The sequence below is a fragment of the Manihot esculenta genome, chromosome 11 (assembly GCF_001659605.2).
Source record: "Manihot esculenta cultivar AM560-2 chromosome 11, M.esculenta_v8, whole genome shotgun sequence".
NCBI lineage: Eukaryota > Viridiplantae > Streptophyta > Magnoliopsida > Malpighiales > Euphorbiaceae > Manihot > Manihot esculenta.
The window spans coordinates 26597192-26720844 of NC_035171.2; the positions used below are offsets into that span (position 1 = coordinate 26597192).

A 123653-nucleotide genomic window follows, 5' to 3' on the forward strand; every position below is an offset into this window, starting at 1 on the left:
CAAAACTAAGTGTTTGAGAGGGTGAAGAGAGTTGGTTCGTTTTTCTTTTGTTCAGGGTGTTTAGCTTCTTCTTACAGGAGGTAAGTGATGCTTTTGACCCTGTTTCCATGTTTTCTGAAGGTTTTAAGGGAGTTATGGAGAGAGATGCCTGTTTAGGTGATAAATGGTGGTTTGATGATTTATGCATGTATATATGTTTGTGTTAGGTTTGATTTGTTGTTTGGGGTTATTAGATAGTTTTGGACCCCTGTGAACATATACTTGCGTATATGTGTGTGGAATAGTTGAAGTATGCATGTTTGGAGCTGTTGAAGGGAAGGAGGAGCTTGGTTTGCCGTTGAAGCTGAGTTCTGGATGAACTCAGGTTCGGCAGCCGAAGGTTCATTCGGCCGCCGAACCTCCTGCATGGTGGCTTAGGCTGCCACAGCTTGCCCCCGCGAGTTTTGCATGTTCGGCTCTGTTTGGGGAATTCGGCCGCCGAAGGTGCCGCCGAAGGTTAGAGACTTTCGTCTCTGGAATGCCTTTTGGCCCCCGAAACTTGCCCCCGAAAGGGTTCGGCCGCCGAAGCATTAGATTCGGCCGCCGAAGGTGCTTGAGTTTCGTCTCTGGAGAGGACTTTCGGCCGCCGAACCTGCCGCCGAAAGTATTCTGTCCAGCTTTCTTTTGCATGCTTTGCATGACTAGTTGAGTGAGTTGAGTGAGTTGAAAGGGTTTCTGGGGGAGTGTAATAGAGGTATTCAGAAGCTAGTTTGGTCCCTCATTTGCATTTATCTGTATCTGTACAGACCAGAGGAACCAGAGAGAGCAGCAGTGAGTACTGCTCCAGAGTATACAGAACCTGCCGAGTCAGTCCAGAGCCAGAGGTGAGTGGAACTAAACTGATTACTTGATTGAATTCAGACAATAACTGCTTTTAGCATATTTCATGCATCATATTGATACCATAGGGTGATTGCATTTAGAATGCACAAAGCTGTGGCATTGCATAGTTTCATTGTTGGTGTGGGTAAATGCTGAATGATCCAGTAGTTCCAGACAGGAAGACCAGGACCCCATTCTACGGCCTGGCAGGTAAAGGAAGACCAGGACCTCATTCTACGGCCTGGCGGGTATAGGCAATTGGTCTATACTGGCAAAGGGTAAGTACAGGTGTTATATACACATATACATATATGGTACAGGAAGTCCAGGACCCCAGTCTACGGCCTGGCACGGTTTACTGGGATTATGTGGTGACAGGTTTACTCTTGATGTGGCTTGTTTGTGTTATGACGCATTTCATGAGATCATGTTTTACTGAGATATTTTACTGTTCTACTCACTGGGCTATAGAGCTCATCCCACTCCCTTAATTCCAGTTTTGCAGATTCAGAGTACAGTGTGCAGGGACAGTCCAGCAGAGTACAGAAAGAGTAAAAGAGCTTGTAATAGTATAGAGTGGACATGTAAATTGTAATGAGATGTTATAGTTGTGTATAACGTTAGAGTTGTGCTTGACTTAGTGGTTTGTGTTGTAAGGCTTTGTTACATACATGATCTGTATATGTTTTTATAACCAGGCTTAACAGGTATGAATTAACCCATCTAGAGCAAGCTCTAGTCAGGGGTACAGAGTACAGAGTACAGAGTACAGAGTACAGAGTACAGAGTACAGAGTACAGAGTACAGAGTACAGAGATAGTGCATGCACAGGTTAAGCCTTGGTTCAGCAAAGAGTTTTTATTTTCACAGAAAATGTATCATGTATGAGTTTTACAGGTACACAGAGAGTATAGCAGGCTTGCTACGGGTTCTGGCGGCCTTAAGCCGACCTGAATCCTAGCGCCGGTGACGGTCCATTTTGGGGTCGTTACAGATTGGTATCAGAGCCCTAGGTTAACATGGTCGGACCTATAGAGAGAGTGTCGGGCTCATAGAAAATACAGTTGGTCAAGCACAAGAGGGAATCATGTCCACCAGGATAGGATGTGGAGTCCTGTCTATTATTTCATATGCATGTGTAATATGATTGAGTTATATGTTGATGTGCTGATATGCTCTAGTATGTGTTGTTTTTCAGAGTTAAGATGCGAGGAACTCGTCGATCAGCTCGATTGACTGGAGTCCCATCAGATAGTGAGGGAGTAGCTGCTCGTCCTCCTGCATTGCCGAGGGCAAGGTCTCAGAGATCTAGCAGGGAAGGCATGTCAATAGACCCTAGAAGGTCTGTAGACGAGAGCAGAAGAGGGATAGTTAGAGGAGGTAGATCTGAGGAAGAGAGGGAGGCCATGGAGACTGATCTGTCTATGGATGAAGGTATGGGAGAATCTCTGGGAGGTGTTCAGGTCTCAGGTTTTGATTATCCAGCTGTTTCCCAGGTTCCAGAGTATCCAATGGAAGGTATGTCGGAGTACTCTCGATTTGACCCATATCCGACATCTATGCCATATATGCCATATCCTTACTATTACCCATCATATCCACCATATCCTATGTATCCACCCTCCCCTATCCATCCAAGTGCAGCACACCCAGAAATAAATGAACCAGTACCACCACCACCAGAACTAGTAGCCCCTGTTGTTGACAGACATCAACCTAGTTCATCTGGGAGTAAGGTGCAAATGACTGAGTACCTTAAATTGGATGCTCCTAAGTTTCATACAGGAGATGATCCATTTGAGTATCTGAGATGTGTAAAAATGATTACTGATGAGTTGGGTGCGGATGGTAGTAGAGCCATTGAGATGGCAGGGTTTACACTAAAGTGTAGGAAGGCTCGGGAATGGTTTAGGAACTATATAGAGCCTAGACTGAACAGTATGTCGTGGGGAGAATTTGCTAATGAGTTTGCAGGATGGGCTTTTCCTGATAGCTCCAGGGAGATGAAGCTAATAGAGTTTGAACAGTTAAGACAAACAGATGAGATGACGGTTGATGAATTTACAGATAAGTTTCTAGATTTGCTTCAGTACGTGGGTCAGGCCTATGATACTGATCAGAAGAAAGCTAGAAGATATACCCTAAGACTTCATCCCAGGTATTCTTCTTTGATCCTTCCAGCAGAAAAGGAGAGTTTCCACTCTATTGTGGATGCAGCTAGGAAGATGGAAGCTAGTGCCAAGATTCAAAAACAGTCTCAGGCACAGGCTTCGGGTTCTAAGGCCCCCAGTTCAGGCACCTCAGGTAGCAAACGATGGGATAAGGCAAAAGGAACAAAGAGTAGGTTCTGGAGTAAAGTCAAGTCTGGTCTGGGAATGGGTAGTGGCTCAAGCTCTGGCACAACTATTCCAGCATGTAGGAGATGTGGAAGACCACACAGAGGAGCTTGTCAGTTGGGATCTTCAGCCTGTTTTAGATGTGGACAGGTGGGGCATTTTGCTCGAGAGTGTCCTCAGGTGACGTTTGTGGCACCTTCCCAGCAGATGAGTTCAGGCAGTGTAGCACAGCCAGTAGGGCAGCCAGTGGCTTCAGCCATGCCTCAGAGTAGTGGCAGAGGTAGAGGGAGAGGGGCAGCCTCTACTTCAGCAGCAGGTTCCCGAGGTGGAAATCCTGTAGCCCCAGCACGGATTTTCACTATGACTCAGGAGGAGGCTAATACATCGAACACAGTGGTGTCAGGTAATCTCATCATTGGGTGTTCAGATGTGTATGCTTTGATGGACCCCGGTGCTTCTCATTCCTTTATTGCTTCGAGAGCCATAGAGAGATTGGGTTTGATCAGGTCTGAGTTAGAGTATCCTCTCTGGGTCAGTGGACCCAAATGTGACCCATCAGTGGCAGTGTCAGTCTGTCGTTTCAGTCCAGTATTTATAGAGGGTAGATACCTTCCAGCTGACCTTGTGGTTCTAGATTTGACGGATTTTGATGTCATTCTAGGGATGGATTGGTTATCTACATATAGTGCGACTTTGGACTGTAGAGAGAAGATAGTGAGCCTCAGAGACCAGGATGGGTCAGAGTGTGTCTTCAGAGGAGATAGGAGAGGTACACCCAGAGGTATGATTTCAGCCCTTCAGGCTCGTCGTTTGCTTAGGAGGGGTTGTCAGGGGTTTCTAGCTCATGTGAGAGAGCTAGACAGTCAGGTGAGGGAACCAGCCACAGTCCCAGTAGTCCGAGAGTTTCTCGATGTGTTCCCAGACGATTTACCAGGACTTCCACCTGATAGGGAGATAGGGTTTGAAATTGAATTGCTGCCAGGTACCAGACCTATCTCTATTCCTCCCTACAGGATGGCACCAGCAGAGTTAAAAGAGTTGAAAGAACAGTTGCAGGACTTGGTAGATAAGGGTTTCATCCGCCCTAGTACCTCACCTTGGGGTGCTCCAGTGCTTTTTGTCAGAAAGAAGGATGGATCCCTCAGACTTTGTATCGACTACAGACAGTTGAACAAGGTCACTATCAAGAATAGGTATCCGCTACCTCGGATTGATGATCTCTTTGACCAGCTAGTTGGAGCAGGTTGTTTTTCGAAAATAGATCTGAGATCCGGGTATCATCAGTTGAGAGTCAGAGAGGCAGATGTGCCTACGACAGCTTTCAGGACTAGATATGGGCATTATGAGTTCTTAGTGATGCCGTTCGGGTTGACTAACGCCCCTGCAGCATTCATGGATCTCATGAACAGAGTTTTCAGGGAGTTTCTGGATCACTTTGTCATTGTGTTCATCGATGATATTTTAGTGTATTCCAGAGATGTAGAGGAGCATGCCCAGCATCTGAGGATAGTTCTGCAGACACTGAGAGAGCATGGTTTGTATGCCAAGTTCTCGAAGTGTGAGTTTTGGTTGAGGAGCATTGCCTTCTTAGGACACGTGGTATCAGCAGAAGGGATTGAGGTAGATCCCAAGAAGATAGAGGCTGTAGCTAACTGGCCCAGACCCACGACAGTGACTGAGATTAAAAGCTTTCTGGGACTGGCAGGTTACTACAGGAGGTTCGTTCAGAACTTCTCAAAGATAGCAGCTCCTATGACCAAACTACCTCAAAAGAACCAGAAGTTTGTCTGGTCAGACCAGTGTGAAGAGAGCTTTGAGGAGCTCAAAAAGAGATTGACAACAGCACCAGTGCTAGCTCTGCCTGTGAGTAATGAGGATTTCACAGTATTCTGTGATGCGTCTCGAGTGGGATTGGGTTGTGTTCTGATGCAGCAGGATAGGGTGATTGCTTATGCTTCTAGACAGTTAAAGAAGCACGAGTTGAATTACCCCACCCATGACCTTGAGATGGCAGCAGTTATCTTTGCACTCAAGATGTGGAGGCATTACCTCTATGGGGTTCAATGCGAGATCTTCACTGATCACAAAAGTTTACAGTACATCTTGAGTCAGAGAGAGCTGAATTTGAGGCAGAGGAGATGGGTAGAATTGCTCAGTGATTATGATTGTACGATCCAGTATCATCCGGGTAAGGCGAATGTCGTGGCAGACGCCCTCAGCCGGAAGTCACTAGGCAGTTTATCCCATATAGCAGTAGAGTGGAGACCAATAGTGATGGAGCTTTATAAGCTCTTCGAAGAGGGGTTACAGTTAGAGTTATCCGGTACAGGTGCATTGATAGCACAGATGAGAGTGACACCTATGTTTCTGGAGCAGATAGCTCAGAGACAGCATGAGGACCCTGCGTTGATGAAAATTGCCAGGACTGTTCAGTCAGGCAACAGTGCAGAGTTTCGTTTTGATACCAAAGGGATCCTTCGTTATGGGAGTCGACTTTGTGTACCAGATAGGGGCAGTGTGAAGGAAGACATTATGAGGGAAGCTCATAATGCGAGGTATAGTGTTCACCCAGGAGCCACTAAGATGTATCAGGCTTTGAAAAGGATCTATTGGTGGCCAGCCATGAAGAAAGAAGTGGCGCAGTTTGTGACAGCTTGTGAAGTTTGCCAGAGGGTGAAACTAGAACATCAGAAACCAGCAGGAATGCTTAACCCATTGCCAATTCCAGAGTGGAAATGGGAGAACATAGCCATGGATTTTGTAGTAGGTTTACCAGCAGTGTCCAACAGGATAGACTCTATATGGGTGATTGTGGACAGACTCACAAAATCTGCTCATTTTCTTCCAGTTCGGAGTAACTATTCTGTGGATAAGTTGGCACAGGTCTATCTGGATGAGATCGTGAGATTACATGGAGTTCCAGTGTCTATAGTTTCAGACAGAGGACCTCAGTTTACCTCCCGCTTTTGGCGGAGTCTGCAGCGTGCGATGGGCACGAGATTAGAGTTTAGCACTGCTTTCCACCCACAGACTGATGGACAGTCAGAGAGGACCATCCAGACCATTGAGGATATGCTCAGAATGTGTGTGTTAGACTTTGGCGGTTCTTGGAGGCAGCATCTACCTTTGGTGGAGTTTGCCTACAATAACAGTCATCATGCTAGCATTGGGATGGCTCCGTATGAGGCGTTATATGGGAGGAAATGCAGATCACCTGTTTGCTGGGAAGAGGTAGGAGAGAAAGCACTTGCAGGACCAGAATTGATCGAGATTACCAGTAGAACAGTGCCCGTGATCAGAGAGAGGATCAGAACAGCACAAAGTAGGCAGAAAAGTTATGCAGACATTCGCAGGAAACAGTTAGAGTTTCAGGAGGGGAATATGGTATTGCTGAAAGTGTCTCCAATGAAAGGAGTGGTTCGTTTTGGAAAGAAGGGTAAGTTAGCTCCACGGTACATTGGACCCTTTGAGATTTTGCAGAGGATCGGAAATGTGTCGTATAAGCTATATTTGCCTGCTTCTATGGAGAGGATTCACCCGGTATTTCATGTTTCTATGCTACGGCAGTTTGTGTCAGATCCGAATCAGGTTCTGAGTGAGCCTGAGGTGGAGATTCATACAGATCTCACCTATATAGAGCAGCCAGTGCGGATTCTGGACACACAGATCAGACAGCTAAGGAACAAGGAGATCCCGATGGTGAAGGTTCTATGGAACCACCATAACCTAGAAGAGTGCACCTGGGAGACACGGGAATCTATGCTCCAGCAGTATCCATATTTGTTTTGAGGTTCGTTTCCTCCAGTTTATGTGTTATTTGTTTTTCGAATCATTCGAGGACGAATGTTTTTAAGGGGGGGAGAATGTAATACCCGGCTAGAATCCGGCATCGGAATTCCTGTCGTCCGGTGGAATCCGGGGTGTCGGACTTCTAGAGGAGGGTAGGATTTATGTTTTACTATGTGTGATATGTGTTTTACTGATTTAACTAAGTTTTGAGTTGAAATGACCCAAGGCTGATGAGCCAAGTTCGGCCGCCGAAGGTAAGTTCGGCCGCCGAAAGTGCTCAACGTTCGGCTTCCAAAGTGCAAGTTCGGCCCCCGAAGGTTGCATGAGTTTGCATGCGATTGGGCAGCCGACGCTGAGGTGGCCAGCCAGCTGAGTCATGTAGTTTGACAGATGTTGGCCTCAGATTCTTGCCCTAGAGCAGGCCACGTTTCTCATGACTCATCTGCAAGTGATATTAGCTGCTCATGCAGATGAGTAGTGTGTGTTTGCTAAGGTATTGAAAGTTTTGACAAAAAACAAAACTAAGTGTTTGAGAGGGTGAAGAGAGTTGGTTCGTTTTTCTTTTGTTCAGGGTGTTTAGCTTCTTCTTACAGGAGGTAAGTGATGCTTTTGACCCTGTTTCCATGTTTTCTGAAGGTTTTAAGGGAGTTATGGAGAGAGATGCCTGTTTAGGTGATAAATGGTGGTTTGATGATTTATGCATGTATATATGTTTGTGTTAGGTTTGATTTGTTGTTTGGGGTTATTAGATAGTTTTGGACCCCTGTGAACATATACTTGCGTATATGTGTGTGGAATAGTTGAAGTATGCATGTTTGGAGCTGTTGAAGGGAAGGAGGAGCTTGGTTTGCCGTTGAAGCTGAGTTCTGGATGAACTCAGGTTCGGCAGCCGAAGGTTCATTCGGCCGCCGAACCTCCTGCATGGTGGCTTAGGCTGCCACAGCTTGCCCCCGCGAGTTTTGCATGTTCGGCTCTGTTTGGGGAATTCGGCCGCCGAAGGTTAGAGACTTTCGTCTCTGGAATGCCTTTTGGCCCCCGAAACTTGCCCCCGAAAGGGTTCGGCCGCCGAAGCATTAGATTCGGCCGCCGAAGGTGCTTGAGTTTCGTCTCTGGAGAGGACTTTCGGCCGCCGAACCTGCCGCCGAAAGTATTCTGTCCAGCTTTCTTTTGCATGCTTTGCATGACTAGTTGAGTGAGTTGAGTGAGTTGAAAGGGTTTCTGGGGGAGTGTAATAGAGGTATTCAGAAGCTAGTTTGGTCCCTCATTTGCATTTATCTGTATCTGTACAGACCAGAGGAACCAGAGAGAGCAGCAGTGAGTACTGCTCCAGAGTATACAGAACCTGCCGAGTCAGTCCAGAGCCAGAGGTGAGTGGAACTAAACTGATTACTTGATTGAATTCAGACAATAACTGCTTTTAGCATATTTCATGCATCATATTGATACCATAGGGTGATTGCATTTAGAATGCACAAAGCTGTGGCATTGCATAGTTTCATTGTTGGTGTGGGTAAATGCTGAATGATCCAGTAGTTCCAGACAGGAAGACCAGGACCCCATTCTACGGCCTGGCAGGTAAAGGAAGACCAGGACCCCATTCTACGGCCTGGCGGGTATAGGCAATTGGTCTATACTGGCAAAGGGTAAGTACAGGTGTTATATACACATATACATATATGGTACAGGAAGTCCAGGACCCCAGTCTACGGCCTGGCACGGTTTACTGGGATTATGTGGTGACAGGTTTACTCTTGATGTGGCTTGTTTGTGTTATGACGCATTTCATGAGATCATGTTTTACTGAGATATTTTACTGTTCTACTCACTGGGCTATAGAGCTCATCCCACTCCCTTAATCCCAGTTTTGCAGATTCAGAGTACAGTGTGCAGGGACAGTCCAGCAGAGTACAGAAAGAGTAAAAGAGCTTGTAATAGTATAGAGTGGACATGTAAATTGTAATGAGATGTTATAGTTGTGTATAACGTTAGAGTTGTGCTTGACTTAGTGGTTTGTGTTGTAAGGCTTTGTTACATACATGATCTGTATATGTTTTTATAACCAGGCTTAACAGGTATGAATTAACCCATCTAGAGCAAGCTCTAGTCAGGGGTACAGAGTACAGAGTACAGAGTACAGAGTACAGAGTACAGAGTACAGAGTACAGAGTACAGAGTACAGAGATAGTGCATGCACAGGTTAAGCCTTGGTTCAGCAAAGAGTTTTTATTTTCACAGAAAATGTATCATGTATGAGTTTTACAGGTACACAGAGAGTATAGCAGGCTTGCTATGGGTTCTGGCGGCCTTAAGCCGACCTGAATCCTAGCGCCGGTGACGGTCCATTTTGGGGTCGTTACAAGCTGGTCGAATAGATCGTCGATCCTTGGCAATGGGTACTTATTCTTGGTAGTGACTTTGTTCAACTGCCTGTAGTCGATACAAAGTCTAAGGGATCCATCCTTCTTTCTCACGAACAAAATTGGTGCACCCCAAGGTGAAGTGCTCGGTCGGATGAAGCCGTTTTCTACCAACTCTTGCAACTGTTCTTTCAATTCCTTCAACTCAGCTGGAGCCATCCTGTAGGGAGGGATAGAGATCGGTCGGGTTCCGGGCATCAGTTCTATCTCGAACTCTATCTCCCTAGCAAGTGGTAAACCTGGCAGCTCATCTGGGAAGACGTCTAAAAACTCTCTAACCACTGGCACCGAGGCGGGCTCTCTAACCTGACTGCTAAGCTCTCTCACATGAGCCAAATACCCCTGACATCCCTTCCTAAGCAACCTACGAGCCTGAAGAGCTGATATCAGACCTCTAGGTGTACCCTTCCTGTCTCCCCTGAAGACAACCTCTGACCCATCCTGACCTCTGAACCTGACTACCTTGTCCCTGCAGTCCAAGGTAGCACCATGGGTAGATAACCAGTCCATCCCTAGAATGACGTCAAAATCTGTCAAATCTAGAACCACCAGGTTGGCGGACAAGCATCTTCCCTCAACAAACACAAGACTACACTGGCAGACTGACTCTGCCACTGATGGATCACACTTGGGTCCACTGACCCAGAGAGGACACTCTAACTCAGAGATCATCAACCCCAACCTCTGGACGGCTCTCGGAGCAATAAAAGAATGAGATGCACCAGGGTCCATCAAGGCATACACATCTGAACAACCAATGACTAAATTACCTGCCACCACGGTGTTAGATGCATCTGCCTCCTGCTGAGTCATCGTGAAGATCCGTGCTGGAGCTTATGGACCTTCACCTCTGAAACCCGCTGAAGAAGAGGCTGCCCCTCTCCCTCTGCCTCTGCCACTGGCCTGAGTCATGGCTGGAGCTGCTGGCTGAGCCACACTACCAGAAGCTGTCTACTGAGACTGTGCTCCAAAAGCTGCCCTAGGACACTCTCGAGCCATGTGTCCCTCTTGCCCGCATCTGAAGCAGGCTGCTGTCCCAGCCCGACAAACTCCCCTGTGTAGCCTACCACACTTTGCACAAACTGCATTATCCGCGACAGAGCTTGAGCCACTCCCTAGTCCCAGACTAGACTTGACCTTGTTCCAAAACTTGTTCTTCTTGGGCTTCCTAGTGGTGTTACTCCACTTTTTGCTACCTGAAGCTGCTGCACTGAAAGAAGAAGAGCCTAGGGTCTTGGAACCAGAAGGTTGTGCCACTGACTGCTTAACTGTTCCCTGAACGATGGCACTGGCCTCCATTTTCCGGGCCATATCCACTATGGCGTGGAAGCTCTCCCTATCTGCTGACTGGATCAAGGAGGAATATCTAGAGTGGAGTTTCATGATATATCTCCTTGACCTTTTCTGATCCGTGTCAAGGTTTTGCCCTGCAAATGGCAACAACTCCAAAATCTGTCTGTGAACTCCTCTACACCCATATCCTCGGTCTGCCTCAACTGCTCAAACTCTATCATCTTCAGCTCCCTTGAACTATCTGGGAAAGCCCATCCTGCAAACTCGTTTGCAAACTCCTCCCAAGACATGCTGTCTACTCTGGGGTTCACATAATTCTTGAACCACTCTCGTGCCTTCTTGCACTTAAGAGTGAACCCAGCCATCTGAATGGCTCTACTGTCATCAGCCCCAATCTCATCCGTGATCACCTTAACCCTTTCAAGATACACAAATGGGTCATCCCCTTTTTCATACTGGGGAGCACCCAACTTCATGTAGTCGGTCATCTTGACCTTGCTCCCACTGGCTGAGCTAGGTCTAGGAGGTTGGGTAGCTGGGGCTGCTGGTTCTGTAGGTGGTGCAACATTTTCTGAGGTAGGGTTTGGATAGTAAGGTGGGGGTGGATACATTGGGTATTGTGAATATGGTGGGTAGTAGGGTGGGTATGGCATCTGTGTGGGATAAGGGGTGAAGCTAGGGTAATCCGATGTACCTCCCATCGAATACCCAGGATTTTGTGAGAAGTGTGGGTAATAGGGTGGCTGAACAAATTCCGAGGCCTGAGTGCCTCCTTGGGACTCTCCCATTCCCTCTTCTGACATGCTAACTCCCAAACTGCCATCCCTCCTCTGCTCTACATCCATATCATCCCTCATGTCTTCTGACGCTCCTCCCTGAACTGTTCCTCTGACTGATCTGCTTCTACCCAGATCCAAAGACCTTCTAGGGTCTCTTACTGCTCTTTCTCTGTTAGACCTACTAGACATTGCCCTAGGCAATGCTGGAGGACGGGCGCTCGTGCCCTCATCCTCAGGTGGTACTCCAGTCAATCTTGCTGATCGACGAGTTCCTCTCATCCTATTTTCTGAAAAACAGTACACATCACATAAACATTAGCATCATATGGTTCATGTGGGCACACATGAACCCTCATCACATACATAACATTCATATCATAGCATTAATGCACATATATAAAATCATGGCATTTCACATCATCAAACAAGACAGGACTCCACATCCTATCCTAGTGGACATGATTTTCCTATTGTGCTTGACCTTCTATAACATCTATGAGCCCGACACTCTAGGTCCGACCATATGAACCTAGGGCTCTGATACCATTCTATAACGACCCGAAAATCAGACCGCCACCGGCGCTAGGACCCAGGTCGGCTTAAGGCCGCCGGGACCCGTAGCAAGCCTGACATGAAACCTGTAAACCTGTTTAATCCCATACATGATCAACAATCATAAATAAAAATTTAAAACTTTTCTTTCATTGATTCCTCATACACCAAACTCAACCTGTGCATGCACTAAACATAATCATAAACATGACCCCTCTGTGGGATCTCATCAATGCCCCAATGGGCGATACATCATAAGTTGAGTTGGTTAAACATAAACATCAATAGACATTAAGATCATGTATCAACAAGGGATTACAATAAACTATGGTCAAGCACACTTCTAAACCTCAATATCATTATACATAACATAACTATTCAATTTTTTCATCATTATACAATTTATCACGTCCACTATCTATCTATTACAAACATAAGACTTTACTCTTCTTGACTTCTCTGTCTAGCCCGTACCTGCAATCCTAGGGGATTAGGGAAAAGGGGTGAGCTACTAGAGCCCAGTGAGCAGAATAATAGAAAAACAACATTTAAAATTTCATGCCATCATGTAATGCAACACATCACAACAAATCACATCTCGGATGGTATTGTCACCTATAGTCCTCTACATTCCAAAGTGTCGGGACGTAGAATGGGTACAACCGGTCTTTCTCTTAACATAACATATTATACATACCAATGTGCCAGGGACGTAGAATGGGTACAACCTGGACTTTCTCTTACATAGTGCCAGGGACGTAGAATGGGTACAACCTGGACTTCCATACTATCTCATGACGTAGCATCATCATATCATATGAGGACTAAAGGGTCATCCAATAACCAATCCACATCAACATCATAAATGCAATGCAACATATTCGTGGATTCTAATGCAAACAACCTATTTCATCACATGGCATTCATGATGCATGAACATGCTCAATTGTATAATTCATATGAGGACTAAAGGGTCATCCAATAACCAATCCACATCAACATCATAAATGCAATGCAACATATTCGTGGATTCTAATGCAAACAACCTATTTCATCACATGGCATTCATGATGCATGAACATGCTCAATTGTATAATTCATTTGCTTTAAAACATAAAGTTTATTCTACTCACCTCTGGCTAGCTCTGACAAAGACTGATGCAGCTAACTCACTGCTGGGGTCCTCGGGTCCTCAGGTCCGAACCTACATAGGTGGACTCAAATGAGGGACCAAACAACTAGAACATAACTCTAAAAACATCCCCCAAAAACCCCCTAAAACACCTCAAAACAATCATGCAAAAACATGCAAAGGAAGGCAGAACAGGGCAGGTTCGGCGGCACCTTCGGCGGCCGAAAGTCCCTCAAGAGCCAAAACCCAGGCAGGTTCGGCGGCACCTTCGGCGGCCGAAAGTCCCAGACAGAGACGAAAGTCTCTTTTCGGGGGCAACTTCGGCAGCCGAAAGGCCTGCCTCCCCAGCCATGTTCGACGGCCGAAAGTTCCTTCGGCTGCCGAACCTGGTTTCTGCCAAAGGGCAGAAACTTGGCTCCTTTAAGCGCATTTGCCTCCAAAACTTCCAATCATGCATTTAGCTCAACCAAAACATGCAAATATACATACATTGGCTCCTAGGGGCTTCAAACTAACTTAAACCCCAACTACAACACACAACAACAACACAAATCCAACATACATTGCTCAAAACATACATTAACTCAAAAACCTAACTATGAGCTAAACATGCATTCTACCCCATAGATCTTGCATAAAACTTACTTTAAACATAAAATGAGCTTAAGATCGGCTCTTACCTCTTGAAGATCGAGAGAGAGACGTCCTAAACTCGGAGGTGGGAGATTTTGAGTTCTTGAACCTCAAAGCTCCAAAACTTGCTTTAAACTCAAAAATCTTCAAAACAAAGCAAAAACTTGTGAAAATCTTGAAAGATTTGAAGGAAAAACTCAAGGATTGGTGAGGAACGGCGGAGAGCTCACCTTGGCCGACAATGGGGAGAAAAACTCGCCCGTTTTCGGCTAAGGGACCCTTTTATAGTGGCTGGCCAGGCCACGTTCGAGGGCCGAACGTGCCTCCGCATGCATGCCATGTTCGGCGGCCGAACTTGAGGTTCGGCGGCCGAACCTGGACTTTCCTCAACCTATGCCTTCGGGGGCCTAAGGCACACCCGAAATGCATGCATGTTCGGCGGCCGAACTTGAGGTTCGGCGGCCGAACCTGGGTTTTCCTCCAAGGTTATTTTCATTCAAAAACTCATTTCCTCTTTACTTAAAATCATCAAAAACATTAAAACATTTCATGAAAACATGGTTTTACCCTTCTAGAGGTCTCCGACATCCGAGATTCCACCGGACGGTAGGAATTCCGATACCGGAGTCTAGCCGGGTATTACAGGCCTCCTCAACTTGAACGTGTAGTTCTCGGACTTAGTGATGTAGTAGTGCCATTTGATCCTCGGCAACCTTTGCTCAATTCTCAAGGACCAGCTTGGAAGCATTAGCCTCACCCAACTCAGACTAGAGCTTATCCACTAACTCCAAGATCTCCTTCATGGTGTCTTCCACCTCATCAACCCGAGTCTTCAGCGTCAAGCATTCCTCTACCAAGAGCCTTCTATCTGTTTCTTGAGTGCCAAACTCTTGTCGCAGTACTTTATTACACTCTTTGACCATGTAGACACAAAGAACACTCCTGGGCGGAATGCATGGCATTGTCAAAAAGTTTATCTGTCTCGAGCTCATTCAGGTGGTGAAGGTCCCCAGGCCTTAAGGCATTCTTGCTTAATAGAATGGCCAGGCTAGGACCATCAAGGAGAAAAGCGTCTGGGTTAGTGCCAAAGCCAAACGTTGGATGCTGGGCGGCCATAAGGAGTCAACCCCTAGGTTCACATTAATGGGCTCAGCAGGAGTGGAGACGACAATAGCAGGCTCATAAACTGGGGTAGAGGCAGAGGCGCCCATGGCAAAAGACTCAGACTATGAGGGAGCTGATCCTTATACTATAAGTTAGGGAGGAGAAGGAGGAAGCATGATTACTTCTTCTACTTGGCGAGTATGCTTGGGAAGGGGACCGGTTACCCCAACGACAAATTTGCCTTTATGGACCGCACGTGCCGCCTCAGTAAATCTTCTTCTTGACACGACTATATCTGTATAAATTTAAAAGTAAGTAAGTAAGACAGTTTGAAATCTAAAAGAAGACAAAAAATAAAGTACCCTAATCTCCATTCAGGGAAGTGCTCTCCCCAATACTAGGAAGGTTGGGCGGGTGAGGACCCCGAGTCTGGCTCGCCTGCAAGTGACTCTACCAAGGCAAAATAGCATTCCTCACCACCTTGGTGATATCCATCTTCTTAAGGGACTTAGCTTTCGTCAAAAGAAAGGCTAAAGCCCCATCCTCATCCCTCCTCAATTGGACCTCATCCTTCCTCAGTTCCACCTATAGGTTCCAGGTCATTTGGAGGCACCCAAAACCCCCAGACGTCCGATTTCGAGGGATAAAAAATTATTTTTCTACTGCTTTAATGAAGAAGGTATTCGGTCGAATATCGTCTGGTGTTTACATTTGCTAAAAAATCGGAACTCTTCATTTTTGTGTGTACCCAGCTAGTAAAGCTGAGAGAAAAGCGCTACATTCGGCTCGATGTGGTTGTTAAGACAAACAAACCGGAAGGCCACTAAGATTCTCCAGCCGTTGGGATGCAACTGGGCAACCGAAAGCTTATGAAACTAAAGGACATCAACAAAGAAGGGGTCTGTAGGGAACCGAAGACCCGCCTTCAGCTGCTCTTCGAAGACTATAATAGTATCCTCTACAGGAATCAAGTCATTCACACGAACGTATGAGGAAGGGGCGAAGACACGAAAAGTCTCTCGAGGAATTTGGTACTTATCATAAAGGCGTTCTACATCTTGCTTCGATAGGATAGACGGGATGTCACTAATCGAGCTACCTTCGCTTTTTAGAGCCTCCCTTAATGGAACAATAGGGGTTGGGGCACGGATGGAGCCATCAGACGAAGAGCTTGAGGCGGAACCTCCACTAAGAGTAAGAAAAGAGAAAGTATTCCTATTCATTCTAAGAGGAAAAAAAACAGAAATTACGGTGGAAGCAAAGGGGTATAATCGAAAAAGAATGAGCGATCGAGTCTTTCTGAAAGCAAAGATTACAGTTGAGAGAAAAAGTGATATTCGGGGGAAGAATAATGGTTCTTATAAGATGATTTTGACAGCAAGCTTTAAGTGTGGCTCGAGAAATGAGGCAGCTATCATGAAAAAGCTAGGTAAGCAAAGCGGAGTGAGCCACGAAAAAACCAATATCCATAAGCCACGTGCCCTAGATCATGAAAACAATTGTCACCTTCGAATCTGAAGAATTGAAGATCAGCAGGGAGACCTCTGATGTTACATAACAATCACCTAAAAAAAACCATGATCTCTCACCATGAAATAGGACCACGTGGCAAGAATCTGACAGGTGGACAGTAAGGTCCCACCCGAGGAAAGAAAGATCCGGACACCTTAACACCTGGTTCACCGACAAGACTCATCCCCCTTGGATAGGACGAGTCTCCATATAAAGTTACCGTTATCAGGCACAGTCCAATATATCCCCATTACGCTTGTAATCACGGTATCACCAACCTATTAGTTGGTGAAATCTCTTATCAAGTAGCCGACTATATCATCACCAAATTATTAGAAAATGCTATATTTATCTCCATTTTCTTACAGTATAAAAGGGGAATAATCACAGAGACAAATGTACGCTATTCTGTTATACAAATACTCACAAGTTCTATATTCTTCTTATTCTCTAAAATTACTGACTTGAGTATCAGAGTGCCTGTTGTTTGTACCCGCCACCTCACGTTCTCTTTCTTGTAAGTTTAGCCAATCATAATACAATTTTATTTTCTGGCTGCATTAATTTCTTTCATATTCAGATTAGCATGCGGGTCCTTTTCATATTTAGATTGATCTCAAGGTAATCTATTATTTATTTCTTATTTATTTTTCTTTTTCCAATTATCTGTTTGTAGGCTTTCATTAATATTATTATTTGATTTTTAGTATTGCATGAAATTTTAATTGGCATCAAGAAAGTTTTCATCTTGTATGTTTATTGGTCTATTCAAATATAGGTTAGTTTTTCAATTTTATGCTTCTTCATATGTGGGTTATTCTCTATTATTGATAGAAAATGAGATGATTGGAACTCTTATAGTGATTACATTTAATGATTGTAATTTTATCCATGGGAATTGTTAATCCAATTAGTAATTGTTTACAACATTATGATTTTCTCTTGCACGCTAACTATTTGATAATTTTTTGAGGAGGGTATACAATGTTGGTTTTTTTAATACTCCATTGTTTGTAGGATCTTAAATAGTAGATTTAGGTTACTAAATAGGAGACTTTTAGAGTTGTGTTTTAGGCTCTTTATAGGATTAAAATATTTTCAGTTCATCAATAATAATTTGTCATTATGTTGGTTGTTTAAATACTTGGTTGTTTAATTTGTCAAACACAAAATAGTTGTAAAGAGATACTTTTAGTTTCTGCATTTGAGAATTGATTGTCTTTTACCTTTCAAGTCCTACAGTTGTTGTTTTGTTTGGTTCCCTATTTCCATTTGCTTCTTTTAGTTTGTTTATGGACATGATGTCCCTAATTGGCTTTGGACTTGCAGCTTCCATATACTTGCAGTGTCATTTTGGCAGCATGCTGAGCATGCTTATGCTGTAGCTTCATCACATCATTTTTTAATATTACCTTACACTTTTCTTTTAAGAATTCTTAGTCGAGAATTATCCTATGCTAGAAAATTAGTTTGCTATGCATACTTCTTCTAGTTTCAAGATACTCTCTGTTTCTTTGCATTCTGCTCTGTAATGCAGATTTGCATTCTGCATCAGGTTAGCTGCAGGTTCTGCCCCGCTGAAAAATGCAAATCTACAGTAGGTTCTAACCTGCTGCAGTAGATTCTAACCTGCTACAGAAGAATGCAAACTAGAACCTGCTGCGTAATGCAGATATGATGGTCAGATAATTTCCCAATTTCATGGATACAAAAGGCTGAAGGATCACATTCTGATGCATATCTGTCTTTGCTTCTTTCTTTGTTTAATTTCTAAATAACTTAAGAGGTTAGCCATCCTTCTTCAAGATGGAACCAAATGGTTGTCATTTTTTCAACCCACATGCTCTGAAGCATATGCTTGTAATATCCTGTTGCATGTTACATCCCAAATGACTAGGAGACTTTATCTTGACCCTCAAAATCTGCAGCAAAACAAGCACAAATGAACCTCAAAAATTGGTATTCCTGTGATGCATGTTAATGACAAAGTAAAAAAAAAAATCCCCTGGCAACAAGACAAATAAAAAAAACATAAAGACTAAGAATCAATACAAAATCTACAGCAAAACAAAGACCTAAATGCAATCAGTGGCTGATCCACTAATCCAAAACCCAACCTTAGCAATAAACACGACATCATAACAATGACCAGCTAAACTACAGGGAAAAAAAATTATAAATCCCAAATCCAAGATACAAACTATAAACCAAATTACTGCAAGCCATCCAAAGAAACACTTAATACATTTAACAAGAGCTTCAACGGCCAACTCTTTCTAGCAACAAGAAAAGATTACCACTCCATAAAAGACGACTAAGGGATACCATGAAAAAAAATTCAAACAATAAGATTCCCGCAATCATATTAAAGCCTTAGATAGAATATCACCAAGAGAATCAAAACAAACTGCATTATCCATTGTTCTACCTCAAATATGGCAAGAGGATATGTTTTAAGTTCATTTAAGAGATAATGGAATGCCTGTTGCATAATGTAGATTTGCATTCTGCTGCAGTAGGTTTTGCCCTACTGCAGCAGAATGCAAATTAGAACCTGCTGCAGAATACAAATCGCAGATTTGCATTCTACAGCAGGGCAGAACCAACTTTCTATTTGTTAAGCCTCTAAAAGTAAACTCCTTTCCAACCTTTCTATTTTAAACATCAAAATTTTATGCATGTGTTTATAGTAACTATATTATCCTATATTTAACTAATGAAAGCATATTAACATAAGCACCATTGAGTTTATGAGCAATGTTTATGAGAGAATTTAGTCGTATTTGATCCAAATTGTGTGTTTATTTTTAATTTATGCTTGTTCTCCAAATTGTATGCCATTGACCTTATATTTTTTTATACATTTATTATTATTATTATTATTATTATTATTATTATTTACTTACTTTTAGAGATAAAATTAAGAATTATACTTTGTACTGTTAATTTATTTTTATATATTTGTGGTTTTCTCAGATAGTAACCATACGCATTTCAAATAGATAGAAGTTGGATAAACAAGTCTAGAAATAGTAATGAATACAAAAATGGAGTAAAGGAGTTTCTTATTTTGCCTTTCACAAATGCATCTCAATGTGGTAAAATATTGTGTCTTTGTATTCATTGTGTTTATTGCTATTGGAAAACTTATGATGATGCAAGAGTACACAACACGATCAACAACATTGCATAGAGATACCGGGCGCAAGTCAAAAACTTCTTCAGGGCTAGTGACATTCCCTCCCGGTAAAGGGCCATCAGCATTCAAAAAATCCAAACAAGCAGTTACTGAATCATCATGTATCACATCCCAATGTACCTGAAAGAATCCCGGATTAAATCCGTCAGACTTGTCTGGATGCATTGAAAACAAAGCTGCTTTAATCTCATCAGAAGTAAAAGGTGCAAGGAGGAGATCATTATGTTCTGTCGTAACCACCCTATCAACACAGCTTATAATAGGCGAAACATCACCTGAAGCAGAAGTAAATAAAGCTGTAAAATAATTAATAATCACCTCCGGCAAGCCATTCTGCCAATCTATCCACTGTCCATTAGAATTCTTTAGCCGATTCACAAGATTCTTCTTCCGTCTATGAGAGGCCATCAAATGAAAATATTTGGAGTTCGAATCACCATGAGCTAGCCATAGTTGTTTAACTCGTCCACTCCAATACTGTTCCTGTTGTAGCAGTGTGGCATACACTGTTCAACCTTCTTTAACTCACTATTATTTGAATTTCAGCAATGACGACGTAAGAATCGTAATCGCATACGACAGTCATTGAGTTGCCGTTTAAAAGCCTGATGAAAATTAGCTTCCCAACTTTGTATATATTGGCCACAAATCAGCAAAAGCAAAACAGTGACCCTCCTTCCATCCTTGGCAAACCACATCCTTACAATCAGGCTCTGAATTCCATGCATTTTCATATCTAAGTGAGGGGAATTCAACCGTTTCTTTCCTTTTTATTATATCTTTTAATTAATTTTTATTTTAATAATTAAAAAAAAAATTATTTATTTAATATTACATCATCAAAATTTTATAGTATTAATAGAAAGGTGTCACTTGACTAACATGGTGAAGGCATAGGTGTCTATCTATTACAAAGTTTAGATCCTTAATTGAAAATTTGTAAAATACATCAGCAATATTTAATGGTGCTAGACGAAAAAGTCTTTATTTTATTTGCTAACAACATACAATCATAAGATACTACTTTATTACAAACTTACCCTCAAAACCTGATTTGAAAATACATATAACCACAAGGTAGGTTCTTATAATTTTCTCTTTATTTTTTTCTTGATTAAATCAAAAATTATTAAGAAGGAAAAATTAGACATGCACGAATTTTCTGAATTTGAATCTAAATGCATATTGTATAAAGATTCTTAATTTAATTTTTATTTTATATATAATTCCTAAATATAAGATAATAAAATTCAATAAATATGAAAGATTAGTTTGTAAATAAATATAAATATTTATTTTTTATTAATTATATCATTTAATAATCAATTTGTGAAAATATTAGAATGAATTAGAGCAGAACTATTTTATTAATAAAATAAAATTTTAACTAAAATTAAATTATATATTTTACTAAATTTTAAAAATTATAATTTAATTTACTCTAATTAAAATTTTAAATATCACATTAAAATTTATTAACGGTATTTTAAAAAAAACTACATTTTATTAAAGGTATAAGAACATATAATTTAAACATAAAATAATTTTTTTTTTGTAATTATTCCTAAATAAATGGAATAAATGCAATGAAATTGTTAACAAACTCTCGAGAGAAATCCACTATTGATTTATTGCTTTAATACAAAACATTTAAGATCACTAGATGTTGGTTTGTATATTTATTAATTTATTGATATTGAAATATTTTGCATCTAAAGATTTCGAATTTAGATCTATCGTGTCAAAATAAATAGTTAAAAATAACATTTATAAGAGATAATTATAAAAAAATTATTTTATAGTTTAAAGTATTTATAAATAGATTCTATATTTTAATTTATAATAAAAAAAATCACCTACTTTCACATAGATTTTTCATTTAATACCGTTAAATATTATTGATTTAATTGTCTCTTAATATTTAATGAAAGCTATATTTTAATTATTTATTTTTAAATTTAATCTTTTAAGTTTTGTTTGACTAATAAAATAATTTTTTAATTTAAACTTTATATTTATAATTAAAATTAATCACTATATTTTTATAAATTAATCCCTAAATGTTATAATTACTAATAAATTCTTATATTTACACCTTAATCTTTTTATTTATTAAATTTTAGTATTTGAAAAATAATAAAATAAAAATAAGATAAAAAATTTAACATTTTCTTTTTGTCCTAATTAATAAAAATGTCATTAAGATGTAAAAAGTTAAATGAGAAAAAAACTAGTAAATTTAGATGATTTTTAATTTCTTTTATTTTTTTATTAGTTTATTTTTAAATATAACATATAATTTTAATAAACATATAAGATTGATTTGAAAAAAAAAAATTATATGTATTTATTTGCAAATAATTATAATATTTAGAGGTCAATTTGTAAGAATACATGAATATATAACTAAAGAACTATTTTATTATAAAAAAAACTTTATATTTAAATTTATAAATATTTAACTAAATTATATTTTTTATAAAATTTTAATATTAAAATGTAATTTATTTTAATTAAAAATTATTTTTAATTAATTTTTAAGTATCATATTAGTATTTATTAATCATATTAGATAAAAAAAAATATCATCTTGCTGACAGAACGAGATCGCAATACTTTTTTTGTTATAAATTAAAGGAAAAATTACTCTTTAGTTCCTCAGGTTTAACGTAATTAATACTTATGTCCCTCTATTTTGGCGATTCACCACTTAAGTCTCTCACTTTCTCTTCCGTCCAAATTTGTAGTCCTTCCGTTCAAAATAGCCGTTTAGTCAAAGAGTCAAAGGTGAGAGGTAAAATTTTTTACCAAAAATGCCCTTAATAAATTTATTATTGGTCCTTCTCTTACTCTTGCAACTGATGTTTCTAGGTTTCTATTCTTCACCTCACAAACCCAACTCTCCCCCATATCTCTACTTCTCATTATTTATTATTATTATTATCAGTCTTGTGGCTGTGGGTCTTTTTGTGAGTTGTTTCTATTTCTGCAAAATATGATTGGTTCTCTAAATTCTTCTTCTTCTCCTGTGACCAAGAAGAAGAAGAAGCCTTGAATCTGCACTATCAGCTGAATCTGATTCCATAGCCATCACCTGGAGGAACTACTTCTGGGTTCACTTTTTCAGCAATCCACATGCACCAATTGCTCACCACTTGTGAAGAGCTCATCTCTCAGTCTGACTTCTCTGCCGCTCACCACCTTATCTCTGTTTTGTCTTCTCATTCTTCACCTTATAGTGATTCTAGAGAGAGGTTGGTTCACCATTTTGTTAAAGCTCTCTCTCTCAAACTTAATCCCCATGCCACTGCCATATGATTCTAGAGAGAGGTTGGTTCACCATTTTGTTAAAGCTCTCTCTCTCAAACTTAATCCCTATGCCACTGCCATTAGCTGTGCCTTGATGAATATTGGAAATACTACCCTTTCTGTTGGCGCCGCTGGCGGTGGTAGTAGTGCTGCTATCGGTGACGCTAATGTGGGTTATTCTATCTTTCGCTAAACCAAATAATCCCATTTATAAAGTTCAGCCATTTGACTGCAAATCAAGCCATTTGACTGCAAATCAAGCTATTTGAGGAGATGCGAGGGAGAAGAAGAACGAAGAGATTTTGAGTGGGGTTTTAACATTATTAAGGGTATTTTTGGTAGAAAATTTTATCTCTCACTTTAGACTCTTTGACCAAACGGGCATTTTGAATGCAAAGACTACGAATTTGGACGGAAGAGAATGAGGACTTAAGTGTTGGGTCACCAAAATAGAGGGACAGAAGTATTAATTACGTTAAATTTGAGGAACTAAAAAATAATTTTCCCTAAATTAAATTAGAAAATTCTGTCTTAAAAAAATATCAAATCACTAGGCAGTTTTTGATAATTAACCTATTTATAATTAACAACTATACATATAAAAAATTATAGAGTTATTGATAATATTTAAATATTAAATTAATAAATAATAAAATAATAAATAAATACAATTAAATTAGAGTTATAGATATTTACTATATTTTCATCTTAATTCAAAAGATTAAATAAATAAAAAGTTAATTTTTAATGATGCTAACTTTATAAAAAAGATAATTTAGTAATGCATGAATATAAATAAATTGAAATTTAATCATATTTATAGATATTAAGATTTTATTAATTTTGGGTACTTAATAAAGTCGATTGTTGATTTGTCCTTAAAAGGCAAAATTTTATTTGGTAAGTTAAATAAACGTGTTTTAAAGAAAAATAAAATGACAACTCAATAACGAATCACTAATCAACAATCCATTAGTCAAAAAATTAAAATCATTATTAAAAATACGTTGATGCATTAATGGATATGTGGTTGGTTAATAACTATAATAAATTTTTTCATTATTGTTCCGTTATAATTTTTAATGAATATTAAAAAATGTGCGATAATTTTACTGTAACAGTTGGGTATTAAAATGAAAGAAAATAATTTAAAAAAATATAAATGTAATTTTGTTCAATATTAATAAACTAATATAAATTAATTATAGTATGAAATAAATATATCTAAAGTAATTATTTAAATATTGATAATGAAAGATTAAATAATTATTTAATAGAAGTAAAATTTAGTAGTGACTTTATAAAAAAAATTAAATTATGCATTTTAATTATCTTTATTTTATTTTTATTTTCTATTAATTTTTGAATTCGAGAAACATCATCTCCATTATTGTTTTCTTGAGATTTCAAGGGTCAATTGAATTTCTTGAGAGACAATATATTGCTAATTAATCTAATTAAATCCGTAATTATTTAATTGAATTAATATCAAATAGTAATTAATATATTAATTTATATTAAGAAATTAGTAAATTTGATTTAAATAAAACGCGTATTTTTATTGATCAAGTTTGGATTTTTCTATCTGAATACAGTTAACTAATTAAATCTACACATATGTTGGGGTTGTTAGTTAATTAAAAATTAATTTAAGCGCAAAACGGATTAATTTATTTATAAGAAAGAATTGGTGAGATTCGCGTTTTGAACACTATACGCAAACAATAGATAATAATATGAAATATTTTTTTTCTATCTAATAATCAACTACAAAATATTTCAATTTAAAAGTTTTAATTAATTAATTATTTTTTAAATTTCAATTGCATTATTTATTATTTTTCTTTTAAGTTTATTTTTTTTTACTTGCTCAATGTAAAATTACTCTTATAAAAAAATTCTCTTATCCTCACTTTTTATATTAAACTATTCTTCCATTTCAAATTGATTATCTAAATTAAACAGGATTAAGGTTTTTTAGAATCGATACTCACTCTATCTACGAGTTCTTATTAATTAAGAAAAGGGAAGTCAGATTCGACATCCGTCAAATTTTATTCAATTAAAACTGTGGTATATTTTATAAAATTAAAATTTTAATTATTTTTAAAATAGCTCTAATTAAATTGATTGAAATAATTTTTAAATTTACTTTCCAGTTAACTTTAACTTAAGTTATTTAATAGTTTCATGTTGGTTATTATATACGATTTCGATTTTCTATAAATTGCCAATATAGACTCTTTTGGTTTCATCTCGTCTCACACAAATAGTCTTTTTCTCACAGATTTATCGACTCTACACAATTTTTCTGATTCAAGATAACTCTAATATCAATTGAAACAGTTCGACTCAAACTGATCTAAATAGCTTTTAAAATTAATTTCCATTTTATTCAAAATTATTAATTTAAATTATTTAATAATATTATATTATCTATTATATAAGATTTCGATCGATTTGCCATTAACCGCGGACGTCAACTCTTTCCCAAACAGGCAGGAGCTCAACGTTACAATTTTAATAAATACTCAATAGTTAATTTATTTTAATATTAATTTAAAAAATTAAATAATATGAATAAAATTATAAAAAGTAAATAATATATATAATTAAAATATAAATATTAAAAATATAAATAATTTAAAGTAACTAATAATTGTTTAATTAAAAAAACTAAAAAATTAAATTTTATAAAATATATAAATTTTTTAATCGTAATTTTAAAATTAAAATAAACTTTTTAATTTTATAAAAATTTGAAAAGTTAATAATAATTTACCAATCAATTAATAATTTGTATGTGTAAGTATTTAAATTTTCACACATCAGTTAATGATTTGATCCATTGTTTATCAATAAAACAAAAAATTGATAAAAAAAATCTATAAAAAATTGACATTAATGCATTAGGTTTGGAACTCACCGAATTGGGGCAAATCCAATTAACCATTGTATAATAGGACAAATTTGATAAAGATGGAGCCTTTCCATCAATTGCTGGATGAAAATGATAGATTAAAATTGAGAATGACCCATAACCAGAATGTGACATCTTTTTTTATTATTTTACCTTTCCTACAACTCACTCATATATGTAGTTTATTCAAATTTTTTGTTTAACAAATTTTTAATATTTTAATTTTTAAATTATTTTTAAAATAAAAATAAAATGTATATTAAAGTTATGCAAAATCTAATTTATTAATAGGTTTTAAAAATAATATATTTTTATTTGAATTTATACTTTTTGTAGATTCATATAATTCTAACAGTTATTGGTTTGTTCAAAGAACTCTACTTTCTACCTATAATGGTGGTAACTCGTAAAGGGAAGTATAACAAAATTACAATGAGAAGAAAATGGTTTGTTCAATTAAGCCTATTGGTTTGATATATTATAGAAGGTTCACTGCAGATCTGGATATGTCCTATGTTCCTATGCACAAGAAATCAGTGACGGAAATTTTTTAAATTTTTTAAGGGTGTATAAGTAGTTTTTCTTAAAATATTAAAAATTATCATTAAATTTGTATATGTTTAAAAAATTTATTAACTCATTTTTATTTTAAAATTATTTAATTAAATCATTGATATATTTTATAAGATGAACTTTTTAATTTATTTGTCAAAGAAATTTTTACTATTTAGTTTCTATTTTTTATTATTTTTTAATTTAAAAAATTTGCTTCTATTTTCAAGATTTGTAATTCAAGTTTTCATTAAATTTTTTTAAATTATTCACTTATTATTTAATTTAATTTTATATATTATTTTTATTATTAAGTGATAATTATTTTTATTTATTTCACTCATATACTAATCTATTTATATAATTAAAATTATACGAAAATAAATTTTAATGAGTGAGAATATGTTTTTTAGAAAAATCAAATTTTAATAGTAAATTATATATTAAAATATTTTATTATTTTAATAATATGTAAATATTTTATTATTTTAATAATATCATTTTTTATGTTTTTGCATGTTACAATGGTAAGGGAAAGAGATTTTTTTATAGTAAATATCATTAAAGGAATTGTAACGTAAAGAGATTTTTTTTTAGTAAATATTATTAAAAGTCAACGTTATAATGATAAATCATAAATAATTGATCGATAATTTATATTGAAAAATAGTGATGATTATAAATAATAGATTGGCAACTTATATTAAAAGATATATTTGCAAATGCTAATAATAATATTATTAAGAATATATTTCAATGAATAAACAATAGATGTGAATAATTATGATTTAATTATAATAGTTTATTCGCCTTTTATAAAAACTTATGTTTTAAATGTGTATTTATTTTATATTCTTTATTTTATAATTTTTATTTATTTTATTTTTTAATACATATTTATCTTCGGAATCAATCTTGCACAAACCAACTCCTACCCTAGGAGTCGTAGCACCGAAAAGACGCTATAGTCGGACTGGTTGCAGTCCTCATGGCTAGGCAATATGCTTACACCTTCATGAAGACCCGACTTCAGTTTCTCTTCGAAGACCATAATAATATCTTCTACATAGATTTGATTACCCTCAGGAATAGAAAAAGAAGAACCCCTATTCCTCTCTTCCATGAAAAATTGTTGTAAGCTAAAAGGAAGAAAGAAGGGTTCTTATACAGTGAAACAACCAATAAAGTTTTGAACAAGGCATAGAAGATAAGGCAACCATAGGTAAGCGAAACGACGATCACATAAAAAACCAGCTAAGGTCACGCCACGTGTCCTAAACTGGAAAAGCAAACGATCACCTTCGAATCTAAAGAATCGAAAACTAATGGAAACCTCTGATGTTACATAACATCCGCCCAAAATAAGGCGTAAGCTGTCACTACCAAGTAAGGACACATGGAAGGATTAGACATACAGGAAACACAGTCTAGCACAAGGAAGAGAAGATTCGAACATTTCAACACCCGAGTCACTGCTAAGAGACTCGCCCTTTCCTTGGAGAAGCGAGCCTTTATATAAAGTTACCGTTATTAGGCACGGCCTAACATGTCTCCATTATGCCTGTGATCGCGGAATTTCCACTTAATGGCTGGTGATGCCCCCATATCAAGGAAGCGACTACATTACTGCCGAATAATAAAAAAGATACTCACTTCTATCCCTTACAATATAAAGGCAGAAGAACCACATATATTAAGATATGATATCTCTAATACTATTCAAACTCTAAGTAATCTATTGTATCCTTTCTATTCTTCAAAATACTAATTTGAGCATCAGAGTGACTGCTGTGAGCATTCACCACCGCCTCACATTTCCTCTCTTATAGATTTTAGCCGGCCACAACATAGTTTTTCTCCGACAACGTCATCAGCCTAAACTCAACAACATAAATATCTATTAAAATATAAATATTCAAAACTTTTCTTTGCTAATATTTCAAAATAATATAACGTTGGAATTTTTTTTAAAAAAAATAGGCAATAAGTTCATATTGGTTACTAAATAATTTAGTTTTTTTTATCAAATAAGCTTAAAATTTTATATTATACGCGAATTAGCTACCATCATATTAAATTTTAATTTTTAATATAAAATATAATTTTTAAATATAATTTTTAATTAAAATGATATTATTTTAGCTTAAATTTTTTATTGTTATTTAATATTATTTTATTTAAAAATAATAAAAATGATATTTTATTATTAAAAATATAACATGATCCATTTGATATTTAATATAAAGTTGTTGGTTTATTTAACTTTTAGTAAAAAATATAATAGTGAATTTAAGTTATTTTTAAAAATATTATAATTTTAAATAATAAAATAATATTAAAATTAAATATCTAATTTTCCATCCAATAAGCTTATTTTTCAAATAAGAAGGTAAAAAAAATTAGAGCTAAATAGTAAAATACAAAGCAAGTTGAGGAATAAAAATAATTAAAAAAGAAATGAATAAAAAGGGGGCGCACATGTTCAAAAAGTTAGTTGTCATTTAGCGAGAGAAAAGTTACCAAAACAAGATCACCTGCGGGTGATGTAAGAGCCTCCCTTGGACATTTCCTCTTCTAGCTTCCTTCCTTCTCTTTCTTCAAACCGCCCCCCCCCCCCCCCTTCTCTCTCTCTATTCGTAATGGCGCAGCCTCATTGGCCCAAACCCGACAAATCCACCACCATGTACCCACCATCTTCCTCACCTCAGAACCCAACGGTCTCAACTGGTATAACCCGGTATGGTTCCGCCCCAGGTTCGCTTTTAACCAGGGCTGTCGATTCTGTCATTGGGTCTGACCGTGAATTCTCTGCCTTGGGTTCTTCCTCGCCTTCTTTAGTGAGTCACCAGTACTTCTCTGCTGATTCGTCCTCTCTCACATCCGAGTCACCTTGCAAAGTCAACTCATCCAGCGACCCTCGACCCCCACCCAAGAGCAGCGCCGCCGTTGGTGGTTTGCAGAGATCGTATGGGTTCAATGAGATTAATAGTTCTTTAGTCAGGCAGAAAAGCTCGCCCGCTGGTTTTCAGTCCCATCTCTCCACCGAAAACGGTGCGTTTTCCATCTTCCTAACTTTTCGCGTTATTTTTGAAGATTAGAAGAGTTATAATCAAATGACGTTTATACCTCTTGGATTGGATTATTTTTTCAAATGTGAGCATGGGTAGTTTGGGACTTTGACAAATATTGTGGATAGATGAGTGGGCTTAGGACATTGCCATATTTGCTTGGTTGTTGAATCTATTGATTAAAAGTCACTGAGCCATCCAGCATCCCATTCTGTCTTTCGCCGAGTCAACCGGAGGTTGAATTTAATAAGACTGGCTTGAGTGGCGTAGTATTATTTGTAAAAACCAGTTATCCAATTCAATTTTGTATTTAATTTATTTATTGACTGTATGCACTCAAATATTATAGTAATTTCATATTAAAATTTAAATTAATAAAATTTTATTATTTGTAAATCAGAGTTATTCGTACTTTAAATTTTTGAAAAATTATAATTTATAAAGTTTATAAATTAAATAATACATTTTTATAAATGTTGCCAGTTATATATTAAGAAATTAAGATATCAACTTTTTCTTTTATACACAAAAAAAATGATAATATTATTTAGTTTAAGTAGCAGATAAAATCTATTTAGTTATATCTAAAATTGATCATAGACCCAATAGCTGAGAATTTTTTCTTTTTTTTTTTTTTGCATGGTTGATTCTGTGGTATTGGGGATTCTGTGGTCCAGTGGATAAGCGTTGAAGAAAATATAGATCAAGTTGTATATTATATTAAAAAGACAAAAGTACCCTCGAGAGGAATAGTTTTAATGGGCTGAGTTATAGGAATATTATTGTAGATAGTCACGTGGGGCTGGTGGAGTAGAAAGTGGAACAGCCTCAGTCCTTTCTCATCACAATTTTTTATTTTCTTTTCTGTCTTTTCTGTTTGGCTGTATGCACTTAGGCTGTTCTTTAACTATGGTTTAAAGCTTATCAGATTAATTTTATTTAAAATAAAAATGTCTTCAAGATGGGCATACACATTATAAAAATATTAAATGTAAAAAGAAGGAGAGAATAGTATTAGTAAGAGGAAATGTGAAGTGTTTTAGTGGTTTGGTTGAGGGATGACATCCCCATGGACCTACCTAGTACTTTCATGAATATATATATTTTGTGCTAATGAAAGTTTTGAAAGGGATGAGATTGCTTTTTTTAATTGCATGCATTATCAGATAAATATTGAATTATTATTCCAATAGCTCATATATGTTCTATGGTGTTGATTTCATCATCTCATGTTTGGTGTTCATATTGACAAATTAACAAGAGTTTAAGAATGGAAGGTAAACAGAATTTTGGTTGCATTCGCAAATAACAGGCCTATAATGACTGTAATGTTTTGATACTGGCCTGGTACTATACAATTCTTTTGTGTAAATTTGCAAAGTTCAGAATAATAATATATATTTAAAGATGTAATTAAAATTAGAATATGTAATTAAATAATAAATATAAATATATTAAATAAATTAATTTATGAGAGATAATTTCTTGATTATTTATTTTTCTTAAATTTTATCTTACTAAAGCCTAAATTTATATTTGGTCAAATCAAACATTCTTTGATACTATTTTCTAATTATTTATATATTTCTCTAAAAAGTAGTAAAAATTAGAACAGAACCTATATAAATTTCATAAATAGCCTGATGTAAATCATAATTTTTTTTATCAATAAACAAAAGTCAATCAATAAATGCAAGAATTAAATTATAAAAGTATTGATATTCTCTTTTCACTTCAAAATTACCTTGTCTATTTGATGAGATGAGCTCTTCAACTTAAAAAAAATCATAAAAGAAATGAAGGATGCCACTTGATTGTAAAGAAAAATGAGAAAACATAACAAACGACTGGAGATAATTTGCAGTGAAGCTCAATGAATAAAGCCAATGCCATCTTCTGCTTTAAGAAAAGCCTCTTCTTGTTGCCTTACAAGAATAGTGGCCTATACGATATTTAAGTAACAGTTAGTACAGTCTTTACCTTTAACTAACGGCTGTAGCTCTTTACCCACAATTTTAAAAATTTGTTGTTTATAAGCTATAAGGGTAATGATAAGCTATTTTTCCATTAAATAATAGTCATGTCGTAAATGCTCCAAGTAATTTCAATACAAATAAGCTTGACTCTAACCCTTTATTTTCTATTTGTTTCTGTCTAAAATTGCTATCCCCTAGAAACAGTAACATGAATAGACACAACCTCATCAAAGAAGAAAGCATTGTTATGATGAGTCCATAGAATCCAACAGCTAAAAAATAGCATTGACCATCTAGGCCCATGCTCTGCCCTTCCACTGCACCATTAATGTTGATAGAAACTCACATGTAGCTTGTCATATTCTGGAGCTTTCCATGGTTTTCTCTTTAAATGAGTAGCCTGAACTTCAACATCAGCAATAGGAGCATAAAGTGCGGTAACAAAATTCCAAGATAGATTGAAAACATACCTCAAATGGGGTAGGCTGGTGGCACTGTGCCATCCTCACTATACAAGTATCTAAAAAAATTCACTGCCAACTCTTTTAATGCAATCTGACTGTCAACCCATAATACCAAACATATGTCAAATTGTCAACATCTTAATTTTTGTTTTCACTTTCATCGGTTAACAAACTTTAGGTGCAAATAAGTTGTGTTCTTGTTGAATCTATTCACTTCTAGATATTTGATAACAGAGAAGTTCCTCTCAAGACATGATCACTTCTAAATCTCTTCTCAAGTCATTCTCAATATGCAAATGTTGAGAAGAGTACTATTCAAGAGCTTGTTGTATGCTAGCAAGCCTAGTTGGAAGCTGCTGTTTCCACTAAAACAAGTTATCAAATACCTAATGATTACATTTCCGTAGCAAGTGTTAGAACCACCAAGCCTCTGCTTAAAGAATTAGTCCATGAAGAATATAACCAAAAGATTGTCATGTGCCAATTTAGTTTTCTAGAAAGCAGAGTGGGTGTTTGCAATCAGTGGAACTTTTAAAGGTATGTAGATGAAGCATTATAGGCTGATGATTCAATATTGATTACTCAACCTGAAAGTTGATTTTGTATGAGGGCTCAAGAAACGGTTTAGATTTATCATATATTTTTCTCTAATGGGCTCTGCTTGCGATTGTGTTTAGGAGGCCAAAAAGCTAGTTGGAACTTGTTTATTGAAAGCTGTTGAAACCAAAAGCAGCTTATAGAAGTTGTTTTGTTGGTTTGAAGTTTCTATTATTAAAATATATCAAATTTAAATTAAAATGACAATTCAAAGGTCCTTAATAAATGTTTTGATATAATGCTGTTTTCAGACTGCAGTTGAAACAATAGTGCCAAATGAATGCATCATCAATAATATGACTTGGTTTCATGCCTCTGGCGGAAGTAGGGATTCCAAAAAGGACACCTTGACACACCCATGTATTTTGGCAGTTTTGCTAACTCACTTTTAATAAACAACATTTTTCCTCATACATTGATGGTGCTCAAATGAATAGGAAGAAAAAAAAAAGGTTGAAATGAAATTAGGGAGAGGCCTAATGTGCCATTTTCAGGGAACTGTGATATTATATATCTAATATTAGTAATATTGTACCATATTCTAATAGCAATATTGTACCATATTCTAATAGCTTGAACTTATTGAGCAGTTAGTTGCTTAATATGATAGCGTGGTTGTTTAACCAATTCCCCAAACAGGCTGTTTAACTGAATGCAAAAATATGTTATCAGCTAAGATTATACATTGTGAAAATTTTATTCTTCTTCAGCTATTGGAAAAATATGTATTATTAGTAGATAGAGAAAGCAAATTTCATTGATATTCTTGATGTAGGAAGTTTCTTGATGCCATAGATGTCATGTACCATCTCTTTATTTATTAAATTCTTCATCTTCTTTTGTTGAAAGGAAAAGAAGGAAAGTTGCTTGACTATTGAGTTCCATCTGCAAGTTTCAATTTGGGAATTTAGTCCTATAACTGGTTTGGTCTAAATGAGCGGACATTTGTCAGCTTCATCTAGTAGAAATTATTTAAACCAATGGATTACTTTGATACAGAACCAAGGGGATGTTACCCTAGTATAGATAGAAAGACAGCTCTTAGAAGTATAAAAATGGTTTTTTTCATTATTTTCAATGCAAATCCTTAAATAAACTTTGCTGCCTACAAGTAGTATTTGTATCTCTCTGCTCCAAAGCCTCATATTAGCTGTTGGATTAACTATTGGATGATTTGTGATGGTTTAAATGTTGTAGTCTTGGGGGTTCTAACTTCTATGTATTTTCTATCCTTTTTGTCAATTTAAATAGCAGGTTTTTCAATCACACGAGGAAGTGGAGGGCATAACTCTCACAATGGTGCAACTGGGAGCCACACGATGTCAAGGTTGAAGTCTCAATTGAGCTTTACCAGACAAGATTCTCTTTCTCAGATATCTGAAATTAGTGAGAGTGCTGCGGAAGGCATCAATTCTAACAGTGGCCACCAGAGTTCTCATTCTTATTCTGCCGCTGGCTTTGGGATGGGGTCCTGGGACAATACCAATTCCATTGTATTTTCTGGTCCACCAAGCAAACTAGCAAAAAACATTGATGGAGACATTTTTAGCTGTCTCAATGGCTTAGAAACTCAGGTAGAGAACTTTTCTTGAAGACTTGCATGCATCAGGAAAGTCAAGGAAGAGTGCATAACTTCTCATGTTCTAGAGCATCTAAATCTAATTGATAAGTATATGTTAAGTTTTAGAAAGAAAAAGAGGACAGAGGATTGAACACAAAAGCTACATCTTTTATTCACATCACTAGCTACTCAATACAAAAGCTTTCTTATTTATAATAGAAGATACAAAATACAGTTCCAGAAGTTACTCTTACATTATTGATTTTGGTGAAAATTAAGGAGATTTGTCTTCCATTAGTCCTTGAATTATGCAGACAACTTATCCCAAATTTAAGGAGCAATCTTTACCTTTAATTAAGGAAAATCTCATCAATTCTGATAATATGCAAACAACACTTGCTCTTCACATTTTATTTATACCCTCAGTTATAATTAACGCAACAGATATGTGAATCATTTGCAACTGTAAATACCTAAGATCACTACAGTATTTATTTGTTTCGTTTCAAGTAACTTTTTGGAGGCCCCTATTTTAGCTTTTTTATGCTGTATGTCAAATTAATTGTGAAGAGCACAGCATTTTCTCTCTGAAACAGTTCTTATCTGGTTATTTTACATATAGCGATGATGCATCAAATCCCCAAGGGGACGACCTAATGGTTAAAACTTGAGGTTTTTTCTTTTTCTTTTTTTTTTTAATCAAGAACAACTTGAGGTTATAACTTTGATTTTGAAAGTTTGTATAGAATGTGCTGCTGGCAGCCTCCATCATTCAGCAAATTGTGCTGGACCGAATTTGTTTTCATAAGGGAATAAAAAAAAAAGAAAGGGAAATGCAACCTCAGATTGACATTTAAAGCAGATATATCAATATTAATAGAGCAAACAGCTGATGTTTTTGTATTGAAGTTATGGTTCAGTAATTTTATTGTGTTGGTATATATCTCTGACTCATTTTGCATTCAGTTTAGCTTGCCGCAAACTAGTCTTGAGATGGCAACAGTGGAGAAGCTACTAAGTATTCCTGAAGACTCTGTGCCATGCAAAATCCGTGCCAAGCGTGGCTGTGCCACTCACCCTCGAAGCATTGCTGAAAGGGTTAGTAAATTCTGTCCGACTCATATACAACCTAATTTTTCATCGAGGCATTTCCTTGATTTATTTTGATGAATGACCATTTGTCATTTCTCCTTTTGGCATATCTGAACACATTTTTCCTCGCTACTTTGATTCATTTGTATATAGCAAGTGGTCTGCTTTATAAGGTTCTCAATTGGGGTTGCCATCTTTATCTAACTGGTATTTCATTGTCAAGTTGTTGATATCCTGATTTTGTTTTAGTGTATTCAAAGTAGGCAACCATTCTGAATGAGTAAAGCATAAACCAATAAGGAATATGCATCATCATAGTTGAGGCAGTATATTTTGTCTTACAAATATGCTAAGGAAGCCTATTCTTTGCAGTCCATTTCAAAAAGAAAAATTATGTGTCTGTCTCTATCTGTTTATTGTTTTTCGGCAGACAATATAATTAATTGTCTCTACTGAATGCTGAATGTTGCTCATACCATATATTTCACAAAAATACTTCATGATATTTATCATTTAGGATGATAATGCGAGATTGATAAATCATATTGCTTTTGGCAAAAAAAGAAAGAAGATCAATCATATTTCTTTGTACATTAGATAATGGATTCATTGAACTTAATGTAATAGCTGAAACATGCAGTCTCTATAACACAATAGAACATATGGAACTACTTACCTATTGCACTATTGATGTGTTGTTCTTTTTCTCAATAATCACATATTTATAGGAGAATTATCAGATATTTTGTCTATTAAAGGAGGATTTCTATTTTGAAATCAAGATGATTTTTTTGCTTCATGCTTATTCAATGTGTGTTATAAAGTAGGAGTTAGTTTCTAATTTGGAGATTTGATTGGCGTAGGAACACTGTCAATACAGGTCCTTTTGGAAGAAATCCTCAAGCTTTTAGGTTGCATTAATCAAATATGTTATATAATTGTGATTACATTGCATATTTGATTATTTTGTTTGGTAACATAAAAAAAATTGATGTAATGGAATGTTAATTATATGCTGTAATCAGTTACATTTCAAGTAACATAATGATCATTAAATATAAAAATGGATATAATCATGATTATTTGTTTTGATTTATTTCATTTATTGTCAACATCACCACTACCATCCAGCGCACCACTGCCACTTAGTTGCCATTACCACCACTGCCTCGACTTAGTTGTCATTACCACCACTGCCTTTAATTTGTTTTCTTGGGGCAGGAATAATTGTTTCTACATGGAAGGAACCTTACAAACTCGGAAAAGTTTTAGGAAACTAATGATGGACCTGGGTACATTAAAATAGTATTCCCTTGTGCTATTTTATGCATAAAACCATTATAGCATTTGCATCCATATTTATAGTATGTAAATATGCATGCCTGTGAAGAAAAATATATTTATGTACGAGAATGAGGATGCTGATTTACAAGTTTCCATTGCTTTTTGTGTCACAGGAGAGAAGGACTAGAATAAGTGGGAGGTTGAAGAAGCTACAAGAGCTTGTTCCTAACATGGATAAGGTAACATCAGTTAATTCTTTTTTCTTGCAGAATGTGAATATATGGAATGAGATATTGTTTATGTCATTAAATTCCTTCTCTGGGATTTGTTAACATTATGATTTTTTTTTATTTTTTTTTTTGGTTGGTTTATATGGCTCCAATTGAGATTTGAACTTTGGACGTTGATATTACATGTACCTATGCTTTTCTGATTCCAAAATTACACTCCAAAGAGATTGTGGACAATAATATGTTGAATTGTTTTAACTTGTTCCTACAGCAAACGAGCTATTCAGACATGTTGGATTTGGCAGTGCAGCACATCAAAGGCCTTCAAAATGAAATTCAGGTGTGTAAACTTTCAATGATAAAAAGCAAATAAAGAGAAAATAGAAGAAAAACAAATGGATTTGCATACATTCAATATTTATCCAGCAGTTAAATCAATATCTAGTGCAGATATAATCATCTTGGTACTCTTCCTCTTATGTCTGCTCCTCCTTCTGTCTTGCAGAAACTACACAGTGAATTGGAGAATTGTACATGTGGATGCAGACCAACCACGTGACATTTTGGTTAACTGGGATTTTCAAGAAACAAGTTTTTAATCCAAGGATTTTGAATTCAAAAGGGAACTCAGCCCAAGGCTAATTTTGTTGTTGTACCAAGTTTAACTTAATAATGCAAAGTAGAAGATTAGAAACTCTAAAAAATTGTATATAAAGAATTTACAAGTGCTGATTTGTATTTTACCTCAGGAAAAAAAAGGATGTTTGTAAAATGATTTTCAATTTCAACTTCTTTGAGCAGTTTGCTACCTTTTTAAGGATGATGCTTTTGGTTTTTGAATTCAGTTGGCCTTTGAAAAATGAAATTTGCATCATTTAGTAAAATGAGATGCAACCATTTTCCTGAAATTGTTATGCTCCATGATTCAACCTTCCACTTGCAGCTTTATATGCTTGATGATGTTAAAGCAAGGCTTGGTTCATCAGACGCAGATTTTCTTCTTTTCTTTTTTTTTTCTTTTTTTTTTTTTGGGGTCATTTAATGGTAATTCATAATAAAGCTTTTTCAGACTAAGCAAAATTTACAACTTATAAATAATTTAGTTTCAATGTTTCATTCTATAAATGAAATAGTCGTTTAAAATTTACTATTAATTATAATAATTTAATCTTTGAAAATTTACTTTTTGTAATAATTTAATCTCTTTAAATTTAATTTAATTTCTATTATTTTAATATTTATAATAATTTAAATTTGGTTTTATTTTTTTAATTTATAATTAATTAATAGTAAATTTAATAGAATTATTATTTTATTATCAAAATAAAAATATTTAGATTAAATTATTTATTATTAAAAAAATAAACATTAAATTATAGATAATGTATTATAGATATATGCAACTAAAAAATTTTTCTTTTTCCTCAATAATTTTTTGCCTGTTTTGGACAATTTAGCAACATGAGGTAATGTAGCTGCCTTTTGTTTATCTCAACCAGAAATCTTGGAACATTCATTTTTTTGGTGTCCTTATATTAGAATTGTTTGGTTTATTAGTCCTTGTAAGTATATATTTTATATAGAGGGCTTTCCTAATTTTTTTGAAATGCTAGAAAGTTTTAATAGAAAAGCCACGATTGAATTCAGATGGCTCGTTACTTATCACCTTAGTTATATTTACATTATGGCATATTTGGAAAGATTAAAATAAATTGATAAAGTTGACTTAGATCCTATAGCTATCTCGCGACGGATATTTGCTAATCTCTGACAATTGCAGCAGAGTGATGTTTTTGCTGTTTTTTTTATTTCTATATCGATTTCATCTAATAACTTATATAACTTTGAATACGTGAAATTTTTAGATTTATGTGTCATGTTGTACGGTGGGATCAGATTTTTTTAGCTGTTATTGCTGTTATTATCGTTGATAGCCATGAGTGAATAGTTCATGACATTGTCAACAAGATTCATTATTCCTATATTTTTATAGGTGAAACTCGAATTGTCCTTATAGATATTAAAATTTATTAATATCACATGATAGCATTATGTGAGTCAGCTTTTTAATTTTAGAAATAAGTATAACTATAATAACTGTATTATATTTTAGTTTTCAAATTTTACTTATTATATTTAAATATATTTCTCGTATGATTAATTACTATGTAATTAAACTCTTTTTGAAAAAATTTTTTATTTTAGACCGGTTGAGTTATCAACCATTTGAATTACAACAGTTTTTATAACGGTGTCTAACAGTAATGCATTTTTTTGTGTATATAAAAATTATTTTTCTTAAAAAAATTATTTTTTTATTATAAAAATAAAACGAATTTAATTCCATTATAGAAACATAATATTATCTTTAATAAAAATATAATTATTTGCCCAACGACTTTTTCTTTTTTTGCATGGACATGAACAAGATAAGTAATGAGTTACCACTACCTTTGTCTTGCTCATGATTAGTTCTCCATCTCTCTCTACATATATAAATATATATAAACCATTGTTATTTTTTTCTCCAAAATTCATTTTAATGATGATAAATAATAAATAATTTGAAAAAAATCAGAACTTTTCCAGATTTAATAGATCTTAAGATGGAAAGTTTAGCATCAATTATATATATATATATTAAGAATTTTATAGATAAATAAAAGTAGCATGTGCCATCATTGCCATCAAATAATCATGAATTTCGGTGGAAATTATTATATTATAATAATAAAAAAAGAAATTTAATATGATAATTAATAGTAATAAATAAATTTTTTTTGGGTGGGTATGAATAAAATTTTTATTACAAAGCAAATAAAGAGAAAGCTGTCCGTGCCCTTTATCATCAATCCATTACACCCGCAGCATGTTGTCTCTGCCAGCTTGACTACACATTACCTCATCTCCACCTCGCTTTCTCTCTCTCTCTCTGTGTGGAAGGACTAGAGCAGCAAACGCCATGTCGTCGGACGATGAGGGAGGAGAGGAGTACCTTTTCAAGATCGTGATTATTGGGGACTCAGCTGTCGGAAAATCCAATCTCTTATCTCGGTATGCGCGGAACGAGTTCAATTTACACTCCAAAGCCACCATAGGTGTGGAATTCCAGACCCAGAGCATGGAAATCGACGGTAAGGAAGTTAAGGCTCAGATTTGGGACACCGCCGGTCAAGAGAGGTTCCGTGCTGTTACTTCTGCTTACTATAGAGGTGCTGTTGGTGCTCTCGTTGTTTATGATATTAGCCGCCGCACTACTTTTGATAGTGTCGGTCGTTGGCTTGATGAGCTAAAGAGTAAGTAAAACAAACCTCGCCTTTTGTTTTATGAGTACCCATTTGGCTATTACTTTGATTTTGTGCTTGTGGATTGTGTTCTAATTGGTAGAAACTGGTTTGGTGCATTATCTGAATTTTCTTGCTTGATTTGGGTTTGTGGGTCTGATTTGGGTGGTTAATGCGGATAGTTATAGTAGATCTGAAGTTGTAATGTGGTTTATACCACTTGCTTTAGAAGAAAGGAACCGATTTACCTCTTTTGTAAAAAGTTCCAAGACATTTTTTACTGTCTGGCATCCTTGCTTTTTTCTTTTCTTTTCCTTTTGGGTGTAGAATTTAGTTGGCATATTCTGAGATTATGCCCTGCATTGATTCTTTAGTTTTTGTTTGTTGCATATCTTTAGATGGTGATTAAATTCAACTACAGTCAGTTTAATGATGATTTAGGAATGCATAATCTCATAATGATGGTGATTGCATGATCTGTTGGAAGCTAGGATTCAAAAAAAAAAAAATCCAATTGCTTTGATGGGCTGATAGATTGAAGTAGTAGCATATTACTGTTTTGATTTTTGATTCAAGTAGTATGTTGTTCAGCATCTGTTCAATATGGCCCATTTGCTGAGACACACATTGTAAGTTTTATTCTTGTTTTGTAAATGGAGTTATTGACTGATGCAGACTGTGATTAAGATAGCAATTGTATCCCTTCTATTTCAGCTAAACTTTTTATTCCCTGCTAATGGTTCGGCCGGGCTCTTAAGATTTGATGGCTTCCTTCTTCTTTTTTTTTTTTTAAAAAAAACTAATTTTTTTTTCACTTACCCAACTTATTGAGGTCTTCAATTCTAAGTCATTCCGAGCCCATTTTTGCAATTGTGATAATCCTTAATAGTCTGTCCATTTCAGCTTGTGTTCATCATGAATGGTCCATGATGAACCACTGGTTCATTGATTGGCTGTGCTCCAATTAGTACAGATCTTGTTGTCTTGGACTACCTATTCCACACGCTTGAATCATCTCCAGAAACCAAAACCAGGATATAGTGAGCACTAAGAGTTGCTTGTGCTTGCAAAAAGTTTCACGAGCTGAAGGCTTCTTCACCTTCAATAACTTGAAACAAGTGCCTTCAGTGATTCTGGAATGCTTTGATGTACTTGAGCTCTTGGTTTCAGAGTGAAATCCAGATACAGTGTTGGTGTCTTGAGTATTTTGGTGACCCAACGCCCACTGATTCTTCTGCTATAACTTGTACTAGAGCCCCATTTTTTTCTGCTCTTTGGATGTCATCACTTAAAGGTTCTCGATGCACTAGTTAAACAATCCTGCTAGTTTTAATTCTTCAAATAGTGAACCAAATATAACTTCACTCTTTCGATTTGAAGTAATTTGGTCAATTCTAGGAATGTGTGAATGAAAAGTTGTGAGGATGCCATGAAAAAAAGCTCAAATTGCTTGACGCTGGGAAAAGCTGGCATATGTAAAGTCGTTATCAGAACTAAAGGGAGGTATTGGTAAGAAGTAAAGAAAGTGTAGAGAAGTTCTCAAGCATATCTTGGAACTCAGTAAACCTTGCACAAGTAACGGTTCTTGGACCTTGTGGAATCAATTCGAGAGTGACTAGTAAATTGCTTCTTCAATTATGCACAAAAGTAAAGCAAATTAACATGTTAGCAACTAGTTTTTAGTTGAAGATATGGTAACCTAAGAGCTACGTTTATGAGTAGAAGAATAGTAGGCCTGAAAATTACTTACATTGTTTCTTCAGAAGATAGATTAATCCACAGTTGCAAGCCCTTTTTTGTTCCTTCTACTGTAGGCATTTCTGAGTGGATTAATTTATCGACTGAATGAGAAAAAAGGAAATTATAAAATGAAGCTAAGGACAAGGAAACCGATAGTTCCCTTCAGTTCTGTCATATATTGCCACATTTTTTATTTGGTTTAATTTAAAAAATCCAACTGAAATACTTTACCTGCATATCTCCAGTGTGACTTATACTCTTATACCCTGCAAAAATCTTGGTAAGTATTTTGCAACTGTGAGGTCCCTTCTTATCACCATTGAGTTCATTTCGTGCAAACACGTCAACTATACATGGGTTGGTACCTCCTGTTGACTCTGAATATGAATTTTAGTCTCCCTATTTATCAAATTTAGTTTTTCTTTATAGAGTATCTTTCAGGTACATGTTAAGGTTAATCATTTTCTAGTTATTTTGCAAATACAGCTTAGGTATTAATGTTTATGCCTCTATATTTCATACTCAAGAGTTTACATATCTAATGGTTTGAACTTAACAATCATGCAGCTCATTCTGATACAACTGTAGCAAGGATGCTGGTTGGGAACAAATGTGATTTGGAGAATATCAGGGATGTCAGTGTTGAGGAAGGCAAAAGCCTGGCAGAAGCAGAAGGATTATTTTTCATGGAGACATCTGCCCTCGATTCAACAAACGTTAAAAAGGCTTTTGAGATTGTTATCCGAGAAATATATAACAACGTGAGCCGGAAGGTCCTGAACTCAGACACATACAAAGCTGAATTATCACTGAACAGGGTAACTCTTGTTAATAATGGAACTGATGGATCAAAGAAATCTCAAAACTATTTTTCCTCCTGCTGCTCCAGGTGACCTCTGTACTTCTCATCTCAAAATGGCATACAAGTTCAGGGCTTTTTCATGGTTGGTTTGTTGATTCAATTTGGTTGGTTGGTTGCTTTATCAAGGTTCTTTAATTGCACAATAAGTTGATACTATAGAGTTAAAATTACTTAGTTCAATACGAAAAAGGGCAGTCAGGTTTTTGAACTTTAGTTACAAGAATTGTGTAATCTTACAATAAATTGAATGGTTATTTTTTACCCTGTGAGATTTTAGCATGTTTTACTGAAAGGGACAGATGTAACTATTATATTTGCCAGTTCTTTTCCAGAAAGGAGGAACAGAGTAGAGATGTATTTGTTTAAGTTATTGCAATTTATTTTGTTGTGGACCGTTGATTAATGTCTTCAAAATTTTTCATTATTGGTAATTTTAATCTTATCCACCTCTTAGACAGGGCATGCTTTTGTTCTCAGTTCTCACGATAATTCTGAATGGTAAGAGACATTCCTTAATATTGTAGTTTTACTGTTTTAAGCTCCTGGAACACATTCTGTTGGATTGTTTTATAAATTATCCTCTTAATACTTTGTTTGGCAGGAGGTAAAGTAAGGTTTCTAGAAGTAAGATTTTATAACTGAGGTTTTCATGATTTTTTTTAAATGTTTGTAAATTTTTATCGGTTTGAGAAGAATGAGAAGTCTTTTTGTTGAGGTTTTAAAGAGAAAACCTTTTCAATTTGCTAATTTGCCACAAATTTAGCGGTTTTTAAGAATTAAAAAACCTTGCTTTAAAAACTTCAATATCTCCCTGTTTTTGAATTTTGGAAAACTTTCAATTACTTTAATAAAATATCTTCTCAAATGAAGGCTAAATAGAATGATAAGCCATTAAAGGAGATTTACTATTTAGTTGGCAATTCTTATATTCGTTGTTTTCGTTAATTTACTTTAGTTTACAGATGCTAATTACCTTACGTTTTTTTTTTTTTAGAGTGATTAATTGTTGCAGAACTTTGTTTCAGCCACATCATATGATTTCATTGTCGGAAATTTTTTATTAAATTCTTTGTGTACATTTGGATTAAAATCGGTTTCGTATCCTATTTTCTTTAAAAGTAATTTTTCTTTTTCCTCTTATATTCTAAAAACGGATGATAATTCATGAGTTGCTGTCAAGATCGTTGCTAACAAGGGCGTAATTATTTCCTACATTCCTAGTAGTGGATAAAATGCTCAATGAACAACCTAAATATGTGTAAATATTTCAATACATAAAAAGACTACAGGCACTCTCCAACAGTATAAAACTCGGGAGGAGGCCTCCTTCATGACTTCCAGAACAAGGGAGGAAGATTTCATAGATACCCTAAGAACTCGAATAGAGGCAATCCAAACGTAGCCCAAGTGTAAAGCCGGAAGAAGAAAAGTCGTCGGACGAGAAAAGAGTTAAGTTTATCTATTTTATAGTTTTCATTTGAACTTATTATTTAATAGTTTAATAGTTTAATATTGTGATAATTATTTTAATACTTTAATATTTTAATATTTTTAATTAATATTTAAATTTATTATTTTAATAGTCTTATCTCAAAAATTTTATTTTTTAATTTATTAAAATTTAAATGTTATCAAAGTTAGTAATTTTTAATAATTATCCCATATAATTTTATTATTTATTAAAAAATATCAAAATTCTGAATATACGAAATAAAATATGGTCAAAATTTTAAGATATGCTTATTCAAATATATTTAAATGTTAATAAATTACCAAATAAAATTAATTAAACTAACAAATAAGAAATAAAAAAAATTAAACGTTGATTAATTTTAGATGATAAATATTTAAAATAATTTAGATATATTTGAAATAATTCATTAATTTTAAATTGTTTAAACAATAAAAATATTATCCATTTTTAAATTAAAATATAATTATAAATAAATAAAAAAGTTAAGGGTATTATTGATAATCTTAATATTCCCCTTCCCATATAAATTATAGATATATATAACATATATTTAAATTATTTAAAAATTTTGTAAAGTGTATAAATATACAAAATTAAGTATAAAAATAAAAATATAAGTAAATAATTTAATATACATTTTATTTACCATTTTATTATATAATTTTTAAGTTATATATATTTAACAAATGATTAAATATATTATAAATATGATAACACACTTACAATTAAGAATGATATAAATTGATTTAGTATTTTATAAATAATTTATTAAGAAAATGTAGATGAATAAAATATAATAATAGTATGTAAATTATAGTATATATATACTATAATTTTAGTGCATATAAATACAGTGACAGATGAAGAAATTTAAATTAGAAGCCCAATTTTATTTTTTCAGTAAAAATTTTAATTTCACTTAATTTATAAAAAATATTTATTTACATGTATAAAATTTTTTAGGTAAAATTTAATTTTAAGTAGAAAAAAAAAAAAAAATCACATGTATAAAATTTTATAAATTAAATTAATTTCCTTGCTATTAGATATTGAATATGAGTTTTTAAAATTTTTTAATATGAATTGTTTAAACTATTATTTGTTAAAAAAATAAATGTTTTGATCTATATTTAAAATTTTTTAAATTTAAAATATAATTGTGAACTATTAAAATTATTTTTTATTTACACTAAACATGTTAATTGTGTTCTAAATTTTAATGAAATGATAAAATTATTATTGTTTAATTTTGTTAATTTATAAAAAATTAAAATACAATTAATAAATTTAAAATATAATTAATAATATATTTGATCAATATGATATTTTTTATTGTCTTTAATTATCATAATATTTATAATTTTAAGTGTTGAATGAAAATAATCGGTGAATAACTTATCTTATAAATATTTTTAAAAAAATTAAGTAGTAAAGTTAAAATTTCAAAAATTAAAGTTAAATTTTTTAAATAAAAAAATAAATAAGAAAATGGACATAAATTAAGATTGCTGTTTTAAAATTATATTGGTATTTAAAATTATATTGGTATTGAGTATTTAAAATTATATTGGTATTGAGATTTTATTTATAGGATAATTATTATAAATTTATGAATTTTTAGAAATTTTATTAATTTTAATCTTTATCAAAATTACTCGATTAAAAGGTTTATATATTTTATAAAATCAAATTGTTTAGTCTATTTGTTAAAGTAAAGGTTAGTAAATATATTTTACAAATGATCTGAATAAATAGTATAAATATTTAAATATATAGATACTAAATAATATATATAATTAAAATTACATAAATTAAATGATATAAATATTCAAGACATATTAATGAATTTATAAAAATCAAAAATTTTATTTTATAAAATATAAAAATATTTTAATTGAATAATTTTTAAATAGAATAAATTAATAATTATTTTAAAACTTTAGGGACCGAATGATAATTTTTTTCGATTAATAAAAATTATATAAATACGCTATTAAATTTTTAGTTTTGATATGGTATGATTTGGCGAAAAATCATATGTTAAGTTGAATTTGATATGGTTTTTCAATTTAATTTGTATCTCAAAAACTATTTATATCTGTAATAAGCATATAATAAAAATATTTTGAAATAAAGATTTAAAAATTTATCCATCCACTAATTTAATAAGCCGAAAAGATTAAGTTTTTAGAGATTTTAAAATCTCTAAAAATTATTTTAAATAACCTTATTCCCAAAAAAAAAAAAAAAAATACTTAGAAAAAAAAACTATATTTTACCTCAAAAAGTTTCCCAAACACAGCGTATGGAGGTTAGGAAGTAGTTAAAACAATCAAATGGGCAGTGGGAAGGTCTCCTGTAACCCAAACTCACAAGAAACAGTCCTACCACCATTTCTACTACTATCACAACACACAAAGGCAAAACCAATCATCAAAACAATCCTCAAGGGGAAATAAATAATTACTAAAATTTAATCATCACCTACCACAAAATTTATCTAGTTGAGGAAGCTTTTAAAAGAGACAGAGAGAGATCAACTAAGATTAAGCTGACCCACCATAACTTCTGGAAGCTCACTTTTGGATCTTCTAGAAGCTGTTTCTCCAATCAGTAACCAAAACCTCCTTTTCAGCTTCCATTTGATTGCTCATACATAAGTGTAGATATTGACTGATAGAGACTGATTAAGAATTTAAAATAGCAATAACACTCCTTTTATTTCATCTGAACTTTCTGTTTTCTTCTAATGGTTACAATGTGCTTTCAAGATTTGAAAGCTTTTTTTCCTTATTGAGAACTCCAATACTTAGCCATTTCAAACCCATTTTTGCAATAGTGGTAATCCTCAATAGTTTGTTCAATTTCAGCCTGTGTGTTCATCACAAAAGGTCCATGCTGAACAACAGTTTCATTGATTGGTTGGCCTGCAATTAGTACAAATCTTAATGGCTTGGAAGATCTATTCCACACACTTAAACCATCTCCAGTACCCAAAACCAGAACATGGTGAGCAGTTGCTTGTGAAGAGTTTCGCAATCCGAAGTTGCCTTCACCTTCAATAACATAAACAAATGCATTCCATGATTCTGGAATGCTTTGATGCACTTGAGATTTTGGTTTCAGAATGAAATCCAGATACATTGTTGGTGTTCTTGTGTATACTGGTGATCTAACTCCCATTGATTCTCCTGCTATAACTCGGACTTCAGCCCCATCTTTTTCTGCCCTTGGGATGTCATCACTTAAAAGTTCTTGATATCTCGGTTTGATCCTGCAAGATTGGTTCCTGGATTAGTTTCAGTTTCAGTTTCAATTCTTCAAATACTGAACCAAATCTAACTTTAGCCACTCTTTCTATTTCTACTAATTTTATCAATTCATGGAATATGTGAATGAAAGTTGTGGGGATGCCACAAAAAGGTTCAAATTGCTTGCTGCTGAGGAAAAGCTGGCAAGAAATAAAGAGTCTAAAGAAGCTCACAATACTACTCTTGGAAATCAGTAATTTCTACAAAAGTCAAAATCAATTCAAAAGTTATTAGTAAATTGCTGTTGAATTATGCATAAAAGGACAGGTGTTGAGTTCCTATATTGGTTTAGGAGAAGGAAATAATTCCCTTATAAATTTCCTTAAAATAATATTAAATACTTCCTATTCAATATTAAAGTGTTAGCAATCCATCCCACTTGAACTAGCTTTTGAGTACAAGTTAATCTCGGCTCATTTTCTTAAGAGTGGGAAATTAACCATGTCAGCAACTAGTTCCTATTGTAAGATCTAGCAACCAAAGAGTTCTAATGGTGATTGGAAGAATAGTAAGCCTGAAATTTCTTACATCTTTTCTTCAGAAGATAGATTTATCCAAAGCTGCAAGCCCTTGTGTGTTCCTTCTCCTGCAGGCATTTCTGAATGGATAATCCCTCTTCCAGCAGTCATCCACTGAAAAAAAAAAAAAAGAGAAAAATAAATAAAATAATAAAAAAAACAAGGAAGCGAGTAGTTCCATTCAAAATTCAATTCTGTTATTTATTATCACATCTGGTTTGAATCAATAGAAAAAGAATTCAAAATACTTTACCTGAACATCTCCAGTGTAAATTGTTCCCTTATGCCCTGCAAAATCTTGATGAGTGATCCCTCCCTGATATACTCAATAATTCAACATTAGTTTCTTACAACTCAATATTTCAACAATCAAATTTTGAAGTAAAATCAATTTTACCTGAAGCATATATGTAACAGTCTCAAAACCTGCGATCCACAATTCACATTAGAATAATAAAATCCCAACAAAGAAACTAAACAAAAAAAATAAATTAAGAAAGGAATTGGAGAATTTTTCAAGAACCTCTATGCGGGTGATCAGGAAATCCAGCAGGAGGAGTCACTGCAAAAAAATAAAATAACAGTCTTATTAACAAACACATAGAGATCACTTTTACATTGATAGAAAAGAAAATTTCCAGGTTGCAACCAAACATACCTGAAAAATCATCCAACATAAGAAAAGGATCCAAGAACCTTAGCTCACTCCTAAAACAAATCAATTTCCCAACAAAGAGAACCCAGAAAAGGATCAGTATTCACCAAACCGAAACCAGGAAAAAAAAAATCAAGAAAACCAGAACCCAAGAACGAGAACAAGAAAAAATCAGTACCCAGAATAAGTCAGAAAGGTAGGAACACAAGAAAGAATAAATCAAGTAAAATGGAAGAAGAACACAAAAGATTTTACCTTCCAATGCCTCTTCTAACAACAGCACCATCACCTTCGTATTGGGGGGTGGCTAAAACTTTCTTGGTGACCAATCTGGGTCTATTAAAACCAGGGGATTGATTAGATGTAGACATGACAATTCTGATAGAGGAAAAAATCTTGAAATTATTGCTGCTCTTGGTAGTTGTTTTTGGGTATAAGCTGAACAGGAACTTGTTATATGAAGCTGGCAACAAATTAAAATTTTTCTTAAAATTTTTGAATGTATTTCCAGAGGTGGGAATGGAATTTTTGTGGGTTTTAGAAATTTGAAGCAACTCATGTTGGATATATATAGAAGATGGAATTGAGAGAAATTGGGGTCTGACACAAAGGAAGGAGAGTTTGAAAGAGTGGGACCCACCCAATTTCCCTTCTTGAACCAATCATCATGATGATGTCAAGCTATTGTCATCATTATTGATTGGGCATTCACCTTAGCTTTTTGGCCTCCTGATGCTTTAAGATGTTCCAAACTTCGAAAGAGAATAAAAAAAAATAAAAAATAAAAAATAAAAAATTTTAAGGTTTCACCTTATTAGACTTTTTCTTGCTGGCTGTTTTTGTATGTATATTATGTAAGTGGGTGTCGTATATTTTATTTTATTTTATTTTATTTATTATTGTTTAGGATAAATAAGAGATGAGCACTATTTTTTTTTTCTCTTTATTAAAAAAATCCAAAATATTTTTTTAAAAAATAACTTAATTTTCATGTAGGAAAAAAATTTTCATGATCAAATGAATAATATTTTTATTGAAAAAATAAAAATAATATTTTTATATTATATTTTTATTGAATATAATATTCATATTATATTGTTTAAAGATTTTTTATATTTTGAAAATCTTATTAATAATTCTATATATAAATTTGTTAATATTTTTTATTTTTTAAATTAAAAATTAAACAATTGATTATAAGTAATTTTGTTAAAAAATATTTTTTAAATATAATTTTTTTATCAAAGTGTAAAATAAATAAGAAAATATTGTGCCAAAATTGTAATCATAAATAAAATATGATTTTATGACGAATATTTTAAAATTTTAATATTTAAGAATTGTTTTTTACCAAAATTATATTCAAGACTTGAAAGATAATATTTCATAGGTCATTAATTTTTTATTAAATAAAAAAATTGAATATCCATCTAACACCCCAATTAGTAAGAAATTTTAATTATATAATTTGATAAATTATTGTATAAATATGCTATTTGACTAATGAATTCAAATAAAAATGTTCAAAATTAAGCCATTAGAGAGCAATATAAGCAAATTTTGGAAATATGTTATTTAATATTCTAATAATACATTATGGATAAATTTACACCAAAATATGAATTTTAAAATTTTTAGTCTTTTACCAAAAAGGGTTCCACCTATGAAAGAACTTTCAAGTGTGTATGAATCTGAATGAGAATTTTCTTAGAATGAGATAAATTATTAGAACTTCTTTGACTTTAATAAGTTAATAGATTACAAATTGAATTTTTTGTTTGAGGTCTTAAAATATTCAAAAAATTTATTAATCTTAAAACAAAAACTTCAAACAGACCTAATACTTTAAAAATTTATAGCTTACCATTTAAAGTTTTTTAGAAAAAGTTGTTTCTTCAAAAAAAAAATTGTTTCTTTAAATACTTTTTTGCAAAAGAATCTGTGATGGTATTTGCATATCGCCTAACCAGATTAAAAGATATAATCTCGAATTGTGGTCGCAATTTTAATAGGTAAGTACATGAATTCGAATATCTCATAGGACTATATTATAATAATGCAGAAGGGTAGAATGTACTATATACGAATTTACCTCACAAATAATATTGCGAAAACTTTAATCCATTGTAAACCTAATTGCTTCCCTAAGTGCTAAAATCTCTTCAGTTGTCTCTCCAGTCGTCAATGAAAAATACCAAACTCTTTTCGCCAAGCCAATGAGAATGACTCCAAAATTATTTCTTTCAACTACAACAATCATTGCCAAAGAAAACTAACCCATTCAAGTCACATCGCAATTAAGTTTAATAATGCTGATCGGAGGTAACTTCAATCAACTAAGTCAGAGACACGATGAGAATAAGACTAAAAAACATAAGTAAAAACACGTTAACAATACTACAGTTTCAAGAAATCACTGTTGATTTGCTTCATAGCTGCCACGTGATCCGGTTGAACATGTTAAAAAATAGTTTTATTTGTAGCCTTCTAAATATGCCACAATATCATAGAGATCATTGCCATGATGATTCATGGCGTAGCAAAATACTAAAGAAATACCATACATTCATTGCGCTTAAATAAAACACAAACAGACGATACTAGCATATTTTTACTCATTAAATTACTCAAAATATACATTATATTATGTTGAAAGCGCCAAATAAAATATCTAAGTTTCAGAGAAATTAATAAAGCCTACTATCCCTTTTCAAGAGAGTCCGATATGAGAAGCAATAGCATTAGTGATACTTTACTGTACAACTTTTTTTATAGAAATATAACTGAAGAAATTTCTATTTAGAAAATAAAACGTTTGTTATAAAGGAAAATAATGCAAAATAACTTAAACTTCTTATTTTAATTCTTAGTTAAATTTAACAAAAGTAGAAAATTAATTTTTTAAAATTCTCCATTAACCTTGTTATTCAATTTTTTAAAAAAATCAGAAAAACATTTCCATTTGTCATAGATTAATAGATTTTTTTTTTCTATAAAAAAAGTCCATTTTAGAATTCATCATTAAAATCTCAAAATGTTGGAATATATATATAGAGTGAGGTGTAAGAAAGCATATTTGTCTAGAACTATATCGCAGGGATATATATTAAATTTATTTTTTATTTAAATATACTCTTAGATTATCATTAAAAATTTAAATAAAATTAAATAAATTAAACAAAACATAATTCACACTTTAAAATCTATACAAGCCATTGTATTATTTAATTTTTAATAATTATTTAAAAATAAATTTAAATAATAATTAAAATTTAATAATTTAGCTGCTACTATAATAAATTTGATTTTTAGTTTATATATATATTTCCCCAAACACACCCTTATTAAGTACTATCTTTCCAGCTTCTAACCTTGATCAAAATGACAACTATAATACCTAAGCATTGCGTTTGCAGCTATCGTTTAATAAATAAATAAGACTCTTGACTTTTCTTTTTCTTTTTCTTTTTCGTCTAATCTTGTTATTTTTTTCCTGCATTTTAATTTAATTTTCTTTTATAATAAGCACCTTTTTATCCTATCCCTTTCTTTAAAGGACACGTCGCCCCATATTCCCCTGGTTAGAGGACAACCCCAGATTAATTTTTTAAAAAAATTACTATTAAATTTTTAAATTTTTTTAAAAAGTTATTAATTTATTTTTATTTTTATTTTAAAATCATTCAATTAAAATATTACTATATTTTATAAAAATAAATCTTTAAATAATTTATTTTAATTTTAATTAAATAATATAAATATTTAAAATTATAAAAATTAAATAATTTATATAATTAAAAGTATAGAAATTAAATAATATGTAATTCAAAACAACTAATATTTTTTTAATAAGATAACTAAAAATTATATTTTATAAAATATAATAATATTTATAGAGGATATTATTTTATAAAATATAATAATATTAATTTATTTTTATTTTAATAAAATTTTTACAAGAATTATTGAGATTGGAATGATTATGTGAAATAGAGGATATTTTAATCGAATGTACTTCTGTTATAATTTAAGCTATTTTGTTGTTTCTCAATCATCCTGAAATTTTTTTTAAAATAATAGGAAGATGGAGTATGATTAATGAGAAAATAATTATATGATTTTATTATGAAAATTAATTGTTTTATAATATTATTCTTTAATTAATCACTCTATTTATTAAAAAATAGGTATAATTAGATTAAAAAAATTTAAACATTTAGAGTAATTCACATTATTTATTTATACCAATTTCTTTTTTAAAATAATAATTATTTATTTATTAACTTCTTAACATGTAATCAATCACATAAAAACAGACTCAATTCTTTTCGGTTGTTTAACAAAATATGAATATGGAATATATAAAATAAATAATTACGTCACTAATGGCAACAGGTACAGCCGATACTTTACATCTTTATAATCCAGCTCATCGGTGGAGGCCCAAAAATTATGACTTTTCACAATTAATTATCATGAATTGACTAAATTTGAATAGTCATTTATCATGTTTTGGAAATGACGATGCAGCTGAAAATAAAAACATTAATATTAAAAAATTCAGTAAATTTTATTTTATTTAATATCGATTAAAATCGAAACTTTAAATTTTAGGAGGGGCGTAAAAATTTAAATGCTTATTCGGAAGAAAAGAAAATGAGATAATTTTTAAATTCGACTAGAGTGGAATAGAATAATCTCATGTGGCAAAAAAAATTCATATTTATTGCTTATAGTAGGTAATTATTTTATGCTTTGGTAAATTGGTTATGTGTTATTTCGAATGCAATTTGATAATTTAATAGTGTTTGTTAGTGTACTGAATTTTAACTTTTTTTTTGGTATTTTGGAGCTCTTTTAAAATAATTATATAGTTTATTTATTGAAGTACATATTGGGGTAAGTTTAGTAAAGGGCCACTAAAAAAGTATGCTAGTAAAACTTGTATTCTTAGTTTTTAAATGAATCAGTAGGAATTGGATCATATTGGTATTGTAAATAAATATGAAGAGTTAGGTCATGATAAAGTGACAAAGATAAATTATTACAAACTTAAGAGGGATTGGGAGTTTTAAAGTCTGATATCTAATAACTTTAAAGTTAAGTAAATATGAGAGGAAGCTAGCGATCGACAACAAAAATTTGTTACTAATTTATAATTCAACAGAAAATATATAGAAGAGAAAAAATAAAGTAGAAAAAATTGAAGTGTATTTTTTGTAAAAATAAAGGTTATTTAGAGTGGAAAAAAATAGACATCGTAAGCGGTTATAAAAATTTTGAGATAACATAATAAAATCATAACGGTCATATTTAATATTAGATTTAAATATCAAATCTGTAACAGTCAAACAATCTCACAAATAAAAATTTCAATGACCAAAAAATCTTTAATGACTACAAAATATTTTAAAATCTAAACGAATTTTATAACAATCCCCTGCATATTTCAAAAGATTTTTAATTGCTAGGTTTAAAAAATTTAGTGTATATGTTTCAAATCTAGAATCTTTCGGACTATAAACCAAATCTAGATTAATAAGACTTAACATATAGAGTAATTGGTGAAACTTTTATTTCTATGAACCAAAAACTCTTTTTTGTATGCTAATATCACATCAATCTCATAACACTCCACAGATCTTGTTGTCAATGTTATTTTGCGCTAATAGGACATGCGCACGCCTGGTAATTCATAAGTGCTTTAGAGTGTATGCCATAATCTCATAGAAGCGGCCCCACTCCATACTTATATAGGTGATATCATCAAGTGTATACTGCAATTTATACACCACTTATAAGGGATGTGAATATGATTAAGAGCTTTCATCTCATCATCTCATTAATGCAGTCTAGCACTTCTCACACCATAGGAAGGGACAACGTCAAATAGTGCTAGCAGAACTAACAAGTGACTTGTTATTATCCATATGAACCATTTTAATGGGATTTACAATCACAAAGATTGGGTTTCTATCACTGTTAATTTCAAATAGACTCAAGTCTCATTTCCCTTAATATTTCATCTATTAGTTTTCTCTCTAAAGGTTTAGTCAGAAGATCAGCCAAATTCACTTCTGACTTCACATAATCAATGGAAATAGTTCTATTTTTCAGCAGCTACTTAATAACATTATGTCTCAGACGAATATGTCTATTCTTACCATTGGAAGCTTTATTTTTTGAAATGACTATTGCCCATTGGCAATCACAACGCATTGATATAGATGGTGTTGGTTTTATTCCTAATGAAATATTTGCTAAGAAGTTTCTTAGCTACTCAGCTTCAGTTCCAACTAATTTCAGAGCAATAAACTCTGACTCCATAGTGAATTTAGCAATGATATTTTGTTTAGTTGATTTCCATGTAATTGCATCACCTCCTAGAGTGAATATATAACCACTAGTGGATTTTATCTCATCTGAATATGAAATCCAGTTAGCATCATTGTATCCTTCTAATACAGCGAAAATCACACTGTATAAGATACCATAATTCATGTTACCTCTCAAATCTTTCATTAGTCTAACTATTGCAGCCCAATGATCTGCATATTCAGATTGAGCAACAAAGTCACCTCTATTTTTCTTTAATTGATAGTTAGGATCATAAGAGATACTCACTGGTTTGACATTGAAATGTTCAAACTTTCTTAGAAGCTTATCAACATAATGCTCTTATAATAGCATTAGACTATTATTTTTCCTTATGATTCTAACTCCCAAAATCACATTTGTCTCTCACATCTCTTTTATATCAAATTTAGAGACAAAAAAAGTTTTTGATTTATAAACTATATTGTAACTCGTATAAAAAATAAGTATATCATCCACATATAACCAAAAGTATTAATGATGTAAGAGAGGGAAGTTTTGGAGTTAATATATATCCTATGAATTTAACGTTGAGGTCACTATATGAAATTAAACCTTTTATGGATATAAAATTTGCCACTAAATGTATAAAATTCGCCATTGATGATCTGAGATCCAATGGAATAGGGTTTTACAAGGGTTTTTTGTATTAAAGAAAAACTTTTTTATCTCCCTAGAGGGGTATCCCTTTTATCCTTTTCTTCCTGCTTGTTGGTGACGTATAACGGCTCTCCCATGATTGGACCATGCGTCTCTGCCATACAAATATGGGCGTACGAGGATATCAGGCGCCTGCTCCATGCGTAACGGCCTCTGATTCTCCCCCGTGCGTACACTCGAGCGGATCTGCCAGGCTGTATGACGAGTCTCGTTCTGGGCTGGGCCGAGAGCTGGGCTGGACGCTGAACCCAGGAGGAGAAGGAATCCGTGGGGAGGTTATACGGGCTGGGCCGATCTCGATAAGGAAGAATCTGGTGGAGTCCGGCCTCAGGGATCTGGTGGTCCGGGCCTGTTTTACTTGAGAGGGCGTGTGGGCCTTCCTCTCATGGGTCGTGGCTGTAATTTAGGCCCGGGATTGGGGGTAGGAAAATCCAGCGGTCATCAATTGCCCCTTCACCTTCTTGGCAGTTATTGCTCCGACTGCCGAGGGGGTGAATATCGAGAACCATTATGACCGCGCCTGTTCGTATGTAGCTGCCTTCATAACTCCCTTTCATCTTTTTGTCATTTCTCATTTCTTGAATCCTATCTGCCTCTTTCCCTTTCTGGCCTTTCCTTGCCCCTCGTATACTCTGCTCTTTTTACTTTCCTGCCATTATCGCCTGGACATGCCTCTTTTTTCCTTTTCCATGAATATCTTTTAAAGTTCCTGACATCGTGGGTTTAGAGTCTAGAGTTACTTTACTTTGCGCTAAGCCTTCAGATTTTGAGTATATATCAGCGTCAACTCCTCTTCACATTTAGGCTCTTTGTCGGAGAAAATGAGTCTTTCCTTCCAACCCTCTGTCTATTTCCTTCTTCCAGCGAGATTCTCCTGTTTTTTCCGCAAAGGATCTATTTGACGCCTTCTTCAAACGGATTGAGGTGAGCCTGGAGCTTCATTGCTTTGTTGCCCCAGAGGTTTGCTTTAGTCTTGCTTTCATTATCCTGACAAAAGATTATCCTGACTTATCTCTGTTTGGAACTTTTTGCGGTACCTGAGATAAAGATGGGTCAGTCCAAACCTCTTGAAAATCTGATATTACCTCGAGGGAGTCTGAAGGTTGCTTCAAAGGTCCTCCTAGTAGGGCGGTTGATGGGTAGGGCCATTTGGCAGGTTGTTGAAACTGTTCTACCCAAATCGTCTGGCTGGCCTCCTCCTCTGGTTGTTGTTCGTGCTCCGAAGAGGCTATGGGCTATTGAGGGGTCTGCTTTGACTTTACCTTCCTTCGAGAAGGAAATTTCCCCGATGCCCTTGTTGTCTGCTTTTGATATAAATGGAGGTGGCGAAAATGATCAATTTATTGTCCCCTTTGGTGTGGAATACCTGTATTATGAGAGGCTGAGGTCTGCTACACTCAGTCAAGCTTCCGTCGATGCCTTCGAATATATGCTCTGTGATCTTCTTGAAGCCGTAACTCGAAGACTTATGTTTTTCATGCGTGATATACGAACAGCATATAATATCTGAGCTTGTTCGTATGCACCGTGAATCACACTTGGGCAACCGAATGTTTGCCTATAGAGGAACAGTGAGAAATATTTATGGGAATCAACTTGTTCAGTTCCCCTATAATAACGAAGCAGAACTCGGCCGGCCTACAGGGCTCATTTTCCGTATCCGAGAGTTCCTCTGTATCGAAAACTAGGATAGTGTGATAGGTGATAGTGATGTAAACATAGATGAAGTACCTGGTCATGTAAATCCTCTGAGGATAGCTTTTTATTCTGTAATGTGGGTATTCGTAACGTGCTGTAATGAAACTTTCATTTTTTCGTTCATATCCGAACTGTTCCTTCTTTATTATGAATGAGATGTTGAGACTGTTTTCGTGGTTTTCTCTGAGAAGTCTACGATGTTGTTTTTTCCTTCTTGCCTTTTAATTGATCCGACCCAGAATCCATTTAGCCAGTCTGAGTTTTCAGTTTACTCTTCCCGGGCTGTACCAACCGACCTGCGAGCTCGCTTTCGGTTTACTTTATCCAAGCGAGACTAACCGACCTGCGAGCTCGCTTTCGGTTTACTTTATCCCAGCGAGACTAACCGACCTGCGAGCTCGACTTTTAATCAAGGGGTTGGGCTTCTGACCCATAACTTTCAATTTACTTTTTTCGAGCTGGACTAACCGACCAGTGAGCTTTGCTTTTAATCAATGGGTTGAGCTTCTGACCCATAACTTTGTAGGATTCCGAGGCGTCTTCATCGCTTCGTTCTGGGCTCCTGGCCTTTGCTTGATGATGATCCTTCTTAGGTAGTAGGCTAGTCTGACCTTTATCATGCTTCCCCCTGTTTGTCTCCTTGGGTCTTTCTATGACTTACTCTTTTTCCTTAGTTTTTGCTGCCTGAGTGGCGATGATGTGCATTTTGCATGTCAGGTCGTCCTGAGCGAGAGATTCAATTGGAGCTCGGTCTCAAGGTTTTGACAATTTGGGTTTATCTTATGTAGATAGCGTGTGGGCCTTCGGCTGATGGGCTATTGTCGTGGGCCTGGCCCTTTGTAGGGGTGGAGAAGCCCAGCGGTCATCTCCTTGCCCCTTTACCTTCTCGCCGGTTATTATCTAACCATTGAGAGGGTAAACTTCAAGAGCAATTAATGATCGCGCCGCTCCAAGACAAAACTGCTCAGAACAACGTTTCATCTCATTATTGCCTTTCACTTCGAATTCTCCCTGTCTTCTGAAGAAACTCGCTCTCTTCTGCTCTCTGTTTTCCTGCAACTTCTTTTGCTTTTTCCACCCTATTGCGTTTTCAGGTACGCTTCTTTGTTCTTCCCGGATGTCGCTAATCTTAGGTCGCATATCACTTCTTCTACCATAAATAAACATATTTCTCGGAGGTATTTAGATACTCCGCTTTATCTTGTTCGAGCTCCTTTCCAAAATGAAAGGATAATTCTTCCAAACCCTCCCCCCCTGGTTTGATGGATCCCCAGAGGGGGCGTTGTATAGTCTTTTTCCTCAAACAGAGGGATTTCGGTCTACCTTTCCCTTTTACTCCTTTTTTTGTCGAGGTTTTCAGATACTTCAAAGTAACTCCCCGGATGTTATCCCCAAATTCTATTCTGTTCATGAGTTGTTTCGAATCCATCTGCCGAAGCTGGGGTTTCACACCCACGGCCTGTCTGTTCGCCACTTTCTTTCGTCTCGTTAGGGCGGTTCAGAATTTCTATTATTTTTCCCCCGTAGTGGGTTGTCTCTTTTCACGGGCAACAAGGATTCCATAAAGGGATGGGTTGAGAATTTCCTTGTGGCGGAGCTGAAATTAGAATCTGCCTTATCATGGGAAGTGGATCTAAGTTGGGAGGATGTTCCTCCGGGTTGCAATGACCTGCCCCGATTGAGCCTTATTGAGCAGGTGGGGTTGCTTCGACTAACTTCTGTTGAGAGGAAGTATGACGTCGAGAAGTGTATGTTCGTGTCTAATCTTAGGGATATCCGGGACACGGGTATAGTGCCTCGTCCAGTGATTCCGTTTCTTCTTTGTAAATGATATTATAAAATGCGCTAATCCTTTATAGTTTCGTGTTTTTGCAGCTTCTGACGTTAAAATGGAAGAGATCAAGCATCCGAAGAACTTAGTCCTGTCTCGGGATAATATACATGCAATTTGCGATGCCCTTCAGGCTGGGCGCTCGATGCCTGAGGTCGCTGCAGAGGTGGCTCAAGTCGCTTCTTCCAAGAAAGTTAGCCGACCTCCTTCCAAGGCTTCCTCTCGAGATCCTAAGCTGAGCTCTCGAGGCTCTAAGTCATTTCGGCCATCTAGTCGTGGCAAGTCGACCTTGACTATTAAGCCTACTGAAGAGCCTAAGTCTGCTCAAGCTTCTTCAGAGGGTGTGAGGGAAGTTTCTTTAGCCATTGTGGAGCAGATCGAGGTCGTTGAACAAGCACAGTTGGGTCTGGCTCATTCTTCTGAAGAGGTGTCAGGGGGAAAATTGAAGTCCCCCATTACCGAGGATGAGGAGGCCCCTAGGAAGGGAAAAGAGATCATCCTTGTAGAGGATGACGTCTTGGAGGCGCCTGCCAGGGGTGCCCCTGCCCCTGTGGGGGTCAGGTCCGAGTCTGGAGACCCCGTAGGGAAAGCTGGGGACAAGCGTCCAGCGCCTCATGGAACGTCTGCCCCTCCTCCTGCCCAGAAGAAGCCCAGGGCTTCCAAAGGATCTTCTCCTGCCCTTCCTCCTATTGGGAAAGGAAAAGATGTTCCTGTTGTACCTCTATTGTCTGCTACTGATAACGACACTCTGAACGTAGCGGACATCAGCTCTCAATCTCCGGCCAATGCCGTCGTCGAATTTCTTAGAGAACGGATGTTCGGCGGAGCAACAGAGGCCTCGGATCCACGCCTGCTTGCCCTTACTGGTTTTTTAGCCAGTTCTACCAAGAAGCAAGCGTCCTTCCGATCCCGATCCCGTGAAGAGCTCGGGAATACGATCAGGGAGATGCTTTTGATGGTAAATTATTTTTCTCTCTTTTGGTCTTCTTTATTTCTTTCTTTTGACGGTTGTTCTCTCCTACTAGGTGACGGGTCTTTTTATGGAGGTGGACGCTCGCGACCACTCCCTCCGGGAGTCCGTGGATCGTCGGATTGAAGAGGCGCGCCTGGAGGAGAATATATCTGCCACCAATGACGCCAGAGGCAATCTTCTAGCTGCCCGGGAACATTCCCAGTCCCTCCAAGTGGAGTTGCACTCTGCGTTGGAGGCCCTTAAGAGAGCTGAAGGCAAAGCGGCTGAGGCAGCAGAGCACACCAAATCCCTGGAAGCAGAGTTGTCTCGTACTCGCAGGGTTCTTAAGGAGTCTGATGAGAGGACAGCTGAGGTGGAAGTTCGTTGTGTGGAAGTTTTAAAGCAGCTGTCCTCTATGACAGCGGCTCTTCAGGAAAGAGATGAGGCTGTAAGTCAGAGGAATGAAGTCCAGTGCCAATATGAAGCCTTAAAGGCTGATTCTGAAGGACTTCAAGTTCGCCTGAATGAGGTGAATGCTCAGAAGGAGAGGGCCCTAGCTCGGGTGGAAGTCCTTGAGCAGGAGCTGAGCACGAGCTCTGAACGTATCAGAGTCCTGGCTTCATCGGCTGAGGAGTCCCAACTTCGCCATCAACAGCTTAACCATGAAGTCAGGACTTTGGAACGTAAATGTTCAGCCCTGCTCGAGGTGGTGAAACATGCTGAAGGCAAGGTCCTGCTAGAACGCGAGAGGTGTCTAGCGGAATATCAGGAGTCAGAGGAGCTGAAAAGAAAGATTGAGCAGGCCTGTGAAGCTCATCTTTAGGACTACAAGGATTCTCCTGAGTTGAAGGCATTTATAGCGGAGGCCTGTGAATCACATCTTGATGAATATAAAGCCTCTACAGACATGAAATCTGCTGTTCTTCAGAAAGCCTTCCGCATGTACGTAACTGGTTACAATCGCGGTATAAGAGAGGCTAGACATGCTCCTGATACTCCTCTGGCAAAGCTTCGTATGGCCGAAGTTGACTCTGATGGTGAGCCGGTGTTGTATGGAGAAGATGATTTCCCTATGCCTAGAGGGAACTGTCGTGTTGGAGGCCTGTCAGCTGTATCTTCTGAAGAAGAATCCGAGCCGGATGGGGAGGACATGGGAGCCCTTGAGTCTGAAGGAGGCGACCCCGAATCTGAGGGGGAGGACCTCATTCCAGGGTTGGAGGTTGCCCCTGTTGTCGATACTGAGACATCTGACCCAAAGGATGTTGGGCTTCCTCCAGATACAGTTGTAAATAAACATAATGTAGGCGAGGATGTTCTTACAAATGTAAGTCCTTTAAGGACTATCTTTCCTTCAACCTCGTCCGACAAGTAGATTGTAACAGCCTTGTATTCTTAATGAAATTTTAATTTCTTTTTACTTGAACTATTTTTCGCTTTATAATTTATCTCTCCTTCTTGTAACTGTAATGCTTACACTGTATATTTTTATTCATAAGCTTTTTCTGGACTAGATTAGCCTTTAGTTATGAGCTCGATTCTTAGCTAACTGTCTGAACTTATGAGAAGTCAGGTCTTATACCTTCTAATAGTGATTAGCAGGGCTGCCTTTTTGCTTTTAATTCTGACTTGTCAGGAAATGAAGCTGAGCTCCTTTCTTCCCAAATTGCCCCCTTTACCTCCTCAACCTTTCATTATATGGGTGGTGAGGGGGTAAATCCTTAAACTTTGTATATGCTTGCGTGGGCTTTTTAAATGACTTTTCCTTCCTTCTCGGTTATGAGCACGGTCCTCCGTCTTCATTTGCCTTCCTCTATGTTTTCGAGCGTTTTTATGTGGCGAGTCTATCCGAGTTGGGAGCTCGGCTCTTTACTCCTTACTTAGGCTTTTATACCTACGACCTGTGATGTTTCTCATACCCCTGGATGTTTTCCGGGCTATTTGCTGTCTCGACCTCTTTCTAGGCTAGATGAGCCAGCTTAGCGTCAGCGATCATTTCTCAATTTTAGTGCCTCTGGGTTATAGTGTTCCGAACTCCTTCGGGAGGTCGGAATTTGGCCTTTCTTTGGTAGCCTTTGGACTCATCTTTCTTGTGAGGTCGGAACTGTATTTTTATGAATTGTCTCTGCACATGATATGGGGAATTTTGTTTAAAGATGGTCTTAAAGCCTTCTCCAGCTGTTTTTTACGTTGTTTTCCCGGGAGTTCTTAGGGGATCCCGGTCTTTTTTGTATTTCCGGGACGACCTCGGGGCCTCGCCGGCTGTTTTTAATCCAGGAGATCTTATGGAATCCTAGTCATTTTTGTATTTCCGGGACGACCTCGGGGCCTCGCCGGTTGTTTTTGCTCCAGGAGATCTTACGGGATCCTGGTCATTTTCGTATTTCCGGGACGACCTCGGGGCCTCGCCGGTTGTTTTTTGCTCCAGGAGATCTTACGGGATTCTGGTCATTTTTGTATTTCCGGGACGACCTCGGGGCCTCGCCGGTTGTTTTTGCTCCAGGAGATCTTACGAGATCCTGGTCATTTTTGTATTTCCGGGACGACCTCGGGGCTTCGCCGGTTGTTTTTGCTCCAGGAGATCTTACGGGATCCTGGTCATTTTTGTATTTTCGAGACGACCTCGGGGCCTCGCCGGTTGTTTTTGCTCCAGGAGATCTTACGGGATCCTGGTCATTTTTATATTTCCGGGACGACCTCGGGGCTTCGCCAGTTGTTTTTGCTCCAGGAGATCTTACGGGATCCTGTACACCTACCTTTCTTTTCATGGAGGAATATTATTCATGATAATAAAGATAATCTCATTGTGTAAATAACTTGTTTCCTTCATATTTATCAGAATACAATGTTTTGCTTTACAACTATATCAGGGGAAATACCTCTTTAGGTGTTGAATATTCCAAGCGTGGGGCTCATGATTCCCTTGCATATCTTCAATCCGGTATACTCCTGGCCGGACTACTTTAGTTACCTTGAACGGGCCCTCCCAGGTCGGTGCTAGCTTGCCAGCTGCCGCCCTTTTTCCTGTAGCTTCCAGGTTTCTTAAGGCCAGGTCTCCCACTTTCAAGCTTCTTTCTCTGACCTTTTGGTTGTAGTATCGTGCTGCCCGTTATTGATAGGCGGCAGTTCGGATTTGAGCTTCTTCCCTGATTTCCTCAATGGCATCTAGGTTGCTTCTTAGCTTGTCATCGTTAGTGCTTTCATTAGCAAATTGGACTCGATGGGTAGGAATCTGCAACTCAACTGGGACTACGGCCTCTGTAACATAGGCAAGTGCAAAGGGCGTTTCTTTAGTAGGTGCTCTAGGAGTGGTTCGGAGTGCCCACAGGATGCTGTTGAGTTCTTCTGCCCACAGGATGCTGTTGAGTTCTTCTGCCCAATTTGTCTTTGCCCCATCTAGTCGCTTTTTTAATCCTTGCAGGATGGCTCTGTTGGTGACCTCTGTTTGGCCGTTAGTTTGAGGATGAGCCACAGAGGAGAATTTATGCCAGATACCCATGTTCGTTGTGAAAGCTCTGAAGGTGCTGCAATCAAACTGTCTGCCATTATCTGAAATAAGCACTCTGGGTACACCAAATATGCAGATGATATGTCCCCACACAAAATCTATCATCTTTCGAGCTGTGATTGTGGCTATTGCTTCCGCCTCTGGCCACTTTGAGAAGTACTCTACGGCCACCACTACAAATTTCCTTTGCCCTGTGGTTTTGGGGAAAGGTCCCAGGATGTTAATTCCCCATTACGAGAAAGGCCATGGACTGGATATGCTTGCTTGAGGAGTGGCTGGAGTTTTGATGGCATTAGCAAATCTCTGACATACGTCGCACCTTCGGACGAACTCTTCTGCTTCTTTTTTAACAGTGGGCCAATAATACCCTTGCCTGAATATTTTATTAGCTAATGTCCCTCCTCCCTCGTGGGCTCCACACATGCCTCTATGTATTTCTTCCATCACCTTCGTAGCCTCTTCCGGGTTCACGCATCGGAGCCACGGACTGGACTTTCCTTTTCTGTATAAGGTCCCCCTTATCGCTTGGTAGTTAGCGGCACGAGCTGCTATCTTTCTGGCTTCATCTTTATCCTCGGAGAGTTTACCTTTCTCCAAGTATTCTAAGTAAGGGGTCATCCAAGTTGGGTTCTGTTCCACCTGCAATATCGTGTTAGTTTTATTAAAAGCAGGTATATGGACATGTTGTATGTACACTTCATCAGGAAGTTGTTCCAATTCTTCTTTGGATAATCGGCTAAGCAGATCTGCTTCCTTATTTTCCTCTCGGGGTATTCTTTGAAATCTGATGGTTACTTCTCGACTTGTGAGCTCGGCTTCTAAAGTTTTTACTTTGGCTAGGTAATTCTGCATAATGGGGTCTCTAGCCTGATACATCCCTGTTACTTGGTTGATCACCAGCTGAGAGTCGTTGTTTATCTCGAGATCGGTTACTCCCACTTCCAGTGCCACCAACATCTCGTTTATCAGGGCTTCATATTCTGCCACATTATTCGAGGCTTTGAACTCTAGACGTAAGGCGTAACATACCTTAAAATCCTCTGGCCCTTTAAGCATTATGCCGGCACCACTGCCCTCAGTGCCTGATGCTCCGTCTACATACAACTTCCAGTTAAATTCTGGATGAGGCTCCCCCTTACGTTCTTTTCCTGCTATCCCTGAAGATGATCCTCTCTGCTCCTCGTTGAATGTGCATTCTGCTATGAAGTCAGCCAAGGCTTGAGATTTTATAGCTGTCCTAGGTCGATACTCTAGGCAGTAAGGGCTGATTTCTACGGACCAAGCCATCATCCGACTTGAAGTTTTCGGCCTGCGTAGAATCTTTTTTAAGGGTTGGTCTGTCATCACAACTCCTTGGTGGCCTTCCAAATAAACTTTGAATTTCCGGACTGCTAGCAATAGAGCGTAAGCCATTTTTTCAATGTTCGAATATCTGACCTCGGTATCTCTGAGTACCTTGCTGACGTAAAAAATGGGTTTCTGCTCCCCTTCTTCCACCCTTACTAACACTGCGCTGACTGCTTGTTCTGAGGCTGCCAAGTATATCAGGAGTTCTTCTCCTTTCATAGGACTACTGAGCACGTGGGGCGAGCTGAGATATCTCTTAAGCTCTGCGAAGGCCTTTTGGCAGTCTTCTGTCCATTCAAAGTTTGGCACCTTCCTCAATTTTTTGAAAAATGGTAAGCATTTTTCTGCTGACTTTGACATGAATCGGTTGAGTGCTACTACTCTTCCGGTTAGTCGTTGGACGTCCCTTACACAGGTCGGCTCTGGCATTTTCAATATGGCTTCTACCTTCTCCGGGTTAGGCTCGATGCCTTTTCCGCTCACCATAAATCCCAAGAATTTTCCTCCTCTAATAAAGAAAGCACATTTTGCTGGGTTCAACTTCATTCTGTACTGGTTTAATACCCTGAATACCTCTCTCAAGTCTGCTATGTGCTGCTGGAAATTTGGGCTTTTGACCACCATATCATCTACATAAACTTCTATATTTCTGCCAATCTGGTTTTTGAAGATTTTATTCATCAATCTTTGGTAAGTTGCCCCGGCATTCCTCAATCCGAATGGCATAGCTCTGTAGCAATAAGTTCCATCTTCAGTTATAAACGAGGTCTTTTCCTCATCCGACCCTTCCATTGGGATTTGATGATAACCAGACATAGCATCCAAAGAAGACATATAATCAAAACCGGTCGTAGAGTCGATCATTTTATTAATATCAGGAAGTGGATAACAATCTTTAGGGCAGGCCTTATTTAGGTCAGTAAAATCTATGCACATCCTATATTTGCCATTGGCTTTTTTGACTAATACAGGATTTGCTAGCCACTGTGGGTACATAACTTCCCTAATAAAGCCTGCCTCCTCGAGTTTCTGCACCTCCTCCCTGGTGGCCTGCTGCTTCTCTCTTCCTACTACTCTCTTCTTCTGCTTTACTGGCTTGGCTTCAGGGAGTACATTCAGCTTGTGTGTCATTACTTTAGGGTCAATTCCAGGCATGTCGGAGGGCTTCTAGGCGAAACTAGACGCATGACCTCGGATCAGGGCCATGACTTCAGCTTTTTGTTCTTCAGTGAGGCCGGCGTTGAGACTGAAGACCTTGTCTGCCTCTGCTTCTGATAAAGGGAAGATTTCCAGCTCCCCCACTGGTTCTGTCCTGGCCTCTGTTTTCTCATCCCGAACCTCTAGGACTTCCGAGTCAAGAGCCTTTTCAGTGGAGCTCGGTTCTGCTACTGTGGCTAAGTATACTGCTCTTGCCTCTTCCTGGCTGCCCCGAACTATCCCCACTCCTTCTTCTGTTGGAAATTTAAGCGCCAAATACCTGATATTGGTGACAGCTTCGAAGTTGAACAGCGCAGGCCTCCCCAGTATCACATTATAGCTCAACGGAAGTTTGACCACTAAAAATACCTCATGGTGAGTGCGAGTCCTGGGTGCTTCACCTAAGGTGAGAGCCAACTTCACCTTCCCTTCTACGAGCACCGGTACTCCTCCGATCCCCTTGATTGGTGCCTGGTCTTGGACCAACTGTTCTTCCGGAATTCCCATCTGCTGAAAGACCCGGTATGGTAGCAAGTTGATTTTACTCCCATCATCCACTAAAACCTTCTTTACCCGATAATTGTGAATGACGGCTTCAATGACAAGCACGTCATCATGGGGCATCTGAATACCCTGAGCATCTTCTGAAGAGAAGGTGATGGTCATGGGAGAGTGGTCAACGATTTGCATGACCTCGGCACTGCTGGTCTCTCCTTCCCGATTTCTCTTCTTCCCTCGGCGGCCCATCCGACCTCCCGTTCCTCCAACAATCATGTTTATGGTCCCACTGGACCCATCGTTCACTAGTCCAGTTCCTGCTCTCTTCGACATCTGAACCGCCGGACTGGATTGAGGCCTTTGTCCCCCTGATTTCTTCACAAAATTCTTGAGATGCCCCCTCTTTATCAACCTCTCGATCTCTGCTATCAACTGGAAACAGTTGTTGGTATCGTGGCCATGCGTCCGATGATACTAACAATATTTGTCAGGATTCCGTTGGTCTGCTTCCGACTTCATAGGTTGGGGCCACTGGAGGAACTCCTTATCTTGGACAGCCATGAGCACCTCGGCTCTGGACGCATTTAGTGGGGTCGGCTTCTCAGGGACCCAAGGGGGAGGCAATCTTGGCTCATGGACCCGTGGAGGGGGAGGCCTTTGATCCCTTCGCTCCCAGGCCTGCTTGTACGGCTCGGGCCTCCTGCCGTGTTTCTTTTCATGTTTCTCCGGCCTCCTTTCTTCTGGGGCTTTTTCTTTTCCTGTCATTCCTTTGGAAAATCGGCTTGTTACTAAGGCGTCATCCTGCCTTATATACTTCTCCGCTCTCTTCATCAGCTCGGCCAGGGAGGTCGGAGGCTTCCTGCTTAAGGAACCGAAGAACTCGGCAGAGGTCGTTCCCTTTTGCATGGCCTCTACCGCCCTTCCTTCATCGAGCTCGGAAATTTGCAGGGCCTCCGTATTGAAACGAGCGACATATTCTCTGAGTGATTCGCCCCCTCTCTGTCTTACTGTCTCCAAGTAGCTTGTCTTCCTCTCTGCTGACACCCCGGCTATGAATCGACTGATGAAGCGAGTGGCTAAGTCTCTGAAACTTCTGATACTTCCGGCCTCAAGGCTGTTGAACCACGCCCGCGCTGGTCCCGAGAGTGTCGTTGGAAACACTTTACACATTAAGGCATCTGACAGAGTTTGCAATTCCATGAAGGTCTTATAGTTCATGACGTGCTCCCTCGGGTTGCCAGCTCCATCATAGGCCGCCATTGATGGCATCATAAACTTCTTAGGGACAGTCTCTTGCTGCACCCACTTTGAGAAAGGGGAAGAAGTAGGCAAAGAGGTTTGGCTTTGGTCTTTTTTACCTAACTCGGCTAAGAGCTGTTCTCTCAATCTCTTCAACTTTTGGTCCACCTTCTTGTCTTCCAGGCTGGGTTTTTTCTCCAGGTGGTACTCCTCTTCCTCTGCTTCAGTTCCCGTCCACCCGGTTGTTTCGGCAGAATAGTTATTCACCTCCTCTTTTTCTATCATCTCTCTCGCCCTCCTCACATGGATTCGGGCCTCCGGTTCTTCCTCTTCCCCGGCTCTTCTCCCTCTTTCTCCAGTATCGCGGCTGCTGGTTTGAAGACGGTCAGGTGCAGGTCGAGGGTCATTGGTCTGAGGTTCCTCTACAACCGGGAGTGTATTTACTGGGGTGCTGAGGCCTCTCTGTTGCATTATCTGCCCCAACCAGTGGGCTGTATTTTGTAACTGGAAAGCCATGTTTTGAAGATCCTGGTTAGACAGGGTAACAGTGGAAGTATTCCCTGCCAATCTTGGCGAGGGATTAAGGGGAACAGGCGTTTGGTTATTGAATGTCGTAGGACTAGAAAAGGAGAATTGTTGCCCCTCTTGGGCAGAGCTTAGGTCATTTGGGACGTTAAGGTTACTCTCCTGGTGATTAGCCATCGTGGATCTCAGTGGGTTTTGTTAAGAGTGAAAACTCCGGTGATGAAAAGATCTCTGTCGTTTCCCACAGACGGCGCCAATTGATGATCTGAGATCCAATGGAATAGGGTTTTACAAGGGTTTTTTGTATTAAAGAAAAACTTTTTTATCTCCCTAGAGGGGTATCCCTTTTATCCTTTTCTTCCTGCTTGTTGGTGACGTATAACGGCTCTCCCATGATTGGACCACGCGTCTCTGCCATACAGATATGGGCGTACGAGGATATCAGGCGCCTGCTCCATGCGTAACGGCCTCTGATTCTCCCCCGTGCGTACACTCGAGCGGATCTGCCAGGCTGTATGACGAGTCTCGTTCTGGGCTGGGCCGAGAGCTGGGCTGGACGCTGAACCGAGAGCTGGGCTGGACGCTGAACCCAGGAGGAGAAGGAATCCGTGGGGAGGTTATACGGGCTGGGCCGATCTCGATAAGGAAGAATCTGGTGGAGTCCGGCCTCAGAGATCTGGTGGTCCGGGCCTGTTTTACTTGAGAGGGCGTGTGGGCCTTCTTCTCATGGGCCGTGGCTGTAATTTAGGCCCGGGATTGGGGGTAGGAAAATCCAGCAGTCATCAGCCATTAAAACATTTAAGGCGAAATTAAAATTCTCAACTAGATTGCCACAAAAAATATGATGCTAAAAATTTTAGTGACAATTTTTATATTTAGTGGCAAAATTTTGGTGCTTCTCTATAAATTTTAATACACCTTTAATGAGAATTTTTTTCTCTACTAAAACTTTGTCACAAAAGGCTTAATTTGTTGTAATTGATACACATTGAGAAAGGTGCAATTGAGGATGAATTGACCATAGTAAGAATTATAATTCTGAAGATGAGAGTTTGGATGCTAATTAAGAAATTAATAATAATAAATCCTTAGATGCAATGATAAAAAAAGACAAAGCTTTTAAGAAATATAATTTCTTTAGTAATTTTTCTAATTATATCATTTTAAATACATTAAATTTTATTAAATATTAATAAATATTTTTAAAAAATTTTTAAAAATTAAATTAAATTAAATAGAATTATAATAGTCGAATTATATATTATTATAGTTTAATAAAAGAAAGTGGATAATAATTTTAAAATAACTAAAAAATAAATAAAAATTATATGATGAAAAAAAATATATTATTTAATAATTTTTAAACTTACCATGAGTTCATATTAAATGTGGTAGTTATTTGCAATGTAGTCTCCCAACCAATATCACATGTGGGTCATAAATGTTTTGCCATACCCAAATTTAATTATAATACAAAATAGCATCAAAGCAAATGGTAGTGTACTTCACTTTAATTTTGAATATGACTTTTGTGATTGGAATTTGCATTTCCACCAATATATCATAATGTCATCATCACTATCCATACCATCACTTTAGGTTTTTTTCTATGTTTTCTTTAGCAGAAAAATGCTAAATACTGAATTTTATAAAATATTAATTGGTATGTTAATTTTTAATCCATCAAATTTACCATGTAATTATTTAATATTTACAATTTTATAAATTATAGCTATAAATTTTTAAATTTCATAAAAAAACTTAAAATTACAACCGTTTTTATAAATATTTTTATTTGTTGTATTTTAGGAGTCAAATTTTACATGTAAAATTTAAAAAAAAAAAAAAAAAAAGGGGTGAAGAAATATTTGGGAAGTCAACTGGTAATCATGATTATGATTATACAAATATATATGTGGAATGAAATTGATAAGAAAAGTGCAAAATGATCCTTTTAATGTGTGAGATCTTATGGAACATTCCAAGTCAACTTCTAGAAGCAGATAATAGTGGTGAATCCACAATGATAGTGGGATCATATACAAAGCTAAGGTCTAAGGTCCCCCCACTTCACTTCCACAACCTTAATTCTTTAAACCCTTTGCAAAGGTTGTGAAGAGATTCTTCATCCGGGTTTCTCTTAACTTTTTGCTTTTTTTTTTTCTTTTTCTCCCATTGTCATTACATCCTTTTAAATAATAACGAAGATGGTCTGAAATTCAGAAAATAAGATTTATAGTATGAGTATAAGTTTCACTTTGAGAGATTATGTCTTTCCTTTTATTCTTTTTTTATTATTTTTTGATAACGCATAACCGCCATTAGACTCGTACATACGAAAATACCAGTGTACCCATCTCTGTAATGCAATCATTTAATTTCTGTTTATTACAAAAATTATATTCCCATAGTTTAAAAAAAAAACTATATTATCTGTTTATTTTCTAAGCTTGGACAATTAAGTTTTATAACAATAATTTCTCTCTTTTGAATATATTGATTAACATAAAACTTAATTTAAACTAGTTGGAAGGATTAAAGAGTAAATGAAATAAAAATACAGGGATTAAATAATATATTTTTAAAATAAAAGATTAAATGGCTAGTTTTATAAAAATAAAAAGAGAAAAATAGTGTTTAATTTCTAAATTAAATTCAAAATTCTTGTAAACATCAATGCCATATACTTATCGTCTAGGAATAATTTCACAAATATATTATATAGTTTAGCATTTCATTACTTAAGAAATAAAAGTTTAATTTTTATAAAACAACATTTTTAAATTTTTACCATTAAAAAAATTTACTATTTAATCTCTAAATATTGCTATTATTAACAAATCAGACTCTTGATTTTGAAAAATTTATTAAAATATTTTTATTTTTCAATCAACGAAATAATTATTCCATTCAATTCTGTTTATTCTTACCTTTAAAAATATAGCAAAAAATTAAATTATCTTTTTTTTTTTTTTAAAAGAAAGAAAATGAGGAAGAATTATTTCGTTAATTAAGAGAAAATATAAGAATATTTTAATATATTTTTAAAAAGGTAAAAATTAAATTATTAATAATGACAATACTCAAAAATTAAATAAGGAATTTATTGGAGACAAAATTAGATTTTAAAAATTTTTTCACTTATTTTTTATCTATATTTAGTTTATTTTTAATAAAAAAAATATTTTATTGATGCAAAAAATAAAAAATATAAAAAGAGACTTATGAATAATAATATTCAAAAATTAAATAATAAATTTTCTTATATTATATTTAAATCTATCGAGATGTCAATTCATCTTTCTATTTTTGATCTTAAGCTATCACCGCATCAAATTCAACTGCAATACAATGGCGTAAAATCTGAAAAATATAATTTAAATAAAATTCAAATTTATATTTTTTAAGTCATAAAATCTTAAATATTTATATTTCGTGGGCCCCTATGTTGAAGAAGCATTATCTGCTATTATATTGGATTTCAATGTCACCAAGGTTCATAGAAGTGGAATACAAAAGATGGGTGTATATAATTGAATATTTGTATTAAAATTTATGCAAATTCAATTAAAATCTCTATTATCTCCCTCTCATAAAGGTAACTTTTTTTTTAGAATTATAATTTACTCTTAAGATAATAATTTATTTATTATTTTTCTAGCATATTCATATTTAATATGAAGTGAAAGACTAAAATTTCTTAATTTTAAAATAATTTTAAAATGCAATAATATGAGTAGAGTATAGATTATGTAAAAATATATAATATAAAATTTATTGCCTTTAGCTTTATTAATTATATTTTTTAATTTATATTAAAATAACTATAAAATTATTATTAATTTTTTAAAATAGAAATTGAGGATTGAAAGAGTAGAACTGAGACCTCTTAGATTTATTACATACTATCCGGTTAAGTATTTAATAAAAACTTAGACATTATTTTCTGTTAATTGAATAATGTCCACGATAACCCTGTTTTTTCATATGCAAATTCTCCTTCGGTATAAGAGCAATCTAAAACAGCATGAGATCTTCCTAGGGGATTTTAATTCTTATCTTTATATAGCTGAGAATTAGGAGGTACTTTTGCAACTAAAGCGCGTGCAACCCTTTCAGAAACTTTATTGTTAGTTTTGCTCTCATTTGACTTGGGTTATCGATGCCTTTTACCTGGAATATTATAAGAAAGAAAAAAGAAATTATTTAGTGAAACTCACTAATTAATCTTTATATTTTAAAAAATATATTAAAACGTTACTAAAATTTTAAAAAGTCTACTAATTAATTTTTTAGTTAGTTTTAATCGTTAAGTATTGTAAAAAAAGTCTAAAATATCTTAGAAGGGACCAATTAGTAAATATTTTAAAAATTATTTTAAAAATTTGAGAAATCAATTAATAAAATTTTTAAAATTATAGAGACTAAATAATAAAATATTTAATGATAAAGTTAACGAATTGATTAAGTAGTAGACTTTTTAAAATAATTTTTCTTATACCATACAATTAAATAATAATTTTTCCTTTAAGAAATGGGCATGCTAACATTCAACAAAGACTAGATAGAGTGTGTACGCTATTGTGCATCAACTTGAGGATCTCGGTTCAGACCATAAGTTTATCCTTTCATATCTTTTTTCAGAAAGCAAAATACACTTTAATTTTTAAAAAAGATTGGCAAGCCATGCTAAATTCAGAGACGGTATCACTTCTGCATGGAGGAATCATATTGAAGGATATCGCCGATACTTAAGAGATGTCAATATGCCTTGCTATTATGGAACCACACTCAAAATCTCCAACTCTCCTGAAGCAACAACTTTGAGATTGATTGCAAAAATTATCAGGAGGTATGGATTAGCAGCCACATCTAGGATTTAGAGCATGAATTGAAGGTTGAGCTTAAAATGAAGAATTACACATATTAAGAAAATAATAAAAGAGAAAAGTTTCAAGTCACGATCTATCTAAAAATGAAAGAGAAAGAGCTGAATGAAGAAATATATAAAATAGAGATTGTATTGATAGGTTTTATATAGAATGGATAATGAAAATTATATTTTTATTGAAAGTGAAGAGAAGAATTATTATAATTATTAATATGATAAATTTTAGTAATTTAGTTTTAATAATTTAGTTATTTAATATTTGTAACACTTAATTTAAAATATTAAAATGATATTGTTACTTTTTATTATACTTTAATTATTTATATTTATTAACTTTTGAATGATATAAAATTTTAATTTGATAATATTTTATACTCTATTAATTTTTTTATTTTATATTTTTATTACGAATACTTTTTTATAATAATTTTAATCGGTATATATTTATCCTATATAATTATTTACATAGAGCATTTGTCATTAAATTATATTAGTTATAATTTTATAAATTTGTCAAATAAATAAATAATATAGTGAACTTTTTATAGTCTTTTGTTATTGAATTGTTGGATAAAAATATTTCTTTTATTGTCTAAATATTTTTTATATATCTTTTTATATGATATTTATTTAATTTTTATAAATATATTTTTAATATTTTATTTATTATTAAAATAAAAAATATAATAAAATGTTTTAATAATAAAAATATAATAAAATTTTTATTATAATATTAATAATAATATATTAAAAATAGTAGAATATCAAAAATCATATAATAGTGATAATAAATATAATAAACACTATTTATTATATTAAAAAGCAGTAAGAAAATTAAAATATTATATAAACCATAACTTTATTTTACTGGAATTCTATTGTAGGTTTAAATCCCATATGTACACTAATTGTTTCATTCTCAAAATCCAATTTAGATACAGTTCATCAGATTATGATGATACCTTTCATACTGCTGGTCATGCATGTCACTTAAGCTAGCTCACAACCAATAATGTACATAGATAACAATCATGCATCAAGCCGAACTTGTTTTTCAGGATTTCTTAAAAAATATATGAAAGATCAGGTGCTACATCCATAAAACATCTCAAAATTACAAACTTAAAAAGAAAATTATGTAATTCTATTCATCAGGAACTTTCTTCCTTTTACCCCTCACCACATTGCCATTTGGTAATGGACCAAAGAGACAGATTCTAAGATCACCTCGTAAGAGTGGTTGGTGGAGGTAGTTCTTATACAAGTCCCAGAACTCATCTCTGCCAAATTTAAATGAATTTCTATCAGATAACAGTCTTTCAGTTTCACATGAATTAGACAGGAGAGAATAGAAAAGCAAGAGAGGAATGTGATCATTTTGCAGTAACAAACAGAAAAATGGAAGGAATTTTATTTATTCTTCAAAAGAATTAGGAGTCGTTCAAATTGAATTATCATAAAGTGACTGGAAAAAATCCCCTTTCTTTTTCTTTTTCTCATTCAAACTCATTCCTGAAATATTTAACCAAGTCTGTATAGAACAACTCAAAAAGAAGAAACAGGATCATAATAAACCAGCTATCACTAAACTCATAATGATACCTGACTTGTGGAAGTGTCAACAATGAATAGCCCTTCATATCTGTATGGATATCAAGAACAATCACTGATAGCCGGGAAAGCCCTAGTGCCTCGATGTCAATTAACTTCTTCACCCTTGAAATTGTAATGAAAAGAAACCAAGAAATCATATCAAACTAGATTGAAAAAGGTGAACTAAATATAAAGGTTAAAAGACATGCATGCGTTGACTAGTTGGAATATTGAAAAAGAAAAGGAAGTATAGTGAGATTTCACGTTTCAACACTTCCGTGCGTGTGATTTAACTTTTGACAGAAAGGCAACTTGAGTTTTACTTCATTAATGCATCAAGGACAAATACTTTAACACTGTTAGTTTTGCTGATATGCCATGATTCTAACAAAATAAATACTATAAAAATCAAAAACAAAAAATTTGAACCAACAAATTTTAGTGAAAAAGAAATTTTGCTTTATTGATTGTAAACCACCATATCAATTTAGCGAATAGCATTAGAGTAACCTCCCTTGAAGTGCTAGCAGAGTAAAAGCTCAAAGTACCATTTTGACACTGGGGTCTCTCTGGGGATTGTGATTCGATTTTTGACAAAATGATACCCAAGATTTAGTATATTGATCCTTTATGGACAAATGTTATAATGCTGTTAACATCGCAATATGGCCTTGCAAACAAGGCAAGTCCAATCAAATAATATTTTTAATCTTAGGTCTCATATATGACATGAAAAATGAAAAAATATTTAAAAAAATTGAATAAGCATTTTCAATGAGAAGAATTTTATTTTATTGAATGTAAAATGCCATGTCAGCCTAGTGGCATCATAGCAATCATTCCTAAATTGCTAACTGAGTAACGCTCAAAGTACCAATTGTTAAAAAAAAATTGAACCACAGGCCTCCAAGTGTCAAAGAGCAAAAATTTGAGTTTTATTTTTTTGCAATCTTCCCTATTATTATTATATTAATTCATGAAAACAATGATGTCTACCTGCTTGGTGTACCACTAGCAAGATTTACACGGTCCTTCAATAAGGCCACCTGCATCAACCATCAACCATAGAGGGTTAAATTGAAAATAAACTTAAATGACCTGATAGAAAGAAGCAGGTGGTCACGTAACACCGAAAACATAAAAGGTTAAGAGTCTGGACTCTGGAAATAAGAATATTTTGCATTCAGCCTGCAGGTCATACTTTTAATCACATCTTCTACAGTAAAGGCAACAAAGCAAAAGGAAACTTCCATTGACAAGCATCCTGCTAGAACACAGATTTTGATCACTGAAGCACAAAGAAAGAATTGATATTTGCTGCATCCTTAATTTTAACTTAAGAATGTTGCAATATATAATATAAGAATAAAATGGTACAAGTTTTTGGGATCAGACTGACGTGCAAAATGATTCTCAGCAGAGCTGATGCCTCTGATGATTTATTTGAATTTTCTCATCATCTCCCAACCACCAACCCCCCCCCCCTCCAAAAAAAAAAAAAAGAAAAAAATATAGCCATCTCATAGCCAATGAAGGAGACTAAATGAGGTCACCAAAACATTAAAAAATTTGGGATCAGACTGACGTGCAAAATAGGTTCTCAGCAGAGCTGATGCCTCAGATGATGTGTCTGAATTTTCTCATCATCTCCCAACCACCAAAAACAAAACAAAACAAAACAAAACAGCCATCTCATATCCGGTGAAGGAGAGTAAATGAGGTCACCAAAATATTAAAAAAAAAAAATGGGATCAGACTGACGTGCAAAATAGATTGTCAGCAGAGCAGATGCCTCTGGTGATTTGTTTAAATTTTATCATCATCTCCCAACCACCAAAAAATTAAAAAAGAAAAAAAGAAGAAAATCCAATACGAGTGAGTGAAGCTATCTCAATGCATAAATTACTAACTTAACTAAACTGAGTTATATCATAAAACCAAAGTAAAATCTTAATCAGCAATAATTGGGATCAGACTGACGTGCAAATAAACACATTCAGCATAGGTTATGCCTTTGATAACTTGTGGTAACTTACATCATTTCCCAATTGGAAGCAGAAAGATCAACCCACAGGACTTAAATTTAACAGATATATGAACACAAATAATCCCAAAAATGTCACTGTTTAACATAATATTACATGAAGAATACACTTAGATGTAAAAAAGCCTTATTTAAAAAAATATTGAAAAAAGGAGCAAAATAGAAGAGAAGGCTCTTCTGTACGAAGCATGTCCGCCAGAAAAAAAAAAAAAAAGAAAAGAAAAAACTAAACGAGGAAAGACCAACAAATTACCTGTTCCTCAACCTTCATATGCTTAGAGAATAGCTTCACAGCATGGCATTCTCTAGTCAACGTGCGCACGCCTCTGGAGAATCAGAATCACTTATATTAAATGGTCACAGAATATGAAGAAAAAGAAGTTCTACATTTCAACAACAATGTTCAAATGCATATGAATGTCAGAATCACAAAGATTGAGTCTTAACACATATTTTCAAAAAACAAGGAAAAGCTACTAGACCTTAGCAGTTCAATAGCTCTCAAAGCAGATGTACTAACAATAAGAACAGCAGGACTACCCGGATCGATTTTCCCTTCCACAAGCTGCCCTTCACACAGAACTTCTTTATATGAGGACCCAAAAGCCGCCTTCATTTGTTTCCCCAAGGCCTGGACATCTTGACCCAGTTCCTGAGATAACTCCAGAAAGCTGGTCTCTGTATATTTTTCATAAAACAAACAGGAAACTGGGTGCCATTAACAAAAGAAGGAGCAGAAGGATTCTAAATAAACCCAGATATCATTCAAGAGGACACATTGATGCTCTTCATTTATAAACCCATTATTAATTCTTTTACCATTAACAAACTACAATAACATGAAATGAAGAGAGTACCTTTAATTGATTCGAGCTCGATAGACGAGAGCTGAAGGCCATTGGCGGATTGAAATTCATTTATAAAGAAACTGCGCAGCTCTGAAGCAGAAGCAGAAGCAGAAGCCGGTGTTACCTCATTGATGTCACTGCTGCTCTTTGTCTTGCTCTCATTCTTGTCGGCCTTGGGCGGCTGGTTCTTCTTCTTCTTCTTAAATTTGGGATGGGGTTTAGGGTTTTTCAGAGAGCTCTTCCTCTTTGAGGGTTTTTCTACTTTGCCGCTTACCATTATGGTTGTTATGGGCCTAAGCAGGTTATGGTTGTCTGATTTATAGGGCTATTAGAGATATAGCCCCATTTGGTTCAGCTCTGGAATTGCCATTAGCTAGAGACGAGGAGAATTATCAAATATCAGGAAAAAAAAAAAATCAAATTAATCTTTTAAAAATTATTTTTTAACACACTCAATTCGGCCTATTTATTTTTCTATTAAAAGTTAAATTTGTTACTAAATTATTCCGCCGGTTTAAATATATTAAATTTTATTTTTTGATTTAAATTTTTTTATTTTATTATTAAAAAATTAAATAAAATCATTACTTTTAAAAATTATTGTAAATTTCACCCTTTTTAATTTATTCGATCTTATTTGAATTTGTTTTCAAAAAAAATTTTAAATTTAAATTAAATAATAAAAAAAATTATAATATAGTATAAATGGCAAATTTGACAATTTTTACCTTATTTTTCTCCATTTAAAAATAAATAATTTTATCCTCAAGTCTTTTGCATTCTTTATATTTTTGTTTTTATACTTTTGCTATTATTTTTTTTATTTCTTATTTATCACTGTTTAGTCTTTCGGATTGATAAATTGATAATAAAAGGTTCTTGTTAAGAATTAAATTGAAATTAAATCTTTACTCCTTTAATTTATAGAAACTATATTTGAAACTAAAATTTAGTATGATTCCAATATGCTTCTAAACAATTTCAATACAATTTGTGAGTGCTGACTTTTATTTTGATTTTTTAACTTTAACTTTAATTTTAATTTTAGTTTTAATTTTAATTTTAATTTTAATTTTAATTTTAATTTTTTAAATAAAATTATAATATCCTTACATTTATTTTAAAATAATAAATAACTAATAATGAAATAATAATGCTTACATTTAAAAGATAATACATTAATATTATATATTATATACAATTCTGAGTAGGAATATTATATTATTTTTTATATAATTATTAATTATATAATTTTAATTGAAAAATACAAGTGTTATTAATATATAAAAATATATTATATTATTAATATGTAATTCACTCATATAATTAACTATAATACAATTAATATATTTATTTCTCAAATAATAAATATATACACACGTAAATACATATATATAATTTATTTAGATAAAATAAATTATAATTAATTATATATTTTAATTAATTATTAAAATATAATTTAAATAATTAGTTATTAAAATTTTCTATTAATTAAATTATTTAAGTTATATTTTTGGAAAACTTTAATAATTAATTATTTAAATCACATTCTTAAAACAGAGAAAATTATATGTAAATTATATAAATAATTTAATTTATAAAAATAGTTAAATAATATTAAATATAAAAAATAATCAATGATAGAATGTGCACGTATGCACACAATAAACTAAACTTTTATTAATTTAAATTTCAAATAATTCACAAATAACTATTTTATTTATATATTTGCTTATTTGTGGTTTTCAATTATATATATTATTTAATGATTATAAAATTAATATTTAAATTTTTTAAATAGAATCACATAATTATGATAATCTAAATTATAATATTATATTATAATTATATGAGATATAAAATATATTATTAAAAATATATAATTGAATTATAATATCATTAAAATAATTAATATATATATATATATATATATAATGTTGCAGAAGCATATTAGATTGATGATGTGACTAAACGGGAGCTGTGCTGTGATTGGCTACACTTATAAAAAAGAAAAATAAAGTGGTGGTGGGTATCCATATAACCATTTCGACGCTCAAGTTAGTATACTGAAAGATAAAAAAAACGTAATAAATTGTTTAGAACTTGAATAATGTTCAAAAATAGCGTACCTTTATTTTTATGATCGTTCTTATTTTACACTATAAGAAAGTGGGTATAAATATAGTATTTTCTGATAATTCAAAAATAATGTGTCCGGCTTATTGGTAAAAGATTTTTACCGGTTAATTGATCGAGAATCTCATGATCAAAGGCATGAAGGGGATTTGCTAAATTGTAGTTGTTAATGGTAACTTCCTTGTAAAGCCCTGCCCCTGAAGTTATGAGAGTGAATATTGTTCGACCTGAGGCCGACCTATCATAAAGCATCCGGGTCTCATTTTCTTTTAGATTCGGGCACCTTGGTCGTCCGGACCTTCCTTTCTACAGATGGAACTGCGTATTTGTTTATCAAATCCTTGCTACGTGACCCAATCTTATAGTGACAGTTCACTGCCTATTTTGGCAAGTCACATGTAGCATCAGAGGTCCCCTGCTGGTCTTCGATTCTTTAGATTCGAAAGTGATAGTTGTATTCATGATCTAAGTCATATGGCTTGTTTGTCTGGGCTGAGCACATGATGTCTTTGCTTTCTTTTTGCTTGCTCTGTTGACCAATCAAGTTTAAGATCTTGTCTTGGCAAAAATTGATCTGAGTGATACAATAATACCAGACGAGTTTCTGGGCATTTTCCAGCCCTTGCAAGCTTCTTGGTTTTTTACAGTCCTGACGGGCTTTTTGGCATTTTACAATCTTGGCAGACTTTCGTGTATTTTTCTAGTCCTGACGAGTTCCTTAGCCTTTTCCAGCTTGGATGAACTTTCGAGTATTTTCCAGCCTTAGAATGCTTCCGGGTTTTCTTTAGCCCTGATGAGTTTTTTGGCGTCAAATGCCTTTGCGAGCTTTCGGGTATTTTTCTAGCCTTTTTTAGCCCTTACAGGCATTTTCTAGCCTTGATCCTAGCCTTGATGTGCCTTCGGATTTTCTCTAGCCTTAACAAGGTTTCAAGCATCAAATGTCTTTGCGAGCTTCCAGGCATTTTTCTAGCCCTTGCAAGCTTCCGGACATTTTTCTAGCTCTTACGAGCTCCTTGGCCTTTTCGAGCATTGTTAAGCTTTTAGGCATTTTTCTAACCCTTACGAGCTTTCTGGCATTTTCTAGCCTTTACATGCATTTTCTAGTCCTGACGAGCTTTCTGGCATTAAATTCCTTTGCAAGCTTCCTATGAGAAGGGCTAACATCCGGTCTTTTGACCTGGCGTATATCTGCCTTGCAGCTTGGCATGAAATACCTTAGAATCTTCTCATGAAGTGGGACCAATACTCGGTAGGTCAGCCTGGCATATACTTGTCTTGTAGCGTGACATCAAATGCCTTAGAATCTTTTTATGAAGTGGGACTAACACCTGATAGGTCGGCCTCGCGTTTTCCCACCTTGCATCCTAGTGTTTTCCCTCCTTGCGGCCTGGCATCAATTGCCTTAGAAACTTTTCTAGAATTAGGACTAACATTCGGTAGGTCGGCCTAGCGTATATTCACCTTGCAGCCTGGCATCAAATATCTTAGAATCTTTTTATGAAGTGGGATTAACAACCGGTAGGTCAGCCTGGCGTGTACCTGCCTTGCAGCCTAGCACCAAATACCTTAGAATCTTTTTGTGAAGTGGGACTAACAACCGACAGGTCAGCCTAGCGTGTACCCACCTTGAGGCCTGGCATCAACTGTCTTATAAACTTTTTAAGAAGCGGGACTAATACCCAGTAGGTCGGCCTAGCGTATACCCACCTTGCGGTCTGGCATCAAATACTTTAGAATTTTTTTGTGAAGTATGACTAATACTCGGTAGGTCAGCCTAGCATATACCTGCCTTGTGGCCTAACATCCCTTAGAAACCTTTTGAGAATGGGACTAACACCCAGCAGGTCGACCTAGCGTGTACTCACCTTGAGGCCTGACATCAACTGCCTTAGAAACCTTTTAAGAAGCGGGACTAACACCCGGTAGGTCTGCCTAGCGTACACCCGCCTTGCAGCTTGGCATCAAATGCTTTAAAATATTTTTATGAAGTGGAACTAATACCTGATAGGTCGGCCTGGCGTGTACCCGCCTTGCAGCCTAACATCAACTGCCTTAGAAACTTTTTGAAAAGCGTGACTAACACATGGTAGGTCAGCCTAGCATTTTCCCGCTATGCGGCCTGACATTCAATATCTTAGAAACTTTTTGAGAAGCGGGACTAATAGTTGGTAGGTTAGCATAGCGTATACTCGCCTTACAGCTAAGCATCAAATGCCTTAGAATTTTTTTGAGAAGCGGGACTAACACCCGTTAGGTCAGCCTAGCGTATATCCGCTTTGCAGCTTGACATCAAATACCTTAGAATCTTTTTGTGAAGTGGGACTTACACCCGATAGGTCAGCCTGGCGTCCGCCTTGCAGCCTGGAATCAACTGCCTTAAAAACTTTTTAAGAAGCAGGACTAACACCTAATAGGTCAACTTGGCGTTTTTCTGCCTTGCGGCCTAGCATTTTCCCACCTTGTAGATTGGCATCAAATGCCTTGTCGTGCTGGATCCATGCCTAGATTGCCTTGTGGCTTTTTTGCTTAATTTATTTCTGTGGGCTAACGCTCTGGTTATAATGCAGGACCTATGCTTGGATTATATGTAGAACCCTTGTCCAGATGGCCTTGTGACATTTTATGAATTTATTTTCGCGGACCAACACCTAGATTATAATGTGGGACCTATGTCCAGATGGCCTCGTGGACGTTTTATGAATTTATTTCCGCTGACCAACACATAGATTATAATGCGGGACCCATGTTCGAATTATATACAGGACCTATGCCCGAATGACCTCATGGCCGTTTTATGAATTTGTTTTCGCAGACCAATACCCAGATTATAATGCGGGATCCATGCTTGGATTATATGCGGGATTCATACCCAGATGGACTCGTGGTCATTTTATGAATTTATTTTCGCGGACCAATGCCTAAATTATAATGTGAGACCCATGCCCGAATGGCCTGGCAATTGCCTTATAGCCTATATTCTTATCTCCATGCTTTCGTCCATCCAACGATTCTGGCTTTTCTATCAAAGAAGCTTGAAGAATGCATCCTAGTTTTATAAAATTATCATCAATCGTAAATATTTTCTAAGGGTAAAATAAAAGGCTCAGTTGTCTAACTTGATCATTTTCAAGACTCAGAATTTGACTTAAGAAATTGACATATGTGATATTTTCCTTATCGTTGCCCCTATTAGCTCTCGGTCCTCCTGCAAATGAATGACTAACCCCCACAGGCTCACTGTCAGAGGTGATTTTGAAAATTGTTACCTCGTGCTTGGGTCTCCTATTTCTTCTACTCTTTCTGAATTTTCGAAGTGTGTCGTTTCTTATTAACCTCTCAATCTCGTCTTTAAGATGTCGGAACTCTTTTGTTGTATGTCTGTAGTCTTTATGAAAATGACAGTACTTGGTCCTGTCTCATTTCTCAGCTTTCTTAGGATTGAGTTTGAGAGACTATCCGTGTAACAGCCCGGAAACCGAACTGCCACCGGCACTAGGATCCAGATCGACTTAAGGTCGCCGGGACCCGTAGTAAGCCTGCTATCCTAACTGTGAACCTGTGACATCCCATACATGATCATATATTTTCTGTAAAAAACATAAAACTTTTCTTCATTCCAAGGCTTAACCTGTGCATGCACTATCTCTGTTCTCTACCAATCCCTACTAGAGCTCCTCATTGCTCTAGGCGGATAAAACTCATAATGTTAAGCCTGGTTTTCTCATCAAGATACAACAATATATAAACATAAACTGATCATGTGAAAACACAAAAAGGGATTACAACTCTTATAATCAAGCACCATTCTATACACTGTACACATACATTATCTCTTTACATTTACATGTCCACACTGACTAACTATTACAAACTATATACTCTTCCTGTACCCTGCTAACTTCCCTCTGACTTCTGAACCTGCACAACTGGAGTTAGGGGAGAGGGATGAGCTACTATAGCCCAGTGAGTAGAACAGTAATAAAGAACAGGTGATAAAACATGCTCTCATGCAATGTATCACATCACAAGTAATCACATCTCAGCATGGACGGATCAACACTCCCTCTATACCATATGCCTGGTCCCCGTAGGGCTGTTCCAGGTCTTTGTGCCTGTATGCCTGGTCCCCATAGGGCTGTTCCAGGTCTTGATGCCTGGTCCCCGTAAGGCTGTTCCAGGTCTTTCCTCTGAGGGCTATTGAATCCGTACTATGTCCATACAGTCATAGAATCAAGAAGAAATGCAATGCAGCATAGTCGTGTACACTAATGCACTCACCCTATAGCATATTCATGATGCATGAAGCATGATAAAATACTTGTTTCTCATATGAAAATACTAAGTTCAGTTCCACTCACCTCGGGTTGACTCTGAACTGACTCTGCAGGTTCTGAAACTGGACTCACTGCTGACCTCTCTGATTCCTCTGGTCCGTACCTACACAGGTGGACTCAAATGAGGGACCAAACTCACTCAAGAACATGTCTACGAAACTCCCCAAAACCCTTCTAAACCATCCTAGAACATTCACAGAAAACATGCAAAAGAAGGCTGGACAGGGCACTTTCGGCGGCAGGTTCGGCGGCCGAAACCCCTCTCCAGAGACGAAACTCATGCATGTTCGGCGGCACCTTCGGCGGCCGAAGGTCTCGTCCAGAGACGAAACTCACATACTTTCGGCGGCCGAACTCCCTCTTTCGGCGGCCGAAAGTCCCTTTCTAAACCGAAAGCTTAGCTTTCGGGGGCAAGCTTTGGCAGCCGAAACTGTCTCCAAGCATGTTCGGCGGCCGAACCTTCTTTCGGCGGCCGAACCTGGTTTTGTCCAGGGGACAGAACCTTGCTCTGTTTCATGCAAACGTTGCCCAAAAACCTACAACATGCATAACAACTACTCCCAACTAACACATACACATAGATATGCACAAAGGGGTCTCAAACGATCCTAAAACCCCAAACAAACATAGCACATAACACTTAACCATGCTTGAACACCAAAAACCACTAAAAACCTCACCTAAACCTAATCATGCATACTACCCATACAAACTTCATAAAACCTTCAAAACTCAACAAAGAAGGTTCAGGATCTGTACTTACCTCTTCTAAACAAGAGATTACACGATCCTAACGTGGAGATATCGAGAAATCCGGTCTCAAACTCTCCAAGCTTCAAACTTTGTTCTTTTTGCTTAAAACCTTCAAAAATCATCAAAACTCTTAAAACCTTGGAAAGATTTGAAGGAAATCATAAAAACCATGAAAGTCAACGTGAGAGAGGCTGGAACTCACCTCTGGCTGCAAGTGGAGGAGAAATAGCCTCCTTCCACCGACCCTTGGCCCTTTTATAGGTGGCTGGCCAGACCACCTTCGGCAGCCGAACGTGAATCCGAAACCATGCAATGTTCGGCGGCCGAAAGTGACCTTCGGCGGCCGAACCTTTGCATTTTCCCTTATTGCTTTTCTTTCAAAACTCATTTCCTTTCACACTTAAAAACATTCAAAACTCTTAACACACACATGAAAACATAGGTCTTACCCTTCTCGAGGGTTCCGACACTCGAGATTCCACCGAACTACAGGAATTCCGAGGCCGAACTCGAGCCGGGTATTACATTCTTCCCCCCTTACGAACATCCGTCCCCGAATGTTCCTCAAAGAACGAAACACAACATAAAACACAGAGAAAAAGGGGAAAAACTAACCTTAAAACAGATATGGGTACTGTTGGAGCATAGACTCCCGTGTCTCCCAGGTGCACTCTTCTAGATTGTGGTGGTTCCATAGGACTTTCACCATTGGTATCTCCTTGTTTCTCAGTTTTCTGATCTGGGTGTCTAAGATCCGCACTGGCTGCTCTACATAGGTGAGATCACTTAAGATTTCCACCTCAGGTTCACTAAGAACCTTCTCTGGATCTGACACAAACTTTCTCAACATAGAAACATGGAATACCGGGTGAATTCTCTCCATAGAGGTAGGTAAATCCAGCTTATATGACACATTTCCGATCCTTTGCAAAATCTCAAAGGGACCAATGTACCGTGGGGCCAGTTTACCCTTCTTTCCAAAGCGAACCACTCCCTTCATTGGAGACACCTTTAACAATACCATATCCCCCTCTTGGAACTCTATCTGTTTCCTACGGATGTCTGCATAGCTTTTCTGCCTGCTTATAGCTGTCTTGATCCTTTCTCTGATGATAGGCACTAACTTGCTGGTAATCTCAACTAACTCTGGCCCTGCAAGAGCCTTCTCTCCTACCTCTTCCCAGCACACAGGTGTTCGGCACTTCCTCCCATACAGAGCTTCATAAGGAGCCATTCCTATGCTAGCATGATGGCTGTTGTTGTAGGCAAACTCCACCAGAGGTAGATGCTGCCTCCAAGAACCGCCAAAGTCTAACACACACATTCTCAGCATATCTTCTATGGTCTGGATGGTCCTCTCTGACTGACCGTCTGTCTGTGGATGGAAAGCAGTGCTGAAATCCAATCTTGTACCCATAGCAGCTTGCAGACTCCGCCAAAACCTGGAGGTGAACTGCGGTCCTCTATCTGATACTATCGACACTGGAACTCCATGCAGCTTAACTATCTCTTCTACATAGACCTGCGCTAACTTATCCACAGAATAGTTACTCCTGACTGGAATGAAGTGGGCAGATTTAGTGAGTCTATCCACAATCACCCATATGGAGTCTAGCCTGTTGGACGTCGCCGGTAACCCCACTACAAAATCCATAGCTATGTTCTCCCATTTCCACTCTGGAATCGGCAGTGGGTTCAGCATTCCAGCCGGCTTTTGGTGTTCTAGTTTCACCCTTTGACATGTCTCGCAGGCTGACACAAACTGTGCCACTTCCCTCTTCATTGCTGGCCACCAATACACCTTTCTCAAGTCTTGATACTTCTTGGTGGCTCCAGGGTGAACGCTATACCTCGCATTATGAGCTTCCCTCATAATGTCTTCCTTCAAACTGCTATCATCTGGTACACATAATCTCTTACCGTGATGAAGAATCCCTTCCCTGTCAAATCTGAACTCTGCACTATTGCCAGACTGAACAGTCCTGGCAATCTTCACTAACTCAGGATCTTCGTGCTGTTTCAGAGCCACTTGCTCTAGAAACACTGGTGAAACTCTCATCTGTGCAATCAAAGCACCTGTACCAGATAACTGCAACTGTAGCCCTTCATCCATGAGTCTGTAAAAGTCCTTCACCACCGGTCTTCTCTCTATTGCAATGTGGGATAAACTGCCAAGTGACTTCCGGCTTAAGGCATCAGCTACAACATTAGCCTTACCCGGATGATAGTGGATCTTACAATCGTAATCACTGAGCAATTCTACCCACCGTCTCTGCCTCAAGTTTAACTCTCTCTGACTTAAGATGTGCTGCAGGCTCTTATGATCTGTATAGATCTCACACTTTACCCCATAGAGGTAATGCCTCCACATCTTAAGTGCAAAGATAACAGCTGCCATCTCAAGATCGTGTGTCGGGTAGTTCAGCTCGTGCTTCTTCAGCTGTCTAGAAGCATAAGCTATCACTCTGTCATTCTGTATTAACACACAACCTAATCCCACTCGGGATGCATCACAGAAGCTTCATCATTAATCGGCAGAGCTAACACCGGTGCTGAAGTCAACCGTCTCTTCAACTCTTCAAAACTCACATCACAATCCTCTGACCATACAAATTTCTGATTCTTTCTGGTCAGTCTGGTCATAGGAGCAGCTATTTTTGAAAAATCCTGAACGAACCTCCGATAGTAGCCTGCCAAACCCAGAAAACTCTTGATCTCGGTCACTGTAGTGGGTGTAGGCCAATTGGCTACTGCCTCTACCTTCTTGGGATCTACTGCTATTCCTTTCTCTGAGACTACATGTCCCAAAAAGGCAATGCTCCTTAGCCAGAACTCGCACTTGGAGAACTTGGCATACAAGCCATGCTCTCTCAAGGTTTGCAACACTATCCTCAGATGCTGGGCATGTTCCTCGGCATTCCTGGAGTACACTAAGATATCATCGATAAAGACGATCACAAAACGATCCAAGTACTCCCTGAAAACCCTGTTCATGAGATCCATGAATGCTGCAGGGGCATTAGTCAACCCGAACGGCATCACTAAGAACTCATAATGCCCATATCTGGTTCGAAAAGCAGTCTTGGAGACATCTCCTTCCCTAATCTTCAACTGGTGGTATCCGGATCTCAGATCTATCTTAGAAAAGCAACCTGCTCCTGACAGTTGGTCGAATAGATCATCGATCCTGGGTAAAGGATACTTGTTTTTGATAGTGACTTTGTTCAACTGTCTATAGTCGACACAAAGTCTAAGAGGTCCATCCTTCTTTCTGACAAATAATACTGGAGCACCCCAGGGTGAGGTTCTCGGGCGGATGAAACCCTTAGCTACCAAATCCTGCAACTGTTCTTTCAACTCTCTCAACTCTGCTGGTGCCATCCGGTAGGGAGGAATAGAGATCGGTCTAGCACCGGGCATCAACTCTATCTCGAACTCTATGTCCCTATCGGGTGGTAGTCCTGGAAGCTCTTCAGGAAACACATCTGGGAATTCGTTCACAACTGGTACTGAGGACGGTTCCCTAACCTGACTGTCTAGCTCTCTCACATAAGCTAGGAACCCCTGACAACCCTTCCTCAACATCCTACGAGCCTGGAGGGCTGATATCAAACCCCTAGGTGTCCCTCTCCTGTCTCCTCTGAAGACACACTCTGACCCATCCTGGTCTCTGAGACTCACTACCTTGTCCTTGCAGTGCAAGATAGCACTATAGGTAGATAACCAATCCATCCCTAGAATGACATCAAAATCTGTCAACTCTAGAACCACAAGGTCAGCTGGAAGGCATCTATCCTCAATAAACACTGGACTGAACTGACAGACTGACTCTGCCAATGATGGGTCACATCTAGGTCCACTGACCCAAAGAGGACACGCTAACTCGGATACAATCAACCCCAATCTCTCTACGGCTCTAGAAGAAATGAAAGAGTGAGAAGCACCGGGGTCCATCAAAGCATACACCTCTGAACACCCAATGATGAGATTACCTGACACCACTGTGTTCGAAGTGTCTGCCTCCTGTTGAGTCATGGTGAAAATCCGTGCTGGGGCTGATGGACCTGCACCTCGGGAACCCATCCCTGATGCAGAGGCTGCCCCTCTTCCTCTACCTCTGCCACTGCTTGGTGGACGGACTGAAGCTGCTGACTGAACGACACTACCTGAGGTCATCTGCTGGGATGGTGTAACCAAAGTCGCCTGAGGACATTCCCGTGCATAATGTCCCTCCTGCCCACATCTATAGCAGGCTGTAGATCCCAGCAAACAAGCTCCGCTATGTGGTCTCCCACACCTATTGCAAACTGGAATATCTGTGCCATAACTGGAGCCGCTCCTCATTCCCAGACCTGTTTTAATTCGGTTCCAGAACTTGCCTCTCTTTCCTCTGAGTTTGTCCCATCTCTTTTTACTCGCACTTGCTGTACTCTGTGAGGAGGAACCTGGTTTAGTGCCAGAAGACTGTGCCTTTGGTTGATTAACTACTCCTTGACTTATGGCACTGGCCTCCATCTTTCTAGCAGCATCCACAATGGAGTGGAAACTCTCCTTCTCCGCGTGGAGAATCAAAGAGAAATACCGGGGATGAAGCCTTGTGGCATATCTCTTTGCCTTCTTCTGATCTGTATCATACGCCTGACCCACGTATGGTAACAATTCCAGGAACTTATCTGTATATTCATCAACACTCATCTCCTCCGTCTGTCTCAACTGCTCAAACTTCACAACCTTTAGCTCCCTGGAACTATCAGGGAAAGCCCACCCAGCAAATTCGTTGGCGAACTCTTCCCATGTCATACTGTCTATTCTGGGGTCCACATAGTTCTTGAACCATTCTCTGGCTTTCTTGCATTTTAATGTGAACCCTGCCATCTCAATGGCCCTGCTCTCATCTGCTCCCAACTCGCTTGTTATCATTCTGACTGCACTGAGATACTCAAAGGGATCATCTCCCGTATTGAATTTAGGAGCATCCAACTTTAAGTACTCCGTCATCTTCACCTTCGTTCCCCCTGAAGAACTGGGTTGTGCTGCAACAACAGGGGCTACTGGTTCAGGTGGTGGTGGTGGCGGTACTGTTTCTCTGGATTCAGGCGATGCTGACCTTGGCTGAAAAGGTGGGGGTGGATACATATGATATGGTGGATAGAAGGAAGGATAGGGCATATATGGCATGTAGGGTGGATATGGGGCAAAGCTGGAGTAATCCGACGTGCCCCTCATCGGATACCCTGGGCCCTGTGGAAAGGGTGGATAGCCAAACCCCGAGGCCTGTGCGCCTCCCTGGGACTCCCCCATACCTTCTTCTGACCTTCCTATACCCATACTGACCTCTCTCCGCTGATCCTCCTCCATAGAAACTCTCTCTTCGTCTGATCTTCCCCCTCTGCCTATTCCTCTTCTGCTCTCGTTAGAAGACCTTCTTGACGTTCCCTCCTTGCTTGACCTGTGAGATCTTGCCCTTGGCAAGGCAGGTGGACGAGCAGCTGTACCCTCACTTACAGGTGGGACTCCAGTCAATCTCGCGGATCGACGAGTTCCTCGCATCTTAACTCTCTCTGGAACACAACACATCACAGAGCACATAAGCAACACATATCAGCATACATCACATATAAACTAATGCACATGTATGAATCATGGCATTACACATCAGCATATAGCGACAGGACTGACATCCTATCCTAGTGGACATGTTTCCCTATGGTGCCTGACCTGCTAAAACCTCTATAGGCCCAACTCTGTCTATCTAGGTCCGACCATGTGAACCTAATGCTTTGATACCAATCTGTAACAGCCCGAAAACCGAACTGCCACCGGCACTAGGATCCAGATCGACTTAAGGTCGCCGGGACCCGTAGTAAGCCTGCTATCCTGACTGTGAACCTGTGACATCCCATACATGATCATATATTTTCTGTAAAAAACATAAAACTTTTCTTCATTCCAAGGCTTAACCTGTGCATGCACTATCTCTGTTCTCTACCAATCCCTACTAGAGCTCCTCATTGCTCTAGGCGGATAAAACTCATAATGTTAAGCCTGGTTTTCTCATCAAGATACAACAATATATAAACATAAACTGATCATGTGAAAACACAAAAAGGGATTACAACTCTTATAATCAAGCACCATTCTATACACTGTACACATACATTATCTCTTTACATTTACATGTCCACACTGACTAACTATTACAAACTATATACTCTTCCTGTACCCTGCTAACTTCCCTCTGACTTCTGAACCTGCACAACTGGAGTTAGGGGAGAGGGATGAGCTACTATAGCCCAGTGAGTAGAACAGTAATAAAGAACAGGTGATAAAACATGCTCTCATGCAATGTATCACATCACAAGTAATCACATCTCAGCATGGACGGATCAACACTCCCTCTATACCATATGCCTGGTCCCCGTAGGGCTGTTCCAGGTCATTGTGCTTGTATGCCTGGTCCCCATAGGGCTGTTCTAGGTCTTGATGCCTGGTCCCCGTAGGGCTGTTCCAGGTCTTTCCTCTGAGGGCTATTGAATCCGTACTATGTCCATACAGTCATAGAATCAAGGAGAAATGCAATGCAGCATAGTCGTGTACTCTAATGCACTCACCCTATAGCATATTCATGATGCATGAAGCATGATAAAATACTCGTTTCTCATATGAAAATACTAAGTTCAGTTCCACTCACCTCGGGTTGACTCTGAACTGACTCTGCAGGTTCTGAAACTGGACTCACTGCTGACCTCCCTGATTCCTCTGGTCCGTACCTACACAGGTGGACTCAAATGAGGGACCAAACTCACTCAAGAACATGTCTACGAAACTCCCCAAAACCCTTCTAAACCATCCTAGAACATTCACAGAAAACATGCAAAAGAAGGCTGGACAGGGCACTTTCGGCGGCAGGTTCGGCGGCCGAAACCCCTCTCCAGAGACGAAACTCATGCATGTTCGGCGGCACCTTCGGCGGCCGAAGGTCTCGTCCAGAGACGAAACTCACATACTTTCGGCGGCCGAACTCCCTCTTTCGGCGGCCGAAAGTCCCTTTCTAAACCGAAAGCTTAGCTTTCGGGGGCAAGCTTTGGCAGCCGAAACTGCCTCCAAGCATGTTCGGCGGCCGAACCTGGTTTTGTCCAGGGGACAGAACCTTGCTCTGTTTCATACAAACGTTGCCCAAAAACCTACAACATGCATAACAACTACTCCCAACTAGCACATACACATAGATATGCACAAAGGGGTCTCAAACGATCCTAAAACCCCAAACAAACATAACACATAACACTTAACCATGCTTGAACACCAAAAACCACTAAAAACCTCACCTAAACCTAATCATGCATACTACCCATACAAACTTCATAAAACCTTCAAAACTCAACAAAGAAGGTTCAGGATCTGTACTTACCTCTTCTAAACAAGAGATTACACGATCCTAACGTGGAGATATCGAGAAATCCGGTCTCAAACTCTCCAAGCTTCAAACTTTGTTCTTTTTGCTTAAAACCTTCAAAAATCATCAAAACTCTTAAAACCTTGGAAAGATTTGAAGGAAATCATAAAAACCATGAAAGTCAACGTGAGAGAGGCTGGAACTCACCTCTGGCTGCAAGTGGAGGAGAAATAGCCTCCTTCCACCGACCCTTGGCCCTTTTATAGGTGGCTGGCCAGACCACCTTCGGCAGCCGAACGTGAATCCGAAACCATGCAATGTTCGGCGGCCGAAAGTGACCTTCGGCGGCCGAACCTTTGTATTTTCCCTTATTGCTTTTCTTTCAAAACTCATTTCCTTTCACACTTGAAAACATTCAAAACTCTTAACACACACATGAAAACATAGGTCTTACCCTTCTCGAGGGTTCCGACACTCGAGATTCCACCGAACTACAGGAATTCCGAGGCCGGACTCGAGCCGGGTATTACAATCCGATCTTCTTGTTGTGTTTCCTAATCAATATTAGTATATGCATTCATAAGTCATTCAATAAGGTATAATTCTTATACTTATTTCGATCATCTCTTCCTCGGGAGATTAGGTAACTTTTGTCTTCTCCCCTGTATCCTTGATTCTCTGGCTTTTGGCCTTGCTTCTGACCCAACCTTTTGTCCACTTTCCATCCTTCTTGGCACCTTTGGGCAGCCCGTACCAGCTTCCAGCCAGCGCCCTAGGGAACATCATTTGATGGCCCTTCTTCCTCAGGCTTGTCCTTCCCTTTGGATTGAGTCTGGATTGCCTCTGTTCGAGTCCTTGAGATTTCTACGGAAACTTTCTCCCCCTCCCCCCTGGGAGCCATGAGTGACACCTCTTTCTAAGTTTTGTATTGCTCGAAAATAACATGCAAGCTTCTAACGTACTGGAGCATTTTCTCATTGTTGAAATTATTGAAATCTGCCTCGTTGACAATAGGGGGAGTGTTTTAACCATTACTAGGAGTGAAAGAAATGATAACATCCTCCTTGGTAGCAATTATAGCAGTAGCTCATGAATTGTTAGCCATTTTTAAAGATAAAATAGAGATTTATTTTTGAGAGAAAAGAGATAAAAGACCATTTTTAATCCAAATGAACAAAGAGAATTCAATAAATCTTCTGGCAAAGGAGCCAAATGATGTTATAGAGATTAGATTGATGACGTGACCAGATGGAAGCTGTGTTGTGATTAGTTAAACTTGTAAGAAAGAGAAGGTGAGGTGATGGTGGGTGCCCACGACAGCCACTTTGATGCTCAAATTAGTATACTGAAGAATAGAGAGAATGCAATGAATTGCTTAAAACTTGAGTAGTATTCAAGCATAACGTACATTTATTTCTATGACCATTTTCCTTTTATACCGTAAGAAAGTAGATATAAATCTAATATTTTCTAATAATCCAGTGATGATGTGATCGACTCGTTGGTAAAGGATTTTCACGGGCTAATTGGTTGGGAAGCCCGTAATCAAAGGCATGAAAGGGATTTGCTAGATTGTAGCTATTAATAGTAATTTCTTTATGGAGTCTCGCCCTGAAGTTTATGAGGGCGAGACTTGTTCGATCTGAGGCCGACCTGTTTTAAGGTGCCCTTCCTTTCTACGGTTGGAACCGCGTATTCGTTTATCAGATCCTTGCCATGTGGCCCAATCTTATGATGATAGCTCACTGCCTGCTTTGAGCGAGTCCCATTAGGGATGGCAGGCGGGCAGGTTTTCACGGGTACCCGATCCGCCCAAACCCTATTAGGACGGATTTGGATTTTTACAAAACGGATTTTGGCGGATTCGGGTTTGAAAAATTTTATCCGTCTCGGATTCGGGTAGGATTCGGGATTAGGTGATCGGATACCCGTTAACCCGAACCCCGATTAGCTATACTAACAAAACTAACCCTAATCCCTAATTCCTTTTTTCATTTTACTATGCTTTCCTCTCTCCGTCGGCGCCTCTCTCCCTCGCTTCCCTTCCTATAGTTCTGAGTCAACGCCTCCCCCCCACTTCACTGACGACTGCCGGCAGCCCAGTCGGCATTGACGACGTCTCCTTTCTCTTCTCAGCGACGATAAATCTTCTCTCTCCACAGTCAGCGATATCTCCTTCTCTCTCTCTAGTCGGGGACATCTCCCACTTCCCAGTCAACGCCTCTCTCCCCCACTTCACTAACGAGTGCCGGCAGCCTAGTCGGCACCGGCGACGTCTCCTTTCTCTCCCCAGTGGACGATAAATCTTCTCTCTCCCCAGTCAGCGATATCTCATTCTCTCTCTCCAGCGGCGACATCTCCGACTTTCCAGTTGGAGACAACTCTTCCCTGTCCCCGGTTGGCATCGGCGATATCTCCTTCTCTCTCCCCAGTCGGTGACATCTACTCTTTTCAATTGACGCTTCTCTCCCCCCCTTCACTGACGCTAGAGACAACCCTTGCCTCTCCTCAATCGGCGTCGCCGACATCTCCTTTGACTGGAACTCTCTTCAGGTTTGCAATCAAATTTTTTGATAATCAAGATCTTTTATGTGCATGTTCTTAAAGAATTTTTAGTTGCTATTAAAGATTTTTAGAATTTATGGACTATTAATCTGATTATTTGGATACTGTTAAAAAATTTAATTATTTGCTATTTGATTAATGTAATACTGTTGATTTTTAGAATTTATGGACAATTAATTTGATTATCTGATTATAAATCATTATTTGTTGGGTTGCTGACTTGCTGGTTCTTGTCATTGAACATTTCTCCTCCTACTGCTGGTTTGCAACTGTTAGATAGTTTATTTGGTAGTTTTTGTCATTGAATTGAATTAAAAAAATCGGGTTCGGGTATTGTGCGGGTATTGTTAAACGGGTTTTGGACGGGTTCGGATAATAAAATTAAAATATTAAACGGGTTTGGGACGGGTTCGGAAATTGTATATATAATCGGGTTGAGTTCGGGTACTCTCAATTTTATGGGTACCCTACCCGTTTACATCCCTAAGTCCCATGTAGTATCAATATATATATAAATTTAATTTTTTAGTACGATTTCGATATAGTTCTTGACGAAAAACCAAAGCCAGAACCAAATAATTAAATAAGTTCGGCTCGATATGATTTAGTTTCTACAATATCGATTTTATTTTTGAGTTTCAATACGATTCGATATAATTTTTCTATTCGGTTTGGGATCCGAAAGACCATGCATAGTCCTAATGGAGAGTTTAGGGTACCAAACATAGCCCTAATATAAAAATCAAAACCTTAATGAAATCAAATATTGTAATTAACTATAGCATATTTTTTTAAAATATGAGAACTAATTAAATTAGTAATTTTAATATAATTTAGAGTTGTTGGAAATTAATATAAATTTGACTTAATGAGTTTAATAATAATTAAAATCAAATGTTTACTTTTAAATTTATATACTTATTACATACACTTTTATTAATTTTATATAAATTTTAATTTTCTATGCAAAATTTTGATGTAAATATCTTACTCATATAAACATAATTTATACTATAAATTTTTATTGTTTAAATTTAATTTTTAAAATAAATGATAATTTTTTAAAAATTAATTTTAGTTAGTTAAAAGAAATCTTAAAAAATATATAAAAATATAATAAGATTAAACTTTTTAAATAAGGAGATAAATTAGTGATATAACACAATCTTCATCTAAAATAGACCATGTGCTAACATTTGAAGACAGGCCACGTGGCAAGAGTGTGATCAAGTGATATTTGGAGACATTGACGCTTCAGGTCTCAGCTTTCTAATAAAACTCTTTTTCAATTCTAGGGCAAAATTTCATGAAAATTTACCGTTAACGTTAACTGAATATAATCCCGCAAAATCTCCGTTACACCTATAATTACGGAATCTTTAATCAATTACCCAGTACCGACTAGATTTTTTAAGAGATACGATAATTAACTCTATTTTCTTACAGTGTAAAAACTAATGATCGCAGATATCAAATTACACATTCTTATAGTACACATTCTTATACAACTATTCTTTTACTAGAAATATTTTTAAAATAAAGAATAAAAAACTGAAAACTATAAATTTTAGTTTTCTTATTACATATTCTATCAAACCATTATTTTTTCTTACAACTTTTATTAAAAATTTCAAAATTTTATCTCATCAATTAAATTCATATTTTAAATATATATTTATATAATTAATTTATAAAATATAATTTATTTTATTATTATAAAAAATTTACCATTTAATCCTTGTACAAAATTTACTATTTAATCTTTATAATATAAAAAACTCGTTAATTGATTTCTTAATTTTAAAAAATAAATTAAAATGTCCTTTACATTTAAAAGATATGCTAATTAGTATTTTTATTAGTTTTAATTGTTAAATATTTTACTATTTAGTCCTTATAATATAAAAAATTATTAATTAATTATTTAATTTTGTAAAAAAGAAGAACTTATTAGTTGGTATTTTTATTTTAGAAAATATTAAAGCATTCTTAAAGTATTAAAAAGATATTAATTAGTCTTTTCATTAGTTTAATCTATAAATATTTTACTATTTACTCTCTGTAATAAGAGAAAATTCATTAGTTGATTTCTTAATTTTATAAAAATATCTACTAATTAATTTCTTCATAGAGCATTTGAAACTTTTTTATAATGCTTAACAACTAATTTACAGAGAGATTAATTAGTAGTTTTTTAAAATTTTAAATACGTTTTAATATACTTTTTAAAATAAATGGATTAATTAATAAATTTTTTTATATTATAGAGACTAAATAATATTTTTATTTTTATAATACTTAACTACTAAAATTAGCGCAGAGACTAACCGATAGACTTTTTAAAATTTTAAAAATATTTTGATGTATTTTTCTAAGAGACTAACTAATAAATTTTTTTATATCCCAAAAATTAAATAATAATTTTTTATTATAATATCATATGTTATGTAAACATAATTTATTATTTATTTTTATGTTTAACTATTTATAAAATTATTTATATCCTTATTTTTTTACTCCATTCATCTCATAATTTCTATTTGTTTTATTTTTTCATACATATTAAGAAATGTAATTTTTTTATTAATTTTCTAATTATACTTATTTTAAAGATATTAAATTTTATAAAAATTAAAATATTTTTTAGAAATAAAATAAAATAAAATATTATTATAATAATCAATTTATATATTATTATAGTATAAAAAATGGATAATAATTTTAAAATAACTAAAAAAAGAAAAATGAATAAAAATTATGAGAAGGAAGTATTTAATATCATATATTAAAAAATACTTTTATTTCTTACTTTTATATAAAATTTATACTTATTTTTATATAAATAATTTTTTAAAAAATTATTTTTAAGAAATAATCAATAAAAATAAAAAAATAATTTTTAATTTTTTAAAAAATAAAAAATAAATAACCAACGCATCCTTAGTTTTTTTCGCATTGTTATATTTGCTTATAGAGAAGATTTTTTTCTTTAATTTTAAGATTTATCGGTTGATTAGTAATTTTTTTTATAAAAATTGTATATAAAAAATCAAATGACCAGTACCTACATAAATAAATAAATACAGCGTGCAATATTAGTATATTATAAATTTACATGATATGAATTTATTTTGGAAATTAACAGTTATATAAAATATATTAAATTAACAAATATTTTTATATTTCAAAAATATATAAATGTAAAATATTTACAAATCATTATAATAAAAATTATATTAAATGAATAACAATTCATTAATTATTTAATTCTAATAACAAAAAATAGTAACATTATTATTAATTAAAAATAATTTTTACCTATTATTTACAAAAATATGTTCTATCTTTGTTACTGTTTTTTAATTACATTTCTAGAAATATCATTATTTTTTGTTCTTTATAAATTTTGCATAAAATAATTACTTTATGAAAAATATGTATATTGTATATAAATTTATAAAATAAAATATAATTTATAGAGCTTATTTATCTTTAAATCATAAAAAATATTATATTTTCATATTCTTTTAACATATTATTAATTATCAATTTATACAATATATTTTCGATAATATAATTATTTATATTTATTAAAATATAATATAAATTTTATATTAAATGAATAATTTGATATTTTTTCTCTTAAATTGAAGTTGAGTATTTCGTTTTTATAAATATAACTAAAAATATTTTATTTTTTAATATTGAAGTTATTAAAAATTATTTTTATATTTTTAAAATTTTAATTAATTTTTTTAATTATTTTTTAATAATAATATTTAATAATAGTGTCTGGTGTATAAACAATTATCTGTTATTTGTTAATATTTAACAATTAACTATTAGTGAAATAGCTGACGTCTGTAGCAGCTACAGTTAACAGCTAATCAGAGCCTTGGTCATTCTATTATAAAAATTTCAAAAACTTAACCGTGGGGTAGCGGGTTACTTATTACTGGCCAGTTGATGCTCGCCACTACCACTGCCACTGGACCCGTTCCCCTCCTTTCTCTCCCAGTCAGTACTTTTTTTTTTCCGCTTTATTTTTCTTTTTTTTTTTTTTGTAGATAAATCCATAAAATAATAAATTAGAAAAGAAAATCTCACTTTTCATTTCTTCACAGGAAGGTGGATTGGAAGGACATTTTGATTCTCTTTCTCCCCGTTTTATCAACTGGGAGAGATTGAGCTGTGAAGCTTAAGCCCATGGCGATTTCTTCACGATCTATCTCTTTTTTGGGCGTCCTCTTATTCGTTTCTTTCTTCCTTCTCATCGGTCTCTCTTTTGCCGATGATGCCTCCCACGATGATGCTTCCCCCAAGTCTCCCGGCTGTGATCGGCCTTACAAATTGGTATGTCAATTTAATTTTATGGTTAGGATAATGTGGATTTCTGAAAAATGTTGGTTGTTTAATTGAAATTTTGTGAAAAGCTTCTGTGCATATGCAATTTTGTGTGATGTATATATAATTTGTGAGATCTGGAATTGGAGCCCTGCTTAGGGATTGTCAATCAGAATCAATTTAAACGAAGTCATTTATTTAAGGAGGTTTTTGATGTGTTCATGCGTAGAAAATATATAAAGCAAAGTGAGGTAAAGTCTTGAACGCGATTTGGAGCACGGAAGATTGTGACCTGTCAAGATATCAAATATGAAGGGATTGAGAAATCTTTAGCGTTTTGATATTTTTGTCATTTTATCATTTGGTGTTTGATGAGAAATAAGTTTATGAAGGTTGAAGAGGATATAAGGGAATGGAGTATCGCCAATGCAGCAAATGAGGGAGGTGACTTTTAATTGTGGATTTTGGAGGGTTACAATAGTAAACTACTTTTGTACAGTTGTTTGTGGGATGAATATGTGGTTATGATGAAAATGTAACCTGTTGTGGATTGATCATAAGGAAATTATTTTAATTGTTTAGTTCTTCTGTTACCTTTGTGTCTTCTAGTTTCTGTATTCATTTCGCTGAATGTTTATTGGCATGTTGGGGTTCCTTGAACAGTGGCATTTCATGGATTTTTCTTACATCTTGAACTTTATTTAAGAAAATGTCTTTGTTGAATAGTTGGCTGGAAAATATCTTTTTCACCTTCTTGTTCATTGTCTAGCAGCATGAAAGGGAAAGGTGGAAGCTTTCTATTTTGAATTATCAACTTCACATGCTCATAAAGCAAAAAATAATGTCATTCTTCAAATACTAGGATTTTAAAGGGGTTGGGATTGTAGGCCATCCCATAACTTCCTGATGCAGAAATCTATACATAATTTATTTTTCAATGCTGTTATACTGAAAAACTTCCATTTAAGTTCTTCTCATTGCTATCTTGTATACAGCCATGCTACTTCATGCCAATTGGCATTTTCTGTTTTCCTCTTTGATAAAACATTTTATTCTTAAAGGGAAAGCTTTGGCATCATGGACTGGCTACAAACTTTGTTGGTTAACCTGTGAAGAACTTTATTGAAAGTACTAAGAAATAAGTAGGTGGCCTGTTGGTTATGCAAAAAAGACGAGATGTGTTGATGACACTTAACTGGTAACTCATTTAGGTGAACTCTCCTTGTTCTGTGCTAGGCTGATAATTTTGAATGGATGCTTAAAAAATACAAAAACATTCATTTACCATGCTGATGAGCATAGAATATTTTACTATAGTGTGAGCATATTCAAGATGATGAAAATAGCTTTCATGACATGCAGAACTAGGAACACACAGAAACATAATTGTATAAACAAATATGTATGCATGTGCTATAATATATATATTGGCAAATTTTCTTTCTGTTGCATTATTATTTGTGCATCTGATTTTTGATCTAACGCTAAACGAAAAACAAAAAATTTACTCATTTATTTTATTTCTTGGCGTCAAATCATTCAGGTCAAGGTTGTGAACTGGGTTAATGGTGTTGAAGGTGAAACTTTATCTGGATTATCTGCAAGATTTGGGGCTGTGTTGCCTTTGGAGGCTGAAAAAGGTCTTAGATTGTCTGCTGTTTTCTTAAATCCCTTAACAGGCTGTTCTAGTTCCTCGTCAAAGGTTTTATAATGTTCTCTTACATATTTATTTTCTGATTAAACTTGTCTCATTATTTATTACGTTAGCATTGAAAATGATTCCAGAATTGGAATTCCTGGAGCTGTTGATTGGAAAATTCTGTTGGAAATTCCCTGGTTATCTAATTATGTTTGTTGGAAGATACTAAGTGTTCCTCGCCCACTTTAGAAAATTTCACAGATGCTAGTTAAAGTTTCAAAATAACTTGAAACGTTGAAATTCCTAGCCTTGACATAGTTTTTATAAAATACATTTAGCCCATGTTGTGGGATGATGTTTTTATAAAATATACTGAGCCATTTTTTGGGATGATGTGTCACTATACCAATTCCACCATAGCATCAAATTTCTTTGTATCAAAGGAAATGCATTCATGAACTTTTGGCTTTACAATGATGGTTATATTTCACCTTTCCTGTACCACAGCTTTCTGGCTCTATTGCAGTGTCCATACGTGGTGATTGTACCTACACTGCAAAAGCAGAAGTTGCACAATCAGGAGGTGCACAAGCTCTTCTTGTGATAAATGACAAAGAAGGTCTCATTTTAGTGCCCTTAAGTTTTCTATGTGCAAAATTATTTAAGCTATTACGTTTATCATAATGTTATGGAAATTAACATTTGTCAATATTTTTTTGTTTATTTCTTTTGATGTTTTTTGTTTTTATTGTATTCGTTCTGTTAGCGCTTGCTGAGATGGGTTGTGATAAGGACAGTGGTGCCTCGAATATTAAAATTCCTGTTGTGATGATTTCAAAGTCAGCAGGCGAATATCTGAAAGAGTCGATGGTGGGTGGACAGAAAGGTGAGTCTCTTTCAGCTCTTAATGTTGTGTTATGCATTCTCATATTTGTGCTAGATATGTTCTTCACTATTAAGGCTTGCAAAAGAAGCCGGGATATGTTGGGAATATGTGATTTGGGTCAGATAGAGCAAGTATTGATTTTGTTGACTTATTTGCTGATCCTAACTGATTTTAGGGATATGATTTGATTTGATTAGGATCCTTAATTATCTCTGTAATTATTATTTGATTATTTGATTCCTGTTTAGATATAATTCTTTGTGTTATACTCTAAATTTTTTCAAAATTCTTCATGGTATCTGAGCTTTTTCTTGATTTTAGTGTTCAAATTCAATTTTTTCCTCTTTAGGGTTTCAAAACCCTAGATCTACCTTTTTTGGTACTAACCCATCTAGGAGCCTTTCCTCCTCTCACCGCCTACACTAGGAGAATCGCCGGACGATCGCCCATCTCCGACGCCGGAAAAGCCCGCACGTGAGGCTCACGCGCCTCCCCTTCCTAGCGCGTGACCCATCGCGTCCCAGTGCGTGACCAATCACCTAGCGCTGCTTTGCCGCTCCGATCACTTCGGCGACGATTCCGACCATCTTTCTGGCCTTCCCGTGCCGCTGCCCAGTTTTTTGGTGAATTGATTGAGCTCTCTTTTGTGTACAACCTTGGGTACCTCCTATTCTTTCACAGTTCATAAATCTTTACCATGACAGAAGGTAAAAGGGTCTCGATTCCTAACTCTGATTACTCGTCCTCCGGTGCCACATCTAACTTTGTAAAGTCAGGTAATGCTTTCTCTCTTAATAATGTTCCATGGATTATCGATTCTGGTGCGAATAGACACATAACAGGCTCTTCTAAAGGCTTTCTCAATTATTTTTCTTCTCTAACCAAAGATAGTGTCAGAATTGCTGATGGCTCTTTTACTCCCATATCCGGAACAGGTTCTGTTATTTGCACATCCAACATTAAATTATTATCTGTCCTTCATGTTCCCCACTTTCCTGTCAACCTTTTATCTGTCAGTGCTATCACCAGTGCACTTAATTGTAAAATTGAATTCTTTCCTGATCATTGTATTATTCAAGAACTTCGCACAGGAAAGAGGATTGGCAATGGTAGGCTGCATGATGGCTTGTATATGTTGGAGGGTGATCTAGGTTCTTCGATATCTCAAGCCTGTTTTGGAGAAAATAAGGATGTCAATTAGGAAATAATACAGTGGCACAGGCGGTTAGGGCATCCATCATTTTTTGCCTTAGAAAAACTTTATCCTAATTTGTTTGCTAGAACTCAGTTTGATTCTCTATTCTGTGATGCTTGTGAGTATGCTAAACACACTAGAACATCCTATCCTTTGAGTCATAATAAAAGTCAAATTCCTTTTGCGACTATTCATTCTGATGTTTGGAGGCCTACTCAAACTGTCTCTTTGTCTGGTAATCGATGGTTTGTCACCTTTATTGATTGTTACACTCGAATGACTTGGGCCTATTTGATTAAAGCTAAAAGTGATGTCTTTTCTTATTTTTAATCCTTTTATAAGACGGTTTGTACTCAATTTGATACTAAGGTGAAAATTTTGCGACATCTTTGCACCAATTTGAGGGGTAGTGTTGACTTATTTGCTGATTCTAGCTGATTCCAGGGATATAATTTGATTTGATTAGGATTCTTAATTATCTCTGTAATTATTATTTGATTATTTGCTTCCTGTTTAGATATAATTTTTTGTGTATAAATAGTCATATAGACCAATTGTAAAGATTAAGATTTAAGAGTGAAATACCAGAATACTCTAAATTTTCCCAAAATTCTTCAGATTTAAAAAAGAGGGTCAGTATAAAGAGAAACCATAGAACAAGGAGGTGATTTTCTCCAAAATTTTCATGATTAATGTAGTATTTATGTGTTATAATGGAGGGTACCTGTTCACCATTGTACAAAAGTATAGTATATCTCTATCCCTTTGAAGTCTTGAAATCTGCCTGTCATAAGCATGCAGGAAATGCATACAGCAGCAAATGAAATTCAAATAAAAAGGCTAATATCTGATTGCAATTTGTTTTTTTTTATGCAGTGGAAATCAAACTATATGCACCTACTCGTCCTGTTGTGGATTTTTCAGTGGTATTTTTATGGTTGATGTCGGTTGGAACAGTGATCAGTGCTACGCTTTGGTCAGAGTTTACTGCTACTGAAGAGAGTGATAAGCACTATAATGAATTATCATCAAAGGTAATACATTATGACCTTTCCTTTGTTTGTGCTTGTGGATTTACTAGTATATCTTCTCAAGGGAGTGATATGCACGATTGTATATCTTCAAGTTTATGCCTAAGTTCTTTCCCTTCTTTGCCTAAGTCCTTTCCCTTCTTTGTGCTTGTGGATTTACTGGAGTTCTTTAGTCAGATAGCTTAGCTACGAGTAAATATCCTGTAATAGTTAAACTTGAAAATCTTGATCATTATGGAAGCCATCCCTCAACCCTAGGGAAGAAAAGAATCAATGAGGGACGTTAGGGTGATATGATAGTCCTCCTGTTCTGAGGGTTCACACCCTCAGCAGCAAGTTTAATGGCTTGCCTAGATGCAGAAGCCATCTCTATTGTAGAGAAAAAAAGAATTGATGCTGGACATTACGGTCATGTAATAAGATGCATATGCAAAACCTAACTCCTTTGCTCAAAACCAATTCAATTATAAAGGCATCCAAATTCATAGGTTTCTGTCGGTGGATCTACAGATAATCAATCACATTGTAGATTCATTTCATTTCCAGAAATATTCTTAATGCAACTGTATTGTACAAATAAAATGTTGTAGGACCAAATTAATGATCGTGACCTTGCTCAAGTTCTTTTTTGTGATTTATATATTTTTTGATATTTTTTCATTAAGCTAGTTGGCCTTATTGTTAGCCTGAATGACAAGTTGGTGGAAGTCACAAGTTGGACATGTGAATTAATTACCTCTATAGAAAAGTTTAAGTGTTTCCAATAAAAAATTCTTTTAATTCATAATTGAATCGGGTAAAACTGTCATGTAATTGCTCCTTAGAACCTTTTTAAAGTGCTAGTTACAGGCTGTTTATTCCACCATGAGAGCAAAAATTATTGCCTGTCAGAAAAAGAGAAGGGCATTCATTCCATTGACCCTGCATTTGGCAAGGAAATGCCAACTATCTTGCCTACATTGCTTGCTCTTTGCAGAAGACAAGGTATCAATGCTCGTCTTCACTTAATATAGTACGGTTTAGAGATGGGAAGGTACTCCTTTATGCATAGTGCAGCAAATCCACCAAAGGAAAAAAAGTTCATTACTCATGCTGCAAAGTTATCTGTTGTCAGTATTCACTAGTATGATGATCTCTAGTTTATATACCCGTAATGAGATTGATTCATAAGTCATAACTGCATGCCAATGTTTAGTTGGTTGGCCATTTTTAAGGCATATCTAATGAGATTTTGGAATTGTTGAAGAAATTATTTACATTTTGTAATTTGACCGCGATTTTTAATAGGCTAAGGTTTGAAGTAGTCGGCTGTAAATGCAGAAAATAATTTGGTAACGAGAATTGCATAGTTGAAAGTTATGAATCATACAAGACTTTACTGTTTAGTGGTCCCATATCCATGCTGAAAATGCCTTCAAGTACACAACGCATGGAAAATCTTAGATAAGATACATTCCCCGGCTATATTGAGGGTGATTACAGATTATTAGTAACCTCCCCCTCCCCCCAGCCCCCTGCCCAAAACTATACTAAAGTTGTCTTCTTAAATATCCTTGATGGGTGATGAATCAGTTGGATCCTCCTAGACATCAATCCTAAATTTCGCAATGCTCCCAGGACATTTATCTTTGGTTGAGACCCTTATTGTTTGTAACATATTAGCTATGAGTTCAATGTTACCCAAATAAAGAAAATATAGGGGATTGTGCATGAGAGATGGAATGCCTTCTTTTCAACACTGCAGCCTTGTTCTCTATCTCCCTGGTTTCGGTTAAAAGGATGTGTATGTGCATATATTCTCTTTCTACTCTCTCTCTCACTCCCTCTCCTTTATTTAAGTTTGAATTGTTGTTGTAATTGTGATTCAGCGTGAGGTATTTGAATATTGTGTCTCCTTTGGTTGGCTTAGGGAAATTCTTCTGCAGTCAAAGAAGAAGAGCAAGAGCACATTGATATTACTGCAAAGAGTGCTGTAGGTTTTGTCTTCACAGCATCAACTTTTCTTGTGCTACTCTACTTTTTTATGTCAAGTTGGTTTGTCTGGCTGCTGATTATACTCTTCTGCCTTGGTGGTGTTCAGGTATGAAGTTCTTTTGGAGGATGTTTTACACTAGCAGCATATGTTAGTAGCTGGTATTAGCCAAATAAAGTATTCAAGTTCATATTGCTATATGTATTTGAAATACAGGACTAAAGAATTGAATCAACTATGTTTTTTTACCAATGTGATTTGAAAATATTACTGTTGAAAAGAATGAAAAGGTAGTGTTCAACATAATTAAGATGCAGAATTGCCAGTTTCATTTTCTTTGCACACTTAGGACCTCAGATATTTACGCAGATGCAAATAATCAAAACATTCATTTCATGAATTCATCATGGTCAACATAACTATAAGGATAAAACTGGCCACTTAAACTCGTAATAGTGTTAAAACCTGTCATAGTGTTAAATTCAAAAATCAAAGACTGTTGAGTTAAATTTGGGTTTGTTAAAAAATCCTAACTGTATGCTTGATTATGGCTCTTCAACAAATATACAGACAAAACTATTGATGAGCTGCAGACTGGCTTATGATCAGACTTGCATAGCATCAGCTTGCACATATAACCGCTTACCTATATGCAGATATTTATTCTCATGCCCATGTCCTATTGAGACAGTCTAAATCACACTACGTTATTTGATTTATTGGAAATATAAATGAAAAAGGGTTTTCCCTTGTTTCTATATGCAGTATGAAATGCTTATGGACCCTGTCAGAGCAGTTTGTTCTATATATATTGTTTTGCAAGTGTGTGTTAATATTTTCAATTGCTGTGATCATATTAATTCTACATACACTTATTGAGCTATCATAATTTTATTTTATTTTTTGTCAGGGTATGCATAATTGTATAGTAACTTTGATTGCAAGGTAAATTGGAGTATAATTTTGTGCTTCTTATCTATCAGCTAATAGCATTATGTTCTACTATTTGTTCATGTCATCTTTCTTGTTTAATGAGCAGAAGGTGCAGAGATTGTGTGGAAAAGAAAGTAAATTTACCTCTTCTAGGGGAAACTTCTATTGTTTCGCTTGTTGTATGTTGTTGTTGTCTGGCATTTGCTATTGTCTGGATTGTGAATCGGCGGACATCATATTCGTGGATTGGGCAAGATATTCTTGTAAGTTTCATGTGCGAGTATAGGTTAGTTTTGGATGCATTTTTGTATTGTAAGGAAATGACTGCTGTTGCTAAGTACGAAACTTCTAAAATCTAAATACTTTGTTAAAAGAGTTAAATGTAAATGTGATGGCACTGCTAGAAGAATAGGTAATCATGTGCAAATTATGGCTGCATGACAGGGCTGGTTAATATAGTTGTATTTATTTTGTGTATCTATTGAAACAATTCATTTTGAAAACTTGTTATCTGAATTGAGTACATGAAGTATGTACTCAAGTTCCTGTTTGTTTTTTTTTTCTTTTTGGAGCAATTCTACCAGTGGAAGTGCAAAAAGTAAGAGTGAAATGAGAAAAAAATTATATTGACTCTAATAACATTTTCTATTTGAGAATTGATATGGATGATGCCACTAAAATGAATGAGACTGCACTATTGCATGCGTGGGTTTTCTACATAATATAACACATCTTGCATAGAAACCCAAGCCACATAAGTTCATAGTTTCTGGTTGTATGGTGCAGTCTAAGGGAATAAAACGTCATGATGATAACATAACAGAATTCTAGTTATGACAACAAAATGCACCATTATATAACTTTTACTATGATTTTTGGCTGATCCTCTATCATTTAGTTGGTATTTTTATTAAATGCGTACCATTCAATGGGAAGTAAAACCTTGGGCTCCACTTTAACCTTATCTTGCATAGAAACCTAAGCCACATAATTTTATAGTTTCTGGTTGTATGGTGCAGTGCAAGGGAATAAAACCTCATGATGATGACAGAACTAAATTCTAGTTAGGAGTTAGGACAATGAAATGCACCCTTATATAAGTCTTACTATTATTTTTTGGCTGATCCTCTATCATTTTGTTGTTACTTTTATTAAATGCATACTGTTCAATGCAAAGTAAAACCTTGGGCTCCAGTATAAAGAAGAGCTGAAAATGAGAAATAAAGGTTTATGCTTTTTCTACATACTAAGAGATGGTTTTGTGCAGTATGTTGTACATTTGAATTGTTGAAGTTAGGTAGGACTTTAAATGACTTCCCCTCACCTGTGATTCCTTGCTGAATAATGGTTTTCTTGTTGTCAGGGTATCTGCTTGATGATAACTGTCTTACAGGTGGCTCGATTGCCTAATATTAAGGTATCTAGGCTTTTATTTTGTCATGCATTTATGAGATTTTTCTGGCTTTGTTCGTAATATTGTTGTTACAATGCAGGTTGCTGCTGTACTTTTATGTTGCGCCTTTGTTTATGACATCTTTTGGGTCTTCCTATCCCCAATAATTTTCCACCAGAGTGTTATGATTGCTGTAAGTATTGGCCTCTTTTTTGATGTTTCTTTTGGCTTTCAAGTTGAGTGCTAAAAGATTTGGGTTGACAAGGAAAATCAATAATTGTGGTTTATATGTTTAAGATCAATTCTTTCTTTCTTTCCTCTTTCTTTTTTTTTTTCCCTTTTTTTTTCTATCTTTTTTCAGTTAGATCTTAGATGTACAAAATACGAAGCCAAGAACTGTAATTCGTGAATCTTTGGCATGTGAAGTAAGCATTCTGATGCAACAAAATGATTCCACTAAGCATAATCTTCAATGTCAAATTCCAATTGAATTGCTTTGAGAGAAAAATGCGAGAGTGAATTGGCTGAGAAATTCTGAACTGAACTTGGAATATTAAATGCATTTATTGGGAAAATGAACAGTGAATATTCAATTGATGTGCAAATAATATTTTTCACTCATCTGCTAATTTATTTTTGTAACTGTTGATGATGTGCCTTGAATATATAATATTTTGTAATTCTTTCTCTGCTGTCATCAAGTGAGCTAACTAATATATCTTGATGATTCATGAGAAATTACTCAACTTACTTTCAATTATTCGATTATCTTATAGGAATGTCTGTGTAGCGTACCAATCTAGTAGGAAGGTAGGAGCAGAGTACTGAAAAGATTAGATTATAGAGAAGAGGGAAGGAAGGAAGAAGGGAAGAATAGAGAAAGGACAAAGAGAAAGAGGGAGAGAGAAAAGAAGAGAAGCAGTGATTGTATATTTCATTTTATTTCTATACATATCATGCTTTACAGTATATTGTGATATCATAACAGAATGTGTAACAAAAATAAGAATACTCTTGTGATTGAAATACTAAACCACTTCCCAACGCATTCTTCCAAATAACAACAACTTATTCCTGCGATAGTATGTGACAAGTCCCTCCCCTTCAGCGCATTCTCGTCCCCAAAAATGATAAAATTCTGAAAATTGTTGAGCAATAAAAGAAGGCATCTTTCCAAGTTGAATTCACTGATGGGTACTGCTACCATTTAATGAGCTGGGGCACCACCTTGACTCCTTGATAGCTGGTTCTTGTGTTAACGACCTTCTTGAGAAAGACTTCAAAATGTCTGTCTTTCAATTTAGGGAGTGTGTGAATTGCAGCAGGAGGAGGGAGGGTTGACAAATTTCTTAAGCAGTGAAACATGGAATACGGGATGAATGATACTCTCAGCAAGTAAGGCTAGCTTATACGCTACTTTCCCAATCCTTTCAATGATTTGAAATGGACCAAAGAAGCGAGGGGATAGCTTCATAGAAATCTGTGGTTCCAATGACTTCTGCCTATAAGGTTGTTATTTTGAGTAAACCCAATCAGATACTTGAAATTCCCTTGCTGTCCATTGGTTATCAGCTCACTGTTTCACCTTGTTCCTTGTGGCAGCAAGTTGGTTTTGCAGATAAACATTCATTTCCTTCCTTTCCAATACCATATCTTCAGCAATCGCAATAGGGACTCAACTGAATTAATGTTGTGGAAGGGAGGATTTGCATTGAACAAGGCTTTGAATGGGGACATTTTGATGGAAGTATGGTAGCTAGTATTGTATCAGTATTGAGCCAATCCCAACTGCTTGTACCTAGCCTTCAGTTTCTGAAGAATTCATACAACGAAGATAGAATTCTAAAAATTGGTTCAGTTTTTCAGTTTGGTTGTGTAACTGTGGGTGATAAGCTGTACTGAAGTGAAGATAGCATTCTAAACATTGGTTCAGTTTTTCAGTTTGGCCGTCTAACTGTGGGTGATAAGCTGAGTGCCAAGTTTCTTCATTAATTCCTTTCAAAAAATACGTATGAAAATTTTGTTCTGGTGCTCCATACAATTCGAACGGCTGATTGAAGTAAATCTCAACCAAAGAGCTTGTCGAGAATGGATGCTTCAAGGCAATAAAATGTCAGAACTTCGTGAATCTATCAATAACTACCCATATTGTATCATAACCTGTGGGCCTTGGTAACTTTTCAATAAAGTCCATCGATATATGCTGCCAAGCCTGAGATGCGATGGGTAGAGGCTGGAACAGGCCAGGTGGAGTATACTGTTCAGTTTTACAATGTTGATAGATATCATAAGCTCGAACCCATTCTGTGACCATACCTTGAATACCCGACCAATAGAAATATATTTTAATTCTCTTGACAGTGGCTACTATTCCAAAATGTCCCCCAGTTGGACTATTATGGCACTCGATAATTGTCTTTTGTCTATGAGTTGAAGAAATCTCCACATAAATTTGGCCATTATAGTTTAACACTCCACCATGTAGTGATTGTGAAACTAAGGAAATAGTTACCTGAGAAACTAACTCATCTTTATCATAGGAAGTGAGAACCTCTTGTAACCATGAAGGAGAACTTGATGATAAACTGAGTTGGTGAACTGCAGCTCTTTTCCCTTCTGCCACTTTATTCTTGACCCTTTTTTATATTGAATTGAATAGTAAAGTCCTAGTAATTTCACAACCTCCTTTCCCTTGCTGTGATAAGGCATCTGCCACTTTATTCTCCACCCTTTTTCATATTGAATTGAATAGTCAAGTCCTAGTAATTTGGTTCAACTGACTACTTATCTTAATTTGTTCATTCCTTGATTGGTCATGTAATCGTTGTTGCTCAGTACGAACTTGCTCGTGTAAGTGTTGTTACTCCTTTTGGAACGACTCAAACTGGGCATTATAATTGGAGTTCATCGTCTCAATCCTTTGGCTGAGTGCCAATATTTGTTCCTCTATTAAAATTGCTTCTGGTTCTTCCACTGATGGTGTTTGGTTCCACTTTGTACTTCAGCTCATATTCAGCTATTTTTTAAAGAAGTTTGTACCACAGGGCAGAATCGTTGCTCTGACACTAGTGTAGCATACCAATCCAGTAGGAAGGTGGGAGCAGAGTAATGAAAAGATTAGAGTATAGAGAAGAGGGAAGGAAGGAAGAAGGGAAGAATAGAAAAAGGAAAGAAAGAAAGGGAGAGAGAAAAGAAGATAAGCAATGATTGTATATTTCATTCTGTTTCTGTACGCATCATGCCTTACTATATATTGTGATATCATAACAAAATGCATAACAAAAATAAGAATATTCTTTTAATTGAAATACTAAACCACTTCCCAGCACATTCTTCCAAATAACAAGTTCTTCTAGAACTTCTTATTCCTGCGAGAGTATGTGACAGTCTGTTCCCTCTATTCTCCAGTGATGTGCTTAATAGTTCAGTAATAAGTTTGCACGCATCTTATGACTGGATATTGAGTTGATGTATGGTTTCTTCAATATTATTTTGCTGAATCTACTTTGTAAGAAATTAACAGCCAATTGAAGTCATACGTTTATATAGTTGAAACTATTTGAAATGAGGTATGAAAATCTTTTGTAGAGGAATCTGTCAGCTAGAAGTTGCTACTAAGTTATCCACCATGTTTAACCACAATGTTCTTTTATGATTCCTCAATCTCAACCAAATTGCCTGTTTGGTGCTTACACACACACACACACACACACATTTATGATCATCTGAAATTGTCAACCTTTATGGTCAGAATCTAAATGTCCTTTTCCACCTATTTTGTCAAAAGACCTAATTTCTTTGGAGCTGTTGGTCAACATTGCACACTCTTAGAAAAATCCAAGTTGGTCTGTTTTTGCCCTAGGTAAATGGGTTGTTGTCCAACTACTTCATACATCATTTAGTGGAACTTGCTGATTTCTTGGACAAGCCAGGACAAGCCAATATATTTATTTTTTAAAAGAGCTAAGCATGTTTATTGATTGCATTGTATGGTATCAGTGTTAAAAAGTTTTTGAAAGTCAATTTACCTTGCATTACTCACCCCTTTATGTAAACTCCTTTCCATTAGTATTTTTATTTTAAAATTTGATATTTCTGTTGAAGAGGTTTTCATCTTAATCTATGGAAAGTTTTCTACGATGATATATGTCCCTATTTTATAGGTGGCTCGAGGTGACAACAGTGGTGGGGAATCCATTCCAATGCTTTTGAGAGTTCCTCGATTCAGCGATCCTTGGGGGGGTTATAACATGATTGGATTTGGAGACATTCTTTTTCCTGGTTTGCTTGTATCATTTACTCGGAGGTACTGCTTAATGTTTGTTTCATTGCTGTCCTCCCCCCTCCCCCAAATCTCCTTGGAGGGTTGGAGGTTGTTTTGATGAAGGATTGTTTTAGACTCTTCCTGCATCTGAAGCTACTTGTGTTTGGAGGAAGGAGATATTTTAGAGTTTAAAGAACAGTTCAAGTGAGATTTTTTTGAATGGACCTAATTACATATTAGAAATTTAGAATATGATAGAAAACGGTTATGGTCCCAGGAAGAGTGCAACGTCTGTGAAACCTGGAGTTCAAAGTTTCACCAAACTGTTTTAATGTGTGATTTTGCTATAATTTTTCTGTATGGTAATTTGCTCTTTCCATCTTCAATGTTACTCCTCCTCCCCCCTTTCTATGATTGTCTCAGATATGACAAAGCAAATAAGAAGAGCGGGACCAATGGATATTTTCCTTGGTTGGTAATTGGCTATGGATTTGGTGAGCATTCTTGCATCATTTTTTTTTCTCTTTTGATTACGTTTTCATTAAGAGGATTTCTCTTTAACTGCAAGATTAGAACATCTAGTATTTTGATTCTGCATTATTGCATGTCTGGAATAAGAGATTCAATTTACAATTTAAAGTGAAATCTAGCTTTATGTCATCTAAGGCATTTTGGTTAAGGATAATTTTCTTGATATTTTCTTAGATTTTTGTCTGTAGCTGGTGTAATTTTAGTGTTTTTAATTTTTTCCTCAAGAAAATGTAGGGTTTATTAAATTTTTTGTACTTTTTTAAGTGGTCCCACATCTTTGATGAACAAGCTTAACGAACTTTAAATGCAATTAAATGTAATCTTAGTAGTGCTAAGTTGACAACATGCAGATTGTCTTTCTTAAATGTAATCTTAGTAATGGTAAGTTGGTTGATAACATACAGATTGTCTTTCTTTTTCTTTTTCTTTCTTTTTGTTTTTTTATACATAATGTTGGATTATCAGCGTATTATCATTGTTTTTCATGCAAGGAAAATTATGCAGCTAACTCGGCCAATAGCTTCATAATGGTAACAAAATATAGAACTTCTATACAGATATAGACATCACAACATCAAAACCTGTTGCCTATGTTAAAATATCTTAATGACTGAGACTAAGATAACATAAGAAAATGAAGTGCAGAACACTTTTGAGATCATAGGAAACCTATTTTAGATTTTGTTTCTTGAAGTTTCTGTCCCAGCAGCAACAACTCTCATCTCATCACCCCAGCAACATTGATTTACCTTAGTTTAGGTAGTCAAAAGGCAAAAAGACAGTCAAGGCGATAGATCCTTTTATTGCCCGAGGCACAAGGTGTCCCGAAGGAACTCCTAGCCCTCCCAAGGGGCAAGACCTTCCGTAAGCCAATGGATTATGAAGGGCATAAGTGAGAGAAAAGTATGAACTGGTGACCAAGTTCATAAATATGAAAGATGGAGAAGTTTGGATTGATAGGCACTTACATAATTAAGGAATAGTTCAAGGGGTAATAGAGAAGTGTAATATTTTTATATTTATATAATAATAGGGCTGTGACGACTTGAGCATTGTAATATCTCCTGCTGTAGGAGGAAACTCAAATAACGCTTTACAGAAGTATGGTGTTGGCTCGCCACCGTCCTCCATGCTCATCTGAGCTCCCTGGTTGTCTAGACTAGGAGATGGCCATTGTTCTTTAGCAAGAAAAAGCCCAGTGTCAAGTCTATGAACATTGTGGAGCCTGAGAAGCCCATAGAACATTCTCATTCTAAGGTTGAGGTTAATCTATAGGGGTACCCATTCGGTATGAACATTTTGGAAGACATGTGTCTGCTTAGTTTTAATCACAGTCAGGAGTCCCATATCCGATTAAACACAATGACAGACATTCTGTCTTGAGAGATATCCATGTTTGCTTGAGTTGGATATTCACATAAAAGATTAAGCTAAGAGTGAAATTGAGTTGAAGTTTGGCTGGTCTGGAGAGGGAAATCTAGGTGCCATGCAATTCAAATGTCATGTTAGAAGCTAGGATTGTTAATATTAGCTGCATAAGAAGCGCTTCAGTGAGTTGAGGAAGGATAAACACTCAATTAAAGCTGTCAGTGTCGAAGATAATTTAAAAAAAAAACTTAGAAAAATAATATAAGAGAGAGAGAAAGCAAAAACTATAGGAAAATTCATTGGAGAAAAACAAATCTACTTAAGGATACGACAGTTATAATTGGGACCATTAGAGCAGGAAATTCACTTTGATTAGACTGCTCATCGTTGGCAGCCTTTTTACTTGAAGAAACCCTTGGCTACCAACCCAAGAGGAGAAAGAACTTGTAGTAATAGTTGATTCAGTTTGATTCTGTGACATTGCAAGTGATTCTTATTCCATGAACAATTCCACTATTTAAAAAACCACTATTCAGAAGCAGTTAGGAACTTCAAGCCATCATTACTTCCAGAAGCAGGAAGGTTTAGGATCATCCTTCCTCTTATTGCCTTTACTTAACAAATAATTATCTGAAGTTATATACCTTTGATATCCAACCTTTCTGGTTTCAATAACTATGGTCCATTCCTCGGTCTCTTTCTTTGGTAAAATCATTGAAAAGCGTCTATAGACATTGGCTTAGCTGCTCAAGACAATTTGCCATCTGAATTAACAAGCTCATAAATGAGATAATATTTCTTTCTTGTCTTTTAGCATTTAACTGAAAGAATTTAAATATTATTGAATTCGGAATTCTCAATTTGTTCTATTCAATAATGTTACTTTGTACTATTGAAACTATATAACGGGAGGTGACATGTGTATATACATATATTTTTTATCTCCCTCCACTAATGTTAGTCAAATTTATTGCTTCTGAGTTGGTACATAAATTATATTTCTCTTTTTGATGGTAACTAATAAGGAGCTCATTGTTGCAGGTCTTTTCCTAACATACTTAGGTTTATATCTAATGGATGGGCATGGTCAACCTGCACTCCTCTATCTTGTTCCCTGTACCCTAGGTGATTATATTAAATTTTGAACTGACTTGTGCTCTATTATGATGTAATTAGTAAGTACTTAAATTGAAACGGTAAAGAAGTTATGCTTTTTAGTTATATTATTTACAAAATATTGGCTGTGTTGATAGTTGTAGTAATATTTGACGGAGGTTTTGGCACTTGGCAGCATTGTCTTAGGTGGTGGTGGTTCAATGATAGCATGTAGGAATAGGCATTATTCAGTCACTAAAATACCCAGATCAAATTGATTGAATTCTATCATTTGCTGACTTTTCCAGTTTAATTTATATATGTATATATACTCTCAACATTTTAAGGGATGTTTTATTTCCCTTGGAATTAAGAGCCAGAAACAGAAGCATTATCAATGTACTAATTTGTTCCTCCTTTGTCTGCTGGTTTGCTTGTCAAAACTGGAACTCTTATATGCTTGTTTTTCTTTTCTTTTTTTTTTTTTTTCTCTGAAACTAATCAATATTTAATTTGGACATTGTAATTAGGTGTATGTGTGATATTCGGTCTGGTGAGAGGAGAGATAAAAGAACTCTGGAGTTTTGATCCAGAATCTTCTTCATCATCGTCGTCATCATCATCAGCTACAAGAAATGCTCCTGGGGATGCTTGAAGTGACTCTCTCTGAAAAGTGAAGGAAAAAAAATGCAGAGGAAATCACAATTGTTGCAAAGATTTGCATTGGTGAAGTGGTTGGCTCCATGTTATTCTTGTAATCTTAAACCTTAATCTGTCCATAGCTGTCTTATTCAGGTAGAATAGTTGGCGGTCTGCAAGTCTTGATTTCGTTTACCTTTGGACATTGTGCCAAATGTATATTTTTTACGTTGTAGCAAATGGGTCAATTGTTCCCACTGATGCCCATGTCTAATGTTTCTGCAACTTTGTTTTTTTGAGCATTTCCCCTGTTTTACTTGATCCTCTTGAATTACAATTCTCTGTATGAAGTTGTATTCAGGTACCAGATTGGTGGGTTCGACCTTGTCTAACTTGAAATTGAACAAGTAGTCAGTTTAATTCAGGTGAAAGTTCCTGTTTTATTTGAAAAATCAGAGTTGATTCAAGTGAATTGACTGAGCAATATGTAAATCGGCTAATCGAGCTGTGTTTAAAATGAGTCTACTACTCTACTTAAAAATAAAAAAAAAATTCTGAGAGGAATTGAATCCCCAATCTGATGCATATAGTAATATGTTACTAGTGAATTTTATTTTTTCAACACATATTAAATAGTAATATTGGTAAGTCAATACATAAACTACTATTTAAAAAAAAAAAGTCTACAATTTGAAATAAAAGAAAGGAAAAAGAAATTTTTTTTTATGGAACTACGGAAGTAGTATTATTTTCTCTATTTTAAATATTTCTTAAAAATTTAATAAAACATTAACTAATTTATATATAGAAAATAAATAAGTTAAAACTTGTCTAAATTCCAGCAGAATAAGTGAGATTCCAGAAGATTTTCAGCAGCCAATTTTAGTAAATGGTAGCAATTAATATTTGGAGGATTGCTCATGAAACCAAATGCCCTTTTCGTTTCCGGTTTTATGATTCAACGAGACAGACTGAGATAGAGGTGGTTTAGGTGAAGAAGATACAGTGCAAATAATACCATAAATTATACTCTTTCATAAAAATAAGTTTACATGTAGTTTACAATTAATTAATTTACTTTAATTAATTACAATGCCCCTATAATTTTAAAATTACATTAAAATATCTTTATATTATTATTTCATTAGTTTTTATATATTTTAAAATTAAATTTGTCCTAAATCATTAAATTTTTTTTTGAATATAAATTCAATTAAATTTTTGTATTTTTATTTAAAGATCATATAAGTTGGATTTATTTTTTTTTATCAATTAAACCCTATATTTTTTATTTAAAATAAAATAATTTTAAATATAAATAATAATTTTTTAATGATAAAATATTATTTTATAATTTTTAAAATTATTTACTATCTTTATGTATTTTTAAAATATTTTTATATTAATTAAAATATTAATTTTAAATTTAAAAAATAATATTTTATTATTAAAAAATTATATCAAATCAAAACTTATTTTGCCCTTTAAAAAATATAGGGGTTTAATTTAATAAAAAAAAAATTAAATTGGACTTAATTGGTCCTTGAATAAAAATATAGGGACTTAATTAGACTTATTTTAAAAAAAATTTTTACTCTCAGTTACTTTATTCATCAAGTAAAACTCATCGCCCATCCCTTTAATCTGTCTCCATATTTTCTCACATTTTTTTTCATATTTGTCTAAAAAAATAAAGATTCACAACCATTAATTAAGTTTAACCGTATGGAAAATTACGAGCTAACGGATGAGATTGATGACTAGTGGGTGACTGACAAATTTTATTTTATAGGAGGTCAATTTGGACATATAAAAAAATTCTTCAATTTTGATTAATAGATTAATAATAAAAATAATAAAAAATAATAAATATCATTTTTAATTAATAAAATAAAAATATAAAAATATTTTAATGTAATTTTAAAATTAAGGGTATTTTAATTAGTAAGGATAAATTAGTGGAATACAATTTTTTTTTTTAAATTTTAACTAATAGACTAACTGTAAAATGGATAAAAACTAAATGATGTCTTTTTAATTTATAGAATAAAAATATAAAAATATTTTAATATAATTTTAAAACTATAGAAATATTTTAATTAATTAGAGTAAAATATAAAGAAATGATAATAATTATATATTACTAGTACCATTCTATCATAAGGATATTTTTATTTTTTTTAACATAAATTTCATATTTAAAATTAAAATTAAGAATGTAGTGAAAAAATATTAACTTAATAAAAAAGTGGGATTTAATTTCTAACAATTTTTTGAAACAAAGAAATTTAATCCTTTGATTTTTTTTCCCATAATATTTATGATTTAAGAACTTGAAATTTTTCCCATAATATTTATGATTTAAGAACTTGAAATAATTATTCTTAAATCGAATGAGAAAATTTTTTGAATTCGAAAAAAAAAATTTATAATTTTGATAATTTTGAAATTTGGAAATTTGGATGGAAGTTTTATAGAGCTACCAAAGAGTTCATGTGGGTTGAAACTTGATTTTTTTAATTTTTTTTTATTAAAACCTCCCGTCCAATTGCTTTTGACAAATATTATTATTTTATTAATTAATTTATCTTTTTTTAATTGAATAATATAATATTTTTTAATTAACTAATTTATATTATAAATATTTAAATGATATTATTTAGTGAAATTAATTTAATTAAAAATTAATAAATAAAATTTATTTATTATTTTATTTATTTAATAAACATATTTTAAAAATTTTAAATTTTATTTCAGTATAATATTTTTAAGAAAATAATTAGATTTATTTCTTAAGCATACTTTATTAATTATAAATAGAAATATTTTTTTTCTATTTGAGAAACTTTTAGTCAATTTTAAATTTGAATAATTAAAATCTAATTAAATTAATTTTTCATTTAGTATAAGGATTTGTATAAATAAGAATTTTAATTGTACTATGTTCAGGAAACATGCACAATTAAATCCTATACATCGAATCATCCTTCTCCATTATTCGCTCTTCATCAGATTTTCTCCAAGAGAATCCATTGAAGTTGGTCAGTCTTCCACCGAAAAAAGTGGTACACGAAGAAACTTCCTACAAATTATTGCGCCCGCCGTGATTGCTTTAATTTCTCTCTTTTTTCCTTTTTTAAATATTCATGCATTGTGCGATTGTGATTTCTTCCCAATTCAGGGTCCCCCCCTTTTTTTTTTTTTTTTAATTTTTCTGCACAAATTCTTGGTTCATTGCACAACGTTTTCAAGCCTTTTTATAATTTCTATATATGATTATTTTTAAGTAACTTTTTACTTCCCTCATCAAATCCAATTTAATCATTATAAATAATGAAAACTCGCAAAAAAAACTATTTTTATTGTCTACAAATTTGCCATTAGTTCTTTTGCTGTTATATGACCTACATCTGTTAACTACCACAAAGTTGGAGTTTAGAGATACCATGTAAAAATTTTGACTACAATCTTTCTATCATTGTCAGCTTTAAGGCATCCTTATTACAATATTCACTATACTCTAGCAAGCCTTCAACTCATGATTTGATGCTTTTGCAACATCGCAATTATAAAGAAAAAATATCATGAAAGTTGTTTTTTACATTTTTCTAGTGAGTATTATTACATGGAAGGCTATTGAGAATGGGTTGAAGATCTATTTGATGTGAAACCCTATGGATCAAGCTCAAGAACTCTATGACAAGATGGAATTATTCCACACTATTGTTGCAAATCTGCCCTATTAGATCCATATCAATACTAGCAAGCAACAAACATCTTTTGAAGAGAACACGACTCTACCATGCCAACTACACTTTACTCTTCACTTATGATTGCCACCTAAGTGTCATGCAATCCTTTTGTGGGTGTTGGAATATTTCAACCAACAGTCTTGTACATTTAGTGGAAAAAAATCCATATCGCTTTGAGACTTAAAGATATTAGGGGATCTTCCCATTTGTGGTTTTTTTTACGATGAAGTCGTTCCTTTAGCTGAAGAATGGAAAGACATCAATCAAAGTGGCAAGCCTATCTACCTCACAGTCAAATATTTATTTTTTGCCTTTCACAAGAAGTCTCACAAGCTTGGCAATCATTATGAGATGAAAAATTACAGACTAGATTAAGTTTTAATTTCATGTTACTTTAAGGTATGTAGAACTTTCTAAAAGAGACAATAAGAAGAGAACCGATTGTCTTCAAAAATCTACAATCCATCGGGGATCATTGACAAGAAATCTCTTCGTGCAAAAGGGTGGAGTAAGTTATTTTTCGAACTTTGAGTTGATGCTAAAGCTTAGGAAGAAGTTTATTTGACTGTTTTTTTTTTACTTATTGGCTTTGCCAAGATGCTAAATACATTCGCTCTACCACCTTCAAGGTAGAAAACATGATGGTAACTGGTAGACACTTTGCTTAGCAGTTCTAATTTTAGCTAGCATTTAATAGATTTCTACTTGCTCTTATTCGAGCACTTGCACTGCTACTTTTCAAGTTCATATATCTATGGATGACTTGTTGAGAATTTTGGGAATCATCATCAATCCAAGAGAGACTCTTATCCTAAAATGACTATTTTTGTTGGAGAAAGAATGGTAAAAAACTTTGAAGATTCAAGTCTTACAATCTTTTCGATAATCCTCATCAATGGATTAGACCTTCATCACCTTTCTCTAATGATAGGTTGACCTTGTTTAGTGATTGAAATTTATCCATTACTTGTTGTGAGTACTTTATTGATCTTAAATTAAGCTACTTAGCCTCTCGTTGTAATGATGTCTACCTATGTGAGCCTTACAATTCGCATCGATTCAGCAGACAATTTGGATTTTGTCAAGATGTCCTTGTGACTTCAAAAGAAAAGTTTGATAGTATAATCTTGTGGGATGTAGTTCAACTTTGGCAATTATACTCCAAGCTCTCTACTTTTGTGAGAGTTAAATTGTCTATGTTACCATTGAGAGAAGTTGCTTTTATTATTGAAGAGCACTTGAGTTGGTGGTATGAAAAATATTCCAAAACTTTTCCAAAACCCTAAGATTACCCTTCGGTTGTTTTTTAATGGGGATCAATAAAAGTCTTCTAAAGTAAAACTTGGTTATAAAAGTGCAACAAAAAAAAATGTAGTTTTCACAGAACAAGAGCCACCATAAGATATAAGAGGAAGCTTTTTTTAAGGCTGCCTATAGTTGTGGAAGAAGTTGTAGAGTCCCTGCTCTTGGTGCTATACCAGCAACTCTCTTAATGTTAGTGCCAATACACAAAATCTAGGAAGTGAAATGATGCAAGGGCAGGCTATCCCAATAACAAACATCGTAGATTTAGAGAGTGATCAAGAGACTAATTTTGATCACCATTGGAAACAGCCTTCAAAAAAGTCTAAGCTTGTAATTCCTTGCAACTCTCACGTTCTTCACCCTAGTGCTTCAATGATTAACACTAATGATTTAATAAGTTTTTTTTTTCACTTTTCTCTTTATTTTTTCTTTTTTTCTTTATCATTTATTTATTTTCCTTCCATATTTATTTCTCAAATCTTAAGCTCAATGACATAGATATGGAGGTTGAGGCACTACTTAAAGCATGTACTACTTCTGTCTTTAATTCTACAATATTTCATATAGTGGCTACAAATAATCAACCAATAAGTTCGATGGAGCCTACTTATCAACATCCATCAATAGGATGATGATACTCCTCCAAAGAAAGATAATATTCACACAAAGAAGGCTCTCTTGGATACTCATTGTCCTAAAGCTTTAGGACTTTATACTTTTTGTAGTCAAGATGTCCTACTTCACTTCCATTGCTAAGCGGCTGCTCTTACATGGAAAATCTTAGAAGAGAAGTTTGAGTATACTCTCATGGCTACAATTCCTTCATTGGCCAAAACTATTTTTGAAGTTCTTGATGATTTGCACCAATATGCCAAGTTTGATACTTTAATTCCTAGGAAGCAATTTGAAGGGCTCCTTAAAAGCATTGACAAAGTGAATTAACTGGAGTTGTCTTTTCCTTTCGGCATGTCTTCGATGTCTAAGCTAAGGAACTTTAGAAGTATAAAGTTAAACTGGATAACTTTTTGACTTTGGAGAATGAAGCTACCAATCAATTCTCCTCCTTGTAAACCAAGTTAACTAAGGTTGATGAAGAGTTGAATTTCAAGAAAACAAGACTTGTATCTTCCTTAGTGGAGACTGAGAAAGAAGTCCAAGATGGCAAAGTGATATATCCAGGATACGTGAAGAGATCTCTAATGTTGAGGATATTTCAGCCCATGGTGAAGTTGAAGAACAAGCTCTACATCAAGTTCGGACTTTGCTTCAAAAAGAATTTGAGGATCTGAAGAATTTCTATTAGGAGCCATAGTTTTTTTTTTCTTTTCCATCTTGTTCTCCATATGTTAGAATAGTTCACCATATATCATTCAATAAAACCTGCCAAAGTACTTTAATAAAAGGGAGATTTACAATTTAGTCCCTGAATATTGCCATTATTACCAAGTCAGTCCCTGCATTTTCAGAAACCTATTAAAACGTCCTTAACTTTTCTCTCCGTCAACTAAATAGTCATTCTATCATCTTTTCCATTAAAAATAGATAAAGGATGAGAGAGAAAATTTTTAAAATTCAATTTTGCCCTCAAACAAAACTCCTTATTTAATCCTTGGATATTGCTATTATTAACAAGTCAGTCCCAACATTTTCAAAGATCTATTAAAACGTCCTTATCTTTTCTCATATCTATTAAAACATCTTAATCGTTTCTTTCTGTCAACGAAATAGTCCCTCCTCCTCCTCCTCTCTCCTCCTCTCTCCTCCTCCTTAAAAAAGAAGCAAAAGAAGAAGAAGATGATGATGATGAAGGAGAAGAAGAAGAAAAAGAAGAAAAAAGAAGAAGAAGAAGAAGTTGATGATGATGGAGAAGAAGAAGAAAAAGAAGAAAGATAAGAAGAAGAAGAAGAAGAAAAAAGAAGAAGAAAGATAAGAAGAAGAAGAAGAAGAAGAAAAAAGAAGAAGAAAGATAAGAAGAAGAAGAAGAAGAAAAATCTCCTCCTCCTTCTCCTCCTTAAAGAAGAATAAAAAGAAAAATCGAAAAAGAATCAAAGAAGAAGAAGAAAATGAAGAACCAAAGAAGAAGAAGAAGAGGAGGAAGAATCAATGAAGAAGGAGGAGGAGGAGGAGGAGGAGGAAAAGAAGAGGGGTAATTTGGTCTTTTACTATATTTTTAACGGCAGAAATAGACGGAAGGACTATTTCGTTGACAGAGAGAAAAGTTAAGGACATTTTAATAGGTTTCTGAAAATATAGGGATTGCCTTGTTAATAATGGCAATACCTAGGGACTAAATTATAAATCTCCCTTAATAAATGTAATACCCGGCTAGACTCCGGCATCGGAATTCCAATCTTTCAACGGAATCTGGAATCTCGGATACCGGAACCTCTGGAAGGGTAAAATATGTTTTTACAA

The 123653-nt window shown here is 35.3% G+C and overlaps 6 protein-coding genes and 4 non-coding genes across 13 annotated transcripts; 3 read left to right on the forward strand and 7 right to left on the reverse strand.

Annotated features, from left to right (window-relative positions):
- Window positions 1-28979: 28979 nt before the first annotated feature.
- Window positions 28980-37566, forward strand: LOC110625660 (transcription factor bHLH128). Of its 2 annotated transcripts, none has more exons than XM_043961671.1 (6): window positions 28980-29439; window positions 33745-34067; window positions 35021-35152; window positions 36604-36669; window positions 36932-37000; window positions 37166-37566. In XM_043961671.1, the coding sequence occupies exons 1-6, from the start codon at window positions 29028-29030 to the stop codon at window positions 37217-37219; spliced, it is 1056 nt and encodes a 351-aa protein (XP_043817606.1). In that variant the 5' UTR covers window positions 28980-29027; the 3' UTR covers window positions 37220-37566. The 2 variants fall into 2 exon arrangements, with proteins under 2 accessions (XP_043817606.1, XP_021626990.2); XM_021771298.2 differs by having other exon boundaries at window positions 28981-29439; window positions 33748-34067.
- Window positions 37567-39495: 1929 nt separating this feature from the next.
- LOC110626365 (ras-related protein RABA5d) lies at window positions 39496-42945 on the forward strand. The gene is made up of 2 exons (XM_021772206.2): window positions 39496-39956; window positions 42252-42945. Exons 1-2 carry the CDS (start codon window positions 39623-39625, stop codon window positions 42575-42577), a joined length of 660 nt encoding a protein of 219 aa, XP_021627898.1. The 5' UTR covers window positions 39496-39622; the 3' UTR covers window positions 42578-42945.
- Window positions 42946-46453: 3508 nt separating this feature from the next.
- LOC110625661 (pirin-like protein) lies at window positions 46454-55005 on the reverse strand. Its single transcript, XM_021771299.2, has 8 exons — window positions 54785-55005; window positions 48760-49104; window positions 48508-48557; window positions 48373-48411; window positions 48247-48275; window positions 48103-48165; window positions 47860-47963; window positions 46454-47294 (listed from the first exon to the last, which is right to left on the reverse strand). Exons 1-8 carry the CDS (start codon window positions 55003-55005, stop codon window positions 46811-46813), a joined length of 1335 nt encoding a protein of 444 aa, XP_021626991.1. The 3' UTR covers window positions 46454-46810.
- Window positions 55006-63562: 8557 nt separating this feature from the next.
- On the reverse strand, window positions 63563-68091 carry LOC122725033. The gene is made up of 3 exons (XM_043961451.1): window positions 67926-68091; window positions 64220-64721; window positions 63563-63566 (listed from the first exon to the last, which is right to left on the reverse strand). The coding sequence occupies exons 1-3, from the start codon at window positions 68089-68091 to the stop codon at window positions 63563-63565; spliced, it is 672 nt and encodes a 223-aa protein (XP_043817386.1).
- Window positions 68092-74254: 6163 nt separating this feature from the next.
- Window positions 74255-78015, reverse strand: LOC122725063 (protein CMS1). Its single transcript, XM_043961541.1, has 6 exons — window positions 77717-78015; window positions 77342-77537; window positions 77113-77185; window positions 75812-75861; window positions 74825-74938; window positions 74255-74502 (listed from the first exon to the last, which is right to left on the reverse strand). Exons 1-6 carry the CDS (start codon window positions 77982-77984, stop codon window positions 74367-74369), a joined length of 837 nt encoding a protein of 278 aa, XP_043817476.1. The 5' UTR covers window positions 77985-78015; the 3' UTR covers window positions 74255-74366.
- On the reverse strand, window positions 76198-76283 carry LOC122725228. The gene has a single exon (XR_006352698.1). It is a non-coding gene; the product is annotated as a small nucleolar RNA Z122 (small nucleolar RNA).
- LOC122725229 lies at window positions 76384-76470 on the reverse strand. Its single transcript, XR_006352699.1, has one exon. It is a non-coding gene; the product is annotated as a small nucleolar RNA Z122 (small nucleolar RNA).
- Window positions 76560-76646, reverse strand: LOC122725227. The gene has a single exon (XR_006352697.1). It is a non-coding gene; the product is annotated as a small nucleolar RNA Z122 (small nucleolar RNA).
- LOC122725225 lies at window positions 76779-76864 on the reverse strand. Its single transcript, XR_006352695.1, has one exon. It is a non-coding gene; the product is annotated as a small nucleolar RNA Z122 (small nucleolar RNA).
- Window positions 78016-98848: 20833 nt separating the features above from the next.
- LOC110626385 (signal peptide peptidase-like 3) lies at window positions 98849-116483 on the forward strand. 3 transcript variants are annotated; one of them, XM_021772232.2, is made up of 15 exons: window positions 98849-98908; window positions 99016-99244; window positions 100779-100937; window positions 101382-101493; window positions 101641-101760; window positions 103832-103989; window positions 105896-106066; window positions 106869-106903; window positions 106998-107154; window positions 108255-108308; window positions 108385-108477; window positions 112448-112590; window positions 112972-113042; window positions 115489-115572; window positions 116073-116483. In XM_021772232.2, exons 2-15 carry the CDS (start codon window positions 99098-99100, stop codon window positions 116195-116197), a joined length of 1629 nt encoding a protein of 542 aa, XP_021627924.1. In that variant the 5' UTR covers window positions 98849-98908; window positions 99016-99097; the 3' UTR covers window positions 116198-116483. The 3 variants fall into 3 exon arrangements, with proteins under 3 accessions (XP_021627924.1, XP_021627925.1, XP_043817428.1); XM_021772233.2 differs by lacking the exon at window positions 98849-98908 and having other exon boundaries at window positions 99106-99244; window positions 100779-100875; XM_043961493.1 differs by lacking the exons at window positions 98849-98908; window positions 99016-99244; window positions 101382-101493 and having other exon boundaries at window positions 100806-100937.
- The last annotated feature ends 7170 nt before the right edge of the window (window positions 116484-123653 follow it).

Coding starts and splice junctions, on each gene's coding strand:
- LOC110625660 (XM_043961671.1), top strand. CDS start 29,028: ATGGCGCAGCCTCATTGGCCCAAACCCGACAAATCCACCACCATGTAC. Junction 35,153..36,603: donor CTCGAAGCATTGCTGAAAGG/GTTAGTAAATTC, acceptor TTTGTGTCACAG/GAGAGAAGGACTAGAATAAG. Junction 36,670..36,931: donor TTGTTCCTAACATGGATAAG/GTAACATCAGTT, acceptor TTGTTCCTACAG/CAAACGAGCTATTCAGACAT.
- LOC110626365 (XM_021772206.2), top strand. CDS start 39,623: ATGTCGTCGGACGATGAGGGAGGAGAGGAGTACCTTTTCAAGATCGTG. Junction 39,957..42,251: donor TTGGCTTGATGAGCTAAAGA/GTAAGTAAAACA, acceptor ACAATCATGCAG/CTCATTCTGATACAACTGTA.
- LOC110625661 (XM_021771299.2), bottom strand. CDS start 55,005: ATGAATTATGGTATCTTATACAGTGTGATTTTCGCTGTATTAGAAGGA. Junction 48,558..48,759: donor GTTAGAAGAGGCATTGGAAG/GTAAAATCTTTT, acceptor GATTTGTTTTAG/GAGTGAGCTAAGGTTCTTGG. Junction 47,964..48,102: donor TTTACACTGGAGATGTTCAG/GTAAAGTATTTT, acceptor TTTTTTTTTCAG/TGGATGACTGCTGGAAGAGG.
- LOC122725033 (XM_043961451.1), bottom strand. CDS start 68,091: ATGATAGAAAAAGAGGAGGTGAATAACTATTCTGCCGAAACAACCGGG. Junction 64,722..67,925: donor ACAGCTCTTAGCCGAGTTAG/GTAAAAAAGACC, acceptor ACTTCATAGCAG/AATGCACATTCAACGAGGAG.
- LOC122725063 (XM_043961541.1), bottom strand. CDS start 77,984: ATGGTAAGCGGCAAAGTAGAAAAACCCTCAAAGAGGAAGAGCTCTCTG. Junction 77,538..77,716: donor CGAGCTCGAATCAATTAAAG/GTACTCTCTTCA, acceptor AAAAATATACAG/AGACCAGCTTTCTGGAGTTA. Junction 77,186..77,341: donor AGAGCTATTGAACTGCTAAG/GTCTAGTAGCTT, acceptor CTGATTCTCCAG/AGGCGTGCGCACGTTGACTA.
- LOC110626385 (XM_021772232.2), top strand. CDS start 99,098: ATGGCGATTTCTTCACGATCTATCTCTTTTTTGGGCGTCCTCTTATTC. Junction 100,938..101,381: donor GTTCTAGTTCCTCGTCAAAG/GTTTTATAATGT, acceptor CCTGTACCACAG/CTTTCTGGCTCTATTGCAGT. Junction 112,591..112,971: donor CTTGTATCATTTACTCGGAG/GTACTGCTTAAT, acceptor TGATTGTCTCAG/ATATGACAAAGCAAATAAGA.